Source organism: Capricornis sumatraensis, chromosome 5 (genome assembly GCF_032405125.1).
Source record: "Capricornis sumatraensis isolate serow.1 chromosome 5, serow.2, whole genome shotgun sequence".
In the NCBI taxonomy this organism is placed as follows: domain Eukaryota; kingdom Metazoa; phylum Chordata; class Mammalia; order Artiodactyla; family Bovidae; genus Capricornis; species Capricornis sumatraensis.
The window spans coordinates 37714404-37836299 of NC_091073.1; the positions used below are offsets into that span (position 1 = coordinate 37714404).

The following is a 121896-nucleotide window of genomic DNA, read 5'->3' on the forward strand; positions in this document are numbered from 1 at the left end:
AGGAGCTACCCCGCATCCGAGGTCAGTGGCGGCCGGGAGGAGACACCCCGTGTCCGAGGTCAGGGCAGCGGCTGGAAGGAGCTACCCTGCGTCCGAGGCCAGTGATAGCTGGGAGGAGACAACGCCGCGTCCGAGATCAGGGGCGGCCAGGAGAAGCCACCTCTTGCCCGAGGCCAGGGGTGGTGACCTTGAGGAGCCACCCCAAGCCCGAGGCCAGGGGGGGCAGCTGGGAGGAGCCACCCATGCTCAAGGCCAGGCCCGGCGGCCGGGAGGAGCAACCCGAGGAGTGATGGCTGCGCAGCACAGGAGGGCCTAGAGGAGCTATCCCACGTTGAAAGGTGGCGGTAAGGAGATACCCCTCGTCCGAGGTAAGGAGCAGTGGCTGTGTGTTGCTGGAGCAACGTGGAGATACCCCACGCCAAGGTGAGCGCAACCCAAGTAAGATGGTAAGTGTTGCAAGAGGGCATCAGAGGGCAGACACACTGAAACCATATTCACAGAAAACTAGTCAATCTTATCACACTAGGACCACAGCCTTGTCTAACTCAGTGAAACCAAGCCATGCCTACAGGGCAACCCAAGATGGGCGGGTCATGGTGGAGAGGTCTGACAGAATGTGGTCCACTGGAGAAGGGAATGGCAAGCCACTTCAGTATTCTTGCCTTGAGAACCCCATGAACAGTATGAAAAGGCAAAGTGATAGGATACCAAAAGAGGAACTCCCCAGATCATTAGGTGCCCAATATGCTACTGGAGATCAGTGGAGAAATAACTCCAGAAAGAATGAAGGGATGGAGCCAAAGCAAAAACAATACCCAGTTGTGGATGTGACTGGTAATAGAAGCAAGATCTGATGCTGTAAAGAACAATATTGGATAGGAACCTGGAATGTCAGGTCCATGAATCAAGGCAAATTGGAAGTGGTCAAACAAGAGATGGCAAGAGTGAATGTCGACATTCTAGGAACCAGCGAACTAAAATGGACTGGAATGGGTGAATTTAACTCAGATGACCATTACATCCACTACTGCGGGTAGGAATCCCTCAGAAGAAATGGAGTAGCCATTGTGGTCAACAAAAGAGTCCGAAATGCAGTACTTGGATGCAATCTCAAAAATGACAGAATGATCTCTTCATCTCCAAGGCAAACCATTCAATATTACAGTTATCCAAGTCTATGCCCCAACCAGTAACACTGAAGAAACTGAAGTTGAACGATTTTATGAAGACCTTCAAGATCTTTTAGAACTAACACCTAAAAAAGATGTACTTTTCATTATGGGGGACTGGAATGCAAAAGTAGGAAGTCAAGAAACACCTGGAGTAACAGGCAAATTTGGCCTTGGAATGCGGAATGAAGCAGGGCAAAGACTAATAGAGTTTTGCCAAGAAAATGCACTGGTCATAGCGAACACCCTTTTACAACAACAAAAGAGAGGACTCTACACATGGACATCACCAGATGGTCAACACCAAAATCAGATTGATTATATTCTTTACAGCCAAAGTTGGAGAAGCTCTATACAGTCAGAAAAAAGAAGACCGGGAGCTGACTGTGGCTCAGATCATAAACTCCTTATTGCCAAATTCAGACTTAAATTGAAGAAAGTAGGGAAAACCGCTAGACCATTCAGGTATGACCTAAATTAAATCCCTTGTGATTATGCAGTGGAGGTGAGAAATAGATTTAAGGGCCTAGATCTGATAGATAGAGTGCCTGATGAACTATGGAATGAGGTTTGTGACATTGTACAGGAGACAGGAATCAAGACCATCCCCATGAAAAAGAAATACAAAAAAGCAAAATGGCTATCTGGGGAGGCCTTGCAAGTAGCTGTGAAAAGAAGAGAGGCCAAAAGCAAAAGAGAAAAGGAAAGATATAAGCATCTGAATGCAGAGTTCCAAAGAATAGCAAGAAGAGATAAGAAAGCCTTCCTCAGCGATCAGTGCAAAGAAATAGAGGAAAAGAACAGAATGGGAAAGACTAGAGATCTCTTCAAGAAAATTAGAGATACCAAGGAAACATTTCATGCAAAGATGGGCTCAATAAAGGTCAGAAATGGTATGGACCTAACAGAAGCAGAAGATATTAAGAAGAGGTGGCAAGAATACAGAGAAGAACTGTACAAAAAAGATCTTCATGACCCAGATAATCACGATGGTGTGATCACTAATTTAGAGCCAGACATCCTGGAATGTGAAGTCAAGTGGGCCTTGGAAAGCATCACTACGAACAAAACTAGTGGAGGTGATGGCATTCCAGTGGAGCTGTTTCAAATCCTGAAAGATGATGCTGTGAAAGTGCTGCACTCAATATGCCAGCAAATGTGGAAAATTCAGCAGTGGCCACAGGACTGGAAAAGGTCAGTTTTCATTCCAGTCCCAACGAACGGCCATACCAAAAAATGCTCAAACTACCACACAATTGCAGTCATCTCACATGCTAGTAAAGTAAGGCTCAAAATTCTCCAAGCCAGACTTCAGCAATACGTGAACTGTGAACTTCCTGATGTTCAAGCTGGTTTTAGAAAAGGCAGAGGAACCAGAAATCAAATTGCCAACGTCCGCTGGATCATCAAAAGAGCAAGAGAGTTCCACAAAAACATCTATTTCTGCTTTATTGACTATGCGCAAGCCTTTCACTGTGTGGATCACAATAAACTGTGAAAAATTCTGAAAGAGATGGGAACACCAGACCACCTAATCTGCCTCTTGAGAAATCTGTATGCAAGTCAGGAAGCAACAGTTAGAACTGGACATGGAACAACAGACTGGTTCCAAATAGGAAAAGCAGTATGTCAAGGCTGTATATTGTCACCCTGCTTATTTAACTTCTATGCAAAGTACAACATGAGAAACGCTGGACTGGAAGAAGCACAAGCTGGAATCTAGATTGCCGGGAGAAATATCAATAACCTCAGATATGCAGAACACACCACCCTTATGGCAGAAACTGAAGAGGAGCTAAAAAGCCTCTTGATGAAAATCAAAGAGGAGAGTGAAAAAGTTGGCTTAAAGCTCAACATTCAGAAAACGAAGATCATGGCATCTAGTCCCATCACTTCATGGGAAATAGATGAGTAAACAGTGGAAACAGTGTCAGACTTTAGTTTTTTGGGCTCCAAAATCACTGCAGATGGTGACTGCAGCCATGAAATTAGAAGACGCTTACTCCTTGGAAGAAAAGTTATGACCAACCTAGGTAGTATATTCAAAAGCAGAGACATTACTTTGCTGACTAAGGTCCTTCTAGTCAAGGCTATGGTTTTTCCTGTGGTCATGTATGGATGTGAGAGTTGGACTGTGAAAAAGGCTGAGCACTGAAGAATTGATGCTTTCGAACTGTGGTGTTGGAGAAGACTCTTGAGGGTCCCTTGGACTGCAAGGAGATCCAACCAGTCCATTCTGAAGGAGATCAACCCTGGGATTTCTTTGGAGGGAATGATGCTAATGCTGAAGCTCCAGTAGTTTGGCCACCTCATGCGAAGAGTTGACTCATTGGAAAAGACTCTGATGCTGGGAGGGATTGTAGGCAGGAGGAGAAGGGGACGACTGAGGATGAGATGGCTGGATGGCATCACGGACTCGATGGACGTGAGTCTCAGTGAACTCTGGGAGTTGGTGATGGACAGGGAGGCCTGGTGTGCTGCGATTCATGGGGTCACAAAGAGTCGGACACGACTGAGCGACTCAACTGAACTGAAATTTATTTTGAATGGCAAACAGTTTCAAAGAAAATAGGGAAACTGAAAGCATCACTACCAACAAAGCTAGTGGAGGTGATTGTATTCCAGTTCAGCTATTTAAAATCTTGAAAGAGGATGCTGTGAAAGTGCTACACTCAATATGCCAGCAAATTTGGAAAACTCAGCAGTGGCCACAGGACTGGAAAAGGTCAGTTTTCATTCCAATCCCAAAGAAAGGCAATGCCAAAGAATGCTCAAACTACCACACAATTGCATTCATCTCGCACACTAGTAAAGTCAATCTCAAAATTCTCCAAGCCAGGTTAAGCAATACGTGAACTGTGAACTTCCAGATGTTCAAGCTGGTTTTTGAAAAGGCAGAGGAACCAGAGATCAAATTGCCAACATCAACTGATCATCAAGCAAAGCAAGAGAAAAACATCTATTTCTGCTTTATTGACTATGCCAAAGCCTTTGACTGTGTGGATCACAATAAACTGTGGAAAATTCTGAAAGAGATGGGATCACCAGACCAGCTGACCTGCCTCTTGAGAAATCTGTATGCACGTCAGGAAGCAACAGTTAGAACTGGACATGGAACAACAGACTGGTTCCAAACAGGAAAAGGAGTATGTCAAGGCTGTATATTGTCACCCTGCTTATTTAACTTCTATGCAGAGTACATCATGAGAAACGCTGGACTGGAAGAAGCGCAAGCTGGAATCAAGATTGCCAGGAGAAATATCAGTAACCTCAGATATGCAGATAACACCACCCTTATGGCAGAAAGTGAAGAGGAACTCAAAAGCCTCTTTGTGAAAGTGAAAGAGGAGAGTGAAAAAGTTGGCTTAAAGGTCAACATTCAGGAAACGAAGATCATGGCATCCAGTCCCATCACTTCATGGGAAATAGATGGGGAAACAGTGGAAACCGTGTCAGACTTTATTTTGGGGGGCTCCAAAATCACTGCAGATGGTGATTGCAGCCATGAAATTAGAAGACGCTTACTCCTTGGAAGGAAAGTTATGACCAACCTAGAAAGCATATTCAAAAGCAGAGACATTACTTTGTCAACAAAGGTCCGTCTATTCAAGGCTATAATTTTTCCTGTGGTCATGTATGGATGTGAGGGTTGGACTGTGATGGAAGCTGAGTGCTGAAGAATTGATGCTTTTGAACTGTGGTGTTGGAGAAGACTCTTGAGAGTCCCTTGGACTGCAAGGAGATCCAACCAGTCCATCGTAAAGGAGATCAGTCCTGGGTGTTCTTTGGAAGGACTGATGCTGAAGCTGTAACTCCAATACTTTGGCCACTTCATGCAAAGAGTTGATTCATTGGAAAAGACTTTGATGCTGGGAGGGATTGGGGGCAGGAAGAGAAGGGGACGACAGAGGATGAGATGCCTGGATGGCATCACCGACTCAATGGATGTGAGTCTGAGTGAACTTTGGGAATTGGTGCTGGACAGGGAGGCCTGGCGTGCTGCAATTCATGGGGTCACAAAGCGTTGGACACAACTGAGCTGCTGAACTGACCTGATGCTGACAATGGCATTTATGGTATTTCTACCATAGACAGTACAGTACTACATGAACTGTACTTTTCAGCACTCTGAACTGCAACACAACCAAATAATAAAACACACAATCCCAGTCTATTTGGGCCAGAAGAACTTCTATGAATAAAACAATCTGCAATCTCCCTGAAGGCAGAATTTAATGTTTATACCGTCCATCACTATCATTTAGCTCCTCTATGACTTGAAAGTCTTGTTATTGTTTAGTAGCTCGGTCGTGTCCTACTCTTTTGTGACCCCGGGGAATGTAGCCCACTAGGCTCCTCTGTCTATGGGATTTCCCAGGCAACAGTACTGGAGTGGGTTACCATTTCCTTCCCCAGGGGATCTTCCCAACCCAAGTATCAAACCCGTGTCTCCTTCACTGGCAGGCAGATTTTTACCAGAGTCACCTGGAAAGCTTGTTGAAAGTAACAGAGAATACATACGTGTAGCTACATACATGAGTGGTGAAGAATAGCAAGGAAGGGCAAAAGTAGACTGAGAAGGGGGTTTTATTACAAATATATAACAATTATTGAGTGCTCAATGTGTTTCAGGCACTACAAACCCTTTCAATACACAAATCACTTAATCTTGCAATAACTTTATAAGGTATCATTATTATCTCCTTTTACCAAAGAGACAACTCAAGGACTGAAAAGTAAATTATGAATTGTTCAAACTTTGACAGCGAAAGGGCTTCCCAGGTGGTGCTAGTGGTAAAGACCCCACCTGTCAATGCACAAGACCCAAGATGTAGGTTCCATCGGGTTGTGAAGTTCCCCTGGAGGAGGGCATGGCAACCCACTCCAGTATTCTTGCCTGAGAAATCCCATGGACTGAGGAGTCTGGCAGGCAACCGTCCATATGGTCGCTTAAGAGTAATGTGAAACTGAAGTGACTTATTTAGCATACATGCAGTAGTTGAATCTAAGTTTGAGTTGTTTGTGGAGTTTGGTACTGAAAAAGAAAATTGCTGTAAATTAAAGATTTACATATGGAAAGGCACAGAGAGAAAAAAAGCAAATCATCTGAGAGGTGAGTTGGGCCAAAATGGAGTGAACATTCATATATGTGTTGGGGTTGAGGAAGACAGTGTAAGGAAGTGAGGTGGATGAAGACAGTCAGAGAGACATTGTGTGTTACAGCCCTTAAAAGTCAAGTGGAAACTCTCAGATATGATAGATACAGTTGGTGGTAAGGAGCCATTGCATGATTTCTAAGATAGAGTCATAAGATGAAAATGTTTCATGGGGCTTGAAAAGGCAGTGTAGGACAGTGTATTACAATAGCGTACCATTGTAGGCAAGTGGTTAAGAGTGTAATTATGAGGGCTGGGAGCTGGATTGCTTTCAAGTCCTGGGTCAGCTGCGTACCAGTTGTGTGACTTTGGGCACGTAATGTCAAACCTCAGTTTCTGTGACTGTAAAATGGGAGTAAGAATAAAACTACACATGTCAGAGGATAATTGTGAGGATTAAATGATTTAATCTCTTTCAAATACTTGGGATAATTCCTGGCACACAGTCAGTGCTTAGTCAATGCTAGTTGTTATTATTCCCATAGATATGTATTATTATTCCCTCAGGTATGTAATAAATTGTGGCAGGGATGCTAAGCTTGAATGTTGCAAGAGTACATTAAAGCCTGTGAAAGGACTACATGCCAGTGGAAGACAGGAAGGTACAGATAATGGGGAAGCACACTTCAAGAAGGAAAAATGTCTGCTTGAATGAAGGTGTATGAGTCAAGACTTGCAAAGGGTTTGCTTTCCAAAGGGTTTCACCGGAAGTTAATGAGGTTCATAGTGGAAGTGCCTAGTCCAGCTGTTCAATATTACCAGGAATGGCTGGCAGTAATGTGAGACAGGAGTCAGAGTCTTTAAAATCAACAGTTATGGTTCCGGAGTAGCTAGAACCATCCATTGTTTTAGGTCCATTGTATTTTATATCCATATCTTCATGCCAGTGGAGCAAAACAACTTACATACATATATATATGTGCGTGTGTATAAAAGCTTTATTGAAAATTCTGTGGGCTATTCTGGTCCTTAAACCACATACTACTGGATAGAGATTATCACTTGAAGCTCAAGCCTGTAGAAAGAGTGCAATCAACAAAATATATGTTCTACTTTAAAAAATATCCTGTTACTCAGCCATAAAAAAGAACGAAATAATGCCATTTGCAGCAATATGTATATACGGAGAAGGCAATGGCACCCCACTCCAGTACTCTTGCCTGGAAAATCCTATGGATGGAGGAGCCCGGTAGGCTGCAGTCCATGGGGCCGCTAAGAGTCAGATACGACTGAGCGACTTCACTTTCACTTTTCACTTTCATGCCTTGGAGAAGGAAATGGCAACCCACTCCAGTGTTCTTGCCTGGAGAATCCCAGGGACAGGGGAGCCTGGTGGGCTGCCGTCTATGGAGTCGCACAGAGTTGGACATGACTGAAGTGACTTAGCAGCAGCAGCAGAGATGATCATACTAAGTAAGTCAGAGGGAGAAAGACAAATATCATATGACATCAATTTTATGTGGAATCTAAAAAATGGATAAAAATGACTTATTTGCAAAACAGAAATAGAGTTGCAGACATAGAAAACAAACTTTTAGTTACCAAAGGGAAAAGGGAGCAGGAGATAATTGGGAGTTTGGGAATCGCATATACACAGTACTATATATAAAATAAATAACAAGAAATTACTGTATAGCACAGGGAACTATATTCTATATCTTGTAATAATCCATAATGAAAAAGAATCTAAAAAAGAAAAAATATATAAAACTGAATCACTATGCTGCACACCTGAAACTAACACAACATTGACAATCAACTATACTTGAATTTAAAAAAAAATCCTGCATTGTTTTAGGGAGGATATAGGGCATTTTTCAAGGATACATAAAATATTGTATATATGACAAGATCACATAAACTAAATGAGGGACAAGGTAAAACAAAGTGGAAAAAAAGAGCAGAAGCATGAATCAGATAAAAAACACATGGGAGAAAGGGGAAAGCCTTATACATTTGCCCCAGGTGGAACAAAGGGTTGGTTTTAAGCCTTTAAATGGTTGGGGTGATGCTGTACACACACATTTCCAATTAGAACACAGAGGAATATGAGTGGTCTGTTAGAAAGGCTAATTAACAGTTTGTAAAGAAAGAAACCTAATTGTATAGCTAAGTTAAAAAAAAATCAAGGCAAAGAAAATCTGAGATAAAAGATGGAAAGAAAATTACGGCTTTGAAATATGTTACTTAAAGTGCAGAAAATACACTATGCAGTAAAAACTAAAAAGATTTTCTTCTTTTAAACTTTGCAGTGAGCTGAGAGGTAACTCCTCTAAGTCAGAGAAAGCAGACAAAAGGTTACAAAAACATCCATTTCCCCTGGGTTGACAAGCATGAAAAGCTCTGATGTGAGTTAAGGCTGCTTTATGAATTTGAATTGTCTTCACAATTGCCCTTACTTTTCATCAATTTGAGGAAAAGAGAGGACCAGAAAAACCTGCAAATGGTAACAGTAGACACGGCACTAAATTACAACTAAAGCAACATGTTAAAATGCACGATACTTTTAGAAGCCAAACAAAAATATAAGAGTTTTAAAACACCTTGAGAAAAACAAGGGATTCACCCGATGGCTAAAACCCCAAAATATTACACTCTTTTACATACATTTTTTCCTTGAAATGTCCGTTTCGATTTATATGTTTAAGAAAAAATCTTCCTATTTATTTCTTAAAGCAGAAAGTGTTAGACGCTCAGTCATGTGCGACTAGGCAACCCATGGGCTGCCGTCAACCTGGCTCCTCTGTCCATGGAATTCTCTAGGCAAAAATACTGGAGTGGGTTGCCATTCTCTTCTCCAGGGGATCTTCCCCATCCAGGATTCGAACCCCATCTCCTGCATTGCAGGTAGGTTCTTTCCCATCTGAGCCACCGGGAAAGACCAGTTATTTGTATGTCTCTTCAAATAAAGGATAAACATATACACCTTAGAAACTGTCAAACATACTGAAGAAAACACTTGCAGAAAAATTTCACCTGGCCTTTTAAAAAATGCTGGTTGGAAGGGAATTTTATTTTTTCACCATATCTTTAATTTGTTGTTATAAAGACAAAAGTATATGACTTAAAGGAAAAAAAAAAACAAGTAACGATGTGTAATCTAATGAAAAACAAAATATAAGAGAGGGGAAGGAATAACCTACAGAATGGGCAAAGCCGGATATTGTTTTATTAGAATATATTGGATGCGATATCAAAGAAAATTTCCCTTATCTACTCGAGTCACAAGCGAATTCTATACTGACATTTATATCTATCTATATACTCATAATTTCGTGGACTTGTACAGACAAGGGCTCTCTAAACGTAAAAGCCCTCGGTGATTCAGCTGATAAGCGTTCCCCTGCTTGCCCTTTTGCTGAGGGGCAAGAGAAGCGAGGACATTCCTCCCCTAATTCCAACCTGTTTCGTAACTTGGCGCAATCAGGATTCAATAGAACCGGCCGGGAGCTGTCCCGAGCCTGCGGCTGATTGGCCGAGCGCAGAGCACCGGGCGTGGGCTTTGCGCAAGTTCTCCGCTCCCTGCTCCCAGGGCCACGGGAAGTCGGGGCGCGTTCGAGCAGCGGCTCTTCAAGACTGAGGAGCCGAGACCGCTGTTCGCGTCTGCCGCGTCTTTCCGCTGGAGTCTGAATCTCTTCTTCAAAGGTTCACGCCTTAGTGAACATTCCGAGGGAAATCCCGAGGTAGGGCGCGGGAAGCTGCGGACTAGACGGAGAAGGTTGCGGGGAGGATGGGTGGGCTCTCTAATTTCCTGAGTTGGGTCTCCTGGGGCGGAGGGCTTCGGAGGAGAGGGAAGGGGAGATGCCAGTTGGCAAGTCCACGGGGACTAAAAGGGGTGAGACTTATTCTCAGTTGGGGAGCTCTTGAGGCACCCGTCTCTAGTTGGTGTTTTGGGGGTTTTTTTGAGCTAGTTATGCGCCCTGGAGTCTGCTGCCGCGAGCCTGCAGAGCCAGCGCTGTGCGGGCAGCCGGGCTCTGAGCCCGCGGGCAGATGGATGGCGTGGGGAACCGGGAGGGAGAGCTGCGGTGGAGGAGGGCAAAGTCCGGGCCGGGCCGCCGCCCTGCCCGTCGGCTCGCGTGCGGAGGCTGGATGCCTGACGCTGAGGCATGTCCCTGCGGCGACCCTCGCGGCCACGAGCCGCTGAAGCATCAGGGCGAGCGCTCCGCCCTTCTGCCGGCGGAGTAAAGTTGTAGGAAAGTTCAGTTTCACCTTAGCCTTCTGAGGATCTTACGTTTGACTGATTGGCTGTGGTTGCTCCTCAGGTCGCGATGGATGTTGAAGACGGCCGCAATGGAAGAGCAGGGGGGGGAAATTTCTTGAAAAGGGACAAAAAAAGGTAGTTTGTTTCACTTTCATATTTACCGTGGCCTGAGAAACTTGGGAGATTTGTTTCCAGCCTCCAACTCTGAATTAAACGAGCTGATGGTGATGGTGGTGGTGATGGGTTTTTGTATCTTAAACGCGGGCAGTTGCGGAGGTTCGCTTGCTTGAGTTGAGCCCAGAATTTGCACGGTGAGCTGCTTCCTCAGCTTTCTGGTCCCACACAGGCCAAGGTTCATTTCCTTTCCTGTATTTTATAACCTTCTGCTTTATGTGTGATGTTGATCGTCCGCGAGCCTGCTTTGTGGTCCAGTGTGTTCCTTCTGGTAAAACAGTCACATAAACATTGCATGTTAGTGGCACGCAGCAGATGGGACAGAAGGCCCCAACTACTTTTAAGTATTCTTTTTTTCTTTTTAAGGCAATGGGTATCTGACTCTGGTAGAAGTAATTGTGAGACGAGTGTACTACCAAAGAATTATTAGAATGTTGTAAAATTATCCTGACTGTGTATAGAATTGGTTCTGTAATCACATAAGAAAAATAAATTAAGTAAATTTTGATCACAGTGCAATATCTGTACAGGAAATTTTTAATTTCACTCAGCTCTGTTAGTAATAAATGGTAAACTTAGTAAAGTTATTAATATTATTAGAAACCAAGCTTTTCAGTGTAAGAGAAAAGAAATACAAGTGTGGACATTAAGTAGACTTTTTAAAAACAATGTTGAATCTGAATGTTATTTCATGATTTTTTTTAATAGGTCAGTTTCTGTCCATTGAGAGCACACTCAGTGTCAATATTGGTTTCTCATTATGTTTCCTTACAAAAAGGAAATCTGCACCCAACAGAGAAAGGGTTAATCCCAATTGAGGCCAAGCTTGGAGTATCTTGTGGTACCTGAAAAGGAGAGGCGGAGGGCAGTTATCAAAAAGGACACAGGAGCTGGCTTGAAGGGGCTTTCACTGACCCACATCTGGGACAGTTTGAGCATCAACAAGAATAATGACTGTACTTGATTGTGAAATACTGAGTAAACTAATTTTTTAAATAAAATTCTGAGACGGGGAGGAAAACTAAGGTAGAGAGAAGGGGAGAGAGAGAGGGAGAACCTTCTTCACAGAAAAATTTTGAAACCTGCATTGTTGTAATTGGTTCAGGCAAGGGATGTTAATGGATCCTAAACCACTCAGAGAAAGGTTGAATCTACGAATTAGCCACAGTTCTTAATTGGAAAAAGGAAAATGTGATTTTTTTCTGGTGGAAAGATACTGCAGTTAGTCACCTTAACCAGGTGATCATACCTAGCTTGGCTCTTGAAATAGACTTCGTTAGTGACATGACACCACCAGGAAGTATGTTTGCAAAATCATTTAGTGAATCTAACTTATCAAGCTTTCAGACTAATGCTGTCCAATAGAAATATAATGTGAACCACATTTGTAATTATTAATTTTCTAATAGCAACCTTTAAAAAGTAAAAAGAAACAGGTGAAATTAATGTTGGAAATACGTTTTAAGGATCCAAGTATATTAAACCTATTATTTCTACATGTAATGAGGATTATTAATGAGGTAGTTTGCATTCTCTTTTACAATGTATCCTCAAATCTGTATTTCATACTTACTGCACACTTTGGACAAAGATTGAAACAGACATATCCAAGATGTGGGACATTCTATAAGACAACTGCTTTTGTTTCTATAAAAAGTCAATATTTCCAGTGTTCTTGCCTGGAGAATCCCAGGGATGGGGGAGCCTGGTGGGCTGCCGTCTATGGGGTTGCACAGAGTCGGACACGACTGAAGTGACTTAGCAGCAGTAGCAGGTTGGGAGAAGAATTTCTAGATTTAAAAGAGACTAAAGAGACTAATGGGGAAGGAAATGGTAGCCTGCCCACTCCAGTATTCTTGCTTAGGAAATCCCTTGGACAGAGGAGCCTGGCGGGCTACGGTCCATGGGGCGGAAAAAGAGTCAGACACGGCTTAGTGACTAAACAACAACAAAGAAGCAAAACCACCACGTATAATACATGAGCCTTAATTACATCAGAGTTCTAAAAAGGAAAAACCTATAGAAACCATTCTTGGAAATTTTAAATGTGGGTTGATATCAAAATTTCTGTTATTTTTATTGTATGTGATAATGGTAGGAAAACATGTGAAGTGCCATGATCTTTGCAGCTTATTTTCAAATAGTTTGGCGATTAACAGTTACAAACTTCTTTATGCATTAAAGAAAATAAGGTCAAAATGTTCACAGTTGTTGAATCTAGGTGAGTTTTTAATGGGTAGTCATTATTAATATTCTTTTTGTTTGAAGGTTTTCATAATAAATTTTCATAAAATAGATTATATAGAGTGGAAGGTAGATACATCCCTTTTTGTTTTTAAGTTTTTAAACTTGGTACGTTAAACAAATACGTATTTTTTGATGCAAACACTTAGGGACATTGAAATAAGAAGTATTAAGGCTCTGTGGAAGGAAAAATTATTTGATAGATTGGTGGTTTCCAGAGGTGGAGGAAAGGGGGACCGGTGAAGGGGGTCAAAAGGTCCAAAGTGCCAGTTACAGAATAAGTCATGGAGGTATAATGTACAGCAGTGTGACTCCAGTTAATAACACTGTATTGCATATTTGAAAGTTGCTAAGAGTAAATATTGAAAGTTCTCATCACAAGGAAGAAAATTCTGTGATTTTGTATGATGACAGATGTTAACTAGACTCGTGGTGATGATTTCCCAATATATACAAATATCAAATCATTCTCTTATACACCTGAAACTAATACAGTGTATGTCAGTTATACCTCAGTTTTAAAAAATTTATTTTCAACTGAAGGACAATTGCTTTACGGTATTGTGTTGGTTTCTGCCAAACATAAACATGAATCACCCATAGGTATACATATGTCCCCTCCCTCTCGACCCTTTTTGAAAAAGGTATTCAATAAATATTTGTGGGACATTTACTTATTTATTTTTCTGTAAGAGCCCATATTTTGAAAACAATATTTCTTTTGAACTTGCATATACTGTCATTTTATTGTTGATTGCTGTCATGGTCTACAAACGTTTTTTTCAAACTAGAATTTTTTTTTTTTTTAGTTAAGTAACATTAAACTGTGCTCACCATTATTGATGTGAATCTGTTTTTTATAAAGCTATGTATTTTTCCAGTTTTATTGAGTTATAATTGACCTACAATACCTTGTAAGTTTAAAGTGTATAGCATAATGGTTTGAATTACAAATATTGTGATGAGAACTTTTAGGATACACCCTCTTAACAGCTGATTCATCTGTATCATATAGCAGTGTTAACTGTAGGCATCTTGTGGCACATTGCGTCTCTAGCACTCTTATCTTATAACTGAAAGTTTGTACCTTTGGAGCAGCTTTCTCTCATCCTGTCTTCCCCCTCTAGAAATCACAAATCTTTTCTTTTTCTATGAGTTTGTTTTTTAAACTGTATATTCTAATTCAGAGTCATAAAGAAGCATGTGACTTGCTGATAATGTGAATAGGTATAATGCTTGGGTAATAGTACCCTTTGGCGTATTTGTGAAGATTCTTTATTAAAATGTGATTTTATAAGCAACTTCCTATTTGTCAGCACTGTGTTGGAGCAAATGGGAATAAATGAATCTTCTAAGAGGGGTGACAGTCAGTGTTCCCGGCAGGGAGCATCTCAGAAGTCTGACACTGCACCAGATAGCCTGGTGTCTGGGAGTTAGACTTCTCCGTGGAAAGCTTGGCTTCGTTCTAACTGTGTGACCTTGGACAAGTGAGTTAACTCTTCTCACCTGCAGTTCTCTTGTCTATAAAGGAAGGATAAAAATGTGCCTGCCTCACAGAGATTAAGATGAAATGAGGTCTTGTATGGAACGTGTTTACTTAGCCAGTGTCTGGAACATTATAAATTCTTCAGAGTAGCCGCAGTTTTGGAGAATGAAAAAATAAATAAAAAGCTTAGAGCTAAAACTCAATTCTGTATGGCTATTTTTCTCCTCTCATCCTGATTCCAGGGGTACTGAAACCGTGCCTTTACTGGGAATAGGGTGGAACCGAATCTGAAGAGCTATGTTTGTATATTTTGTGTGTTTCTCAGCAGTGGAACGTCGCTCCAAAGCCAAATATGGAGTAGACTCTGGATTTTTTTTCTTTAGAAGTTTCTTCAACTCTTTGACCTTGCTTAGCATAAAGAACAAAGACACAGATGAATTTACTTTTTGAACTTGAAAAGCTGTGTAAAAAGAATGTACTTCTTCCCTGAGATAGTCTTTCTTTTTAGAAATAGGAAAATACAGATGCGGAGGTTGCTCTCATATGCTGGATGGCAGTTAGAGTAGATCATTAGTTAGAGAGTTTTGAATCTGTGCTCGAAATAATTGACCTTTCTCTGCCTGAGGACAGCTTTTTTTTTTTTTTTTTTCAGTTTACAAACCATCCTTTTTGATGGTGCTTTTTCTAGGTTGTGTGTATTGCCACCATGGCCCATTTAGGGCTCCAGACATCTTTTCAGAATTAGATTTGCTCATGGAGAGTGATTGAATTATGTTTGTTTCTTAGGATAATTTCTGCCCTGCATGTTTGCCACTACTCTCTCTGAAGTAAAGGAATAATATCTAGGTAGATGAAGGATAATATCTAGGTAGATAGAAGGATAGACTATCTGTTGCTAAAATCACTGAGATGATAATTAAAGGGATTAACTCTGGGGAGCATGAGTGAGTTCTAAGTAGAAGAAAGACAGGAAGCTCTCTTTTTTTAGTGTTTTTCTAATTCCAAATTTCTGTGTCTCTATGTATTCATCATAGAAAATTAGGAAATACCAAAGGCACAAGGAAGAAAATAATTTGAAATCTCAACACCCAGTGATAGCCCCGTGTATAGATTTCTAGGTATATGTAAACATACTTAAACTTTATAAATGGGATCATATTATAACCTGTTTTTTTTAATGACACTGTAGACATGTTTCTTTGTTCTGGTTGTTGCTAAATATAAGCTCTACGTTGATTGGATATAGATTTACATAGTTTTTAAAGTTTTATGTAATTCTGTTGCTAGGTTTTTCAGTAAAAAAGATGAGAAGAAAGAAAAGAAACCAACTGTCAGTACTTTTACAATGGTGAGTTTGAATGTGTTCACTATTCTATATATACACACACACACAACTGATTCACTTTGCACAGCAGAAACCAACACAAGCTTGTAAACCAATCTCACTCCAATGAAAACAAAGCAATACAAAAGAAAAAGTGCTGTGCCTTCTCTTGATCTAAAAAAGAGGTTTCATCTGGTATAATATTTTCTTGGGGAGTATGTAAATGAAGAGGTAAAATGAACTCACTTAATTCAGCTTGTTTTCAGGGAATGATGAGCATTGTACACAGACTTGCTGTGTGCAGAGAGCCTCCAGAGTCCCCTGTCCTGGCCTGGGTTTCAGTATTCTCCTAACCAGTTATGTCACCAGTGATATGTCAACTACACAAGCACTTCTCCCATTGGTGGTCTCAGTCCTAGACAGAGGAAACCAGCCTTATGGAGTGTGGTTCAAACAAAACCTGGGGTACCCTGTTGCCAAGGGCTCTAATCCTGGCAGGTTTGAGGTCAAAGTCCCAGGCACTCATAGTAGAAGTTAGCAATGGGTTGTTAATTACTGTGGCTTAGTACCTGTTACTGTGCTTCGGTGCTGAATAACTGAAAATCTGGAATTTGAAAACCTTAATATACTTCTTTGTCTTATTTTCTGATTTCCTGGTGGCCACTTAGATTTTCTTTAATCAGATTTGGAATAAGACAGGCTGGTTGAAGAGCCCTCTTTACCTGTATCCGTTTTTTTTTTTTTTTTCCAGAGAATGCAGATTTAGGGGAACTGTGCAGTTAGAACCTGGAAGGCTTACTGAACCAATTAAGTCTTGTAGTACACACTTTGTAATTCAGACATAACGCACCACACACTTGTAAAATTTGTGTATGTGTGTGTGGCAGGCTATCTTATAAAATGAATATTTGTAAAATTGAATATTAAGTATGGTTACAAGCATAAAAAAGAGCTGCCTTTTAGACTCCAGTGATCTTATATGAACATCATCTTGCACTTCAGTTGCTCTTGATAAAATTCCATCTTTGAGTCTGTCTTTACTCTCTTTGGAGCTTTGGGGAAAGGAGACTGTTTACTCGGGTTATTCTCAGAAAAAACCAAGTGACAGTTTTTGTTTTACATTTCATTTTATATTCTTATATTAAAAGAAGCTTTGCTGTTAAAATAGGGTTTATTCCCAAGATTTAATTTCCAGTTCTGTCATTTTGAGACTAGAATATTTCTGTCTTTTTGTAATTTCATTTTTTATAAGTTAAATTTAAAAAATTAGTATTGTGTTTTAGAAAATTTATCAGACCTAATATATAGAGGTAAGACTATTAAACCAGTTCAGGCCACCAAAGAATAAAAATCTGGAGTTTTAAGGACAGGTGATAATTACAACACAAATATAGCTTTTAATGCCATGGGTCGCAATAAATACTTTCTATGTGAATGCATTAATCTTTACAACTCCCTTGGAGATAGATACTGTAATTGTTTTAATTTTGTAGATGAAGAAAGGGAGGTGAGACTTAATAACTTGCCCAGTAATACTCATCAGGGCCATGGTTCAGACCTGAGAAAGTCACACTAAAACATAGTGCTCAGGTTGGCATAGGAAGGAAGGAATATATTCTTGGCTTTTTGATGGAAAGCTATACTGAATGTTTATGTGGCTTTTCCTCATGCCTTTCTCTTAAAGGAGTTGACACAGAAAACTGAACTTGTGTATAAAATCTATATAGACAGAGACATATTCAGAATGTTTGACAGTAAAATGCTGATGCTGTTAGTGAGAGAGTCAATTCCTAGGCAGGTTGATGAGAAATCCGGGGGTCCCCAAGGAGAGAGGGGTCTGGAATTCTCAAGGAGGAGGAAAGGACAAACTTTTTTTTGTCTACATTCCTTGGTCTTAGTCAGTTATAAAACTCAGTTTAAACTCTCTACTAGGGATTATACAACTACAAAGTATCCTGCTTGAGGACAGTTTCTCCTTCCTGAAAACCTTCTGGCTAATCCTGTTATCTTAAAATGTGAATTATGAGAGTGGGTCTAGTAAGAATCTTTACAACCTCCAGACGTTCTTTTGATTCATTGTAATAACTAATTAAAAGGTATATAACTCCACTGCTAACACTAGTGATGGGGCACTTTCCATCCCCCTTCTGATGTCTATGTCAGAAGCTTTCTCTGTCCCTTTTGTACTTTAATAAAACTCTATTACACAAAAGCTCTGAGTGATCAAGCCTCATCTCTGGCCCCGAATTGAATTCTTCTCCTCTGGAGACCGAGAATCCCTGTGTCTTTCATGGCTCAGCAACAACCTTTCATTAGCATTGCTGATTAATAAAAATTTCCAGCTAAGATAAAAACTCATGTGTGTTGGGAGTTTCCAAGAACCCCAGGTTTGATGATTCACTTGGGGGACTCACAGGACTCAGCTTATTGCCATACTCATGGCTAAGATTTATTACAGCAAGAGGACAGAAAGCAAAATCAGCAGTGGGCAAAGGAAGGGAAAGGTCCAAGAGAAGCGCCAAGTGTCCTGTCTAGTGGAGTCAACTTGATTCCTCCAGCAATGAGTTGTGCCGACTCAGTGTGTGAAATGCTGTCGGGGAAGCTCAGTAGAGACTCAGTGCCCGAAGGTTTCTGATTGGGAGCTGATGATGTAGGCACAGCGTGTACCAAAATTCCAGACTCACAGAAGGAAGGCAGACCCTCAGCATAAAGCACGTTGTTTGTACAAGTCGTTCAGCCACTTCTATCAGTTAGGGTGATGGTTACTCTTCCCAAAATCCAAATTCTAGATGCCAGCCAAGGGCTAGCCTTGACTGCAGGCTCAGGCTTGCAGTGTTAACTGTTTTCTGTACACCAGGCCTGTTCACTTTTTTCTAGTAGAAGACTTTTTTTTTAGCAGTCTTGAGAAAATGATGATAAAGAGGTAAGGAATAGATTCAGATTTTTCTACTGGCCTTTATTTTCTCTCAGGCTTTGTTGCAACATTTTGTTGTTGTTTAGTCACTCAGCCATGCCCGACTCTTTTGCAGCCCCGTAAACTATAGCCCACCACGTTCCTCCGTCCATGGGATTCTCCAGGCGAGAATAGTGGAGTGGGTTGCCTTGCTTACACTAGAGCCAGAGCCTTTAACAGCTTTAATCATTTATGATGTATGTGATTGGTTAAATTTTTATTTGCTTGGAATTGACAGGTTCTTTGGTGCAGTTACCTTGTGGCCACCTGGTCCTTCCTCATTGGAGACTTTACCATCTGGCTCAGTGTCTCCCTCTCCGCCCCTGGTGCTCCTACTATCTTGGGTGACTTCTATGGTGTTATAAAGATAACCACTCTTTCCCTCCCCTTTATTCCAGCCACCCATGCACACACTTAGATCCTAGGTTTGTTATTTGAAACTGTTCTACATCTAAAGTGCCATTATGAAGCAGTTAGATAGAACTAGCCAGCTACTCCTGTGTCTTCAATCTGCTCACTGTTTCCCTTGGATCCTGAGTCCCCTGACCTGTCAATTTCCCAGCAGCCCCTTCTTGTTTCCCTTCTCTTATCACCTTAGAGCAATGATCATCACTTTGGTTATGCTCCTGCCTGAGCTGCAGACTTCCTTTCACCTGTCACTTGTCAAGCTCAGCCCAGGCAGATCGACCATCTGCTTTCTTGGTGCCTGAACCCCTACATCTGATGGATGCTGGAGAAAAACCTCATGGAAGCATGTATCCCACACAGAAATTTTACTCTTCCTCTTCTCACTGAGTATGTTAAGCCCTTTATGAATTTCCCACTTCTCCCCACAAGCCCCAGCTCTTTGTGGATGACTTCTTTTTTTTTTTTCAATTTCACAAACCAAATGGAAGCCCCCTGACAGAAGTTCCTCAGCTCTTCTCTCAGTCTACAAACACCGCGGTACCCAGGTCAGTTGCTTCCTCCTCCCTCCTGTTCTAGCAGAGGAAGCATCTGGTTCTTTAATCGCCCTCTTGTGCACTGTGCTTTGGCTCCTGTGTCCTCTGCTTTCTCAAGGACCTCACATTATTGTGATTGTCCTTTCTCTTCTCTATCCTCCATCTCTCCCTCTCAACTGGGTCTTTCTGATTGGTATTTACATGTCACCTATCTTTAATTTCACTAATGCCCTCCATTTCACTAAGCCTCCTCTAGCTTGCTTCACAAATAGGAGGTGACTTTGCTTTCTGTCTGCTTCATCTTCAAATCACTTCTTACATTCTAATTTGGCTCTGTCTCCACCACTCAGCGAATTCAGTGGACAGTCTGCTGACTTTTATGTAGCACTTGACACTGTTTACCATATTCATTCCTCCTGTTTGCTTCTGCGATGCCAGAGTCTGCTCATTTTCCTCCCAGTTCTTTGGTTCTTTTCTTGTGTCACCTTTGCCTGTGAACTTAGAGCTCCTCCACCCCCAATCCTTGGAGTCAGTGGTATTGTTGGCCTTTCTCTAGTTGCACATGGCCATTTCTGAATCATTTTCATGCAGAACTCCTTCCATATTTGTTTCATTCTGCACAGTTATAATACCTTCTATCCATTGGCAGCGATATACCTTCTACTGATTTCTAGTCGCTTCTGCTTCTCCATTGAGAACCTTGGCATTTGATTGCTTCTCCTTTGTTCACCTGTGCTCTCTGCATTCTTTTATTTTGGTCACCTTATTAAAGTCTCCTAGGTACCACATTCTTTGACCTCTCCAGTTCCAACAGCCTTCATCCCTACCTTCCTTTAGTAAATTACACTATGAACAAAGACCTTTGGTTTATCATCTGGGTGGACGCCCATCTGTGCTGCCCTAAACTCAGATAAACTTCCCCCTGCTCCCCCCAACTACTTCTGATCCTTTTTGCTTAGCCATTCTTCCTCAGTATCCTTTTTTTTTTTTTTTTTTTTGAGTATTTATTTTCTATTGCTGCTGGAACAAAGTACCGCTAGCTTAGTGGCTTAAAACAACACAAATGTATTATTGTATAGTTCTGGGGCTCAAAGTCTCACTGGGCTAAAGTCAAGGCGCCATCAGGGCTGGATTCTCCTTGTGGCTACAAGAGGGAATGTTTCCCTCCTTTTTCAGCTTCTACAGGCTTCCTGCCTTCTTGGACTCCTGGCCCCTTCCTTACTTCACTCATCATTTCCCCTACTGCTGACTCTGATCCCCGTGGCTTCCTCTTATAAGGATCCTTATGATGACATTGAGCCCACTTGGATAATCCAGGATAATTTCCCCATCTCAGTATCCTTAATGTCTCCAAAGTCCTTTTTATCATGTAAGGAAGCATATTCACAGGTTCCTGCGATTAGGATGTGGTCAAGCTCGGGAGGTGGGGCATTGTTCTGCCTCCCACTCCTGCTCTGGACTTGGTTCCGTCAACCACTCTCTACCTCCTAGCCCCCCTGCTCCACGTTAGCTCCTCTACAAATTATCCTACCCATGGAAGTCACATCAAGTCACCTCAGTTCTTACCTGTAAAACCCTTTATTTTACCCTCAGATGGGAGGTTTAGCATAAAAACAAACTCCCTCCTCTGGCCATCAAAGGCCATTTATAGCCTGACCTCCATCTCGTCTCTAATTTCACGCTAGACAGGGCTCCTTCACCTTCTTCTGGCCACAGTGGTCATCGTGTCTAGTCCCTGAAACACACAGGACTTGTAGTCACCCCGGGATCTTTGTGTGTGTTCTTTCTGCCTGGGATCCTCTGTTCCCAGATTGTCACGTGACTTTTTCCTTCCTATGACTGCTGACTCAGCTCAGATGTTGCCTTTTCATAGTGACTTTCCCTGCCCCACCAGTCTGAGCCAGCTACCTGTCACCATGACACCTGACTCCGTGTGATATTTCTCCTGAATGATTAACCACTGTCTGGTTTCCTGTTTATGTTTGTCTTCTCCCTGAATCTAAGCTCCATGAGGGCAGAGCGATTTGGTGTGCTTTCTTCATTGCTGTGCTCCAGGATCCTAGAACAGTGCCTGGAACTTTAATAGGGACTTGCGTACTGAATGAATGTTGAATATTGTGAATGATTGTTAAATATGTCTATTTTCTCTTTATTTGCATATTAGTAAAATACAAGCTTTATGAGGAGTGATAGTTTCTCTTAGTTGCTGTAGCTAGTGCCTAGAACCATGCTTGATCCTTGAGTTCAGTTCAGCCACTTAGTTGTGTCCGACTCTTTGCGACTGCATGAATCACAGCACGGCAGGCCTCCCTGTCCATCATCAACTCCTAGAGTTCACTCAGACTCATGCCCATTGAGTCGGTGATGGCCATCCAGCCATCTCATCCTCTGTTGTCCCCTTCTCCTCCTGCCCCCAATCCCTCCCAGCATCAAAGTCTTTTCCAGTGAGTCAGCTCTTCGCATGAGGTGGCCAAAGTACTGGAGTTTCAGCTTTATCATCAGTCCTTCCAAAGAACACCTAGGACTGATTTTCTTTAGGATTGACTGATTGGATCTCCTTGCAGTCCAAGGGACTCTCAAGAGTCTTCTCCAACACCACAGTTCAAAAGCATCAATTCTTCGGTGCTTAGCTTTCTTCACAGTCTGACTCTCACATCCATACATGACCACTGGAAAAACCATAGCCTTGATTAGATGGACCTTTGTTGGCAAAGTAATGTCTCTGCTTTTGAATATGCTATCTAGGTTGGTCATAACTTTTCTTCCAAGGAGTAAGCGTCTTTGAATTTCATGGCTGGAGTCACCATCTGCAGTGATTTTGGAGCCCAAAAAAATAAAGTCTGACATTGTATTCACTGTTTCCCTATCTATTTGCCATGAAGTGATGGGACCAGATGCCATGATCTTCATTTTCTGAATGTTGAGCTTTAAGCCAACTTTTTCACTCTCCTCTTTGACTTTCATCAAGAGGCTTTTGAGTTCCTCTTCACTTTCTGCCATAAGGGTGGTGTCATCTGCATATCAGCTTGTACTTCTTCCAGCCTAGCGTTTCTCATGATGGACTCTGCATGTAAGTTAAATAAGTAGGGTGACAATATACAGCCTTGATGTACTCCTTGCTGCTGCTGCTAAGTTGCTTCAGTCATGTCTGACTCTGTACGACCCCATAGATGGCAGCCCACCAGGCTCCCCCGTCCCTGGGATTCTCCAGGCAAGAACACTGGAGTGGGGTTCCATTGCCTTCTCCGGATGTACTGCTTACTAGGTGCTTAATAAATATTTTTCGAATGTTGAATGAATGCTTGCATGAATGAATGAAGTCATTGACTTTGGCCTCCAGCCAGGTACCATGATAAGATCATGTTCACCATCATCTTGTCTGCTGGATAGTACCTAAGCCTCTCCCCTGCCAGCACCTTCTACTTCTTTGCCCTGGGAAGTCCACCCCTTGACTTTCAGTCCTGATCACCCTGTTCCCTGTGTGATTCTGGTTCATCCCCTCTATCTTCCTTGTGAGTATCTGACCAAACAGTTTTCATTTCTTGTATTTAAAGGGCTCTAATTGTGAATAAACTTCTCTCTTACATTTCCCTGGAGAAGGAAATGGCATTTCCTACTCCAGTGTTCTTGCCTGGAGAATCCCATGGACTGGAGGAGCCTGGTAGGCTACAGTCCATGGGGTTGCAAAGAGTCAGACATGACTGAGCGACTTCACTTTCACTTTCTTACATTTCTCCCTATGTATACTTTTTTTTTGTCTACTTGATCCCTTACTGTAAGCTCCTGAAGAATCTTATTTTATATTTCTAAAACCGATGACAGTACCTGCTTCTATTGTATATTAATATTATATGCCTAATAAATGTTTCTATTATGAAGTACTGGTTTTAGTCCCATAACAGCTTTGTGAAACTTTCTGTATATGAGTATTTTCCTCATTTTATAAACATAGAAACTGAAGGTGAAGGTTATTAAGAGATTTTTTTCCCTCCAAAGTCTTCTTTTGAGTAAATGACAGAGGTGGGAGGTTGCCCTGAGGCTTTTGTCCTATTCAGCAATGTTACTACTGCCCTCAAATTGAAAGGTTGTTGTTGAGCCATGAAAGATGCTGGAATTCTTGGCCTCTGGAGGAGAGAAATTCAATCTGGGGCCAGTGACAAGGTTTAATCACTCAGAGCTTTTGTGTAATAAAGTTTTATTAAGGAATAAATGAGATAGAAAGCTTCTGACATAGGCATCAGAAGAGGGCAGAAAGAGTGCCCCCCTGCTAGTCTTTAGCCAGATGTTATATTGCTACTAGCAGTCTGCTAATTAGAGAAAGGAAATGTCTCAGAACTCAGAGACTGGTACCAGGCCCCTCACCTACAACATGCATTTTGAAATAACACTGGCACAAGGTGAGTTGTCCTGGGACATAAAATGATTGACATAAATCTTGAAGAAAGGCAGGTTTCCAAGCAAATACAGTCTCATTAACACAGCATAAGAGAACATTTGCATGAGTTTGTCAAGTCCTTCTGAGTCTTAGGCAGAACAGACTGGAAGACAGAGTCTAGGGTAAAAGCATAGTCCATTAACATAGCTTAAGACAAACATTTCCCTAAGAAAAACGCATTGGTTCTCTCAAGGTTTGAGAAAAGTTAAGCTCAGATGGAACCAGGTGTCCTCATGGCAACACAGAATTTTAAGAGAAGCCTCTTTTTAAATTTGTATAGAGAAGGGGAAAAAATCTAACACTTGTTTCCTCAAATCTTTGTATATTAATTATCTTTTCTTCCTCTATTGAGGAATTCAATACTTTTCCACTTTATAGCTTTTAATAGAAGGTAAATCCGCCTGCCAGTGCAGGAGATGCGGGTTCGACCCCTAGGTCAGGAAGATCCTCCTGAATGGGAGAAGTATTAATTGCTTCCCAAGTGGGCCTGTCACAGCCCCAAGCCCACGCCCCTTACTGTGTCCTCTTCTCATCAGGTTTGCATCTCAGGAGCTCACTCTTTTTTTCTTGTGGTTTGCCTGCAATTAAACAGTTTATGCAGATCTGCTCTGGTCTTTGGGAAGCATGTATCTAACTCATTGCTTTCCCTTTCCTTCTCACTATGGAGGGCTAATTGGTTTCCCAGGTGGTTCAGTGGTAAAGGATCCGCCTGCTGATGCAGGAGATGCAAATTCAATTCCTCTGTTGGGAAGATCCCCTGTAGGAGGAAATGGCCACCCACTCCAGTATTCCTGCTTGAAGAATTCCATGGACAGAAGAGCCTGGTGGTCTCTAGTTCATGGGGTCGCAAAGACTCAAACATGACTGAGAATGCACACAGGCATGGAGGCCTAATTACATTAATACCACTTAACATTTATGCTAGTGCTGTTAGGCAGCAGATATTTGACCCAAGCCACTTTCTGAAAGCAACAAAACATGTTTCCTCAATGGTGTCCTCAGAAGGAACTTTGGCAATCATGGTGTTTTAACCAAGAAAAATCTTGAGCTGAAAAGTGGCTTCCACTCTTGGGAATCAGAGTCACAAATACTATATTTGTTACACTGAGCTGTTATTAGTTCAGTTGCTCAGTAGTGTCCAACTCTTTGCAACCCCATGAATCGCAGCACACCAGGCCTCCCTGTCCATCACCAACTTCCGGAGTTCACTCAAACTCACGTCCATCGAGTCTGTGATGCCGTCCAGCCATCTCATCCTCTGTCGTCCCCTTCTCCTCCTGCCTCCAGTCCCTCCCAGCATCAGAGTCTTTTCCAGTGAGTCAACTCTTTGCATGAGGTGGCCATGCGAGTTTCAGCTTTAGCATCAGTCTTTCCAAAGAACACCTAGGACTGATTTTCTTTAGGATTGACTGGTTGGATCTCCTTGCAGTCCAAGGGACTCTCAAGAGTCTCCTCCAGCACCACAGTTCAAAAGCATCAATTCTTTGGTGCTCAGCTTTCTTCACAGTCCAATTCTTACATCCATACATGACTACTGGAAAAACCATAGCCTTGACTAGACAGACGGACCTTTGTTGGCAAAGTAATGTCTCTGCTTTTGAAAATGCTATCTAAGTTGGTCATAAGTTTCCTTCCAAGGAGTAAGCATCTTTTAATTTCATGGCTGCAGTCACCATCTGCAGTGATTTTGGAGCCCCCAAAAAATAGAGTCTGACACTGTTTCCACTGTTTCCCTATCTATTTGCCATGAAGTGATGGGACCAGATGCCATGATCTTCGTTTTCTGAATGTTGAGCTTTAAGCCAACTTTTTCACTCTCCTCTTTGATTTTCATCAAGAGGCTTTTGAGTTCCTCTTCACTTTCTGCCATAAGGGTGGTGTCATCTGCATATCTGAGGTTATTGATATTTCTCCCAGCAATCTTGATTCCACCTTGTGCTTCTTCCAGCCCAGCGTTTCTCATGGTGTACTCTGCATAAAAGTTAAATAAGCAGGGTGACAATATACAGCCTTGACGTACTCCTTTTCCTATTTGGAACCAGTCTATTGTTCCATGCCCAGTTCTAACTGTTGCATCCTGGCCTGCATACAGATTTCTCAAGAGGCAGGTCAGCTGGTCTGGTATTGCCATCTCTTTCAGAATTTTCCACAGTTTATTGTGATCCACACAGTCAAAGGCTTTGGCATAGTCAATAAAGCAGAAATAGATGTTTTTTTCTGGAACTCTCTTGCTTTTTTGATGATCCAGCAGATGTTGGCAATTTGATTTCTGGTTCCTCTGCCTTTTCTAAAACCAGCTTGAACATCTGTTATAGATCTCTGTAATGTTCCAGACTGTCCAGTGCATCTCATGAAGCCCTTGTATGTAAGAGAAGAAGGAAGATGAAATCAGGAGCGTTCAGGGTGGTATGGCTGTACATTGGTACCGCCATGGAAAACCGTATAGAGGTCCCTCAAAAAAATAAAAATAGAACCACACTTCTGCTCTTGGGTGTAGATCCAAAGGAAGTGAAACATTAATTTAAAATGCTCTCTGCACCCCAGAGTTCTTAATAACATTTTTTACAATTGCCAAGATGTGGAAGTAACTTAATGGTCCATTAACAGATGGGTGAAAAAGATGTGGTATACGCACACACACATATAATGGAATACTATTCAGCCATAGAAAGAATGAAGTTATGCCTTTTGCAACAACATGAGTGGACCCAGAGTGTATTATGCTTAGTGAAATAGGGAAAGACCAACACTGTATGTTATCATATGTGTAATCTTAAATGAATATAACAAAAAAGAAACAGATTCACAGATACAGAGATCAAGAGTATTATCTGTGGGGAAAGGGAAGATAGGAGGGGCAAGATAGCGGTAGGGATTAAGAGGTATGAAATCTCAATAAGCTACAAGGATATATTTACTGTATAAAATAAGCTACAAGGATATAGTGTACAGCATAAGGAATATAACCATTATTTTAGAGTATAATCCATTAAATTATTGAGTAACTGTTGTACACCTGAAGCTAATATATTTGTAAGTCAACTATAGTTTAATTTTTTATAAAGTGAATAGATTAAGTCCAATATAAAGAGGAAGGTCAAAACTCAAAAAAAAAAAAAAAGAAGAAGATGCAGCAAATGCCTGCTTCTCTTAGGTTATTAGGCCAAGGTGGTTGCGATAGTAGTCTACAGCTAACTATTTAGATTTTGGATACATTTGGAAAGTAGAATTAACCTTCCATGACATCGTGCTGACTGTTCCTATTGTCTGTATTTTCTCCTTTTTTAGTTCCGCTATTCAAATTGGCTCGATAGGTTGTGTATGGTGCTGGGGACTTTGGCTGCCATCATCCACGGAGCTGGACTCCCCCTCATGATGCTAGTGTTTGGAGACATGACGGATAGCTTTGCAGGTGCTGGAAATCCTGGAAACATAACTCTTCCAAACATAACTAATGCAAGTAAGTGTTGTTTGTGGTATTGATTTTTTTGACAGCTTGATGAAAAATCATTGACTCACAGTGAAGTTTGTGAAGTCCTCACTAAGTATGCATGAGTGTGTTTAGTGCTGTGGGAGATGGAGGGGTCTGGCTATAGCTCATATCTGTAATGAATTTGAGAAGATGATATTCACAATCATTAGAACATACAGTGAAAGTGCTGGTAGAGAGAGATAGGAAAACAGAGAGTTCTATGAAGTCAGAAATATCCCAGGCAGTTTCAGGAAAAGGTATTGAACCTAATCTGGTATTTGAATATTAAGTAGGAATCAGTTATGCAGTTCCCTGACATATTGATTATGGGTATAAGAGACAGGAATCCAAGATGATTCTAAAGTTTTTAGTCTGAGAAACAGCATAAGCTGGATGCAGTTACTATCAACTGAGATGAGGAAGATAGAGGGAGATCAGTTTTGGCAGTAGATACCAGAAATTTAATTTTGGGCATCGTCACAGGTTGGGCTTTTTGGAAACATGGAAATGGAGAAATGGGGGCAAGAGAAGCTGTGTGGGAGAACAACAGCTTGTTTGTATGCTGATAGAAATTATCCGAGATAGAAGAGAAAGTGATGCTTTGGGAGAGACAGAGAGATTCGTTTGAGTGCTGTCCTTGAGAAAGGAAGGAAACTTAAGCTTCAGAGGAAATACTTGCTTGAAGTACAGGCATGAATAATTCACCAACAATAATGGGTGAGAAGACAGAGTATTTGAGTGTCAGTGCCCAAAGGTTGGTATACTTGGACATGAGGATTTGTAGAACTTGTCTAGTCAGTCAAATAGGAAGTAAGACATTCGGCTGATCAAGAAAGGAAACCTAAACTAAGTTCTGGGAATTCCCTGGCCATGTAGTGGTTAGGACTCCACACTCTGCTGAGGGCCCAGATTTAATCCTTGGTCAGGGAACTAAAATCTCCTAAACTGCGTGGCATGGCCAAAACAAGCTAAAACAAGTTTCTTAGCAGAGTGAGAAAGTGAGTAGACTAGGGTGTCACACACTTTCACGTCCTTGAACTTGATTGAGGAGAAACTGGCTCCTAACTGTGAGCTCCCAAGTCACCTCCAGTCAAGTGTACATTGATTTCGACTAAACCACACAAAGACTTACAGCCTGGTGTGCACTCAAGTCATGGAAACCTTGAAGAGGCCTGTTTGTACACTCCAGGATTTAGTGACATAGATTTTGCAGGACCTTTAAGTCTCTGATGATTGCTATGCATCCCTTCCCCCAGAAATATGCACGTAGATATGCATTTGATTTGAGGGTCTTTATGGATCCTCTGATACCTGTCTGTGGATCCTAGGAACTTTGTGTGTGTGTGTGATCCTGAAGAGCACATTCTTTACCCTGCGGCAGGACTGCTTCAAATTATGTGAATGCTGGTAATGAGTTGGGCTAGAGAATCTTACTGTGTGTCTGAGCTCTGTAAAATTCTCATGTGTTTGTTAAGCCCCTTCAGAGGGAGTGGCCAGAAGATGCTGCACCACCTTTGGACTGGCACCTTTCTTCACAGCAGTCCCCAAAAGGAAATGCTGAGGGCTCTCTGTGTTCATTGGTTCCCGTGCATGCTGTAATTTAGCAATATTCTTTGGAGTTGTTACCACCTTACAATGCAAGGATCCTTCAGTGCTCTGTGGTAGCTCAGCTGACTTTATATGTACATCTGGGACCCCTATTGATCTTACTCATTTTTTAATTCAGTCCAGACACACACTGATCTAACTGTGGGAGGTGTTCCACGAGCCACGCTGTGCACCTGCATGCACTCCATGGAGGGCCGGTGCTGAACCCAGCTGTGCTAGTCAGGAAATACTGGGCTGTTAACACACCTGTTGAAGGTTGGCCCAGTCTGGGAAGAGTGGACTATCACATGGCTCCCTGCAACTGGCAGAGCTGAGCTCTCATGGGCCACGGTAAACACACCTGGAGCTGTGTGGATCGGTCTCTTTCAAGTTTTATTTTTATTTTTGTAAATGTTTTCGTGTAAGTCTGTTTTACATAATGTTTACAGGTTATTTTCCATTTCCAGTTATTATGAAACACTGACTGTAGTCCCGGTGCTGTACAGTACATCCCTCGTAGCCCGTCTTACACCCGGCAGTTTTGTACCCTCCCCTCCAAGCCCTCTGCTGCCCCTCCCCTGCTCTCCCCCTCTCCCCTGCTGACCACTGGTTTGTTCTTTGTGTCTGTGAGTCTGCATCTCTTTCATTATGTTCACTAGTTTGTTGGTTTTTGTTTTAGATTCCACGTATAATGGGTAATATCATATAGGATTTGTCTTTGTTTTTGAGTTATTTCACTTAGCATAATGCCGAAGAAGTTCACACATGTTGCTGCCAGTGCCAAAATTTTGTTCTTTTTTGTGGCTCAGTAGTAATCTATTGTGTATGTATATATACACCACGTCTTCTTTATCCATTTTTCTGTCAGTGGACACTTAGGTTGCTTCCATATCTTGGGCAGCTGCAAGTAATGCTGCTCTGAACATTGGGATGTGTCTTCAACTGGTCTTTTTTTTTAAACTGCATTAACATTTACATACATTTTATCTCGATCACTGAAAAATTATTTGGCCCTTACTTTCATTAGAAAATAATCGATCTCTTTAAGTAGGAGTACTAACCATTACTGTGTCTTGGCTTTGCCTGGTCCATATTTACATGTGAGATGGACAGTAACCTGACTTGTTCCCTAGTAGCATATATAAGTTCTCAAAATGGTCCAGCTGTGGAGACTTGCTCCTCCTCGGCATGCATCTTCATAGATGTTCGGATCACAGAGTTTCCACCTGGGGATGTAGTTCATGTTGCATTCCTTGCCAGCCCTTCCCGTTCAGCTCCCTCTTCCAGTCTTGGGGAAATTTAGAGGAATATTTGGATGTTTTGTCTCTGTCTCTGCTACCTTCTTAAGAGATACTGTATCCAGTAGTTAAAAAGCTGGCTCTAGAGCATAGGACTGCCTGGCTCTGAAACTCCACCTTTGCCACTTTTTAGTTAAGACGATTGGGGATTATTTTCATACTTTAATTTCCTCATCTTTGGAACAGTTAGATAGCAGTAGAACCTACTTCATAGAATGACTGTGAGAATTAAATGGATTCCTCACTTAAGGCTCACAGAAGAGGGTTTAGTCATGAAAAAGTGCTCAATTTTGTTAATCTTTGTAATAATTATCAACAAAAAGCTCATGTTTCCATGTTCCTCACAAATGAACCTTCATAACTTGCAATGATACGGTTCCTTATCTCATTTCATCTTTTCAGAACTCTGTGATACTAACTCAGTTTTTATAGTTGTTGAAAGGCATACTGCAAGTCACTCAGTACCTGTTATAAATGTGAAGCCATCCTTTTCAGGTGCATTTCCTTAGTAACTGTGGACTGCTAGCCATGCCTTTCAGGGAAGGCAAGGGCCTCAAACTATGGCCCGTGGGCCATATCTGGCCTATTGCCTCTTTTTACGCCATCTGTGAGCTGAGAATGATTTTTGCATTTGTAAATCACTGGGAAAAAATGAAAGAAAAATATTTTGTGACACATTATAAAATAATTTGAAACTGAAATTTCATTATCTACACATAAAGTTCTAGTGGAACAGAGACATGCCCGCTTGTTGGCATAGTACCTATGGCTGCTTTCATGGAAGCCACAGACCTTACTATGCTATTTATGGCTACTCCCTTTAGGGGAGTTTAGGATGGAGATCAGAAATGAGGCACTCTGTGCTCTGGAGAACTGGCAGAACAGGTCTTCAGATAGATGTTTTCAGGATTTGATCTTAGGAGCCCAGTTCTTGCATCTCCTCAGATCTAGAAAAGCACTTATTTCCTTCATGGTGACATTAGTTTCTCTTGACTAGCAGAAAACCTTTGCAAAGATAAGTGCTTGATTGCGTGAACTCCCCCTTTACCAAAATTGAATATATACTGTCCTTCCCTCGCCACTTCTTTGGAGCAGTTTCTCAGAGCTGAGGTGCTATTTCCCAAACTATAGCCCTCATTTTGCCTAAAATAAAACTTAGCTCACAACTCTCTTGTGCATTTTTTAAAAAGTTGACAGAGTGCTCTATGCACCAGCAATAGTGTGTGTCCTAAAGGAGCATTTCCAGCCCCCAGGAAACTTGGTATAATGGGTGGAACGGACAGGAAGCCAACCAGTGCAGTTGGATATGAGTAGTGCTATGATACAGAGATGCACAAAATATTTGGAAAGGAAAGGATGGGTGTTTGGCTCCATCTAGGAATCATTTGAGGCTTCCAAGAGGAGGTGATAACCAAGTTTGGTCAGTTGGTATCTCTCTCATGCACAAAGTAGACATGTTCTGTGTAACAAGTGAAACATTTAAAAACAAATGTTAAATAAAAAACAAAGCTAATACCCTTCTCTCACCACTACTCCTGATTGCCTCTCCCCTGTCATATATCCTTCTGTGTCTTTATGATTTATCTCTATAGTAATTTTTACCCTAGGACAGTCCGTATTCTGTTATAAACCTGTTTGCCGATGTCCTGAAATTTGCCTGGATGGGAAGGATTTCAAAGGTTTTGATGTTGGTCCTGGAGACGAGGGCAAGTGAGCTTTCTGATGCTTGCTGGTGGGAGAGTCAGCCTTCTGGGACCCCAGACACTCTCAGATCTTTCTTCTTGTCCTTCTCCAGGTGGAACCTCGTGACCTCTTCATGGGGCAGACTAGGTACCAGAGCCTCCTTGTTGGACAGGAAGTATTCCTTGCTTAAGGAAGCTTGGATTTGCTAAGGCTCTTGAAAGTCTGGGAGTTTCACAATAAACATAGGCTTTAACTAGACAGTCATAAAAGCTTTTGAGCGAGCATGTCCTTCTCTGGTGCTGTGATAGACCTCTTATGAGCTTTCTCCTCTCGTAACACCTTTCTCTGATTATCTTTTTGTTGTGGACCTGATTTCCTGATATCCTCCCTTGTATCTCCATCTTGTTAGATTTTGCCTTTGCTTTAAAATCTCTGTTGACTTGGGCCTTGTGAACTCTGGTCCTCTTGTTTGCACAGAGCTTAACCAGTCCTGCAGTTCTGTAGTATCCTGTGAGTTCTCATCTTCCTCATGAGACTATGCACTGCTGGAAAATGAGCCTGAATAAAGGGGATTGTCATTTTCAGACATGTTGTGTTAAAGGTGACAGGTTGGGTACAAGTGCAAACGATGTCCAGGCAGTTGAAGGTAAGAGACTGGATCTTGGCACAAAGAGTAGGCCTAGAGATTTAGCATCACTTGAGTTGAAGGGATGATAAATCTCCTGGGCCAAGATTTATTGGGAATTTAATATCTTCTGGGCTCTCTTCTTAGTGCTTTATGTGTATTAATGCCTTTATTTCTTCATGGGCATGAGGGTTGATACTGTTATTATCTATACATTACAGATGAGGAAACCAGGGCTCAGAGGGCTGAGTATGTTTAATTGACTGAGGTTATAGAGTTGCTCACTAATTGAACCCATGCAGACCAGCCCCAAGTCCAAGGAATCAGGTAGACAGAGGGACACCCAGAAAGGAAGACACTGGATTACATGTTAATCCAGAAATGAAAGTATGTGGGGGAGATCTGTCATGTCTCATGGTCTGAATGTCACCCAGAGGTACCCTGAAAATAAGCTCTTGATTATTTGTCTCTAGGGGTTCAATTAATGGTACCTGGATGACTTTTCTTTTTCTCCATAACTTTATCTTGGCTGGTTCTGTTTAGTCTCCTACCAGACTGTGGGCTGAGGAAGGGAGAAAAGGAGACACTCAACTTCTGAGACAAGTCAATAATTCAGGGAAAAAGGAAAAAAAAGTAGAAATAACTTACTTTTCTATTTATCTTTTACCATTTCTACTCTTATCTCACTAAAACTCATATGAGGAACATGAAAACTATTTGTGAAATGCCAGTAATCAAAATAATGTCTGTATTCCGCTGCTTAAACTATGAACACATAAAGAATATGCAGATCTTCGGCCTGTGTCCTTGGTGTTGAAAATTAGAAAACACTACCGTCAGTGTCATCAAGGCCAGCATGATGAGTGTGTTTCCGACTAGAATGATAGCTGATATTTCAGTTCTAAGTACTTTGTAAAAATTTCCATGATGGTTGTTTTTTTTTTATTTGCTCAAGGATTTTCTCTGCTCCCAAGTATTTCATTGGAAGAATTCCTAGAAATTTCTGGAAAAATCAAATAGCAAATAATGGCAAAATATTTTGCAGTAAGTATATTGTTTAATGTGGCAGTTTATTTTTTAAGTTTGAGTAAAAACTTAAAATATGTCTAATTTTTCTAGAATAGTAGTAGTAGTGTAAAATAGTTTTTTTTTGTTACTATGGGGGAGAAGCTTTTTTAAAAAAGTAGGTTAGTTACAGTGTAAACTCTATTAAAAGTAGCAAAAATGAAAATAGATAATACCTGACCCGTCCTGGGTGCTTAAGAAGTGAGATGAATAAATGAGAGACCAAATCACAGAATTTTATAGATGAAAAAGAGCCCAGAGAATCATCTGGCCCAAACCCATAATTTTATAGATGTAGAAACCAGTGCTCAGGAAGTTGAACCAACATGGCCAGAATGGAATTGCTTGCTAGTGGGCATTGCTGAATTCCTGGGCCAGGAATCTTGCCTTTTATTCTGGTATTTTCTCCCCTCTATTGGGGTTTCAAATTCTGCCTAAAATTGAAGCAGACGCTTCAAACCCAACTTTTCATTTGGTCTTTTCTCTCCCTAAGATGCCACCCTGTGGACTTACATATTAGTGTATCAGGCAGGGGAGCCCCTAGGTACCGCTTCTCAGGCCAGGAGTGACTGTGGCTCCCAGAGTCATCTCGGTCACCTGCAATGAGCCCAGCTACCCTGCTGCTGCTGCTGCTGTTGCTAAGTCGCTTCAGTCGTGTCCAACTCTGTGCGACCCCATAGACGGCAGCCCACCAGGCTCTGCGGTCCCTGGGATTCTCCAGGCAAGAACACTGGAGTGGGTTGCCATTTCCTTCTCCAATGCATGAAAGTGAAAAGTGAAAGTGAAGTTGGTCAGTCGTGTCCGACTCTTAGTGACCTCATGGACTGCAGCCTTCCAGGCTCCTCCATCCATGGGATTTTCCAGGCAGGGGTACTGGAGTGGGTTGCCGTTGCCTTCTCCACCAGCCACTCAAGTGCCAGAGGGGAGCGATCATCTAAGCAGAAGGTCCGAGTTGCTCTTGCTTGTGTCTGAAAGAGCTTCCTGCACAAGATAACGGGAAAAATTGAGTCATAGCATTCTTGAGCCAGAATGGCCCTGACAGGCCATTGAAGGCAGTGGTTTCCTCATGTCTGTGATCAGAGAATCCTCCTGTGTGAATGATGTCTGTCATAGAGGCTGCCTGGGGAAAGCAGCTCACAGAGAGGCCTCCTTGGTTGAGAGTGGTGGAGGGGGACCTCTGCTAATTGGCTCTTGACCATCCGGCAGCAGTGCTGAAGTTGCCACATATGTCGCCACCACATATGTCCCTGCTCAGCCTGTGCCAGTCATCCTTTTTCTTCCCAATTCCTCTCTGTGCTTCCACTCATCCCTGCCCACTAGTATCCAGTTCTCCACACACTCCCAGGAGGAGCTTTAAAATATTTTTTTGAAAAAATGTGTTTCAAAAATGAGCTTTTACAAACATATGACAGGTCACATCTATGCTCGATGGTTTTCCATAGCCTGAAATAAATACATCTACTGGCCTACTGGCCCATCTGATCTGGCCCCCTCCTGCCTCCTCAGTCTCATTGCTTATTGTTTTCTGAGTACAACCCACTGACAGTGACCTCAGTGTTCCATGAATACTCTCATTTCCTCCCTGGCTAGGGGCCATGTAGAACCTGCCCCAGCTTCTTATCATTTATTTCTCTCTCAGAAAGACCTTTGTCCCCACTCCACTCCAAAGTTACTGTAGCATCACTGCTTTATTTCCCTTTTATGAGTTATTATACTTATCTTGTTGATTTATTGAGTTACTTGTTTATCCAGTTCAGTTCAATCGCACAGTCATGTCTGATTCTTTGTGACCCCCATGGACTGCAGCCTGCCAAGCTATTACAGCTTCTCAAATGGGAAGAAAGGTATAACAGAAAAAAAGTTCCTATCTTAAGTTAACTACCTTAATATTTTAGCAGTGCTACCCTATCACATGCAGTTTGGGGTCTGATAGTGAAAGGATTTCCGGCTTGGACAGAAATCCAGTGAGATTAGAAAAGTGGCACTCTTGTTCTAGGTTGTGTCCAGAGTATCTGGAACAGTGCCTGATGTGTGATATGGTTTGAAAACCCCCTTTATAACATAATCTTAATTTTACCAGTTAGGAAATCACAAATTTATCCATGTCACATACTTGTCATTTATACTGTTATTAAGTCTTCAGTAGTTAAAACTACTAAACTTATTGAGATATTTGGGTCAGATAAAAATGTAATTAAATGTGATTCCAAAATGGTATGAAGTCTTTAGTTGTGATGCTGGACAGTGTTCGGTGGTTTAGTCATTAAGTCGTGTCTGACTCTTGTAACTCTAACCCCATAGACTGTAGCCCGCAAGGCTGCTTTGTCCATGGGATTTCCCAGACAAGAATTTTGGAGTGGGTTGCCATTTCCATCTCCAGGGGAACTTCCTGACCCAGGAATTGAACCTGAGTCTCCTGCAGGTGGTCTCCTGCATTGCAGGCAGAAGCCTGTTCAGTTGTAGGTTTCTTTACAGTCTTGCTCGGTTTTAGGAAAGGCCTTCCTTACCCCAGGTAGTAAGGTGGTGGTCTGCTGTATCTCTGTTTAACCCCACAATATGCAAGACACATGTATAAAATAGAATGATTGTTGGAATGTTCTTATAAACGGTCTGCATGTTGCTGGCTCTGTGACATCCTTGAACGTCTTTGGAACAGGCTCAAGTACAGGAGACAGAGCAGCAGGCTGTGCACCAAGGGTACAAAGATAAATGACATAGTCGTGTTCTCTAGACACTCACACCAGTGGAAACGGGAGGAGGAGATGGGTATGAACCGTGGCCTGTCTGTTCTAGGGTTGACTTAGTCAGTTGAATCGTGCCTCAGTTACTCTGGAACCCTGTGAGTCACCCTGCTGGAGATAAACCACTTGGGAAGAGGTCATACTGAGCTCATGCGTGAAGGACCAGTCTTTTCCAGGAGGAAGACTAGGAAAAGGCAGTCCAGGCAGAGAGAGGAGAATGAAGAAGGGCTTAGAGGAGCAAAGCTGTCAGCACTTCTCCCCTCCATCTCATCTCTGTATGTGGACAGTGGCTTTTTGTCTGAAAGGACAGAGCTTAGTCTCATGAAACTGAAGCAGCATCTTTTGTCGTGCCCTGTTTCCTCTCCAGTCCCAAGGGCAAAGGCTTCAGGAACGTCATGATCAAGCAGACTTGGGCTCTGTTTCCTTTTATGCTCTGGTATCCTCGCCCCCTACCCCCAACCCCAGATGGTGACTGCACGGTGCCATAGCTACTGGGATGAGGAGAAAGTATGGGGATTTAAAAAAAAAAATCTGGAAAGTCATTGTGTGGCTTATTGTGGTAAGATTGCAAAGGGACTAATAGGGCATGTTATGGCTCTTGGACTTTGTCCTTTATCCAGTGGACTGTCGTTTAAGGTTATTAACAGAGGCAATATAATTACATTTTTGTTCCCAAATAGAAGATGTGGTGGCAAGATAAAGATTTGATGGGATTAGGCGAGCCAGTTAGGAGGCTCTTGTTAGAGCAGATGTAAGAGGTGATGGGGAGCTGAACCAGACATTGGCTGTGAGGAAGGAGAGGATTTGAGTGGCTCCCGGACAGATGCAGGAGTCACTGAAGGTGCACAGGTGGCAGAGGCCACCCTGGGGGTGAGTGTACAATTCTGAGAGGCAGTAGCATGGAGGGAGGAGAGGGCATGAGGAACTGGTGGATAAGAGTAAGAGAGAGGGATCAGAGTTATGGGGGGATGAGGAGAATGAGGTTCTGGAAGCCAGGGGAGAAAGTGGTCAAGAATCTAAGCAAGTATTTTATTAAAATAAAAGCTACACTTAAATATTTGACTTTTCTTGTTGGGGAGGGATTAATTAGGAGGTTGGATTATCATGTATGCACGACTGGATATAAAATAGATAACCAACAAGGATCTACTGTGTAGCACAGTAAACTCTACTCAATATGCTGGAGAATCTGAAGAAAAGTATATATAGGTACATATACACACACACATATACATGTACATATATATATGTACACTCATATACACATAATGTCTACTAGTTTTTATATACCATACCTAGGGAGCCTGGATGATCTTTTCAACCATGTATCCACCTCCTTCCGTCCACACAACACACCCATGCTCCTGCCAAAGCAGCTTACTCAGTCTTCACACATGCAGTGTTCTCTTTGCCAGAAAAACTTTTCCTCTTCTTTCCCGTACCTGTCAAGAGCTCACGCACCTGAACCAGGCCCTCTTATGTTGCATTGTAACTTTTGAAATGACTACGAGATTTAAAGTGTGCTCTCTGCATTGATCCAGCCATCTTGATTATGATAATGTATTCTACAAAAATATTCACCATATATAATATATGTGGACAGGTATGTTTAATGGGGCGTTGCATGTAACAGTAAGACTGGAAGCAACTGAAATAGATGAAACTTGGAAAAAACAAAGATACACATATACACACATGTGAAAGTCACTTGGTCGTGTCTGACTCTTTGCGACCCTGTGGTCTATAGCCTGCCAGTCTCCTCTTTCCATGGAATTCTCCAGACCAGAATACTGGAGTGGGTAGCCATTCCCTTCTCCAGGGAATCTTCTCAACCCAGGGATCAAATGCAGGTCTCCCACATTGCAGACATATTCTTCACTAACTGAGCCACTGGGGAGGCCCCATGTACACACATACTGACATGGAAAATTGGCCACTGAATGTGAACTGTGATTCTGTGTTTTAAAATAAGCATGTATGTATATTGATGTGTGTGTAAAATCACATATAGAAAATAAAATCTGAAAAAAATTCTCACCAGAATATGAACAGTGGCTAGTGCATGCACGCACGTGTGTGTGTGTGTTTGGAGGGAGGTGTTATAGTTTTAAGGTACCTTGTCCCAAAACGTTAACATCTGCTAATACTGCATAATGAGCTCACTGGTGTTTATTACATTCTTCTTTGTATCTTACATTTTAAAAATAAAAACTGAAGAAATGTGTTGTTCAGTTTGAAATACTAAATGGTTTAGGGTCAAGCCTGCACTGTTATTTATCAGGACGAAGCCCACAGAAAAGATTTTTCTCCATGTCATCTTAGAGTGGAATTTCATAAAACATTTTAATCCAGGGAAACTAGTATCTCGGCTGACAGACTCCTTCTTAATCAATGCAGCTTTCCTCTCACAAATAAGCTTCACTGAATTTAGTGTGTGTGTGGTTGCACACAGCCAGTAGTAAAGGATTTGCACAGATGCTTATAGATAATTGCAGTTAAATTAGTTTGACCTGTTTTTGTGTAAATTGTTAAGTGACAGCAGTTTGATTCATTTTTACACGCTCATCTTTCTGAAACTTCCTCATTGGTCTGTGTCGGGTCTCAGTTGTGGCATGTGGGACTTTTGGGGGCGCGTGGGCTTCTCCAGTCGGGGCGCCTGGGCTTCCCCGGTTCGGGCGTCTGGGCTTCTCCTGTCGGGGCACGTGGGCTTCTCCGGTTGGGGCGCCTGGGCTTCCCCAGTCGGGGCACCTGGGCTTCTCCTGTCGGGGCGCGTGGGCTTCTCCTGTTGGGGCGCGTGGGCTTCTCCAGTTGGGGTGCGTGGGCTTCTCCGGTTGGGGCGTGCGTGCTCCAGAGTGTGAGGACTTAGTTGTCATGCACAGCATATGGGATCTTACTTCCTTGACCAGGGATTAAACCCATGTCCCCGGCGTTGGAAGGCAGATTATTAATACTGGACTGTGGAGGAAGTTCTATTTATATGCATATTTTTAATGGAAAATAAAGAAACATAACAGTGTATGTTTGTTTTGTGGTGAACTAGGTACTACAGACAGAACAGAGTATGGCAAGAAGCTGGAGAAGGAAATGACCACGTAAGTAGACATCTTTCTACTATCGCTAAGCCTTTCTGTCTTAATCCAGTTGTAATAAAGTTTAAAATTTTGCACGATTATAATAAAGATTCAAAATTTTGAGGGGAGCAACATCATTGTTAGTTTTTTAGGAGGATACAGTATAGGTGTTTTTCTTAAAAGAATTTGCTGCATAAAACACTAAAGGGAAGGCTGAGCCCGGATCAGACTGATGTATGCATTGGTAAATATAGAATATCATCTGCTGGGAAATTAGAGGGGTTCAAAGTGAGCTTGTTTAAAATGCAGTTAAGAATCACATTATTTGCAATGGCTTTGTATTATTAGTTTGCTTCTTGGCTGGCTTTAGTCATAATATAATGAGATCAGTTAACAGGATTTTTTAAAATATAGGATCTTTTTCTGAACAATGAAACGACATACCAGAATAAATATAGTCCTTTTAACCTTAACTCACTTTGGAAGCTTTCATTAATGATTTACCTACCTTGAAGTTTGCTCTCAGAACAGCTTATAAAACATGTCCAAAGGTATGAGTTGGTGATTCAGAAGAAAATGATTTCACACTGTCCTGTAAGTACTCAAGTAGGTTTGAAGAAAATGGGCATATTTGACCATATTTTGAAAGTTGAGAAGCAAACACTTCCAGATACTCTTATGGAGAGGCACTTTTTTAATATTGATGAAAAACAGTGTCTTATAATCATCTTCAAAGTGAAAGTTTCTCAGTCATGTCCAACTCTTTGTGACCCCATGGACTGTAACCTGCCAGGCTCCTCTGTCCATGAAATTCTCCAGGCCAGAACACTGGAGTGGGTAGCTGTTAGTTTCTCCAGGGAATCTTCCCAACCCAGGGATCGAACCCAGGTCTCCCGCATAGCAGGTGGATTCTTTACCATTTGAAACGCCCAGGAAGCCTGTAATCATCTTATAAATGCTTAAATACAGGTATTTTTTTTCTGAGTAAATGCAGACTGGTGGCTTACAATACATTAGCTCATTTTCAAAGCACACGTTTCACTTGTTAAATGAGGCTTGTTTTTAGCTATCTCTTGCTGTATCATTAACACTTGGATAATAAATATTGAGTTATATATTAACTAAAATTTAGTATTCTAATTCTGTCTTCTCTGATAAAGACATTGTACATGACCAGGTATAACTTAGGGAAGATACGTTTACATCAGGCTGTGAGCATCGATATCAGCAACTATCTGGTTATTACATCACCATTTTTATAGTTTCTGCATGATTCATATAAGTTTTTTCTTTGAGGGTGGCAAGTTGTGAACTTTTAAAAGTGGGAATATTGGAATCTTGTATTTCATTTTTGAATGTTTTTTTTTTAACCTAAAAAGTAATTGCTGAGTGAGGCACATGAGTTGTTCGCTTTTTTCTGTATGAAGACTCAGATAAGGAAACACAAATTTGGCATTTCTAGTTGATCAAGGGTCTGGTTTTAGAAGATGCTCATTTTTTTTATCATTAGAATTTAAACTGGGGGGCCTGCTACTTGATTCACTAAGCATTTCAGGATAATTCATGATGGCCAGTTGGGCAGATGATATAAAAACATTTTTTATTCTCAGTTGTCTGGCAGATTAATAATCCAAAAGGTCAGGTGACCATCTCCATCTCTTGGTTTCACTTTCTGGCAAGTTCTGTCCCTTCTTTCCATTCCCCAGTGTGCAGAAACCATCCCAAGTGTTCATCAGCTGATATAGGGGTAATCCAGGTGTGCAGGATGACACTGGTAGACCTCACCTAATGCTGTGATGCTTTTAGGCACCACTCACGTCTTTCACAATAACTGGCATTCTCTACATGCTAATTGTGTGCCAGGCACAGACGCAAGTGTTCTTATATATTACTGTGTTACAGTTCTTTTTCATGGCCATGTTACGAGGCATAGGGGATCTTAGTTCCCCAGTCAGGGATTGAACCCATGCCCTTGGCAATGAAAGCATGGAGTCTTAACTGCTGGACCGCCAGGAAAGTCCCACTGTGTTACAGTTCTTATCTCCATTTTGCCAGTTAGAAAACTGGGACTTTGAAAGGTGAAGTCAGCCTGTATCGCAGTTAAGAGCTGGGATTTGAGCCAAAACAGAAAGCACACTCTTCACCATGACATTCTACCAGAGTGGCCGGGGTTGGATGCTGACCATCAGCGTTGCTTTGAAGGAGGGCAAGGTTGCCAGATGACTGAAAAGGGCAGGGCAGGGGGACTGCTGGGGACAGTGCATTGATGAGAAAGTGGCGTGTGTGCAGCTTTCTTCTTGTTTTCCAGGTACGCCTACTATTACTCTGGAATTGGTGCTGGCGTGCTTATTGCCGCTTACATCCAGGTCTCGTTCTGGTGTCTGGCCGCTGGAAGACAAGTACACAGAATCAGAAAACAGTTTTTTCATGCCATCATGCAACAGGAGATAGGCTGGTTTGATGTTCATGACGTTGGAGAACTTAACACCCGCCTCACAGAGTAAGTACCTGGGTGTGTGTTGAACTCTGATGTGTGCTTCTTATTCTTTTAAAATGGAAGCGAGGTCATAAAATGTGTCAGGAGGTAACCCCTGGAGGTAATGCCCATCCCTCAGAAGTAATTCTGAAACTAAATTCCTTCTGAGTCTTGATCGTGCCTCATGCGTCTTTTTGTTCCCAGAACCCTGGCAGGCCATGAAGAGGTCCTGCATGACTGGTAGTGAATGAGGGGTTGGACTTGCCAGACCCAAGACATCCTGTGGGAGTGAGCATTAGGGCGGCGACATGATACTTGCTGGGAACATTCCTGAGCAAAATCCTAGATGTAAACTGATTACCCCACACTGAGGCAAACAAACAGTCAACTAGAATCAGGAGAAAAGTTCTGGTGTTCATAATCCTGATGTTTATTTCTAACACTGTTCTTTCAGTGACGTCTCCAAAATTAATGAAGGAATTGGTGACAAAATTGGAATGTTCTTTCAGGCAATGGCGACATTCTTCACCGGTTTTATAATAGGATTTACAAAAGGTTGGAAGCTCACCCTTGTGATTCTGGCCATCAGTCCTGTTCTTGGCCTGTCAGCTGCTATCTGGGCAAAGGTAGGTGTGAAGCCTGTGAATCCAGGCTATTAAACTTCTCCACCCTCAAAAAACACCCCACAACTCCTCCAGTAGAGGCTGTTTTTGTCACATGATGACCCCGACACTGACGATGACGTTAAATCTTCTGTTCAGTCTTGGTGTTAAATCTTCTGTTCACAGTCAGTGGGAATAGGCAGATGTGAGCTCACTGAGTTGTCCCCACCCAGACTCTGTGCTGTTATTGGGGGAAGGGAAAGATGGAGCTCTCCCGTCTCCTTCTCTGCCTTCATGCAGAAGGCATGCTCGGCTCTCGGAGAGCTGTGTCCCCGGTAGACAGTTCCACGTTCACAAGTAGAGCTTCAAGTTCAGTGACTAACACGTAAGTCTCATTCAGTCACCATTATTGATGTCAGTGTTTTTGTAGATTTTATTTATTTTGTTGGCAGAACAGTTTTGTCAGCATTATAAATGGCTCTGTGTTTATACATACTTAAGTCCATTGGTGTGAAGACAGTTTTTTAAAGAGGTTTTTTCTAGCCCCTTGTGCACGTACATCTGAGGTCTGTGGTTCCCTCTCTGTCACGAAAGCAAAGCAATGCAAATGGCCCTCCCCACTTCCGCAGGGAGGCCTTCCTCTTGAGACTGGGTGTGGTGTTCATTCTAAATTGATTTCCTGTAAGTATAGGTGGCTGAGGAGAGATTGGCCTGGTATGTAGTTTCTTAGAAAAATGAGAGACAGCGCTACACATTCACATGGCAAAAGGATGTAGAATAACAGAGGGCCAAGCAAACCCAAGCCTAACACAAAACAAATCAGGCTGTATTAAGAAATTTAAAAATTTAACCCTGTGGGATGGATATTGTTTTGCTGTTATAAACGGTAACTGCCATTTTTTAAAGTATCTACTGTGTCGGGCAAATACATATTTTTTTCTCTTTTTTAAAAAATTTGTTGAAATGCAGTTAGTTTACAATGTTGTGTTAATTTCTGCTGCTCAGCAAAACAATGCAGATATACATATATATATGTTATTTTTCATATTCTTTTCCATTATGGTTTATCACAGGCTATTGAATACCATTTCCTGTGCTATACAATAGGACCCTGTTACCCAGATTCCACTTTTTTTAGGTTAAAAAATCCCAGGGAATTTCAGAGTATAAAATAACAACATATGTTAATCTCCCCCCAAATTAGTAGATGTTAGTTATACTTTTTGCAGTATTTAGCTATAGTATTTTCTACATATGAAGTAGAAGTTTATAGAATATTACAGACTATTTTCCCCCTCATTCTATCATATTATCTTCTTCTCCAAAGGCATGAAATACATGTTCTTGTAAAGTTTAGACATCATCTCATTTAACAGAAGAAGAAATTGAAGTTCTGAGAACTCTTATTAATTTATTTTTCAGACTAACACAAATGTTTGAATGGTGTTCTTGGTGGCTAAACTGCATCTCTGTTGACATATTTAGCAAAAGCCTTTGTTTTAATTGATTTTTCTGTTTACTAGCATGTTAGGCAAGTCAGGTGACAGATTCTTCATATCAGTATTTGCTAAAAAACTGTTCTAGAATGTATTAATGTTTGTTCTAGTTAAGTTAGGGGGAAAAGCAGTAAGTTAATCTTTTAATAATTAATTTGCATTACTTCAGATACTATTTAATAAATGGATCCTTCAGTTGTCCGGTTGTCAGTCTTATTAAAAAAGAAATGAGGCCTGGTGGAGGAAGCTGCTTTGTCCCCGTGATTCTGAGGCTCTCTTCTGTACCTCAGAGGCCACGGGCAAGAAGGCAGAACAGGAAGAGGCTTGGCCCCAGCAAGCTTCCTACTCCAGAAAGCCTGTTTTGATCTCTGCACGCAATTCTTTAACCCAGCCCAGAGACATCGGGTCAGCTAAGGGGCAAAGGGAGGGGAAACTACCATATCCTACTGATACAGGAGGTGGTCCAACCTTAAGAACACTTTCACTCCCTCAGGTAGCAGAAGCAGGGGCCCCAGTAACTGCAGACAAACCATGCTGACGAAAGTAATACCACAAACACTCTGAATGTAAAACTGCTGCTTGACCCACAACTCACAAAAGTAGGTTAAGAATTATATGCTAAATCCCCAAAGGGTAAGTGCTTGCTAAAATAAAAGACTTTAAATAGGACCCAGAGTCTCCTAACATAATAGATATCACGCCCAGATTATAGTTAAAAGAAGACCATTTGTCATACCAAGAACTACGAAAATCACAACTTGAATGAGAAAAAACACTTAACTGACAAATGCTGATATAATTCATATGTCAGTATTGTTTGGCATGGACTTTGGAATAGTCATCAGAAAAATGCTTCACTAATCAATTACAAATTATCCTAAAACAAAAGGAAATGGACAATATCAGCAGTGAAAGAGGAATTAAGAAAAAAGGACAGAATGGAATTAGATAACTGAAAGGTACAACCGTAGAACAAAAGTCACGATGGAGGGGTTACTCTTGTTGAGTGAAGAGGACGGGATAGAGTCAGTGGACTGAAAAGAGAATAATACAAGTCGCCCAGCATGAAACAGAAAATGAAAGCGCCTCAGGGACCTGTGGGACAGTAGTACCATGTGGAACATTTGTGACCATCAGAGTCCCAAAAGAAAGGAGAGGAGTGAGGCTGAAGGAACATTGGAAGAAATAATTGCTGAGAATATCCAAGGTTTGTGAAAGACAAACCTTCAGCTCTGAGAAGCTAAGCTAACCTCAAACAGGATAAATCCAAAGAAATCCATTCTAAAGCACATCATAGTTAAATCATTGAGAACTAAAGACAGAAAAAGTTGAAATTGGCTAAAGATGAACAGCACATTACCTACAGGGAACACCAATTTGAATGACAATATATTTCTTACCTGAAACCATAAAGACCAGAAGGAAGTGGCAAATTATTTTTCAAGTGCTTAAAGAAAAGACCTGTGGATACTTGGTTGAAGTATTTTTTAGGGTTGATGGGGGAGATGAAAACATTCCCAGATCATGGAAGACTATAGAGGAACTTTGCCTTAGCATACCTCCTATTAAAGACTGGCTAAATAAGTTCTTCAAACAGAAGGAAAGTGATACAAGGCATGTTGGAGCATCAGGAAGGGAAAAGGAACAACAGAAAGAGCAGGAATTTGGGCCTTTCTTTTCCCAGGAGATTTCTAAATCATATTTGGTGATTGAACCCAAAATTATAAGTGGTAAAATGTTGATACCAGTAGATTTTTATGTCACCTATGAATATTGTGATATCCAGAACAACTAAGATGAAATAGTAATTAAAGAAATCTATTTTGTAAGTTCTGAGCTCCTGGAAAAGAATTCTCCAGGCACAGTCAACTTTTACTGGAAAAATTTACTGGACATTTAAAGAGGAATTGACACCAATTTTATTCAGTCTCCCCTAGAAGAAGGAAGACTTTATCTGCTTTCCCCAAAAGCGGGAACTCTTGCTCTTTGAAAACCATGTAAAGGAGATGAAAAAACAAGCTACAAGCTGGGAAAAAAGTAACATGCACGTCACATATCTGACAAAGGATTAGTCTTTGTCTAATATAAGGAACTCTCAAAATTTGATAGTTTTTAAAAAAATCACCAAAACTACTATTTAATAGAAAAACCTGTAATCACTTTTTAAAATCCAGATACATATTAGAATTATCTTGGAATTTTTTGAAAACTACCAATGCCCAGGTATTGCTTTTTTCCTCCAGAGTTCCAGATATGTTTCTAATAAGCAACCATGTTTCAAAACCACTGGACTGTATAATGATCTTTAATTTTATTTAGTTTGTTTCACTTTCTACTTCTTATTCAGTGCTGGCATATCATTTAGTTTGTGTTTTCCAATTTCTCCATCTCTTTTTTTCTTTTTTGATGTTCTTTCTCAAGACTTTTTCGAGCATAGTAGAAAAGCTTTTGTCTACATATATATATAAATAGTATGTATAATATATATTTTTTAGAAAACTTACAAACTTTTGCCGAACTGAAAAAAATTGATGACATTTTAATTCCACTTGTTTGACTTAGTATAAATAGAATGCTAGATTTCTAATTAAAAAATAAATATGCCACAAGCAACAAAGGTTTACTGTATAGCACAGGGAACTATAGTCAATATCTTGTAATAACCTGTAATGGAAAATAATCTGAAGAATAATGTGTGTTTATGTATAACTGGATCAGCTTGCTGTGCACCTGAGACACTGTAAGTCAGCCATACTTCAATAAAAAATATATATATTAAGGGAAAAAAACAATCCCAAATGAGATTAGAGAATGGGCAGAAGAGATAAACAAACGTCATCAGAGGGGTTATACAGGTGGTAGGTCAGCACATGAAAGGTTGTTTAACGGCATTAGTAGTCAGTGAAAAGCAAATTAAACTGCAACGAGATAGCATTACACATCTACCAAAATGGCTAAAATAAAAGTAAAACCCCAAATGCTGCTGAGATGCAGAGAAACAGGGTCACTCATGTATTATTGGTGGGAGCGTAAAATGGTACCCAACCTGAAAAAATAGTTTGCGATTTCTTACAAATTGAAACGTGCAATTACCATACAATCCAGCAGTTGCATTGGACATTTATCTAAGAGAAATTATGTTCATGTATTCACTCAATCTGTATTCAGGTGTTCATAGCAGCTGTATCAGTAATAGCCCCAAACTGAAACAACCCCAGACACTCTTGAACAGGTTACTGGTTGAGCAGCTGTGGTACATCCAGTGATAAAAAGGAAAGTTGTACTGATACACACACAACCTGGATGAGTCGCTAGAGATTTGTACTTGGCGAAAAAGGCCAGTCCTGAAAGATCACACACCTTATGCTCCATTTATATAATATTTTTGAAATGACAAAATAACAGGCAGAACAGCTTAGTGGTTTTCAGGTGTTAGGGATGATGTGGAGGGGAGAGAAACAAGGAGTAGGAAGGGAGGTGGCTGTGGCTACAAAAAGCAGGACTGAGGGATCCTTGTGATGGAGTTGTTCTGTGTTGTGACTGTCGTCACATGAATCTAGCAGATGATAACATTGCTTGGAACTAACACACACACACACACACACACACACACACGAGTGCATGTAAAACTGGTAAATCTGAATAACATTGAATTAATGTTGTGTTAAATTTTTGGCTGGGATCATGTTCTGAAGAGATGTTGGAGATGTTTGGGGAACACCAGATAAAGGGTTTATGGGATCTGACTGTCTTCCTTAGAACTGGCTTGTGTCTACAATTATCTCAGAATAACAAGTTTAACAAAATAAAGCATGTATAAATTATCCCAAACAAAATGAAATAACAACCTACACTGAACTGGAAAAAAGGGACAAAGATGAAGGTCAAAACATCTGTCATGGTCAAAACTATTACTTCTAAATGTATTGGTTTCAACAATATATAGTGGCCTGTGTTAGCTTTTAACTTAAAGGAATAACAATTTCATGTGTCTGGCACTGGTACAATTAGGCTTTGTTAAAAAAAAAATTAGCAGCTTTTGGAAGAAGGGATGAGTTAGTGAAATTTGATATCGTTTAGGTGGGTGATTGTAATAATGGAAGTATCACCGTTCTGTTATTTTATATTAGAGGAACAGTAAAGTTCAATTTTCACATCTCTGAGAGTATTTGAAAGTGTGTTTTTTCTTTCAACAGACATGATCTGTTAAAAAATAAAACATTTCATGAACATTCTACCGTAGTCTTGCCTAAGGATATGCTTATCATTATGGAAGGTCATAGAGAAGCCAGGTTTATTGAATCAGTTGGAATGGTACTTGATATTTCAACAATAAATTAGAATAGCACATTTTGAAACCTCTCATACAAAAATAGTTCTGCTAATCTTCTGTTGTCAGCTGCTGCTGGTGTGGTTGATGGCTGAGGTTTTCAACAAGAGCAGAGAAGCAGAGCTAAACTGTATTGTAGGCACCTCTTGCCTTATGCAGACCTGCTTGTTCAGGGATGACAGTGATCTCCCTGGGTCAGGCCCAGCGCTGTGAGCAATTCTGGCAGATATGATAGGGCAGCCCTAGGCGGGTCATTCTGAGAGGTCAGGAAGGTCTAGAGCATCGGTGGGTTGTTGTTTGGGGAACCAAAGAGGAAGGTGCACACCGTACAACATCTGCCATGGAACCTGGTTGGTAAAGGTTCATTTGCCCTCAGCCACCCATTCCTGCATCTGCCGTAGCTCCTTTACATTTGCACACAGCAGAGGAAGAAATGCACTCTTAAAATCAACACAACTTTGAACTTTTTCTGACAAGAAGGAATAGGCTATTATTACTTATACAAATGAGTCCACAGATGCTATAAATTATTTATTGAAAGAGTATAATATATTTACTCAGAATTTGATTTGAATTCTTGTGTTCAATATTTAGATGGTTGACTAGTCAAGCATTTCAGGTAAAAATAGTGGTCCTTTGCCCTCGTCAGTTGACTCAGTTTTACTCACAGGGCCCTCTGGGATTCCACACATGTCGGTGGCTGGTTTTAGAGAGAGATTCACTCCACTGGCCGTTGATTCATGCTGTGAAGCCTTAAATCCTGGATATTGCACTTACTAGCAAATGACTTGACCTCTTTCTTGTTCCATTTCCTCATGTATTGACGGGGGAAAATAATGCCTACTTCTTGGTACAATTGAGAAGAATCAGTGAAGGAGATCCTGTGTATATAAAGGACCTGGTACTGTTCCTTCCAGAGAACAGATGCTCAGGGACCAAACAGAAAAACCAAAGAGCGTCCATAAAAGAGGCCTCCATGGTGGCCTAATGTGGTGCTGAGAAACCCTGCTAGAAGGAGCTCTGCTTCCCTGCCATTGGAAGCCTCCCTGAGGTCCTGTCACTGCATAGTGCTTGGTCCCTGTGTTCTCCTGGCCTCCTACCTTGGTATTTCTGAACCAGAGTATACTTAGCAATTGCTATGTTGAGTACAGCTATTTTTTTGATATACTGCCCCATTTTCTGTATTTATTAATGTTTAGAGTATACACTTTTTTTAAGATGTAAAATCTCCCCCAAAGTCCCAGATTTATTTATTTGTATGAGAATCCATGGCGTATAGTGAGAAAGTTGAAATTTTACTTTATTATATACCATCTCAGTCCAAAAAGAAATGGCTATAATATGTATATTAACAAACAGGACTTCATAACCAAAGATGAGTAAAAGACTTATATACAGTACAGTATACTATGTACCAGCAGCATTTGTGTACAAAAGGTAAAATTAACTTGTTAAAAATTTAAATTATCTGCAATTGCATTTTTAAACAGATACTGTCTTCATTTACTGATAAAGAACTTTTGGCATATGCAAAAGCTGGAGCAGTAGCTGAAGAGGTCTTAGCGGCTATTAGAACTGTGATTGCATTTGGAGGACAAAAGAAAGAACTTGAAAGGTTTGAGTCTCCTTTTTTAAGTTGGTAGAGATGTTAAATTCTGTCATCTTAAATGCCCTTCAGGTTGAAGGTGATGATTATAAGGTACTCTCTGATGTATATGTTTCCTTAAATAGCTTCTTGGATATATTACAGCATAGTTAATATTCTGGAGAAGTTGTGATTCTAATTGTTGTAATTATTCTTATATCTGCTAATTCAAAGTGTTTTCTAGAGTCTCCTAGGTGGATAGTGAGATAAAATAGTTTCTTAAGGCTGAAACATAATTAATATCTCTGATGATAATTTTTCTCCATCAAGTTAATTCTTGATTCTCTATGAATGAATATTTTGTGGTAGATGGATGGGGTTATTAAGTCAAAATAATGGTTACTTCTTGGGGAGGTGAGGGGTTGGTGATAAAAGTGGGGCACATGGCAGGGGCATCTTGATTCTGACGTATTTCATGACCTCAGCTGTGCTTACATGAGTGCTCACTGTACACTCTAAACTGTACACACTATGTTTGGAGTGTACTTTTCTCATATGATATATTTCATACCCATAAAGATATCCTCTGAGAGAATTTGTGATAGCTATGTACCTATCATAGTTCAGAGGAAAGCAATATCTGTGCTCTATCTCACTTTTTGTGAACGTTTTTGCTTTTGCCTTAACATGCGTCTGACTAAAAAATGGGAAGTCTTGCTTCATTGCCTTGCAAATAACCAGTCAAATGAAGCCCCTCTTCTCTTGGAGCTTAAATTCTGGCAGGGGGAGGGGACAGATACAAACAACCACAGGTCAACAAGATATCTAATGTACCAGTTGGGGTAAAATTGGTTCAGTTCAGTCGCTCAGTTGTGTCCGACTCTTTGCGACCCCATGAATCGCAGCACGCCAGGCCTCCCTGTCCATCACCAACTCCCAGAGTTCACTCAGACTCACATCCATCGAGTCAGTGATGCCATCCAGCCATCTCATCCTCTGTCTTCCCCTTCTCCATTAGAGTCATGGGGGTACTGTTTCAAGAGTGTATTCAGCAAAGTACTTTCTAAATAAATGTCTGAGTTGACACAGGATGAAATTTTGAACTTTGCGTTCATTTCCAGTTTTTCTCAATGGAGAGGTGTATCAGAAAAAGAATCTGTTTACCAACATGGGGCGACAAATCTTATCTGATTCTGCTTAGTTATTGCACCAAGGGAAAGCATCTCTCCGTAGAAATCAAAATTGCAAGCCTCACCTTCAGGTGCTGCTAGAGTTTGAATTTATAATACTCTGAGGACCAAGGAGCTCTCTCTTCCTTAAGCTGAGGGTTTCACATTAAAAGTGAATCCGAGTCCATTGGTAGCACTAGGGTGTTGGGTAGAAGAAATTTAAAAGTTGCTGAAAATTTGTGAACTAAGCAGCTAAATTAAAAGTTAGAAAAAGAATAACAGAGAGAAGGAAGTGTAAGAAGGATAAAGGATTAAGAGCAAAAACATTTTAATAGAAAATAAAGATAAAGAAGCAAAGGGTTGACAAAAAATCATTAACTAATTTTTATGAAAATATGGATAAATAATGAAGTAGTATTTTGCAGGTTAAATCAGGAACAAAATGCAAGAGAACAAGGGAAAACGTTGCTACAGATTTTTTAAAATTTATTTTAAGAGTTAACAGTTTTATACCAGTAATTAAAAATCCCTGATGAGATAGATTACATCCCAGAAAAATATAGGTTAAAATTCTCACTTAAGACACAAACTTGAGTAGAACCATAATCATTAAAGGAATTGAATCCAGTTTAAAATCTCCGTCTTTTGCCTTTCATATACATACACGCATAAACACGCAAAAACCCACCAGGTCCAGATAATTTTCCAGACAGATTTTACCAAAACTTCAAGAAAGAGATAACCCCATCTTACAGAGATTGTTTGAGAGAATGAAAAAAACTGAGTTCACTTTATGAGGCTAGTATAACCTTGACATCATTACAAGATAGCAGGTTTATGAGAAAGGAAAATTATAAGGCAGTTTCATCTAAAATATAGATGCAAAAAGCCTAGATAAATTATTTGCTAAATGAATCAATGTGAAAACTATCATCAGATTAAAACAAATTTCTGAACCTGATGGCTTGATCCCATAAGTGCAAAGATGATTTAAAATCCATGAATATAAGTAACCACACTAGTAGATTGGAAGAAAGACATTTTGTTTTGATGGATTAAGTAAAAGTATTAATTACAGATGATTCATGACAAAAGCTTTCTTAATTTAATAAAGAATATGTACCAGATACCTACAGGAAATTTTATTAAATGGTAAAATGTTAATAGCATTCCTTTAAAATAATGAAACAAATATGTCTGCTAGCATTATTTCTATTTAGGGTTGTACTGGTACAGGATAATAAAATTAAGGAAAAAATAACAGTAAGAATAATAAAAATAAAGAAGAAAAGTTATTAGGTTGCTAGACAAAAAGCAAAACTGTCATTCTGTATAGAGTATGTGATTGTCTACACAGCAAGTCCAGTAACAGTGTAATAAGATCTGCAGACCAACAGTGTACGGGAAGGCCCCTGGGTACCTGATGACAGTTCAGGGGTAAACATGGCATTCCTGCGAACAGCAGTGAGCAGTTAGAGAACATGTAGTATTCCGTCAATTCTAGGACGCACATTTTTCTCTTTCAATTCATCATCTCTGAAATTGAGACAAATCCTATAATCAGAGCCATCTTACAATTGCTGTGGGTCTGGATAGAGAAGCTGAGTTCTTGCAGGAAGGATTTGTGTTTGCTTCTGCCACTCACTGGGGGCACTATTAACCTGAGCCCGTGTATATTACATTCTTTGTCTAGGAGTTTTTGAACCACACTGGTGAATTCATATTTTTCAGACCTGTATAAGCATTGCCTTTTATGGTTCCAGTTCCCAGGGGACATGTTTTTCCCCCCACCCTTCATCTGTTGTCAAGGTTGAGACAGCAGGTTCTCCTGCTGTCACTTTCCATGGTGCACATGCTTATTATATTGAGGCTGTAGCCTTTAGGGTCCCTGCTGTATATGGAGTGTTCTATTAAACTCCTTTATTACTGTTGCATAAAATAACATGATTATAATACTTCTTAGATTAATGGCATCCAGAATTGAAGAATATGATAATTTTAGAAGACATTATTAGCAATGAAAAACTATAATGATGTATAACCTGGATGTAAGGAGGGAAAGGTGTCAAGTCCGATATTCAAAACTTAGATAAATCTTATTTTAGTTCACTGAAAGTTTAAAGGGATTAAAAGTATTTTTTAATGGAGAGATCTAAGTAATTAGATAGTGATTACAGCCATGAAATTAAAAGACACTTACTCCTTGGAAGGAAAGTTACGACCAACCTAGATAGCATATTAAAAAGCAGAGACATTACTTTGTCAACAAAGGTCCATCTAGTCAAGGCTATGGTTTTTCCAGTAGTCATGTATGGATGTGAGAGTTGGACTATAAAGAAAGCTGAGCACCAAAGAATTGACGCTTTTGAAGTGTGATGTTGGAGAAGACTCTTGAGAGTCCCTTGCATTGCAAGGAGATCCAACCAGTCCATCCTAAAGGAGACCAGTCCTGGATGTTTATTAGAAGGACTGACACTGAAGCTGAAACTCGAATACTTTGGCCACCTGATGCCAAGAGCTGACTCATTTGTAAAGACAAGGGTGCTGGGAAAGATTGAGGGCAGGAGGAGAAGGGGACGACAGAGGATGAGATGGTTGGATGGCATCACTGACTCAATGGACATGGGTTTGGGTGGACTCCGGGAGTTGGTGATGGACAGGGAGGTCTGGCGTGCTGCAATTCATGGGGTTGCAAAGAGTCAGACACGACTGAGCGACAGAACTGAACTGAAGTAATTAGATACAGGTTTTTTTGTTTTGTTTTTTATAGAAGATAGTGATCAACTTTTTAACAAGCAAATGGGCTTACACAGTTATATATAGAATTATTTCTTCAGAAGATGTTATTTACTGGACTGTGTCTTTGAAAGGTCCCCTAGAAAATTGGAAATTATTGGAAATTAGTTTTTCATGAATATCAGGAGTAGACTCAAGACTACAGCCTGATGGCCTAAGGTTCTCTCCAGCTTGGCCGTTTCTGGAACATTCAGTTCATTTGGCAAATTTATCCAGCATCTACTATCTGCCAAGCACTGTGCTAGGCTCTGGGTTTTCACTTGTGTATTGATAGTGAGTGAAAGTCGCCTAGTCGTATCCGACTCATTGTGACCCCATGGGCTATAGCCTGCCAGGCTCCTCTGTCCATGAAATTTTCCAGGCAAGAGTATTGGAGTGGGTTGCCATTTCCTTCCCAATCTTTGAATAAAAAATAGAAAGAAAAATATCTTTGTTAATCAGTGCTCAGGCTGATTTCTTTATACATTCTAGCATTATTCATATATTGAATCCTGGCATTCTTATAGAGTTTTAATTCTGGTATTAAACTGATTCAATTAACCCGAACCCAAAACAATAAAGTAAATGGTAACGGGATCATACTTATCAATATTTACCTTAAACGTAAATGGGTTGAACGCCCCAACCAAAAGGCAAAGACTGGCCGAATGGATACAAAAACAAGACCCCTCTATATGTTGCTTACAAGAGACCCACCTCAAAACAAGGGACACATATAGACTGAAAGTGAAGGGCTGGAATAAGATATACCACGCAAATAGAGACCAAAAGAAAGCAGGAGTGGCAATACTCATATCTGATAAAATAGACTTTAAAACAAAGGCTGTGAAAAGAGACAAAGAAGGCCACTACATAATGATCAAAGGATCAATCCAAGAAGAAGATATAACAATTATAAATATATATGCACCCAATATAGGAGCACCGCAATATGTAAGACAAATGCTAACAAGTATGAAAGGGGAAATCAACAATAACACAATAATAGTGGGAGACTTTAATACCCCACTCACACCTATGGACAGATCAACTAAACAGAAAATTAACAAAGAAACGCAAACTTTAAATGATACATTAGATCAATTAGACCTAATTGATATCTATAGGACATTTCACCCCAAAACAATGAATTTCACCTTTTTTTCAAGTGCTCATGGAACCTTCTCCAGGATAGATCACATCCTGGGCCATAAATCTAAACTTGATAAATTTAAAAAAATCGAAATCATTCCAAGCATCTTTTCTGACCATAATGCATTAAGATTAGATCTCAATTACAGGAGAAAAACTACTAAAAATTCCAACATATGGAGGTTGAACAACACACTTCTGAATAACCAACAAATCACAGAAGAAATCAAAAAAGAAATCAAAATATGCATAGAAACTAATGAAAATGAAAACACAACAACCCAAAACCTGTGGGACACTATAAAAGCAGTGCTAAGAGGAAAGTTCATAGCAATACAGGCATACCTCAAGAAACAAGAAAAAAGTCAAATAAATAACCTAACTCTACAACTAAAGCAACTAGAAAAGGAAGAATTGGAGAACCCCAGAGTTAGTAGAAGGAAAGAAATCTTAAAAATTAGGGCAGAAATAAATGCTAAAGAAACAAAAGAGACCATAGCAAAAATCAACAAGGCCAAAAGCTGGTTCTTTGAAAGGATAAATAAAATTGACAAACCACTAGCCAGACTCATCAAGAAGCAAAGAGAGAAAAATCAAATCAATAAAATTAGAAATGAAAATGGAGAGATCACAACAGACGACACAGAAATACAAAAGATCATAAGAGACTACTATCAGCAGTTGTATGCCAATAAAATGGACAATGTGGAAGAAATGGACAAATTCTTAGAAAAGTACAATTTTCCAAAACTGAACCAGGAAGAAATAGAAAATCTTAACAGACCCATCACCAGCACGGAAATTGAAACTGTAATCAGAAATCTTCCAGCAAACAAAAGCCCAGGTCCAGACGGCTTCACAGCTGAATTCTACCAAAAATTTCGAGAAGAGCTAACACCTATCCTACTCAAACTCTTCCAGAAAATTGCAGAGGAAGGTAAACTTCCAAACTCATTCTATGAGGCCACCATCACCCTAATACCAAAACCTGACAAAGATGTCACAAAAAAAGAAAACTACAGGCCAATATCACTGATGAACATAGATGCAAAAATCCTCAACAAAATTCTAGCAATCAGAATCCAACAACATATTAAAAAGATCATACACCATGACCAAGTGGGCTTTATCCCAGGGATGCAAGGATTCTTCAATATCCGCAAATCAATCAATGTAATTCACCACATTAACAAATTGAAATATAAAAACCATATGATTATCTCAATAGATGCAGAGAAGGCCTTTGACAAAATTCAACACCCATTTATGATAAAAACTCTCCAGAAAGCAGGAATAGAAGGAACATACCTCAACATAATAAAAGCTATATATGACAAACCCACAGCAAACATTATCCTTAATGGTGAAAAATTGAAAGCATTTCCCCTAAAGTCAGGAACAAGACAAGGGTGTCCACTTTCACCGCTACTATTCAACATAGTTCTGGAAGTTTTGGCCACAGCAATCAGAGCAGAAAAAGAAATAAAAGGAATCCAAATTGGAAAAGAAGAAGTAAAACTCTCACTGTTTGCAGATGACATGATCCTCTACATGGAAAACCCTAAAGACTCCACCAGAAAATTACTAGAGCTCATCAATGAATATAGTAAAGTTGCAGGATATAAAATCAACACACAGAAATCCCTTGCATTCCTATACACTAATAATGAGAAAGTAGAAAAAGAAATTAAGGAAACAATTCCATTCACCATTGCAACAAAAAGAATAAAATACTTAGGAATATATCTACCCAAAGAAACTAAAGACCTATATATAGAAAACTATAAAACACTGATGAAAGAAATCAAAGAGGACACTAATAGATGGAGAAATATACCATGTTCATGGATTGGAAGAATCAATATAGTGAAAATGAGTATACTACCCAAAGCAATTTACAAATTCAACGCAATCCCTATCAAGCTACCAGCCATATTTTTCACAGAACTAGAACAAATAATTTCAAGATTTGTATGGAAATACAAAAAACCTCGAATAGCCAAAGCAATCTTGAGAAAGAAGAATGGAACTGGAGGAATCAACTTGCCTGACTTCAGGCTCTACTACAAAGCCACAGTCATCAAAACAGTATGGTACTGGCACAAAGACAGACATATAGATCAATGGAACAAAATAGAAAGCCCAGAGATAAATCCACACACATATGGACACCTTATCTTTGACAAAGGAGGCAAGAATATACAATGGAGTAAAGACAATCTCTTTAACAAGTGGTGCTGGGAAAACTGGTCAACCACCTGTAAAAGAATGAAACTAGATCACTTTCTAACACCGCACACAAAAATAAACTCAAAATGGATTAAAGATCTAAATGTAAGACCAGAAACTATAAAACTCCTAGAGGAGAATATAGGCAAAACACTCTCAGACATAAATCACAGCAGGATCCTCTATGATCCACCTCCCAGAATTCTGGAAATAAAAGCAAAAATAAACAAATGGGATCTAATTAAAATTAAAAGCTTCTGCACAACAAAGGAAACTATAAGCAAGGTGAAAAGACAACCTTCTGAATGGGAGAAAATAATAGCAAATGAAGCAACTGACAAACAACTAATCTCAAAAATATACAAGCAACTTATGCAGCTCAATTCCAGAAAAATAAACGACCCAATCAAAAAATGGGCCAAAGAACTAAATAGACATTTCTCCAAAGAAGACATACGGATGGCTAACAAACACATGAAAAGATGCTCAACATCACTCATTATCAGAGAAATGCAAATCAAAACCACAATGAGGTACCACTTCACACCAGTCAGAATGGCTGCGATCCAAAAATCTGCAAGCAACAAATGCTGGAGAGGGTGTGGAGAAAAGGGAACCCTCCTACACTGTTGGTGGGAATGCAAACTAGTACAGCCACTATGGAGAACAGTGTGGAGATTCCTTAAAAAATTGCAAATAGAACTACCTTATGACCCAGCAATCCCACTGCTGGGTATACACACCGAGGAAACCAGAATTGAAAGAGACACATGTACCCCAATGTTCATCGCAGCACTGTTTATAATAGCCAGGACATGGAAACAACCTAGATGTCCATCAGCAGATGAATGGATAAGGAAGCTTTGGTACATATACACGATGGAGTATTACTCAGCCGTTAAAAAGAATTCATTTGAATCAGTTCTGATGAGATGGATGAAACTGGAACCGATTATACAGAGTGAAGTAAGCCAGAAAGAAAAACACCAATACAGTATACTAACACATATATATGGAATTTAGAAAGATGGCAATGACGACCCTGTATGCAAGACAGGAAAAAAGACACAGCTGTGTATAACGGACTTTTGGACTCAGAGAGAGAGGGAGAGGGCGGGATGATTTGGGAGAATGGCATTCTATCATGTATACTATCATGTAAGAATTGAATCGCCAGTCTATGTCTGACGCAGGATACAGCATGATTGGGGCTGGTGCATGGGGATCACCCACAGAGATGTTATGGGGAGGGAGGTGGGAGGGGGTTTCATGTTTGGGAACACATGTAAGAATTTAAGATTTTAAAATTTAATAAAAAAAAAAAAATAAATAAATAAATAAATAAAGAATAAATCCCCCCCCAAAAAAAAAAAAACAAAAAAAAAAAAAATAAACTGATTCAATTAAACAGTGTTGTTTTTTTTTTTTAAGTTGATACAAATAAGTAACCAGGTCTTCAAAAATTATAATAAACTTTCAAAACCAAAGTAGACCTCACTGGATATTTTCTTTTAACATCAAAAAGCTTCAAAATCAATTGTCTGTTAAACAAAATGAAAATTTAGAAATGTTTTCTCAAAATATGGATATAATTATGTTAAACCCTCCAGAATATGACAGAAATACTTTTCTGAATTTTATTCAATTTTAATTTTACTTATGCGTTAGGTGATGTTTTTTGGTATTCATATCAGAAGTTCTTTGAAAAGCTGTTTCTATTAACTATTTCTTATAATGATTATTCAAAAAGTAAATGTAAAAGTGTTTTAAAGAGTTGAAAACCTAAGAAAAGGAAGTTTTAGGTCATAATCATATTCCTCTGTTTAAGTTTTCAGATAATTCCTAATGCTTGATCAGTTTGTATTTAGAACACTACACTTACCTTCCCTGTTGATGCGAACCTTGTGAAAGAATTAGCACATTTCCTCAGGCTCTGAGTTATAGGAAGTCCGTATGTCTGTGGACATCTTGATATGCTACTTTATCTTTGCCTTTTTTGCCCTCATATGATCCCTGGTCAAAATAATAAGGTGGAAAAAAAGAGAAGGAAGGGAGGGAGGAGAGCAGGAAGGAAGAAAAAAATCATCAGAGACATGAATTAAATCTTGAATTGTTTAAACATGTTTTGAAGGAATCAAAGAATGTGCTGATGAGAGTGAGCAGAACAAGTGTACTTTAACCGTGGTGGTCAAGGAAGGCATGCATGTTGGCTATTTGAGGTTTCCTGGAGGCTGGTACTTGAGGGAAGAGAAAAAGCCTGCTGTAGTAGGGTAGGGACACAGGAATCTTCCAGGTTTCCCGAGATGGCAGAGACTTTGGTATATTTTAGAAAATATCCTAAGGCTTGTGTGACTGGAACTCAGTTGAGTGAGAGGAGACTGAGGTGAAGAGGGGCTGTTGAGGGTGGGTGGGGGCCAGAACATGGGGACTGGCATATCCTGGTAAGGAGTCAGGATTTAACTCCAAGGGCACAGGGATGCAGTTGAGGGATTTAAACAAGGGGTTGATGTCTACCTTATGTTTTAAAATCATTTCTCTGTCTGTAATTGGTCCGGTGAATGAATCAGTTCAGTTCATTTCAGTCGCTCAGTCATGTCCGACTCTTTGTGACCCCATGAATTGCAGCACGCCAGGCCTTCCTGTCCATCACCAACTCCCGAAGTTTATTCACTAATGTCCATCAATTGGTGATGCCATCCAGCCATCTCATGCTCTGTCGTCCCCTTCTCCTCCTGCCCACAATCCCTCCCAGCATCCGAGTCTTTTCCAATGAGTCAACTCATCGCATGAGGTGGCCAAAGTACTGGAGTTTCAGCTTTAGCACCAGTCCTTCCAAGGAACACTCAGGACTGATCTCCTTTAGAATGGGCTGGTTGGATTTCCTTGCAGTCCAAGGGACTCTCAAGAGTCTTCTCCAACACCACACTTCAAAAGCATCAATTCTTCGGTGCTCAGCTTTTTTCACAGTCCAACTCTCACATCCATACAAGACCACTGGAAAAACCATAGCCTTGACTAGACGGACCTTTGTTGGCAAAGTAATGTCTCTGCTTTTTAATATGCTATTTAGGTTGGTTATAACTTTCCTACCAAGAAGTAAGCGTCTATCAATTTCATGGCTGCAGTCACCATCTGCAGTGATTTTTGAGCCCCCCAAAATAAAGTCTGACACGGTTTCCACTGTTTCCCCATCTATTTCCCATGAAGTGATGGGACCAGATGCCATCATCTTCGTTTTCTGAATGTTGAGCTTTAAGCCAACTTTTTCACTTTCCTCTTTCACTTTCACCAAGAGGTTTTTGAGTTCCTCTTCACTTTCTGCCATAAGGGTGGTGTCCTCTGCATATCTGAGGTTATTGATATCTCTCCCAGCAGTCTTGATTCCAGCTTGTGCTTCTTCCAGCCCCACGTTTCTCATGATGTACTCTGCATAGAAGTTAAATAAGCAGGGTGACAATATGCAGCCTTGACGTACTCCTTTTCCTATGTGGAACCAGTCTGTTTTTCCATGTCCAGTTCTAACTGTTGCTTCCTGACCTGCATATAGGTTTCTCAAGAAGCAAGTCAGGTGGTCTGGTATTCCCATCTCTTTCAGAATTTTCCACAGTTTATTGTGATCCACACAGTCAAAGGCTTTGGCATAGTCAATAAAGCAGAAATAGATGTTTTTCTGGAACTGTCTTGCTTTTTCCATGATCCAGCGGATGTTGGCAATTTGGTCTCTGGTTCCTCTGCCTTTTCTAAAACCAGCTTGAACATCTGGGAGTTCATGGTTCACGTTTTGCTGAAGCCTGGCTTGGAGAATTTTGAGCATTACTTTACTAGTGTGTGAGATGAGTGCAACTGTGCAGTAGTTTGAGCATTCTTTGGCATTGCCTTTCTTTGGAATTGGTATGAAAACTGACCTTTTCCAGTCCTGTGGCCACTGCTGAGTTTTCCAAATTTGCTGGCAAATTGAGTGCAGCACTTTCACAGCATCATCTTCCAGGATTTGAAATAGCTCAACTGGAATACCATCATCTCCACTGGCTTTGTTCGCAGTGATGCTTGCTAAGGCCCACTTGAATTCACATTCCAGGATGTCTGGCTCTAGGTGAGTGATCACACCATCGTGATTATCCGGGTCATGAAGATCTTTTTTGTACAGTTCTTCTGTGTATTCTTGGCACCTCTTCTTAATACGTTCTGCTTTTATTAGATCCATATCATTTTTGTCCTTTATCGAGCCCATCTTTGCATGAAATGTTCCCTTGGTATGTCTAATTTTCTTGAAGAGATCTCTAGTTTCCCATTTTGTTGTATTCCTCTACTTCTTTGCATTGATTGCTGGCTTTCTTATCTCTACTTGCTATTCTTTGGAATTCTGCATTAAGATGCTTATATCTTTCCTTTTCTCCTGCTTTTCGCTTCTCTTCTTTTCACAGCTATTTGTAAGGCCTCCCTAGTCAGCCATTTTGCTTTTTTGCATTTCTTTTTTTTTGGAAATTGTCTTTATTCCTGTCTCCTTACAATGTCACTAACCTTCATCCATAGTTCATCAGGCACTCTGTGTATCAGATCTAGTCCCTGAAATCTTTTTCTCACTTTCACTGTATAATCATAAGGGATTTGATTTAGGTCATACCTGAATTGTCTAGTGGTTTTCCCTGCTTTCTTCTATTTAAGTCTGAATTTGGCAATAAGGAGTTCATGGTTTGAGCCACAGTCAGCTCCCGGTCTTGTTTTTGGTAACTGTATAAAGCTTCTCCAACTTTGGCTGCAAAGAATATAATCAGTCTGATTTCAGTGTCAACCATCTGGTGATGTCCATGTGTAGAGTCGTCTCTTGTGTTGTTGGAAGAGGGTTTTGTCTATGACCAGTGCATTCTCTTGGAAAAACTCTGTTAGCCTTTGCCCTGCTTCATTCCGTATTCCAAGGCCAAATTTGCCTATTACCCCAGGTGTTTCTTGACCCCCTACTTTTGCATTCCAGTCCCCTGTGATGAAAAGGACATCTTTTTTGGGTGTTAGTTCTAAAAGGTCTTGTAGGTCTTCATAGAACTGTTCAACTTCAGCTTCTTCAGCGTTCCTGGTCAGGGCATAGACTTGGATTACTGTGATATTGAATGGTTTGCCTTGGAAATGAACAGAGATCATTGTGTCATTTTTGAGCTTGCATCCAAGTACTGCATTTTGGACTCTTTTGTTGACCATGATGGCTACTCCATTTCTTCCAAGGGATTCCTGCCCGCAGTAGCAGATATAATGGTCATCTGAGTGAAATTCAGCCATTCCAGTCCATTTTAGTTCACTGATTCCTAGAATTCGACATTCACTCTTGTCATCTCCTGTTTGACCCCTTCCCATTTGCCTTGATTCATGGACCTGACATTCCAGGTTCCTATGCAATATTGCTTTTTACAGCATCGAACCTTGCTTCTATCACCAGTCACATCCACAGCTGGGTATTGTTTTTGCTTTGTCTTCATCCCTTCATTGTTTTTGGAGTTATTTCTCCACTGATCTCCAGTAGCATATTGGGTACCTACTCACCTGGGGAGTTCCTCTTTCAGTGTCCTATCATTTTGCCTTTTCATACTGTTCATGGGGTTCTCAAGGCAATAATACTGAAGTGGCTTGCCATTCCCTTTTCCAGTGGACCACATTTTGTTAGACCTCTCCACCATGACCCGCCCATCTTGGGTTGCCCCACCGGGCATGGCTTAGTTTCATTGAATTAGACAAGGCTGTGGTCCGTGTGATCAGATTGACTAATTTTCTGTGATTATGGTTTCAGTGTGTCTGCCCTCTGATGCCCTCTTGCAACACCTACTGTCTCACTTGGGTTTCTCTTACCTTGCACGTGGGGTATCTCTTCACGGCTGCCAGCAAAACACAGCTGCTGCTCCTTACCTTGGACGAGGGGTATCTCCTCACGGCAGCCCATCCTGATCTTCAACATGGAGTAACTCATGTGAGCTACCCCACACCTGAGGTCGGGGCAGAAACCGAGAGGAGCTTCACCAAGCCGGAAGTCAGGGGTGTTGGCTGAGAGGAGCAACCCCACGCCCTAGGTCAAGGGCGGTGGCCGAGAGGAGCAACCCCAGACCCGAGGTCAGGGCCAGCGGCCGAGTAAGCCACCCCATGTCCAAGGAGTGGCGGCTGCGCGGGTGCAGTAGGGCCGAGAGGTGAATGGATGAGAGCCGTCAAAAATTTGAACTGCTCAGAAAACTATTGAGATGTTCTAGGAGAAGGATGGTAAGTCCCTGGATTTGGGATTTAATTTGAAAGTAGAAGTATTAAGGGGCTTCCCAGGTGACTCAGTGGTAAAGAATCTGCCTGCCAGTACAGTAAATGTGAGAGACACAGGTTCAATCCATGGGTCAGAAAGATTCCCTGGAGAAGGAAATAGTAGCCCCTTCCAGTATTCTTGCCTGGAGAATCTGATGGACAGAGGAGCCTGGTGGGCTACAGTCCATGGGATGGCAGAAGAGTCAGACACGACTTAGTGACTAAAACAGCGATAATAGAATTATTAAAGCTATTCTTAGACCAAATATAATTCTTCAGTTTTCCTTCTAGTTCTTACCCTTCCCTTTGCTGCTTCCACATAGACAGGTAATTAAGGTCTTACTCTAATTTTCTCTTCAAATTAGCAGGTATAGTAGGATCTCTCAAATTCTCTCAGAATGTAAAGTGAATTTAATTCAGTAGTATACAGTGGGGCTTCCCTGGTGGCCCAGAGGGTAAAGAATTTGCTTGGAATGCAGGAGACCTGGGTTTGATCCCTGGATCGGAAAGATCCCCTGGAGAAGGGAGTAGCTATCCACACCAATATTCTTTCCTGGAAAATCCCATGGAGAGGAGCCTGCTAGGGGTTGCAAGAAGTCGGACACAGCTGAGTGACTAACACACACGAACACACAGCAGAAATTTTTCCTTGCTCTCATAGGTGGCTATTTGCATCATTGATAAATGTGTTCATGTTACTTAAGAACAGTTTTTTCTAATTGTCAGTGTTTTGTTATATAACTTTGACCCCTTTTAGGAAGTTCTACTTTACCATTTTGATACTAGAGTTTTTAATGAATTGATGATTTTAATATCTGATTTTGTACATGTGCCATTTTTGTTGACAAGCTAATCAGAAAGCCTATGCAAAAGGAGTAGTGCTTGCGTCTCCTCCTTCCTTACCCCCTTCTTTTTTTCATTTATCTCTTCTGGCATCTAAGTGATTTTCTTCCTTGTTGCTTCTTCCTGTGCAAAAGTTTCTTCTGGCTGCTGGGGACACAGCATATCACAGTGATTTCTACATTAGTTTCGGTAAGCAAGAACTGAAATAAAGGCAAAACAAAGTGTGAGTCATAAGCATTAAAGTTCCTTAAATGTAACCATGTATAAGTTATGCCCAGTGGTACTTTCATGTCACATCAGCTCATAAAGTGGGAAACATGTGTATTCAACCATTGAAGCACATTTCTCAAAAATAATTTTCTGGTCAAGGGTTATAACTGGCTAGTTGGAGATTTAAATATTTTGGAGGGAGAAACTTTCATAATGTATTACCATTTTATCACTGTAAAGTTCTGTTTAAATTTACTCTTTAGGAAGTAATCATGTAAATTTCACTGGGCCATGCCATGCTTTGGTAACTGGTTTTTGGTGAAGTAGGTTTTAAATGTCATGAGGGCATGAAAGAATACATGCTCATATCTGAGCAGGGCTTGACCTCTGCTTGTACATTCTAACAAGTGGAATAAATCCTCCAAAAAAATTAATATAATCCTGTATAATGTTTATACCATCCTGTGTTTATGGATCAAAGAACTCAAAATATATATCCTATTAAAAATAAATTCTTTCATTTCAGCAATCATGAGCTCCTCTTTCTTCAAGGCAATGTTCTGATGTCCTGAGGGAGTTGTATTAAGAGAATAAGGACAGATTTAAGGCTCAATTACAGTCTGTTCTCTGATAGTTTTACCATGGTTCTGTATCTGCAAAGATCCTTCTTTTCCTTTAAATCTGATCCCCATTCACTTATCTCCATATCTCTCTTCTTAAGCAGAGCAGTCTGCTATGCACCTATCTCCTTTAATTTGAATATCAGAAATTAACCACTTCCTCAGGGTTTAAAAAGTGCTCAAATTATGTTAAGTGATTAGAATGAGAGGGAAATGTCTATCAATGGTCTCCAGCATTGCTTTGGTTTTTGTTTGCTTCCTTGGTTTTGCCCTCTTTTGTGTAATCCCCTGTATTTGCTGTAAAAATTATTCATGGATGCTTCTCTGGTGGCTCATATGGTCAAGAATCTGCCTGCAATACAGGGGACCTGAGTTCAATACCTGGGTCAGGAAGATCCCCCGGAGGGGAGGGCACGGCAACCCACTCCAGTATTCTTGCCTGGGAAATCTCACGGACAGAGGAGGTTGGTGGGCTGCAATCCTTAGGGTTGCAAAGAGTCGACAGGACTTAGCACAGGACATGGTTTATTTACATGTAAACAGTCTTAGATGGCAATTCAGAGCACTCAGATTGCTCCTACGCATGTGTTTTTCTCATTTGGTCCTTCCGGCAGGCCCAGAGGGAGGCAGGGCAGGGAGCCAACTGCCTTCATCCTTGATGTGCAGAGGTTTCAAGGACTTACTTGTATTGAGTACTTTCTTTTTGGAAATTAATTTTTATTGGAGTATAGTTGCTTTATCATGTTGTGCTAGTTTCTGTCATACAGCAAAGAGAATCAGACACACACACACACACACACACACACACACACACACACACACACACACACACACACACACACACACACACACACACACACCACCCATATCCCCTCTTTTTTCATTTCTTTCCCATTTAGGTCACCACAGAGCACTGAGCAGAGTTCCCTGTGCTCATTAGTTATCTGTTCTATGCATAGTATCAGTAGTGGTATATGTGTCAGTCCAGACCTCCGAATTCATCCCACCCCATCTCTTCCCCCTCTTCATGTCTATATGTTTGTTTTCTACGTCTGTGTCTTTATTTCTGTTTTGCAAATAAGATCGTCTATACTGTTTTTCTAGATTCCATATTTGTGTTAATTTTTGATATTTGTTTTCTTCTGACTTATGTTGCTCTGTATGACAGTCTCTAGGTCCACATCTCCACAAACATCTATATTGAGTACTTTCTAGCATTATATCTTCATTTTATTAATACATTTAAAATGCATGCAGATTTTAAAGGGAAAACACAAGTGTTTTCATAGCTTGTGTTGTGTCTTATATATGAACAGTGCAAATGCTGTAAGTTTGCTAAGTATTACTTCTTCTATTTCACTATTGCTAAGGCCAGAGATGGTGCTTTTAGAACATGCTTCCACAAATTACTTAATTTCCATAAGGCCTCAGTTTCCTTTTCTACACAAAGAGATTAAAATAGTAGCAACATCATAGGGTCAACCTGTGGACAAAAGGGAGAAAATGCATGCAAAGCACCCATCAGAGGCCTTGGCACGTCTTGAGTACTCAACAACCATCATGCTGTATTGACCCATTTTGTAAGATTTTACAAGCATGTGTGATAATTTGTTACTTCTCCCAGGTACAACAAAAACTTGGAAGAAGCCAAGAGAATTGGAATAAAGAAGGCTATCACAGCCAACATCTCTATGGGAGCTGCTTTTCTGTTGATCTATGCATCCTATGCCCTGGCGTTCTGGTATGGGACCTCCTTGGTCCTCTCAAGAGAATATTCCATTGGACAAGTGCTCACAGTAAGTGATATCATAGTAAGAGATGAATCACCTTTAAAATGGCAGTGAAATTTAGTAGTGTTGGTTTGACTGTTAGAGAATTATTTTTGAAGAATTATTAAATAATGGCCAAGAAGAGTGAGTGAGAGCCTGAGATTTGATATCAGGCTGATCTGATTCAAATTCTGGCTATGCCACGTACTGCCTGTATGATTTGGTTCAGCCACCTAGACTTTTGAAGACTCTGTTACGTCTTCCACAAAATGGAAATGGCAGGAGTAAGACGCCATAACTTTTAGTGTTGTTGTAAGGACTAGTCGAGAAAGTGAATATAGAAACACTTAGCAAAATTTCTTCTCTGTAAGTTGTTGGATAATATAACTACTGTGTGATTTACAAAGAAATGAACAGTGACTTTAGTCCTCTTTAACATCTCTAGAGAAACAGTGTCAAATGTACGGTACAAAACTGATTTGGGCAAAATATTTACAAAATATTTTCCTATGTACCCTTCCACTTGATACAACAACTCTTAAATTGCTAAAACAGAATCTTGTCTGTTTTTGCAAATAAAGAAATTGAAGTCCAGACTGTCAGAGGATCACCTGAAGACATACAGCCATTTAGAGCTCAATCCAGGGTTCAGACCTCAGGTTTCTGACTCTCATAGTAGGGTTTATCTCCAGTATACCCTGCTGATGCTCTAAACCAAAATTCTTGGCTTTTGAAGACATATGAAAATATTCCAGTCATATAGAATTTATTATTTCACAGATCCAGTAAGACTAATTCAGCATTCTCAAGTGAAAAGTACCTCAATTTTTAAAATAATAGTTTTATTAGTCAGTATTCATATGTTATCTTGCCATGTAAAAATTTAACTAACGATGTTAAAAATATGAAAAAAGCGTACTAAATACTAAGTAACTTGATGCTTTTACTTCACATTCCTCAGGTCTTCTTTTCTGTATTAATTGGAGCTTTTAGTATTGGACAGGCATCTCCAAACATTGAGGCATTTGCAAACGCAAGAGGAGCAGCTTATGAAGTCTTCAAGATCATTGATAACGTAAGTCTGGGCTGGCCATTTATCTATCTGTCTAAAACAGTGTATTTCTTTATCACTTTTATTCAGCTCTCCACAAATGTAATTGTAATGTATTTATTGTAACCTAGTAGTTGCTGTAACCTTCTGAAATTTTATTCTGTTTAGAAACCAAGCATCGACAGCTATTCAAACGCTGGGCACAAACCTGACAATATTAAAGGAAATCTGGAATTCAGAAATGTTCACTTCCATTACCCATCTCGAAACGAAGTTAAGGTACGATGAAATGATCACTCAACGATTCAACAGTGTACGTAGTCCTGAAATCTGTGGTTTAAGTTTATTTCTTGTTCATTCTCATAGATCTTGAAGGGCCTCAACTTGAAGGTAGGGAGTGGGCAGACGGTGGCCCTGGTTGGGAACAGCGGCTGTGGGAAGAGCACCACCGTCCAGCTGATGCAGAGGCTGTATGACCCCACGGAGGGCATGGTGAGGTGACTCTTGTTCAGCCAGATGCTGCAGCTCTGACTTACCTCAGTAGGTCGCACATCACAAATCTGTGCTATGTGCATATCACAGCTCCTTTTTATTTTAGGTCAGTATCGACGGACAGGATATCAGGACCATCAATGTAAGGTATCTGCGGGAGATTATCGGGGTGGTAAGTCAGGAGCCTGTGCTGTTTGCCACCACGATAGCTGAGAACATTCGCTACGGCCGTGAAGATGTCACCATGGATGAGATTCAGAAAGCTGTGAAGGAAGCCAACGCCTATGACTTTATCATGAAACTGCCTAATGTAAGTCCTTCTCCATCTTTGTTGTGCTGGAGGGTCATGGCATGCTGGCCTGATGCATAGGAAGTCAGGGCAGGAATATAAACTGGAGGAACTTCCCAAGGTGGCAGATCAAGATGACTCCAGATTTTAAAGCTCTAGTAGCATCAACTAGTAGTAGACATGCTTTTTAAAAATATGTACTTATTTTTTGACTACTCTGTGTCTTCATTGCTGCCAGCCGGGTTTCTCTAGTTGCGGGCAGCAGGGGCTACTCTCCAGGTGTGGGTGAGGGCTTCTCATTGTGGTGGCTTCTCTTGTTGCAGAGCATGGGCTCTAGGCACCAGGTGCCAGTAGTTGTAGCTCCGGAGCTCTGGAGCACAGGCTTAGTAGTTGTGGCACATGGTATTAGTTGTTCTGTGGCATGTAGGATCTTTCCGGACCATGGTTCAAACAGGTGTGCCCTGCATTGCAAGGGAGATTCTTAACCACTGGACCATGAGGGAAGACCTGACTTTTTTTTTTTAATTAGGGTTGGTTATTGCTAAGCTTGTGGAGTAGGCAGTGGCACCCCACTCCAGTACTCTTGCCTGGAAAATCCCATGGATGGAGGACCCTGGTTGGCTACAGTCCATGGGGTCGCTGAGGGTCGGACATGACTGAGCAACTTCACTTTCACTTTTCACTTTCACTTTTCACTTTCATGCATTGGAGAAGGAAATGGCAACCCACTCCAGTATTCTTGCCTGGAGAATCTCAGGGACTGGGGAGCCTGGTGGGCTGCCCTCTATGGGGTCGCATAGAGTCGGACACAACTGAAGCGACTTAGCGGCAGCAGCAGCAGCATTGCTAAGTTTGAGGCCTCCCAGGTGGTGCCAGTGGTAAAGAACTCACGTCCTAACACAGGAGACATAAGAGACGATCCCTGGGTTGGGAAGATCCCTGGAGGAGGGCATGGCAGCCCACTCCAGTATTCTTGCCTGGTGAGTTCCATGGACAGAGGAGCCTGGTGAGCTTCAGTCCGTAGAGTCGCAGAGTTCCACACGATTGAAGTGACTGCACGCATGCACGCCCCTCCCGCCCCTCCCCAACACACACACCTGGACCATACTGCCTGTGAGATTTGAGTTGTTTATAGGATTACTTCCCATCTTAAAAATCTGAGCTGAGATTGCTTATTCTGTTGTTTAATCCTCCTGTGTTTTCGGTGTTGTAGAAATTTGACACCCTGGTTGGAGAGAGAGGAGCCCAGCTAAGTGGTGGACAGAAGCAGAGAATCGCCATCGCCCGGGCCCTGGTTCGCAACCCCAAGATCCTCCTGCTGGATGAGGCCACCTCAGCGCTGGACACGGAGAGTGAAGCGGTGGTTCAGGCGGCCCTGGATAAGGTGGGTGAACCTCAGTTCAATCCTAGCTGGTTTATAAGCATAAGAGCATTCCGTTGTTAATTCTTCTTAATATTATTTTTAAAGAAATCGCTCCTAAAGTAATTCTTTAAGCTATTAAAACCATCAGGCCTCTCTGGATCTGTATAACTTCTATTTCTCTGGTATATTTTCAGGTAGAGATGAATAAACTTTCATTGAAAGATACTTGCACATTTTTTTAAGTTAAACAATGAGAAATATAGACTCAGGTGAAAGTTGGTCTTCATTGTGCTCTTAAAAACTTAGCGTTAGAGATCACCCTGATAACTAGGTTTTCTGAGTTTTTACTGTTGTCAACACGAGGAAGGTTTACATCTAGTTCTCAGGAGGTCAGATGCCTATCAGAGACAATGGGAAATGAGAGACCTCTTATCTTGAGGAGAGTGCCAAAGAGTTGATGATGCTGGGAATGAAATGAAATGTCCTTGACCATCGAGAGAGTTTGACCTTCCTGCAGTACCTGAGTTCACATGACTCACTCACCGGCTAGACTGAGTGTGTGCCACGCCAGTCACCGTGTGCTTGGTCTCCGGTGTCTGATGACAAGTAGGCTTGCTCTGTGAGGACACGGAACGCGGAAACCTTTTCACCCATAAGTGCTGTGAGTTGAAGTGCTTCCGGTAGAACTGAAAGATGAACTCCTTTCTGCTCCAACTATCCCCCTCTTCTAATAACAAAACAACTCTGTTTCGCTAAACATCCTGTCAGAGTGCATAACAGATTGTTGAGAAAGGAAAAAGAAAAAAGGTCCCTAACGATTTTGTGGACCAAAGTAGATGGAGATACAATTGAGTCTGCTTTTCCCTCTTCACTTTGCTTATCTGTGTTTTCTTTCTATTCTACCATGTTACTATGTATTAAATTATTAATGAAATAAATTTAGAAAGGTTGCATTAATAAATACCTTTCCTTTTAATGCACATTTTAAAGGGGGCATTCCACATTTCATCCTTTGAAAACATCCAAAGAATCGATCCATTGTCTTCTCTGCTTTCTAGTTGTTTCCACCTAATTTTTCTGTTGTGCTTTTTTTTTTTCCCCTTCCAGGACTTTTTCTCACTTCTCTTTTTCAAACTGATCCTTATACCTCTTTTTGCTAGCTTATTCTGAGAATTTTATTGCTAGTTTCCAGAGAGAAATATGAATAAGAAAAATTATAAGCAGTGGGAAAGTTACAAAGGTTAAAGAAATCTCAGACAAGTGCTGGTTATCTGGCTTTGTTCCATATGAAAATAAAAATGAGATTGGGTGTTTAAGACATTTACTTAGCTCCTTAGTTTTTTCCATAATGCTTCTCCCTACAAATAAGCATCATTTATTAAGCACTTACTGTGTACATCGCAGTGCTACCTGTGCATTATTGTATATCACAACCACTCCAGAAAGTAGCCTTGCACTGTTATCTCCATTTGATATGTGAATAAGTTGAACCTCGCACAGGTTTAAAGACTTGTAGAACATCCTGGAACTCATACAGAGCAGAACTAAGGTTTGAGTTCAGATCAGTGCAATACTGAAGTCTGGGCTGTGTTGCCTCACATTTAGTGTTGGTCTTGGTCATCCAGATGTCTGTGAGAGAGCACAGGGTGACTTCCAGGGGGACTTGCTGCTGGCTGGCTTCACGGGATAGCAGCGAGCCTGTGTCTGCTCCGATTGACTGATTCCTGGGCTGTCGAGTGTTTTACCTCTGAATAAGCCCTTGATTATTACTTAAACTTAGGCTAGTAGAGATTGAGTAAAATCTTAGAGGCTTACATAGTATTAATATGAGACTATCATATTTGTGTTTATACTTATTAAAACATTCATTTAAACATTAACAGTACATTTACTGAACCCAGAGACTGCCTCATATGGCTTACACAGCTTTGCAATGTCCAGGGCATTGGTGGTCAGGAAATATACATTGAATTACTGAATGTTTTCCATATAATCATTCATGTATTAAAAAACAAGATTTTCTCCCTTTAGGCCAGAGAAGGCCGGACCACCATTGTGATAGCGCATCGTCTGTCCACGGTTCGCAATGCTGACGTCATCGCTGGTCTTGATGATGGAGTCATCGTGGAGGAAGGCAGTCATGATGAGCTCATGGGGAAAAGAGGCATTTACTTCAAACTTGTCACAATGCAGGTGCAGTCTGACTCTAGCAGTTTCCTCAAGTATCCCAGGCATGAGCCGATTTTGCTGTATCTGGTGCTATAAATAAATGTTACTATTGATTATTTTGAGAAGAGGGAAAAAATTTTGGGGTGGGAAGCAAGGAAGATCACACTAGGTTTTAGATATTTTTTTTCCTTCTTGAAAGGAGAGAAATGAAGAAGGATAGAGAAAGGTAAAATTAAAAAGGCTTAAAAGTGAGCTATCTACTCTAGTAGAGGCTTCGCAGGTGGCTCAGTGGTAAAGAGTCTGCCTGCCAAGCAAGGGATGTGGGTTCAGTCCCTAGGTCAGGAAGATCCCCTGGAGAAGGAAATGGCAACCTACTCCAGTATTTTTCTGGGAAAATTCCATAGCCAGAGGAGCCTGGCAGGTTACGGCCCATGGGGTGGCAAAAAGAGCAGGACCCAACTGAGTGGCTAACCAGCAGCCACAGCAGTATCCACTCTCGCAGCTGCTAGCCACACATGGCTGTTGAGCACGTTAGTGGTAGCTAATCTGAATCGAAGTGGTCGTAAGTTGAAAATGCATACCAGAGTCCAAAGACTTAGTCCAAAGAAAAATGCAAGGTATCTCAAAAAGTTTTTATGCTGATTACGTTAATCTAATATCTTAGATACATTAAAGCTTAGATAAAATATATTATTAAAGTTAACTTTACCTGTCACTTTTTTTGACATGTCTACTGAAAACACTGTGTCTCACAGTATGACTTGTACCATTATTTGTGTGATGTCACTGGTCCAAAGCAAATCTGATTGAGCCAAAATCACTCACACAGAGGAGGTGACTAGATAAGATACTTGGAATGGATGCCATATTGTTTCAGCATAGTTTATAGGGATCCTTATTTAATGGTTTCAATTTTCAAATATAATCACACCAAAAAAATAGCAGTTCCATTTCATCCTTTCCCATAAGGACTTAAATTACCATTTTCCTTGATACCTGCTGTTGAGCGATTAGATTTTGTTGGTTAACTCCGCCTAACCAACTTATGCATATTTCTTGTTTATTTTAGACAAAAGGAAATGAACTTGAATTGGAAAATACCCCTGGTGAATCCCTAAGTAAAATTGATGACTTGTACACGTCCTCCCAAGATTCAAGATCCAGTCTAATCAGAAGAAAATCAACTCGCAGGAGTATCCGTGGATCCCAAAGCCAGGACAGAAAGCTCAGTACAGAAGAAACTTTGGTACAAACGAGGCTGCAGACTGATGTCTTTAGCAGTGGGCTAAGGCTGGGATAGGAGTGGGAGCAAGAAAGGGTTATCCAGAGTTCCCTGTCCTGTCCCTTCGCTTGGTCCACAGACCCAAATCTCAGCATGTTAACTCTAAGGTGGAATTTATGAATGATAATTTATAGGATAAGAACTTTAGAATTAGAGTTTATAATGTAAAGAGATAATAGTGGGTCTTCAAATACAAACATTTTTGTTCTGTCATCCTTACAAATATGCTTGTCACATTCCAGATGTCCGGTCAGACTTAAATATCTATGGACTCATCATGTATTCCTTTAAAAATGAAGGCACTATGTAACAGAATCTGTCAGCACTCTTTAAGAAAAGTTCCATAGCCATCAATTGATAAGGAAGTAGGAATAAGATATATTTGCTTAAAAACTGTTGTGCATACAGAAGAACTGTACATCAGTTCAATCCATTAAGATCTAACGAGTTTGCTAACGAGTTTGTTGTAATATTTTGTGTTCTCCAGGATGAAAGTGTACCTCCCGTTTCCTTTTGGAGGATTCTGAAGCTGAATATAACTGAATGGCCTTATTTTGTGGTTGGTGTATTTTGCGCCATTATAAATGGAGCTCTGCAACCAGCATTCTCAGTCATATTTTCAAGGATTATAGGAGTAAGTGTTTATGTTCATTTTGGGGACATACCTGTGAGTCCTGACTAAAGAATGAACTGTTTGTATTTGTAAATTTATATAAAAGCCACAAGAACATGCATTGTACCTTCATATAACAGCTTGAAGATGTAGAAGTCTTATTTGTGATAGGAAAACTGATTTTTCAAAACTTCCTTTGTCGTGGCAGTTGGTTTCTACCCTAGGGCCTTGGGAATGAGATCCTGTAAATCAGTCCATGGAACTGACTAGGCGACTGTCCCCTACCTGCCATCGCTGGACTCTGAGTCAGGCACAGGAACAGTTCTGTGACTGGTATACAGAGAGGGTTCCTCGCGTGTTCATCACACCAGCTCAAGGGAGAGCCACTCTCTGATTCGTGTGCTTGTCAGGACGTGATGGGCACTTGGCCTCTGTGGGATGTCTGTCCCGCATATTAAGAGGAAAACAAATGGGACGGCTTGAAAAGATTCAGGTTGACAGATACTGGTTGCACCTGCTTTTCATGATGTCATTTTCAACCATAAAGTTACAATCTTAAAGTCAGATTTTGGCCCAGTGTGAAGGAAGATGGTTTTCTTTCCCTGTGAAGTGGTTGTTCTCTGCATGCTTTTTGAGCCCAAGGCATCCTGTTTAGCTCTTTTAACCAAGGTCTCTGAGTATGGTTCTGGATGAGCTGACTGTAGTGCCCCCCCACCCCCCCCCCCCCCCGTCTACAAAGAAGCCTGGCTGAAGAAGCATCCTTTCTTCAGAGAGACCTGGGCTGAATATATGAGCTCACCTCCTGGGCTCACCAAAATCACATCAGCAGATGTGTCTCCAGACACCTTGGGACAGTTGGAAATGTCCCCGTGTGAAACAACAGACTGCCATACAGTGTAGTTTCCATCACAGGAATAAGAGAGTATCTGTCCCCAATTCTGCGGTAGTGGGTTTGGTGCTGACTTGAAGCATCCATTACTTCAAGAAGGAGTATGAGCGGAGAAAGACTTGGATAGATTAATGAATGAATGACAGGCCCTGGCCCCTAGGGAAGGCACGATACTGCACCATTTAAATCTGGCCTTAGGGAAGCCTGCCTGAGCTCCACATGCTAAGGCCCTCTTGACCCCAAATACTATAACTCGATGTAAAATGGGTCAGACTTTGAATGATTTCTTCAGTGGTACTGAAACCCTTAAATATTTTTTTTGCCAGATCTTCACCAGAGATGACGATGACGAAACCAAACGACAGAACAGTAACTTGTTTTCACTGTTGTTTCTAATCCTTGGAATTATTTCTTTTATTACATTTTTCCTTCAGGTAAGTGTCTACATTTTCACCTTTTTTTTTTCCATTTGGAGAAATGTATCATTACCCAACTGGGGGAATTTATTAAACATCTGTGTGATTTGCTGTTTAGCAGAGTCACTCTTCTAGTCACTGGGCTCTTAGCAGTCAGTTTGCTTGACTTAAACCAAAGATGTTTTCTTCCTCTGGCTTCCTCTTACACCCCAAGGGAAGGAACCCTTGCTTCCTTCCTTCTCCCCACCTTCTCCCCTGACTTGAAATGTTCATGAAGTCAGAGGGAACGGAGAGCGTTTGATCTAACACAATGATTGGAAGTAAAAGCAGGGGGTCTTAGAAATGGAATCTAGGGGAGCTGTGGACACATGTTTGCATATATAAGTACTGCCATCCAGTTCTGATACTCAAGTATCTTCCAGTGTTCTAAAAGCAAGAACAAACCTTAGAGCCCCACAAGCCAGTCATGCTGATTTCAAAAATATTTGAAGAGTTTGTCATTCTTTTCCTGAAGAAGAAGGAACCTTTCTGATGATGGAAGAATGTCAGTCTTCAAATAAAAAGTGTAGTAAGCATATGTAAAGTATCAGATTTTACAGATTGCAGATCATTTGGCTGAAATGAAATTGCCAGGGGTTTAAGCACTCTAGAAGCTCCACATGGTAAGGCAGTATGGGCTTTGGTGTTAGGTGTAGAGTCAGGTATGAGTTGCACCAGTTCCTAATTTTGTGTCCTTGAACAAGTACATAACTTAAACTGTGTAAGCCTCAGTTCCCTCATGTGTTAAAATGGGGATAATGGTAGCTGATTCTTGATGATGAAAAGAGGTGAGATCCTAGTTGTGTGTGAGATGATTATAAACATAATCACTTATTAAATGAATGAGTGGTTGCTGCTGCTGCTAAGTTGCTTCAGTCGTGTCTGACTCTGTGCGACCCCATAGATGGCAGCCCACCAGGCTCCTTTGTCCTTGGGATTCTCCAGGCAAGAATACTGGAGTGGGTTGCCATTTCCTTCTCCAAAATGAGTGATTAGTCACATGCAATTTTTAAAGATAGAACTCTCAATAGATCTCTTTATTTTGCATGATGTGAGCATGTTAATATATTTTCAATAGACAGGACACTTTTCTGGACATGATAGGAGATCCCAAACCATGGACTCTTTTGTTACTGAGTCCTTCAAGTCTCTTTGGGGAATCTGATCATACTAGAATAAATGTGACACTCTAACTTGTATGCAAGATTGTCATACCAAGTATTAATGCCAGAGAAGTTGGGAAAATGTAGAGGTTGCTGAGGGTGCAGTTGGTTAAGGAGTTTGAAGCGGGATAGGCTTTGAGCTGGAAATCTGAACTGGTGACGCAAAAGCAGACAAAGTGGTACCTTTGTCACACAGTGATACCCAGGGAGAGTGGAGCCTGGCTTGCCTGGCAAACCGAGGTGAGAACTAAGGCTCTGAATCCCAGGACCTCCGAAGTGCAGAGGTGGCACTGTGCCAACAATGGGATTAGAACATGGTGTTAGATGGTGTTAGCCCCTCATTTAGAAAAGCAAGGAAGGAGCTCACTGGGGGATTACAGCCCAGGCTCTGGGTGTTCATTCTGGTTAAGATTCTCTTAGATGCACATCAGATTCCAGCTCTAAGATTCCACCTTAGAACTGTAGCCTCTGGCCACTTCCCAGCCTCCCTCAACCTCCATTTCTTCTGTAAAGTGAAAATTATAGGTTTGTCCTGAGGACTTGTAGAGATAATGTTCCTGACATACTTATCACTGGCTAGTTCTCAACCAAATGACAGGAGTAGTATTCTCATAGTGGGCAGGATAGTTCAGGTTTCATTCAATTTAAAGCAGAAACCTTCATCTGGTCACTTCCTAGTAAGGTTAATCATTTTGCTAATGGAGGGCTTCAACTCAGTTAATCCAGGGTCTCTTTCTCTCCCCCTTGTCCCTAGCTTGGTGTGTCTTAGCAGAGGGTATGCAGCATTGTAGCACTGGGTTGGGGGCGCTGGTCTGTGCCCCTCCCCTGCCCCCAACTTCACACTGGTGACCAGAGGGCCTGGTAACCTGTAGTTACACGGTCCAGCCTGGCTGTCCCCCTTGATCAGGACCATGAGGAAGAGTTCACTTTCTCTCCACTTGGGCTCTTTGCCCGTGTTTCTTCTATTTCTCTCTTGATGATGTCCAGCCTGCCCCCCTGCGAGTGTGGAGGAGCTATGGTTGCCTTCCGTCATGTCTCAGATGCGGCAGGAGACTCTGGGCTCTTACTAGGGCTTCCCTTCCTCCAGTGCACCATCCAGCCAGTTCCACTCTGCTCTCCCTGGGCCACTGTGTGGCAGGCTCCATCTGTGAACCTCCCCTTCCCGGAGCTCCAGAGAGAAAGTGGTGCAGGCCCTATATTATCCCCAAGCTCTGGGGCGAGGGTCTGTCCTCTTTCCTCCCCAGATGTGGCCCAGCATGGCCACACAATCACATCTTACTCTCTTCTCTCCTCCCAGGCATAGGTCATATCCTTGGGGAAGAGGGGAGATCAGTGCAGAAAACTCTCTCCAGTAAGCTTCCTTTCCAGCCTATTTCTCTCCTAGACTTTGGCTTTTCTTTTAACTTGGAAACAAAGCATTTGATATCTTTGTTCTCTGCATCTTTTATGGCTGGAGGGGCTGCAGATTCCTGTTTTTTCCAGGTTGCACCTCAGGTCTGGTGTAATTGTGACCAGTGCCCGCCATCCCCCCTCCCTCATTCACTCTCACAAATTTCCTGCTTGGGATGATTCATAATATAAACCCCCGGGTTAGAGTCGAATTCCCTTGCCTTGGGAACAACTCCCCAGCTTCCTCAGTGGCAGGCCCTGGTTGCTGAGAGAGAGAAGCTGGAGTGGGAAGGGAGACAGAGGAACCACTTCCTTGTAGATCCACGATGGGCCCGCGGGCTGGTTGGGGAGCAGCAGTGTCGATTTCAAAACCAGATCCTCCCTCCTCTGCTGGTGGCGCGCCACGCTCGTGGTCGCTGTTTGAGAAGCAGAGCCGCCAAGCCTTGAAACCGGGCTGTCCGGCTTTGTGTCCTGCCCCGGCGCTCACCCCACGTCGCTTTCCTGTGGTGTCGGCGGCGGCCGGGCCTCTGACCAGCCTTCTCCCTGTGGCGTGTCCCTCTCCACAGGGCTTCACGTTCGGCAAAGCGGGCGAGATCCTCACCAGGCGGCTGCGGTACCTGGTTTTCAGGTCGATGCTGAGACAGGTAGGCCTGCCAGGGATGGCGCCCGGGGGTGTGCACTGTGCCCTGTGGGGAGGCGGCGGGATTGCTGTCGGTGCCGCAGAGTGAGCCCAGGGTGCTCCGCCGGGGATGGGATCGGGACCAGGGTCCCCGTGAGCCAGATGGCGTCTCCCAGGCAGGCTCCCCTCCGCCCTCCGCCTCAGCAGCTATAGGCAGAGGAGATGGAAGCGATCTTCCGCGCCCCCACATCCCTCTCCTCTCTTTCTTTCCTTCTCTCCCCAGGAGACCCGTGATGCTCATGTTTATTCCTGCCAAGAAGTGCCCTCTGAACCTTTTGTTTCCACAGGTCAAAAGTCAGCCCCGTGGCCCACTTTCTGCTGCTTGGTTTCTGTGCTGGGGCTTGACTGATAGGCTCGTTCAAGCTGCACTGTTCCTAGCCGATAGTGACTTAGGTCCCCCCCACTGGGCACCCTCCAGGCCCTGACAGCACATGGATGTGAATGTTTGCTTAGGGGAAGGGGGAGGGGGGTCCTAGACATGTCACTCAAAGCAGATCAGTGCAAAGGGGAAGGTGTCTTTAACAATCACACACATTTTGCCTGTGACTTTGTAACTTTCCATTTAAAAATCACTAATACAGTGATACTTAACAAGAATGCCTCAGATATACCTGTGGGCACCGGGCTGGGTTTGAACCCTGGCTCATAAGCATGGTGACCCCCGGCCGCTTAAAAACAAGACTGATTGTGGGGATTGCTGGCTCGGGACTGACAGAGCCAGGACCAAGTCCAGGGAGTGAGAGAGCACTGTTTGGTGTAGGGCCTCTTGTCAGGATTTTCAGTCAGAAAGATCCGAATTAGACTCAGGGCCTGGGCCCAGGGCTAAATGCCCCATTCCCCGGCCAGGCCGTAGGCCAACTCCTAGGCCCCTTATACTTTGGATTTGAGCTGAGGATTTGTGTCATACCCTCTCCACCAATTATTCAGTCTAGCCATCATGCATTAAGTGCCTTCTGCTTACAAGGCATGATATACTAGGTATTGTAAGGTCTTCAAGTCAGAGTGGTGTCTGTATACACGGCAGTTATGTTCCAATGGGGGAGACACTTTAACACTTAACAATTTTTAAAAAGCAAATGGATATGTACTATAATAAATTATAATGCATTATAATTAGTTTTTTCTTGAATATTTGATAAACGCTGCTTTAACTGCAAATCACAGTTGAGATAACTTCTTACGACCTTAGTTATTTTTGTAACAGATACAAACTGAGACTTCAAACTCACAATATTTTTAGTATTTTTGCATTTAAAAGTGTAAGTGGTTTTATAAAGTCCTGTTTTATATTGAATGTTAAAGTTTAATCTAGATTTCTTTGGTTGATTTTTTTTTTAAACCCATTTCATTTATTCAGCCATAAACCATAGTCAGCTGTTTATTTGACTTCTCTATTTGACTGTCTGTTAAGAATTTCATACCAAATGCCTCCGAAACTGAGCTTTGGACACCCCTTCCACCCTTTGCCAAAGGGCTTACTCCTTACCTAGACCTCCCCGATATCAGTAAATGGCACCTCCATTCTGCCGGTTGCTCAGGTTACAGTCCTAGGAGTTGTCTTGTCTCCTCTTCTTTGTCCGATATTACAACAGCCTCCTAACCCATCTCACTGCCCCAATCCTTATCCTAGTCCAGTAGGTTCATTGCCCAAGAACCAGAATCATTCTTCCAAGATAAAAGTTAAATTACATCCCTCTGCTTAAAAGCTGCTAAAAGCTGCCCATATCTCTCAGGGTAAAATCTGGAATCTTTTTTTTTGGGGGGGGGGAGGTCAACATGATACAGCTTGTGGGATCTTAGTTCCCTGACCAGGGATTGAACCCAGGCCGTTAGCAGTGAAAATATGGAGTCCTAGCCACTGGACCACCAGGGAATTCCCCAAATCTAGAATCTTTGCATTTGCTAATAAAGTCATAAACCCTGTGTCCCCACTTCCTCCCCAGACCTCATCTCCTAGAGCTTCACCTCATTCCCCATACACAGTCTACTCTCTACACATTGGCTGACGTACGTGGATTTGGGGGTGGGGAAGAGGGAGAGCCCAGTGAGAATGCATGTCTGTCCCGAGGAAGAGGCAGCTTCTGTACATTTACTTAGAGGTGCTTTTAAGGCTGGTGACCACCTTTACGCTTTCTTGCTTGTATGTGAGCAGATCGGAAGTGCCTCTGCCTCGGGGCCTTTGCACATGCTGTTCCTTCCTTGTCCAGATACTCTCATCTCTCTGTACTCAGGTCTCTGCTCAAAGGTCACCTGGGCAAGGCCTTCTCTCTCACCTCCCCAATCTATAAAATGGTGCCTCCGCCAACTTTTTTTCCCTTCTTACCCCATTCTGTTTTTCTTCTAGCATTTATTACCCCTTGGCATGGTGTATATTAATTTGTGGCTTTGTCCCTGGAATCTGGGCTTCATGAAAGCAGCAACTCTGTCGTTTTTGTTCAGTGTTGAATAGGTTCAACACGTAGCAATTATGTTTGGAACAGAGTAGGCACTCAAAAATTTTTTGAGAGATGATCTCTTTATGACTTTATTAAGTCCCTTTCTTATCTACTCAGTGTCAAATCCTAAGTGCTTAATGTAGGAGAATAAGGGCACCCTGTCAGTGCTCTTGAGCTGAAGGTCTCATGCGTCAGGCTTTAAGATAATGAAATGAGTTTCTCTGCCACAGGATGTGAGCTGGTTCGATGACCCTAAAAACACCACGGGAGCATTGACGACCAGGCTTGCCAATGACGCGGCTCAAGTTAAAGGGGTATGACAGCCTCCTTTCTGCTGATTGTCCTAATGGGCCATTTAGAATTTGAGCATGAAACTAATTCTCTCCCTACAGTTAATTCTCATCATCATTTAGAAAATGTCAAACCTTTAACCTATGCAATATATCATGTGCCTTACAGAAAAAATATTATCTATTTGAATATCATATGCTGTATCACTATAACAGTGATAACTTTTGAGCTTTGTTTTGTTATTTTCCATCTTATTCATGCTATTATCTAAATACATGTAGAAAGATAATTATTTAAAAAGGAAGTGTTTATCAGTGTATCATGCAAGGCTTTTTTTTTTTAATCTTTTCAATGTGTTTTAATGCTTTGCTAATCCCCCCAAAATTGTAATTGCTACTGAAAAAAAGTGTGTGTAGTTGCTGTAAGAAAGTTTAGGGTCACTGAATTCAGAGGGGAGGGAAGAAAATTTAGACAAAGGTTGAAAGAAATGAAAAGAGTATGAAAAAATTAAAGCAAGGGTAAAAGGAACAATTTTATCAGACTATAAAGCTTAAATTCTGCTACATGAATTTCTTTAATTAATACAACTGGAAACTGTTAAACCAGCAGGTTTTGATTGGTGGGTAAAGTGACAGTCTTTTCTTTAACTGCACCATGTGTGCAGCCGAGTTGCTTCAGTCGTGTCTGAGTCTTTGCGACCCTATGGACTGTAGCCCACCAGGCTCCTCTGTCCATGAGGATTCTCCAGGCAAGAACACTGGAGCAGGTTTCCTGTTCCCTCCTCCAGGGGATCTTCCTGACCCAGGGCCTGAACCCACGTCTGTTATGTCTCCTGCATTGGCAGGCAGGTTCTGCACCACTAGTGCCACCTGGTCTGTTTATGACAAAAATCCACAGGATGATGTGGAATTTGGGCGGGGGGAACATGTGATCTCTCCTCCCTTGAACCGTATCAATCTTTAGCTTTTAGTCTTTCTGTAAGAATACTATGATTACATTTCTTCTAACTAATACATGGGCATTCTGTAAGGATAAATTCAGTTATGAATGTGGAAGCACATACAGAGTTATAAAATCACAGTAAAATCCTAGGCATTGTTATTTTAATACAGATCTCTTTGCTTAAAGCAAACACATCAAGAGAGATTGAGGTTTAGGTCAAACTGTACAGAATCTAATAGAACAGAATGTAAACATCACTTGAAATAACTTTGAACTTCCTCAACAGACAATAATGTTGCCCTTATGAAGTCTGCACAGGATGTCAGATTGTCGTAAGTGCTATGGGAAAAAATGGCTGCAGGATATGCTGTTAGGGCATGGTGGGGAAGGAGGGCCTCAGTCTCAGTGGTATGGTGACATACTCAAGAGGCATGAAGGAAGGAAAGATGCCAGCCCTGTAGATGTCTAGAGAGGCATGTTCTCTAACAGAAGGATCAGCAAGTGCAAAGCTCCTCAGGCTCCTGGAGCCTGTATTTCCACAACTGGTCCTAAAACAGCAAGGAAGATAGTATAGCTGGGAATAAAAAGAGTGAAAGGAAATGTCGTAAGTTGAGATCAACAGCATATCTGAAGTTATATGAGAAACCATTGTCGAGTTTTGAACATAGTAGATACATGATCTGAAAATTCTGAAGACTGCTGTGTGAATAGGCTAAAGGGGCCAGGGAGAAGCAGGGGGATTATTGCAGTAATCCAGGGGGAGGGAAGATAGTGTTTTAGACTAGGATAGTCATAGTGAAAGTGATGACAAAATCAAATTGGGTATAGTTGGGAGAAATAGCCAACAGAATTTGTTGAGTGGCTGAATGTGGTTATGAGATATAAGAAAAAGGAGATTTAAGGATGACTCCAAAATTTTGGATCTGTACAACTGAAGAAATGGAATTATTTTTTAATGAAACCAGAAAACCTGTGAAAAGGGTTGTGTTTGGGACATGGTGCATGTGAGATGCCCACAGTAGATGGGAGATGTCCTGATGGCAAATAGGTTTGCAAGTCTGGAGGTTAGCAGAGACGTCTGGAAATAAACATTAGGAGATTTTTCAGCCCATGGGTGGCTTTTAAAGCCACAAGTCAGGAGGAGATAGCCAAGGGAGCATGGGTGGTAGAGAAAACAGCATAGTCTGAGCTCAGCTACGAGGATGACTCAGCAAAGAAGAGCAAGAATTCTTGGCTGTTGAGGGAGATGGGCAGTATCCTAGAACAACATGAGAAAGCATTTTAAGGAGAGAGCAGTCTATGGTCTCAAATCCTGCTGATAAGCATGCAAGACAAGCATACATTGTACAGTGTTGTAGCCACTTGGAAGTGCTTATGGGTCAAACAAGACCTGTTTCCATGGTGTGACGGGGATGAAAGCCTGGTGGGAATGAATTTAAGACAAAGAGGGAAAGAGGAATAGGACACAGTTGGACAAATCATTATAAGACTTCCTGGTAAGTGGGACAGGGAAATGGTGTGGTAGGTGGAAGAAGATGTAAAGTATTACTCTATTTTATTTTTAATTTAAGCTAGCATAAGATGATAGCTGATTCACATTGTACAGTAGAAATGAACACAACATTGTAAAGCAGTTATCCTCCAGTTGGAAAAAAGAGACTAAAATTTCATAAATGTAAATACCCATAACTTTCAAAATAAAACATAGAATCACAATAAATAATAAATTAGCATGAGGATCTGTCCACAAGCTTGGGGTTCATCCGTTGTGCTGGCTCCTTGGAAGGGTGATTCCTGGGGATAATGATCTCTGAGAACAAATTGTGTCCTGAAGTTTCCTAAAGCCAGTATTCCCTAGCTAAACTTTGATTCCATAACTTCAGTGTCTCTTTCACAGAGACGTTGCCATGTGTGTTCATGTGCTTCCCACCGACACACACGCCCCACATCCCGTCTGGTGTGGAGGACTCATCCTGGAGGAAGCCCACTAATTCGGTCCCTTGCAGCCTAACGTTTAGCAGATGCTGCCTGGATGCTGCAGATAGGGGAGCTTCACCAAAACCAGAAAGCTCAGAATAGCTGTTGTCACAAACTGGCTGAGAGAGGACAGTTGAATCCCCTCCATGCCACCAACTGACCTGCCTATGATGGTGGATATGTGTGCTGTATTTGTATAAATGTATACACATACATACACACACGGGGCTCCCCAGGTGGCCCAAGTGGCCAAGAACCTGCCTTCTATGGAGGAGATGCAGGAGATACGGGTTCGATCCCTGGATTGGGAAGATCCATTGGAGGAGGAAATGGCAGCCCACCCCAATTTTCTTGCCTGGAAAATTCCATGGACAGAGGAGCCTGTTGGGCTATAGTCCATGGGGTTGCAGAGAGTTGGACATGACTGAGCATGCTCGAATAGAGAATACATACACATATATATACATATACATGTGTGTATCTATTTTCCAGTAGGAAGTAGTATAATTTATATACATATATACATATGTTAGGCAAGCAGTGCTGTCAAAACTCATTGCCACATAAAACAGGGCAAACTCAAGTCTGTGTGTATATAGTTAGTAATGATGTTCATCTAATTTTTTCATATTTAACTTCACCATCAATGATTTTCTCTGATGTATTGATATTTTTGAGTAAGTAGCTTGCTTAATCCTGCTAATCGTAAATCAGAAGACAACTTTTATTTTCTTTCAAAAATCTCAATATTTTGCCTATAAAATGGTGGGCTGTTTAATTTTCATAGAAGCGTTAGAGTTTTGAGAAAAAAAGCAAATAAGAGCCATATAGAAGTCAAAAGACTTCACCTTCACTTTTCACTTTCATGCAATGGAGAAGGAAATGGCAACCCACTCCAGTGCTCTTGCCTGGAGAATCCCAGGGACGGGGGAGCCTGGTGGGCTGCCGTCTATGGGGTCGCACAGAGTCAGACACGACTGAAGCAACTTAGCAACAACAGCAGCAGAAGTGAAAAGAAACTATATATTTTAGAAAAAAAATTTTTAGAGAAGGGGGATGAGAGAAAGATGAAATGTTCTTAATTTCCAAAGGAGGTTTGGGAAATAGGCTTTTTTTTTTCCTAGTAAACACACATATTTAAAAATGGGCCTCAAGCGATCTGATGGTGCTCTGAGGAGGAAATAAATAACGAGAGGGAGAGACCGGAAAAGGTGGGTAGAAAAATGTGCTAGCATAGTGCGGTGGAGAGATTTCGAGGATAGACTTCGTGAGTTTCAGATATTAGAGCATTTTTGCCCTAACCTTGTTTCACTCTTGGGCTTTGGCGTTAGAATGTTACCTGCCCTCCTCCTCACTGCTGAAATGAAAAATTTCTGGCTTCTAGTAATCTATGCTCTCCCTTGGATTGTTCTAGAGACTCTTTTTATGTATGAAGAATAGATACTGGGATGGTGAATGTGTCATTAGAATAAAGAACAGTAACCAGTGCAATGTCACCGGAAGCATTTAATCATACTATGCCAAGGGGCTTACTTCCCCGCCAGCTTAAGGTTCTAGGCTTTTTGGATCATCTTTCATGAAGCATCTTTGATCCATTTTACTTATTTCTGTGGCCTTGGCTGCCATCCTCAGTGAAACATTTATGTGTATGGGAGCTTAGGTACTGGAGTAATTTGTCTGCTGTGAACTTGGAGGATGTTCTGAGTGCTTCTGCAGTCAGGTGCTGTGGGAAATGAGTTCTGAGTAGGGCTTGTGGATACTGAAAAAGGAACAGTCTCCATCTTGCCTGTGCCACAGACTCTTTTCAGATTATCACCCTTGACTTTGAAAATGTGCCAATACAGAGCTGATTTGAAAGCCCACTCCACTCTGACTTATGCCAGATACGGCTAACCCTCCCTTTATATAAGCTCAGTGATGGCATCAGATAAAAATAAATGCTCTGTTACATATGCCGTTTCTTGCAGCCCTGGTGCAGTTCCTTGGTATGGAGTTTAATTATTGAGCTATTGGTAGTTTTTAAATACTGTTTCCCGCTAGTTACTGGTTTAGTGTTTATACCAACATAAGTTTCAAATGATTTCAGAAGGCTGACATTGAGGCAGGGGGCCTGGAAAGAATTCTGTCTTAAAACTCAGAGCTGACAGAAGCTTTGGTTATTAATCAGTGTACCTAGTCATTTTGGGATTGGGAAAAATTTGACCAAGGCCCCAGAGGTGGAGAGACCATTCTAGACTGTTCTCCATCATTAATCTTTCCCTGAGAATGACCCCACTCAGGCAGAGGAAATTTGGAGTGTTGATAAGACATGGGCCAGAGCAGGAATTTGGAAAGGCTTGAGGTTGTGGGGCATTTCCAGGGTAAGGGAGAGAAGTGTAGAGTAGTGAAGCGAATTGACTTTGTATTTTGACTTCTGACTTTTCAGTCGGAAATAACTGAAAGCTTCTGACAGTTATGCTTCAGGCTCCTTCTGGCATGTAAACTGAAGGTTCTGATTCCTGCTTAGTATCGTAAATTTAAATTCCATAACATTCAGCTCTGTTTATTTTTTTTTTAACACAGTCTCTCTAACTCTCCCTCAGTCGTGTCCAACTCTTTTGAGACCCCATGGACTGTAGTTCACCAGGCTCCTCTGTCCATGGGATTCTCCAGGCAAGGATATTGGAACGGGTTGCCATTTCCTACTCCAGGGTATCTTCCTGACCCAGGGATGAAACCTGCGTCTCCTGCATTGGCAGGTGGATTCTTGACCACTGTACCACCTGGGAAGCTCTCTAAACATAATAAGCATCTCAAATAAGCCACAAAATCTTTGGATACCCTCAATGTTCAATATTAGGCGTAAATTATGGGTAGTTATGCATCTAACATTGGAAATTTCCAACAGTCGCAGTTGAACGTAATTGTCAGGCTATTTTATCTTGCTAATTTGCAGAGTTTGTGTTAGGGATCATGGTGTCATTGTTTAATGAAAAGTTTCATGGTATTAAAAAATCAAGTGAGATAGAAATAAGTAATTGACTCTGAATCATTGACCTACTTTCAGTATTTATTCTGAGGTCATGGAAATCCTCATCTGGGAAACCAAATAAATTTACATGTAAACTTTTACTATTAACTTATTAGGTCATAACCGAGGAGATGAGATTTTCACAAAGCTGAATTTTCATAATCACTAAGAAATACATAAGCATGGACTTTAGAGATGATCAGAAGGTGTCTCTCTAACAGTGTTTTCTGTTCGTTTTGCAGGCTATAGGTTCCAGGCTTGCTGTAATTACCCAGAATATTGCAAATCTTGGCACCGGCATTATTATATCCCTCATCTATGGCTGGCAATTAACACTTCTCCTGTTAGCAATTGTACCCATCATTGCAGTAGCAGGAGTTATTGAAATGAAAATGCTGTCTGGACAAGCCCTGAAAGATAAGAAAGAGCTGGAAGGTGCTGGGAAGGTGAGTCAAATGAGATAAAATTTCTGACCTGGGTAGAATAAAATATTCAAAGCAGTATTGTTCTGTTAGTCATGGCTACTTTCTATGCTCTGAAGAAGGCTTTGGTTTTTGTTTATTTGGCTGTGCTGAGTCTTCACTGTGGCCTGTGAACTTAGTTGCAGCATGTGGGATCTTAGTCCCTGGACCAGGGATTGAACCTTGGCCCCCGGCATTAGGAGCACAGGGGTCTTAACCACTGGACCACCAGGGAAGTCCCTGAGAATGTTTTTATAACCATTCCTCAAAGCAGTCTTATTTGACACTTACTCAGCAGATTGCAAACTGAAGAAAAGTAGCAAAACCAATTCTTAGATTCACAGACTGAAGACTCATTTTGTTGGACTTTTCTAGTTAAAATTGCTTTCATATCACTTTTTCTCCTTCCTTCACTTTTCTCCAGAAATCCATTGCTTTATTGAGGAAAGGAGGCCTATTTAATTAGATGTGGGGAGGGGAGATTTTAAAAAACTTGAAAAGTCTTAAAGGTATTCACTCTAACTGGCTAAAATATTATCACTCTTTCCCTCTCATTACACCTCCTCCCTTCATGCTACCTGTGTTTGCCGTCTGTTATTGTTGTTGTTAGTCGCTCAGTCATGTCCGACTGTTTGCAACCCCATGGACTATAGCCTGCGAAGCTCCTCTGTCCATGGGATTTCCCAGGCAAGAATAACTGGAGTGGGTTGTCATTTCCTTCTCCAGGAGGTCTTCCCAACCCAGGGATCAAACCTGCGTCTCCTGTTTCCTGTGTTGGCAAGCGAATTCTTTACCACTGCCTGAACCACCTGGGAAGCCCTGTTTACCCTTTATCCTAACACATTTTGCTGGGGATGGGGGAAGCATGTTGCATGCTTGCCTGTTTGTTATTGTTGCTTGATTTGGATTTTGAATCTCCCTTTTTTTTCCCAAAAAGTTTTACTTTATATTGGAGTATAGTTGATTAACACTGTTGTGTTAGTTTGAGGTGTGCAACAAAGTGATTCAGTTACACATGTATCTGTTCTTTGTCAAATTCTTTCTTCGCTTAGGTTATTACCGAGTTTTGAGTGGAGTTGTTGTTTTGAACAGATGTGTATACGGCAGTTGCTCTACTCCTCACGGTGGCCTGTGAGACAGGTTCTTCTATTAGCTCCTTTTGCAGGGGAGGCTGAGGCACAGGCAGGTAATGCCACAGTGCCTTAGAGCTCATAAGTTTCAGAGCCACGATTCAAACGCAGACAGTCATGCTCCCAAGTTGTACCTCAGTTAAGAAACAAAGAGGTCTTTGACATATACAGACTACCATGTGTAAAATACATAGCTGGTGGGAAGCTGCTGTTTAACACAGGTAACTCAGCTCAGTGCCCTGTGCTGACCTAGAGGAGTAGGATGGAGGGGAAGCGGGAGGCTCAGAAGGAAGGTGGTATACGTACACTTAGAGCTGATTCACGTTGTACAGAAGAAACCAACACAACATTGTAAAGCAATTATCCTCCATTAAAGAAAATAAAACAGAGTCTGCTGATGGTGGAGCATAGTCTGATATCACATGATCTGTATCACTGCAGAAATGAGTGGTCAGAGCCGAGCTCCCTCAGAACTAGGCCTACCGTCCAGGATAGGGTGACATCTACCTGTGGACCCTCCAAGGTCCCTAAGAGTCAAGGCAGTGACCCGGGCAGATCCAGTGGCCTTGGGTCCTTTGTCTCTGGACGAGGCACCTCACCAATAAGGATGATGAAAGGGGTCCTTTGGTTGGTTATCAGCACTCACACTTTTTCCGTTGCCTCCCTGCTATCTCCTCTGACTTTCTGTACCCTGTGTCCTTGGGATTCCTTCAGGAAACTTCTTTGGATCAGCTTTAGTGCTTCTCCGTGATTGTCTGGGGGCGAAAGTCCTCATGTGAGGTTTCCCTTTGGTCCTGAAGTCCAGCATCATGGTGCTGGCCCTCGGACATTGGCTGTGGTCAGGCCCAGGTGATGTTGGCCTCTGGCAGGGAGTCCGTCCTGTGACCAGTCACTCCATTTAATCCTGTCCTTTGTGGGATTTTCGCCTGTGGTGTTGATTCATCTAATGAGAAGATGGAAAAGTGTGCACACAAAGAAAGTGCATTACTGTTTCTAGTGTCATCATTTACAGAGGTGTTCAAAGTGCCCCAGAGAGGAGGTTCAGGTTGTTTGTAGGAAGAAGACCAGTTGAAAGCTGATTCATTGCAAGCCACAGGTTTTCTGTCGAAGTGTTGCATTAGCTTTAAGACTCTGGTAATTTGTTGGAAGTCGGGCAGGTGAAGGGGTGCAGATGTAAACAGATATGTTTGAGTTTAGCAGATTTTCTGGATAAAGGTCGGGAGTGAGGTAAATGCTGTAAATCAGTGGTGGTTCATGAGAGAGATAAAAGCAGGTAGAGGAAGTGATTGCTGCAGCAACCAGTCTATGAAATAGTAAAAGTCAGTTCCCATCTGATCGTCAGTCTCAGGCTACCATTTATTGATTGTTTATTATATACCAGGCATCATGCTAAGAATGCTACATGTTCTCAAGTGATACTCTCAATAACCCTTTTGAATTACCCTGTTAGATCATAAAACTCAGGGTTCAGAGGAGTTAGGTAACTTGACAAAAGTCACATAGCAGCAGCCTAATTGGTCCCTTTGTCCACGTTTTATATTTGTCTAACAGAGGCCACAGTCATCTCTTATAACACAAATAAGATCTTGCTAACCACCACCCCTCCAGTGACTTCTAATCACACTGGCAATAAAATCTGACAGAATGTGGTCCACTGGAGAAGGGAATAGCAAACCACTTCAGTATTCTTGCCTTGAGAACCCCATGAACAGTATTAGAAGGCAAAAAGATAGGACACTGAAAGAGGAACTCCCCAAGTTGGTAGGTGCCAAATATGCTAGTGGAGATCAGTAGAGAAATAACTCCAGAAAGAATGACGGAATGGAGCCAAAGCAAAAACAACACCCAGTTGTGAATGGCACTGGTGATAGAAGCAAAGTTCGATGCTATAAAGAGCAATATCGCATAAGAACCTAGAATGTTAGGTCCATGAATCAAGGCAAATTGGAAGTGGACAAACAGGAGATGACAAGAGTGAACATCGACATTCTAGGAATCAGCGAACTAAAATGGACTGGAATGGGAGAATTTCACTCAGATGACCATTATGCCTACTACTGTGGGCAGGAATCCCTCAGAAGAAATGGAGTAGCCATCATGGTCAACAAAAGAGTCTGAAATGCAGTGCTTGGATGCAATCTCAAAAATGACAGAATGATCTCTGTTTGTTTCCAAGGCAAACCATTTAATATCACCGTAATCCAAGTCTATGCCCTGACCAGTAACTCTAAAGAAGCTGAAGTTGAACGGTTCTATGAAGACCTAAAAGACATTCTAGAACTAACACCCCAAAAGATGTCCTTTTCATTATAGGGGACTGGAATGCCAAAGTAGGAAGTCAAGAAACACCTGGAGTAACAGGCAAATTTGGTGTTGGAATGCAGAATGAAGCAGGGCAAAGACTAATAGAGTTTTGCCAAGAAAATGCACTGGTCATAGCAAACACCCTCTACCAGCAACACAAGAGAAGACTCTACACATGGACATCCCCAGATGGTCAACACCAAAATCAGATTGATTATGTTCTTTGCAGCCAAAGATGGAGAAGCTATATACAGTCAGTAAAAAGAAGACCGGGAGCTGACTGTGGCTCATTTCATGAACTCCTTATTACCAATTCAGAGTTAAATTGAAGAAAGTGGAGAAAAACAATAGACCGTTCAGTTATGACCTAAATCAAATCCGTTATGACTGACTATACAGTGGAAGTGAGAAATAAATTTAAGGGACTAGATCTGAGACAGAGTGCCTGAGGAACTATGGATGGAGGTTCGTGACATTGTAAGGAGCCAGGAATAAAGACAATCCCCCGAAAAAAGAAATGCAAAAAGGCAAAATGGCTGTCTGAGGAGGCCTTACAAATAGCTGTGAAAAGTAGGGAAGCGAAAAGCAAAGGAGAAAAGGAAAGATATACCCATTCGAATGCAGAGTTCCAAAGAATAGCAAGGAGAGATAAGAAAGCCTTCCACCACGATCAATGCAAAGAAATAGAGGAAAACAATAGAATGGGAAAAACTGGAGATCTCTTCAAGAAAATTAGATACTAAGGGAACATTTCCTGCAAAGATGGGCTCAATAAAGGACAGAAATGGGCTCAATAAAGGACCTAACAGAAGCATAAGATTAAGAAGAGGTGGCAAGAATACACAGAACTGTACAAAAAAGATCTTCACTACCAAGATAATCACAATGGTGTGATCACTCACCTAGAGCCAGACATCCTGGAATGCGAAGTCAAGTGGGCCTAAGCATCACTATGAACAAAGCTAGTGGAGGTGATGGAATTCCAGTGGAGCTATTTCAAATCCTGAAAGATGATGCTGTGAAAGTGCTGCACTCAATATGCCAGCAAATGTGGAAGACTCAGCAGTGGCCACAGGACTAGAAAAGGTCAGTTTTCATTCCAAACCCAAAGAAAGGCAGTGCCATAGAATGCTCAAACTACCACACAGTTGCACTCATCTCACACGCTAGTAAAATAATGCTCAAAATTCTCCAAGCCAGGCTTCAGCAATATGTGAACCGTGAACTTCCAGATGTTCAAGCTGGTTTTAGAAAAGGCAGAGGAACCAGAGATCAAATTGCCAACATCCGCTGGATCATGGAAAAAACAAGAGAGTTCCAGAAAAACATCTATTTCTGCTTTATTGACTATGCCAAAGCCTTTGACTGTGTGGATCACAATAAACGGAAAATTCTGAGAGAGATGGGAATACCAGACCACCTGACCTGCCTCTTGAAAAACCTTTATTCAGGTCAGGAAGCAACAGTTAGAACTGGACATGGGAAAACAGACTGGTTCCAAATAGGAAAAGGAGTACGTCAAGGCTGTATATTGTCACCCTGGTTGTTTAACTTAAATGCAGAATACATCCTGAGAAATGCTGGACTGGAAGAAGCACAAGGGGGAAACAAGATTGCCTGCAGAAAGATCAATAACCTCAGATATGCAGATGCCACCACCCTTATGGCAGAAGGTGAACAGGAACTAAAGAGTCCCTTGATGAAAGTGAAAGAGGAGAGTGAAAGGTTGGCTTAAAGCTCAACATTCAGAAAACTAAGATCATAGCGTCCGGTCCCATCATTTCATGGAAATAGATGGGGAAACAGTGGAAACAGTGACTGACTTTATTTTTCTGTGCTCCAAAATCACTGCAGATGGTGACTGCAGCTGTGAAATTAAAAGACGCTTACTCCTTGGAAGGAAAGTTATGACCAATCTAGACAGCATATTGAAAGGCAGAGACATTACTTTGTCAACAAATGTCCATCTAGTCAAGGCTATGATTTTTCCAGTGGTCATGTATGAATGTGAGTTGGACTATAATGAAAGCTGAGCACCGAAGAAGTGATGCTTTTGAACAATGGTGTTGGAGAAGACTCTTAAGAGTCCCCTGGGCTGCAAGGAGATCCAGCCAGTCCATCCTGAAGGAAATCAGTCCTGAACATTCATTGTAAGGACTAATGCTGAAGTTCAAACTCCAATAATTTGGCCACCTGATGCTGAGAGCTGACTCATTTGAAAAGACCCTGATGCTGGGAAAGATTGAAGGCAGGAGGAGAAGGGGACGACAGAGGATGAGATGGTTGGATGGCGTCACCCAGTGGACGTGGGTTTGGGTGAACTTCGGCAGTTGGTGATGGACAGGGAGGCCTGGTGTGCTGCATGCGGTTCATGGGGTCTCAAAGAGTTGGACACGACTGAGCAACTGAACTGAACTGAACCTCCACCCCTCCAGTGACTTCTGATCACACTGGCAATAAAATCAACCCTGGATTATGAAACTCTGCGTGAGCCAGCCCATGATGACTGCTCTGACCCTGTCTTGCACTGCTGTCTCCCTCATCCACCCTGCCCTGGCCTCATGGGCCTCCTTTCAGCTCCTACAAAACTCCAAGCTGGTTCCCTCTGGTCTTCATAGCTCTTCTGAGAGGTCTCTCCTGACATTCGAGTTCATTCCTGACACTTTTCTGCACTTGCTGTTTCTTTCCCACTTGTTTATTGATTAATGACCGTCTTCCCTACCTAGGTGGGGACCAGTAGCATATCTGGTTTCCCTTAGAAGGACGGAGCAGGTCCAGGATTGCAGAGCAGGACTGTGTGATCTCAGAACCGGCTCTTAAAACCTCTACACTGCTTGTGATCTCTGCTCCATTGATTTCTGTCACATTATTCATGAATGAACATTTTTATAGAATCGATGCTTTTTCTTTTTTAGAAATAAAAGCTGTAATGACACTTGAGTTGCTACAAGGGTAGGAAGAGAAGTGTGAGGTTTTTCAGGAAACCTGTGTGTATTTTTTGCATTCCTAAAAATTATTTAGTACATGATAGTTTCTGAGGGGAACCCAGTGCTATTAATATTTCCTTCTCTTGAATTACTACTTCTCTCTCCTCACAGTGGTTACTGAGTCTCTGTAAAATTTGGAGTAAATGAAGCTGTGAGGATGCAGAATACTAATTAAGCCTTTTCCTAATTTCTTCTTGTGTGACAAGATGAAGATGACTGTGCAGTGATTATATTTTTTACTCACTATTCAAGGTGTGCAACTCATGAACTCACTTTTATTGGGCTGTCCACACACTCTATAAAGTGATGATGTTACAAACCAAACAATACACACTGGCGTTAGAAAAAAATGTGCCCAGAAAATAAGTATTTCTTAAAATCATTACATTGAAATTCACAGTAAAGTCTGTTTTTGCTTCAGCAGACAGTTTTAAAGTTTGCTGAATTTTCTTAACTATTGCAAAGTAAGCCTCTTTTCTTAGTCTGAAGCCTCATAAATGAAAATATTTCTACCAATGATTATCTCTGAGGGTTTGATTGGAGGTGGATTTTTTCCCTCTAACTTTTTGCTTTCTGCACTGTTACTGTTTTCTAAAATAAGTATAATTTTTATAATATGTAAAATATTTTAACATAAATTGAATCTGGACATTTCCCTGTATTTGTTAGTAGCTTATGGTAAACTTAGTTCAGTCTTGTTGGCCTGCTGGGTCAGAATATAATATTTTTAACTTTATTTTTAAAATACTTTTTTTTGTTTTTAAGAATATGGTATTAATTTCTTTCTTCTAGTAGCCTTTTGCATTAGTCTTTAAAACCAACAACATCCTGTCAAATATTCACTGTTATCTTTGAAGGTAGGTATTGGTATAGGGTTCAGTAAAGAATCAGTGAGATTTCGGATTTGTGATTTTTTTTTGCCATAAATCACTCTCATATAATTGAATTTGTCTGTATTAGAGTCAGTTCTGACCAGGGAAGAGGCCAGAGAAAGGAAGTACATCTTAATATGGGTAATTTCCCTTAGTGATTTATAATTTAGACTTACAATCTAAAAATTATTTGTCTTAAAATTAGAGCTAAAAGGGACTCCAGAGACCCTCTTGTCTACCCTCATTTTATAGATGAGAACAAGACAGATGTTTTAAGGTCCCACACTGAAGCAGGCTGAAATATCATTTTGTATTGTACACTGGTGTTTTCTGTATTTTCTATAGCCTTTTTACCCAGACTCTAAAAGGTGGTAAATGATGGATTTGTCCTAATGAAATAGCCTTGTTGGAAGTTAACTTTCAACTAAAACATAATCAAATGATAGAAACTTTCTGGAAAACAAATTGTTAATATGTGCTATACTCCTTAAAAATTATTTTCTTTGATTTTGTTAACTCACTTTTAAGAATGTCTAAGAGAATAATTTAATTGGGACATAAATGTACAAGGATGTTTTCACAGCAGTCTTTTTAAAAAGAATTGAAAACTTTGTTCAGTAAAAGCTTTGTTCAGTGGCCCATTAAACAACTCATTGTTAATATATATATTTAATAACCTTAGAAAAGCCTCTTGATATTTGTTAAAGTAAAAAATAAGGCTGTAAAGCCAAACATAGAACTTCAGTTCAATTTTGTTAAATAGGTATGTTTTTAGAAAATAACAGCATGTAAGGTATTATGTAAAATACACCAATATGTAACTTCTTATTACCTTCTTTACCTTTTCAGTATTTAGCAAATATTTTTTAGTTGTCTAAAGAATATTTATAATATTCATAATTGTCTCAAATGACAATTATGCAGAGAAAAATACAAACATTATATATTTTTAATAATAGCAATTATAATGATATTATAATAATTTATATATAATAATTATGAACTGAAAATTATGTGACCATCATAGAAGAAAGAGCACTTCAATAGAGGTAAAATACTGAATTCTCAGGTTACTTTCCCTCTTGTAAAGCTATGTGGCTTTAGGTAGCGGCCTTCATCTGTTGACACTTGAGAATCTCTTTCTCCAGAGAGGAGTTTAAATTAGCTCATGTTCTTTCCAGATCTAAAACTCAATTTGATAATGTACTTAGTATCTCTTTCAATAGCAAAGAAACTCAGAGGTCATAATAAATATTATTTAATATATAATATTAATCTCTCTAGTGGAATTACAACTCATTGCCACTGTTGGCTTTTGTACCTTTAGTGACAGAGTGTTCTCTCTTACAGATTGCCACTGAAGCGATAGAAAACTTCCGGACTGTTGTTTCTTTGACTCGGGAGGAGAGGTTTGAATATATGTATGCCCAGAGTTTGCAGGTACCATACAGGTAATAGCCACTGATGAGTAGGAGGGAGTATGGGGAGTTTTTCAATCATCAGGTTTGTTTTCAGGAAAATTACTTTGACCAGAAGGTAGGGAGTAAGTGGAGAGACTTTTAGAAGGGAACCAATTGGGAAGCAGTTGTAATTCTCCAAGAGAGGAAACACAGGACCTGACCTCAGGCAAGGACATCTCTGAGGTAGATCCAGTGAGAACAAGTAACCGAGGGCAGGGAAGGGAGCGAGGATACTGAGAATGCCTCTGACCCTGTGTTTGCGTGATGACCCTACTACATGATCCTGCTGGGAATGAGTTCTTTGTGGAACATGAAATTCGGGGTGTCTGTGAGGCTTGAGGGGGTGCTTCCTGAGGACACCCTCCCTTCCTTGTTCTCTTTACCTGTCTCCAGTGCAGAACCTTTGTCCTTTAATGAACTCACAGTGAGTGCTCTAAAAAGTGACGTGGATACAAGCAGGCCCGACCTATTTGACTCTCTTGTTTCTTATACGATGAAAGGAGCAGACTTGGGTTTTACAGTAGAGCCTTTTTATAGGAAAAAAATTGTTTAAATCCCAGTCCTCGAAGCAGAAGCAGAGCTGCTCTGCTTGAAACAGGCCCACTCACCAGTCTGCGCCCACACCACCCAGCTCCATGTGGCTCAAAACCACACGTGTTAACTCCCTGGGCGCGCCTTCCCTAAACCCCCAGAGGGTTAGTGCCTCCTCCTCTCATGCTGTAACGTGTTACAAGGGAAACGTCCACTGCATGAGTCATCCAGCTCAGCTCCTGGGTCCCCAAGGACAAGAACATAGCTGGCACCTCTGTATGGCCCTTCACGTCCCTGCAGCTCATGGGTGTTGGGTCAGCACGTGTTGAGCAACTGTTCAGTGCAGAGTATGTATATGTTGCATGTCCATGGGTGGGGGAAAAGGGAAAGAGTGCCTTCAGTTCAGTTCAGTTCAGTCGCTCAGTCATGTCCGACTCTTTGCTACCCCATGAACCACAGCACGCCATCCTTGGAGTGCTGTCCATCCCTGTCCATCACCATCTCCTGGAGTTCACTCAAACTCATGTCCATTGGGTCGGTGATGCCATCCAGCCATCTCATCCTCTGTCGTCCCCTTTTCCTCCTGCCCTCAATCCCTCCCAGCATCAGAGTCTCTTCCAATGAGTCAACTCTCGCATGAGGTGGCCAAAATATTGGAGTTTCAGCTTCAGCATCATTCCTTCCAAAGAACACCCGGGGCTAATCTCCTTTAGGATGGACTGGTTGGATCTCCTTGCAGTCCAAGGGACTCTCAGGAGTCTTCTCCAATACCACAGTTCAAAAGCATCAATTCTTCGGCGCTCAGCTTTCTTCACAGTCCAACTCTCGCATCCATACATGATCACTTGAAAAACCATAGCCTTGACTAGACGGACCTTTGTTGGCAAAGTAATGTCTCTGCTTTTGAATATGCTATCTAGGTTGGTCATAACTTTTCTTCCAAGGAGTAAGCGTCTTTTAATTTCATGGCTGCAGTCCCCATCTGCAGTGATTTTGGAGCCCCCAAAAATAAAGTCTGACACTGTTTCCCCATCTATTTGCCATGAAGTGATGGGACCGGATGCCATGATCTTCGTTTTCTGAATGTTGACCTTTAAGCCAACTTTTTCATTCTCCTCTTTCACTTTCCTCAAGAGGCTTTTTAGTTCCTCTTCACTCTCTGCCATAAGGGTGGTGTCATCTGCATATCTGAGGTTATTGATATTTCTCCTGGCAATCTTGATTCCAGCTTGTGCTACTTCCAGCCCAGCGTTTCTCATGATGTCCTCTGCATAGAAGTTAAATAAGCAGGGTGACAATATGCAGCCTTGATGTACTCCTTTTCCTATTTGGAACCAGTCTGTTGCAATACATGAACCGTGAACTTCCAGATGTTCAAGCTGGTTTTAGAAAAGGCAGAGGAACCAGAGATTAAATTGCCAACATCTGCTGGATCATCGAAAAAGCAAGAGAGTTCCAGAAAAACATCTATTTCTGCTTTATTGACTAGGCCGAAACCTTTGACTGTGTGGATCAAAATAAACTGTGGAAAATTCTGAAAGAGATGGGAATACCAGCCCAGCTGATCTGCCTCTTGAGAAACCTATATGCAGATCAGGAAGCAACAGTTAGAACTGGACATGGAACAACAGACTGGTTCCAAATAGGAGTGTCTTAACCCCGAAGAAACTCTTCTTGTCCTTGGCTTGTTTTACCTTGACCTCAACACTTCAGGGTGTGGTTAGTTCTCCGTTAATGTTTTGGAAATGAAACCCACTTTGTCTGCTATGCCACCATCCCCTACTGCTAATGCATCAAAGATTATGTGTTAAGGACTGAGAAATGAAAGTCAAGTAAATGTGAGAATGTCTTCTTTTCAGAAACTCTTTGAGGAAAGCACATGTCTTTGGAATTACATTTTCCATCACTCAGGCAATGATGTATTTCTCCTATGCTGGCTGTTTCCGGTTTGGTGCCTATTTGGTGGCCCAAGGCATCATGGAGTTTCAGGATGTTCTTTTGTAAGTATGGGGTTCCTATTGACAGTCGGGCTCTAGAAATGAAACCAAGGAGCATGTGCTTCATGCCTGGATAGGAAGCCTTACTGTGAAGCTTCATGAAGAGATTTTGGTGATTCAGAAGTTGGCGTTTTGCCTCTGAGTCTCTGTGTGTTACTCTGAAAGTATACCATTTCATTTGGAGAATTGGTATCTGCCCTTCTCCCCAGTACTGACTCACACATTTAACCTTCTCAAATCCATGTCTAGGTGGGGTTGTGATTCAATGAGGGGTTTCCAGCAGGCCTGGGTGTTTGGGAAGGAGCCTCACCCAGAGTCAAGTGCTTAGTTCCTTTGAGAAGATTCTGAACAGGGCAGCTAAAGAATAGATGTGGAGCACTGAGTTCTGAGAGCCCTGGAATATTCTAGGATACATTTGCTTTGCTTGATAAAGGGAATTAGAAGGTAAGAGCTGGAGAAATTGAGGAATGAAAAAGGAAAGCTCTATGGGAATATCTGGCTCATCACCGTGAAATGCAGAAGATTGTACCTGGGTCAGAAGACAGGCCTGGACTTCCTTCTCAAAAACTGAATATGCAGTTAAACTAAAATATGTGGTTTGGTAGTGAAAAGTGAGTGTAATTTTTCTGAGTGTCTTGATTTGGTGATGTGTGAGCTGCCCTTTGATAGCATACCATAATCAGTGTGACAGTTTTATATTTAAACCAGCATCATTGAAACTTGGAAGTATGTGTCAGTATAACATTTCCATCCTATCTAGACATCGATCTGTGCATACATTCCAGGTTTCTCAGGATGACCCCAACAGAAGATTGTAAAATTTCCACCCAACCTCTCTGACAGATGATATGCAGGTGCTCTTTATAACTATGACCAAAAGATTGTAATCAGGCATCACTGGTATTGGTGCTTGATTAGATAATTATTTGCTAATTATTGCTTTGAAAGTAAAAGTGTAGTCACTCAGTCATGTCTGACTCTGTGATTCTATGGACTGTAGCCTACCAGGCTTCTCTGTCCATGGGATTTTCCAGGTGAGAATACTAGAGTGGGTTGCCATTTCCATCTCCAAGGGATCTCCCGAACTCAGGGATTGAACTCAGTTCATTTCAGCTCAGTCGTCTCCAACTCTTTGTGACCCCATGAACTGCAGCACGCCAAGCCTCCCTGTCCATGACCAACTCCTGGAGTTCACCCAAACCAATGTCCATCGAGTCACTGATGCCATGCAACCATCTCATCCTCTGTCGTCCCCTTCTCCTCCTGTCCTCAATCTTTCCCAGCATCAAGGTCTTTTCAAATGAGTCAGCTCTTCGCATCAGATGGCCAAAGTATTGGAGTTTCAGCTTCACCATCAGTCCCTCCAATTAACACCCAGGACTGATCTCCTTTAGGATGGACTGGTTGGATCTCCTTGCAGCCCAAGGAACTCTGAAGAGTCTTCTCCAATGCCACGGTTCAAAAGCATTGCAGGCAGACTGTTAACCGTCTAAGTCACCAGAGAATCCAAATTAGTGCTTTACTCTGAGGTTAAGGTTTTCAACTGATGGAAGTTACTGACTCTTGGATTGTTAGATTCGGAAAATCAGTCTTCTGAGTGAGGGATAGGGGAGACCTGTCTGAAGAGCTATCTGTTTGAAAAAGATCCCACAGGTCTAGATAAGAAGACCAGACGAACCATCTGAGTGATTTGTTCCGAGGTGTTTAGAAACAGCACTGTGGGCTCCGTTAGCTCAGGCATAGAGCCCAAAGAAACGGACCTGTTGGACTCACGGTATGATCCTGGGAAGATCCCCAATGTTGTATCGGTTCTAGGCCCACTGTTTAAAAAGACATTTTGATCAATGTGTCCAGAGAAGGGCAGCTGGAATGTTGGGAGTGAAAGGAGTTACCAAAGATGCACAGGGCTTTTGAACTTATATTCCAGTTCTTTGAAGGGCAGTATTAGGCAAAAGGATGTGCATTTCTCCTTGATTTGAAAAGGAACTTTTTAACAAAAGACTTCCTCCAGCAAACTTCCTCCTTCCTAAAACAAAGGATGGGAGCTGGCCTGGGGTGTGCGCCCTGGCACAAACTTGAAGAGCTGGACTTGACATCCTGTGAAGTCCTTCCCGACTTGAAGCTGCTACGATTCTCATGATGTAGATTAAGAATGGCCATGTAGGGGCTTCCTCGGTGGTCCAGTGGTTAGGACTCGGTTGCTTTCAGTACTGTGGCCTGAGTTTGATCCCTAAGGAGAACTAAGATCTCAGAAGCTGCAGCATGGCCGAAAAAAAAAAAAGAACTCTGCATCTTGAGAGCAGCACACTATCTGGCTGTGTAAGGAGCTCTCTTCTTTGCTGCATGGCTCACAGCTTTTCTAAGACTCTGATCCAATTCCAGCAAAACTGCCTATGTCCATTATTGATGGCCACAGATACTGCTGCAAGACAGCCACCCACTAGCCCCCAGGAGTGCACAATAGTGAACATTTGTTCTTGGCTCTGAAGTCTTACGTGGGTCAGCCAGGCAGTTATGCTGTCTGGGCTAGGCAGAGGCGATCTCAGCTGGGCTCACGTGTGTGTGCTGTGAGCAATGGGCTGGTTGGCTGGGGCCCACACAACACTCTTCTGTCTGCGCCTTGTCTTCCAGCAAGCCAGCCGGGCTTGTGGTTGTGGCAGAATGAGAGAGACAGGAGTACTCAAGGCCCCCTGAATCATAGGCTTGGAGCTGGAAACCGTCACTTCCACCACATCCTGTTGGCCAGAGCAAGTCCCAGGGCCAACCCAGACTCCAAGGGTAGGAAGACAAATTCCACTTATTCCATGGAGAAGCTGCAAGGTCACGTTATAAGAAGGCAAAAACCCAGAGAGAGATGAAACATGGGGTCATTTTACAATCAGTTAACCACGCTGATATGAACTTACAAGAAACTGTTGTTTTATTTTTTGGCTAATGTGTTGGGATTCTTCGAGGTAGCACTCTCAGGTTGTAGAAGTGTCACTCTCGGCATCGCAGTCGGTAACTCTTGACATGTTTTGTCTTTGTTGTTGGCAGAGTGTTCTCAGCTGTTGTCTTTGGTGCCATGGCTGTGGGACAGGTCAGTTCATTTGCTCCTGACTATGCCAAGGCCAAAGTGTCAGCAGCCCATGTCATCAATATCATTGAAAAAATTCCTCTGATCGACAGCTACAGCACGGAAGGCCTAAAGCCGGTCAGTTTCATGCTTTGATTATGTGACCTGCTCCTAACTGATGAATGAATGGAATCTAAGTGGAAGTTTAATAAAATCTGTGCTTTTACTTGCTGGTAGTAAAATGAAACTTTCTTGATCATGGGTTCATTTTAGTAAATGCTGATAATATTGATACATGTTAACATCTAGTACTTTTATATAACAAAGCCACAGGGATATAGGAATACTGCCCATTTTATACACAAATCCTGCGAATCAGGTTTTCTTATGTGTAGGTAATTCTGTTATAGCTTTGGGTTGTCACATTTGTATTGTGTTAATGAGACATGCTGTGGGGACACTGACCCTTTTAGATCTGTATTACTTTCTAGCAGTTCCAACTGAAGCTTGATTGGAATCCAAGATCGCTGCCTTCTGATACCTGGCAGTACAGAGGATTGGCTCTAAAGTCAGTTTTCAGGATTGCAACAATGAAATTTACTTTCACTGTCCTGATTTTAGAGTACAGTGGAAGGAAATGTGGCATTTAATGACGTCGTGTTCAACTACCCAACTCGACCAGACGTCCCAGTGCTTCGGGGGCTGAGCCTGGAGGTGAAGAAGGGTCAGACGCTGGCCCTGGTGGGCAGCAGCGGCTGCGGGAAGAGCACGGTGGTCCAGCTCCTGGAGCGGTTCTATGACCCCTTGGCTGGCACAGTGGTGAGCACACTATTTTCTTTATTTTTTGGGGGAGTGTGGTTGATTTACAGTGTTGTGTTACTTTCAAGTATATGACAGAGCAATTCAGTTATACATGTATCCACTCTTTTTTCAGATTCCTTACACATATAGGTTGTTACAGAACATTGAGTAGAGTTCCCTCAACAGTAGGTCCTTGTCAGTTACCTTTTTTATATAGAGAGGATTGTGTGTGCTAATCCCAAGCTCCTAATTTATCTTTCTCCAACATGTTTCCCCTTTGGTAACCATAAGTGTGTTTTTGAAATCTGAGAGTCTTCTTTCTGTTTTGTAAAGTTCATTTGTATAATTTTATAAAACTAGATTCCATATGAGTGATAGCATATGATATTTGCCTTTCTCTGTCTGAATTACTTCATTTAATATAATGATCTCTAGGTCCTTCTGAGCATCCTTTCTTGTTCAGCTCATTCCAAATTTTTCATCTTCTTAATGCCTAGATGTATTTAATTCTCGACAATAAGCCATGGCTTACAAACCTTTAAACAATGAATCCACTTAAAGCCTGACCTGCTTGATACAGTCTCAAAGCTGTGTCCACTGTTCCAGCCAATTGGTCCTTTCCCTCAACTCTACTACCCTCCCCTCCTCTACAGGCAGCCCTTTTGCCTGCCGTCCCCCTCCCCTTGGTCTCAGTTACAAGAGGGGGTCCGGGGGGTGGAAATCCGGAAAGGCAGAGGAGGGTGCTGAGAGAAACCAGGTGGAAGCCAGGGATGGCAAGGAGAAGGCGGCCCCAGTGGCAGATGCCGTGGAGAGACGGGCACGATGAAGACTGCAGAGACGTGGGAGGGTCTGGCCGCTGATGGGCTGCTTCCGGCATTTCACAGGCTGCTCAGTGACGTGGTGCTGGGGGAAAATAGGTGGCATGGCTGAGGAGTGGTTAGGAGGGAATGGACACGAAGTGTGTGTAGGCCAGTGGCAGACCAAAGGAGAGGGAAGGAAAACACGCCTGGGCAGAACCCAGGAGAGACGTTCATCATGGGGAATCGTGAACATTGTTATGGCTGAAGATGGGATAAAACCATTGATGGAGAAAGGAAATTCACACACCTTCTAAGGAAAAAAAAGCGATATCAACAAATTTGGGAAACAGATAAAGAACATAGAGGGATTCTCTTTTCTTTCTAAACTAAAAGGGTACATGAAGGGTCATATTTATTCATGGGACATTCAGTAAACTGTCAATGAGTGCTTGTCAGGGACTATCTTAGGCACGGAGAAGGTGTTGTGAAGGGAGTAGGGACATTTTTGATTGTTATTTTTTGGTCACACTGTGCTGCTTGTGGGATCTTAGTTCCCTGACCAGGGATGGAACCTGGGCCATTGCAATGAAATAACAAAATTGTAACCACTAGACCACCAGGGATCTCCCCAAAATAGTGAATTTTTAAATGACTGTAATGGGGACTAGAAAAGAATCAAATTAGGAAGGAGTGAAATTTATAGCAAAATATTTCCATTATGTAGGCCTTGAGTTATTGGTTATACTCAGGGGTGACATTCAAAATATTCAACAACTGGAATGGCCTGGGCACTGCCCAACCAGGATGGACACCTGGCAGGCTACTGTCCACGGGGTCACAAAGTCGGACACAACAAAAGCAACTAATCGTGTCCACATGCAGCATAAGTTGGCTGAAACAGCAGATTTAATTAGAATAATGACTCTCAAACTTGTTTGATTATAACCCAGTTAGGAAAGGCAAAAAATTTCATTCCCCACCCAGCCCCCCCAGCTGCACTCATAGTCACTGTAGTGGGAAAACTCTTAGTAATAACAGAGTGTTGGAGTTGAAAACAGCAATAATGGTAAACAGTAAAATAATCAGACTACAAGAAAGTGAAGAAATAAATGAGTATTATCCACATACATTAAGGCAGGGGAGCAAAATTAAAGACATGAACCTTGTCAGTTATGGTTTGGCATAGGAAACAAAGTGCTGTGGGCATCCAAGCAGCTGCATGTTTAATAAGGGGTTCAGTGCTCACGTCATCACTGGCAGAGGGGGAGTCTGAGTCAGCGCTCCCAGCATGCAGATCAGCGCCGCAGCTGCGATCCTGCGGCCAGGGAGCTGCTGGGCGTGTGCCCGTGTCTCAGCTGCTCCGAGCCTGAAGGCACGAGGACAGAGTCTCGCTGCTGCAAGAGCTGCTCTGCCTGAACTCGGCTGACAGCTCACCACAGCTTCTGGTTCCAGGTTTTGCACAGGGCATCTCACTGGTAGACCCTAGTTACTTCTGGTGCCAGAAGGGAGCCTAGGAAATAGATTTTAGTCCTGCAGTCCCTTGACAGGGGAAAGGACAGACACAGGAGAATATGGACATGAGTGCTGAGTGCATAGGAGAATAACCCTCTCAGGACTACAGTGATGATGCCCGGCAAACAAAGTGCCCTCATCTGTTGGAGGAACACAATGATCTGCTCCTGTGTGTTTGCATTAGAGCTTTGAAATGCCACCAAGTGCTACACAGCAGCCACCCTTCTTAGTCAAGTGCCCACAATAAAGGCTAGTAAATGTGCCAAGTTCTGTTTATGAACATCAATTAGTGATCTTGAAAGACTAAGTCAATAGGTTATTAGCGATTAGTTCTTACTGCCATGAAAAAAAAAAAGAGTCTGGGACTGGAGCGTCATTTAATTGTAAGAACTGAAGCAAGGACTTGACCCTGAGGTCAGGAAATCCTCGTGACCATCAGCAAGCCTCAAGTCACACTTAGCAACATTGACCTGAGTGGTGGTTCTCAGACTGGTGTGGGTCTGAATGGCCTGGAGAGCTCACAAAGAATGCAGCCACCCTGGCTCATTTACACAGATTAGGACCTGGCCTTTTCATTTTTTACTTTCCCAGATGATTCTGATGCCAACCAGACTTTGAGAACCGCTGAACTGGTAACTTTGCAAGTTTCAGGTCACATTTCAGCGAGTCTTACCAAAGGAAGCTATGGGATTGTTCAGAGAGTAGAGGTTCTGAGTTTTGTGGGGCCTGAAAGTTGTACAGTTTCAGGGACTATACTTGAAAGAGTCCGAAGTTAGGAACACAGAATTAGTCACAAGAGTAAATATTTACTTCTAATGAAAAAAATTCACAACAAAATATTAAAGCCTTAAGGATTCTGACCCCTCTTCCTTTTTAGGCAAGTTATCCTAAAGGCTTAGCCAGAAAAGCCCCCTGACTACAGCCTGGCCTCCCCTCACCCAGGACATTCTTTAACTCCCAGCCTTTGCCTGCAGATGAGGGCCCTGAATCTTACATTCATTAGCTTCACTGAGACTCACTCGAGTCTTGGGTCTTCCGCTGACCTCTCCTTTGTCCCCTTGCCCATCCTACACACCACCATCAGAGTCCTCTCTCCCTCTTAGGACACAGCTAGAAGCCTGTCATCTGGCTGTTACCCAATGGGTACCTGGGCTAAGATGGACACATTGTTCCTTTGAAAGAAGACGGAAAGTATTTTTCAATTCTCAACCACTGTGTAGCCAAAATCTAACCTGTAGTGTGCAGACCTGAGCTTCCTCAGCCACTAAGAACGTGACCCTGCACAAGCGACTGAACTCTGCTCGTGTCCTCATCAGTAAAATGGGGATTAAAATCACACCTATCTTGCCAGTTTTGTCAAGACGAAATGAGAGAGTGCATGAGGCATACTTAATCACAGGACCTATAATATAATCAATGCTCAATAACTTATCTAAAATGATTATTTCAGAGTAAATACATACTGGAAAATGATACATATTTAACATTTGATTGTGCTACTGAAATCAGGCAGTAGATTTAAGTCTAGAATAGGGATAAGGTGTCGTCACTCAGTCGTGTCTGACTCTTTGTGACCCCATGGACTGTAACCTACCAGGCTCCTCCGTCCATGGGATTTTCCAGGCAAGAGTACTGGAGTGGGGTATCATTTCCTTCTCCAGGGGATCTTCCCAACCCAGGGATCGAACCCAGGTCTCCTGCATTGCAAGGAGATGCTTTACCCTCTAAGCCCTTTCATTGTTACTGTCAGTGTGTTACCTGAGATTTTCATTTAGGCCAGGATCTTTTGAGCAGTGTTCACAGACTCACTGGATTTCCTTGGTCTTCCTCAGACCACCACCCGTGCCTCAGCCAAAGAAGATGTGCATTGATCTTTTCACATTTGGACTTTTAAACATATTTTCCCTCAGGAAAGGATCCTTTAGGAAACACAAGTTTTAAATAGTTAGCAGTAGCTGTGTATAGTGTGGGGATGAGGAGCTCTAAGCATCTTATTATATGTCTGGTAGGAAAAACGCATTGAAGCTTGCAGGGATCAGTCATATTCATCTGGTTATATTAGTTAAACAGTGTCTTTTTTTCTCCTAGGTGTGTGTGTGTGTGTGTCATCTGATTATATTAGTTAAACAGTGTCTTTTTTTCTCGTGTGTGTGTGTATATGTGTGTGTGTGTGTTAGTTGCTCAGTTGTGTCCGACTCTTTGCAACGTGGACTATAGCCCCAAGGCTTCTCTGTCCATAGACTTCTCCAGGCCATTCTCTTCTCCAGGGTATCTTCCCAGCCCAGAGATTGAACCTGGGTCTCTTGCATTGCAAGCAGATCCTTTAGTATCTGAGCCACCAGGGAAGCCCCCTAAGGGTATAAGTCTGGAAAAAAAAAATCTTTTTCTTTCCTCAGTTCTCCACTTCTCAAGTACACAGTGTTCCATCTAGCCTGACCTGCTATATGGTTTGTAACCATCCTTGTGTGGTTTGTCCTTCCTCTCTTCAGCCTCTACTTTTCACTTTCACGTAACGCCATGAGGAAACCTGGAGTGTAGATGCTTGGAATAGTCTCCATGACAACTGGGCTGGGTACTGTTGAGGTCATGGCTGTGTTTTCATCCAGCTTTGCACCTGCTAGTTTCACAAATAGAAGCTACCTTCCTACAGCAAAGCCTGTATGTACCCTGTCCCTGGCCAGCTGTCTCCCAGAGGCGTGCAGCCAGGCACTTGGGATTCAGAGTACATTTATAGCTCAGGATATACTCATCAGTATTAGAAAAACTCAAAGCTGAGTCACTGATGTCTTCTTCCGTGGTTATGGCAGCTCTCACTTGAATGCCAGCGTTCTCTTGCAAAGTAGATCTTTGGCGCAGATACGTCTCCATCAGAGAGGAAGGATTTTTATCTGCGAGGCTGTAATGGGCATGCCCCAGGCTTCTGCAGGGTGAACCAAGGGGAGACAGGTCCCTAGAGAAAGGCCGGGCTCTCCCTCCTGCTGCTCTGGGTAAGCTGTACATGTCTGTCCATCCTTTTATCCCCTCAGACATCTGTCCCTCTGCTGAGGTTCTGAGTGCATCACACAGGCGCCGTGCCAAACCACAGACAGTCCTTCACACACTCTGTGCCTAGCCCTGTGCCCAGTGGGGTCCCTGCTGACGTCCCTTAATCCTCAGTTCCGGAGTTTAGGGATTATAATCATTCCCATTTTACGTGCAGAGAAACTGAGATACTAACTCACTTTCCTAAGATCAACAACTATTTAGAGAGATAGCGGCATCCTCCCACACTCACTTCTGTTTCATTTGAGTCCTCAGAAACCTGATCCTAACTAACAGGTCAGGTCAGAAATGTGACCTCCAGGCCTGTTATGTGATGATAACAGTTAGTCATTTCCAACTGAATCGTGGATGCTTTTCCTGTGAAAAATCAGTACATAGCAGTAAGGATGGGGGACTTCCCTGGCTGGTCCAGTGGTTAAGACTCCAGTTGAACTAGGGTTCAGCCCCTGGTTGGGGAACTGGGATCCTGTGTGCCATGTGGTATGGCCAGAAAACTAAAACTAAAAAGTCGTCTTATTTAAAAAATAAAAGAATGCCAGAATACATTCCAGAAATAGAATATGCTTTATTAGTTTCTGGTGACGGCTGCAACAAATTATAGCCAATTAGGGGAGTAAAACCCCACAGGTCTATCTTACAGATTCTGGAAGTCAGATGTCCAAAGTGGACCTCATGGTGTCAGCAGGGCTGTGTGCCTTCTGGAGGCCCTTAGGGAGAATCTGCTTGCTTATCTTTTCTGGCTCATGGCCCTTCCTCCGTCTTCAAAGCCAGCAACGACTGATCGAGTCCTCCCCATGTTGCTTCACTGTGATCCCCAGTCTCCTGCCCTCCACCCCCGCACAGTTCAGGACCCTTATGATTATGTTGGGTCCACCTGGATAATCCAAGACAAGCTCCTCATCTTGAGGTCAGGTGATGAGCAGCCTCCCATCGTAATTCTCTCTGCGTGTGAATAACATGAGCAGGTTTCATGAATTAGAACGTGGATATCTTGGATGGAGGAGATGGGCATGATTATGCCTTGTTGCTGTTGTTCAGTCGCCCAGTTGTGTCCAACTTTGCGACCCCACGGACTGCAGCACGCCAGGCCTCCCTGTCCCTCACCATCTCCCGAAGTTTGCCCAAGTTCATGTCCATTGCATTGGTGATGTCATCCAACGTCTTATCCTCTGTCACCCCCTTCTCCTCTTGCCCTCAATCTTTCCCAGCATCATGGACTTTTCCATTGAGTCAGTTCTTCACATCAGATGACCAAAATACTGGAGCTTCATCTTCAGCATCTGTCCTGCCAGTGGCAGTGGGGGGTTGATTCAGGGTTGATTTCCCTTAAGATTGACTAATTTGATCTTGCAGTCCAAGGGACAGCAATTATTCTGCCTTTCAGATGCATATATCAGGAGCCAGAGTTAAAATGGAAGAAACATAACAGTTCCCCACAGCATGCAGTTATGACCTGACTCAGTTAACCTTGACAGGCCAAACTAAAAGCCACAACGGCAGTCTCATAACAACGTGGCAGTCTTAACATAGGAAATAACAACATTCATTTTGCTAAATTCAAAAATGTTCTGGTTCTGAGGCCAGTCCATGATCTCTTGTTTTCAGTTTATCGATGGCAAGGAAGTAAAGCAGCTGAATCTCCAGTGGCTGCGTGCACACATGGGCATCGTGTCCCAGGAGCCCATTCTGTTTGACTGCAGCATCGGCGAGAACATTGCCTACGGAGACAACAGCCGGGTCGTGTCCCAGGAGGAGATCGAGCACGCGGCCAAGGAGGCCAACATCCACTCCTTCATCGAGATGCTGCCGGACGTAAGTCTCTCACCAGATGTGGTGCCTGGGAGCCTGTGGTTGTGATTTATAAAGGGCTTGGATCCCAAAGGTGAAGAGAAATGAGCAACCAAAACACACCCCTGATGTGGACAAGCATCTTCCCATCCTGTCATGATTATAGGACACTTCCCGTCCCCGTCTATGTCATGATTATGGGACACTTCCCGTCCCATCTATGTCATGATTACAGGACACTTCCCATCCCCGTCTATGTCATGATTACGGGACACTTCCTGTCCCCGTCTATGTCATGATTACGGGACACTTCCCATCCCCGTCTATGTCATGATTACAGGACACTTCCCATCCCCGTCTATGTCATGATTACAGGACACTTCACATCCCCGTCTATGTCATGTTTACAGGACACTTCCTGTCCCCATCTATGTCATGTTTATATGACACTTCCCTTCCCCGTCTATGTCATGTTTACAGAACACTTCCTGTCCCCATCTATGTCATGTTTATATGACACTTCCCTTCCCCGTCTATGTCATGTTTACAGAACACTTCCTGTCCCCGTCTATGTCATGTTTATATGACACTTCACATCCCCGTCTATGTCATGTTTACAGGACACTTCCCATCCCTGTCTATGTCATGATTATAGGACACTTTCCGTCCCCGTCTATGTCGTGTTTATATGATACTTCCCATCCCTGTCTATGTCATGTTTCTATGACACTTCCCGTCCCCATCCTATGTCATGTCTACCCAACCACCTGCCTGACTCCCTGTGAGCAGTCTGACTAAAAAGTACACGTCTGGGAGGCCTTTCCCTCCACATCAGGGCACGGGGCCCACAGAAGCAGGTGTGACCCTCCCCATCATTTCTCTCTGAACCTTCCCTCTGCCTCCTTGCAGCTCTCCCCCAAGCCTCGAGCCTCTCTCTGTGGAGTCAGGCCAGGCCAGGGGACTGGACCCATTCAGAAAAAAGGCTCTGAGCGAGGGTGAGTTACTGGAGTGTCCGTGGTATGGTGTCATCTCTCGCCATTGCACGTTCCATGGGCCCCACGCTCCACTTGCAGGACTGATATTGAAGCCCGCCCTGGTCTGTTATCCCATGGGTGCCCTCTGAATTCCTCCTAGGAAGTTAGACAAATGGAGCCTCTTACCCTGTCTTAAGCCGCTTAGGTCCTGTATTTTAAGTGCATCTAGACTGTCTGGAGTAGGAAATGGCAACCCACTCCAGTATTCTTGCCCGGGAAAATCCCATGGATAAAGGAGCCTGGCGGGCTACAGTCTACAGGGTTGCAAGACTCAGACACGACAACACATATACACTAGACCTGTCTTGTCTCATGCCCCCCATTGTCACAAGTTATGTTCATTATCATAAGGAATTGCCCCCTGAAAACACAGCCCAGCTTCAAACCGGCAGAGAAGGTCCTCTCCTCGTGGGGAAAGATGACAATGCCTTATGGCCCTAGGCTGCTCCCGAGACTGCCTTTTCTTGAGGCTCTTCTCTGGATCACTGCCGTCACCACACATCACAGTCCCCCAGGAAGAAGCAGTGTCCCCTCTCTCCCCTGCTTTAACCTTCTAGCCCGTCTGTGGATAATGGGCCCTTCCCAAGGCTGGAACGTTCAGTGCATAACTTTAGTCCCCTTCACTAGTGATGAGGTCAGTTAGTCTGGGCATTGCCAGCACCTCAGTGTCACCTGGGATCCTGTGAGAAATGCAGGTTTTCAGGCCTTACCCCAGACCTGCTGCACCAGAAACTTGGAACTGGGGTCTAGGAATCTGTTCTAATACCCCAGGTGATAACTGATGCAGGTACAGTTAGACAACTACTGGGCTAGAGGTTAACAAAGACAAATACTGAGAGTGATTATCATCTAGCTTATGAAATGTATCTTTCCTCTTCTCACTTTGTCTGCCACAGGGACCCATCTTCCTGGGCTCTGGGCTCTGTCCACAGAACACGCCTGTACACATCAGAATTCTTTTCCTCAGTGTCTACATGTGGAAAGAAAAGGCAAAAGCCCTTAAGTCCTACTTTCTGTCCAAGGACCTACTTCTTCACCTTTGTGGTTCACACTAGACTTTGCTGTGTATCCCTCCTGTATATAATAGTTACTTCTGCTTTGCGCCAGCCTCCCTCTCCGTCCCTCCCCCTCCTCGCTCCCCTTGGCAACACAAGGCTGTTCTCTGTGTCCATGAGCCTGCTTCTGTTCCGCAGCTGAGCTCTTCTGTGTCATAGTTCAGGTGGCACATGTAAGTGACACCACGTGATATTTGTCTTTCTCTTTCTGACTTACTTCACTTAGTGTGATAATCTCTAGTTGTATCCACGTGGCTGCAAATGGTATTATTTCATTCTTCTTTATGGCTGAGTGATATTCCATTGTACCACACCTTTGTTAACTGTTCATCTGCTGGTGAATATTTAGATTGCGTCCATGTCTTGCTACTGTGAATAGTGTTGCTATGAACATAGGGGTGCACGTATCTTTTTGAGTTAGAGTTTTGTCTGGATGTGTGCCCAGGAGTGGGATTGCTAGATCATATGCTAAATCTATTTTTAGTTTTTCGAGGAATTTCCATACTGTTTTCCATAGTGGCCGCACCCGCTTACATTTTCACCAACAGAGTAGGAGGTAGGACATGATTTAAAATCGAACTCTGGGTGTCAGAATCAGAGCCCACAGTTGACAGGATTTCAGCCTGGCAAGGATCTGAGAATAAAAAAAGATAATGTGATTTTCTAGGTTATACATTGCATTTCTCCTCTCACTTATTTGCCCTATTAATTCTAGTCGTTATCATCACATTTAGTACTTAATTATCTACTGTGGGAAACAATATGTGAAAAATTTCAGGAGAATTCTAAAAACAAAAGTAAACCAGGAGATTTCAGCTTTTCAAGTTAGATACCAAAATAGAATTTCTTAGCATCCATTAAAATTGTTGACGCTTTGGAAATAGTCTTATAAAAACAGACAGCAAAAGGTTAGCATTCTAAGAATCTTCTCTTCCTCACTTTCTGAAATAATGCAGAGAGCATCACCTACTGGTCATAAATAAAATGAGCTTCAATTATATTATTACGCATAGCCTGTTAAAATCAAATTTCCTTCCTCTGACCAGTCTTTGTCCCAAATATAGTGAAACCAGAAGGCTTGAAGAGACTAACATTGCAGCAGTAGTCTTCCTCAGGTTAATCTGTCCACACTAAAACATAATTTTTAAGACACAGATGTCTGTTTTCAAGAAGAGAAATTAATCCTGCCATTTAGAGCTATGTTTTTGCTGTTAAACCCATCAACCCATTCTTAGCTTCTGAACCTCAACCTTTTTGTGTATATGGACGTGGTTATCCTATTTTCTGCAAGCAGACTCTTTCTCACAGCTTGATCAGTTCTGCTTTTCATAATAACAAAACCCTGTTTACAGAAATACAACACCAGAGTAGGGGACAAAGGAACTCAGCTCTCTGGTGGCCAGAAACAGCGCATTGCCATAGCTCGCGCCCTTGTTAGACAGCCTCACATCTTGCTTCTGGATGAAGCTACCTCGGCTCTGGACACGGAAAGTGAAAAGGTGAGAATTTAAATTGGTCTCATTCACACTTGAAGCAGCTGTCCTTAGATGGTTTAAATTTGCGCTACTCTCTTCCACAGTAGAGAACAAAATTCAGGCTGATAACGAATTTTGTTACTTTCAGTGGAATTTAAACACTTTCTGTAGCTCTCATTCAAGAGAACTAAGATGAAATGAGGCAGTTAGTCTTAGAGCACGTGTGCTCCAAAAGATAGCCCTGGATCACTGTGTATTGATCCAAGAAGCTGCGTTCAGGAGGCATGGTCCCATCTCTACTGACAGCATCTCCTCAACAACTGTATAAAAAAGTGGAAGCACAGAAAAATGTTTAAACCTGGCTGTTCCTTAAGGTAAATACTAGCTATTGTTTTCAGTTTGAGAAAAAGTTGAGTATTCAGGTATATGAATGATAAACTCATTCTGAGTTTTGTTTTTTTAAAAATCTTTTATTGGAATATAGTTGTTTTATAATGTTGTACTGAGAATTATTTTTTAATCTTAAAAATACCAAAATTCAAAGAAGCTGTGTTTGGCCCCTGCCTAGGCTTCCTGACTTAACTGTAGTGGTAGACCAAAAGGATGCTGCATGGCTAAGCCCACTACTGAATGCTTTTAAATGATCGCAGGGGCTGTATTTATAGTCACAACTTGGAGATAGCCCCTACCCAAGAACTAACCCAAACTAGGATTCGGTATCTTCCAGTATAACAGATCCCTTGCTTTGTAAAATACGTATTATATTCCACTGATACTGTTAAAGAAGCACTTATCGTTGGATACATTAATAGTGAGGCTTGTTGTGAAGGGGGAATTCAAGGGGAAGGATTATTCTGACCAGAGGTAATGTGTGTGATTATTGAACAGGTGGTCCAAGAAGCCCTGGACAAAGCCCGAGAGGGCCGCACCTGCATCGTGATTGCTCACCGGCTGTCCACCATCCAGAACGCAGACTTGATAGTGGTGATTGAGAATGGCAGAATCAAGGAGCACGGCACACACCAGCAGCTGCTAGCGCAGAAAGGCATCTATTTCACCATGGTCAGTGTCCAGGCTGGGACAAAGCGCTAGTGAACAGTGACCATATAAGCTGTCAAATATTGTCTTATAGTACTTGTGTTAAAATATGGCAGTTAATCAAAATTAAAAAGCGAACACCTACCAGAGAAACTATGTAGAGTTACTTATTTAACATTTCCTGCCGCAATGGAAGATCCATCCCACTCTGTTCTGGGTCTTCAGAGACTTTATAATTGAAAGAACAGAAAGAAGCATCATCGACGGGAGTAAATCAGTGGGTTTGCATTAGAAAAGTTATAGAATCATTCAAAGTAGATTTTGTTAATAAAGTGTATAATTTTTATTTATATTTTCTTATTCAAATTGTAACTGACGACCCTGCTAAAAGATTATAGAAGTAGCAAAAAGTACTGAATGTTTGCATATAGTGCCTATAATAAAACTAAACTTTTATATGAGTCATCTTGTCTGAAGTGCCTGTAAATCTGTCATCTCTCACTTGGACTATTGAAGATCATTTTTGCACTTAAAAAAAGGAATTCCTTAAAAACTCCCATTAACTTTGTAAGAATGGTTAAACTGTGTATTAGTTCCTGTTGTACATGCCTTTTCACATTGGGTTCTAAAAGCCATATGGCTTTCTTCTTCTTGAACTTGATCCTGCTGATTCTTGTATTTCCACATTATGCTGACTCTCAGACCAGTCACGTAGATCAGTACAGGATTTTAGGGGCTGAAATGGGCAGAGGATGGACAGCTGTGAAGCATATACTGTCGTGTATGTTGACTATGCTGCACTGTCATTGGCTTTTACAGAATTTTCATCTTTTTGTACTTTTGAAAAATATTTGCATGTATTTATTTGGCTGCGCTGGTCTTAGTTGCAGCATATGGGACCTTCGATCTTCATTGCGGCATGTGGGATCTCTGTTTGCGGCATTCACACTCTTAGTTGCAGTGTGTGGGATCCAGTTCCCAGACCAGGGATCAAACCCAGGCCCCTTTGTCTTGGGAGCACAGAGTCTTAACCACTGGACTACCAAGAATTTCCTTTTTGCACTTTTAACAATAAAATTCTTCTGCTTTGATATTGAATCACTTTTTCCAATAAACTGATCTCTTCCAAATTGATCCTTCTGGTGGCAGATTAAAATGTGCCCTAAGTTTAAATGCAATCAGAAAATGGTGCTCCGACTACAAAAAAGCCAAAAAGCACTATAAACATGACTGAAAGGCACAAGCTGGGAGCAATATTTGCCATATTTATTATGAACAATTGGTATCCTGAAAATACAAAGAATTTTAAAAGGAACAAAAATGCCATCACCTCCAAGGAAAAATGGGAAGAGAACATGGTCCAGAAACTCCCAAAGTGCATGGTCCCAAAGAAATGCATATTAAAATGACAAACCCTTGAGTAGTGACATCAGTCTTGTGGCAGAATAAGGCATCTGCCCTCTTTGTTTTGCCCTCAGCGACAGTAATTTGGCATTGAACCATGAACAGAAGTACCGTCTGGGAGCTGCGGCATCCAACACCCTGTGCCAGAGGGACCTGAGAGGAGTCTTGCTTCCCCATAAGTCGACTAATAGGGATACAGACTTGGGCCCTGACTGGACCCTGAAATAGCCTGTGAACTGGCTGGAGCAGCCCATCCCACCCCCCACCAGCCTTGGTCCAGTAGCCCCTGGAAAACACTGTCTAAAGCAGTCACCCACAGACCAGAGAGCCTTTGAGAAGTCCAGGCTTCCAGAAGAGAAGTTTCAGCCCGCCTTTGGAGCCCAAACTGAGTTTGGATGCTCTGAGAGAGCAAGAGGTGCAGCTTCACTTGGCGTGCACCACCCCGCCCCCAAGGGGACCCAGCTCAGGGCAGGAGAGATCTCATCCTGCAATTTCTCTCAGGGAAAGTGAGAGCTTGTGGGTGACACGTGGCTTCCCAGTCCATGCGGGAGGCTGCCAAAGAAGCTCGTTTCTCTCTCCCCACATCCGGGGTCCTGAAACATGGACTGCATGACTAGGAGGCAGGAAGAGATGGAGATGGCAGGTAGCCCCCTCAGGGCATTGAAGGCACACGGGTCCAGCTGACCGCACTCAAGAAGCTTGTCCTGAAGTTGCAGGGGATGCCTCACCTGCAGTGCTCAGCATATGCTGTGCTGTGCTTAGTCGCTCAGTCGTGTCCAACTCTTTGCGACCCCATGGGCTGTAGACTGCCTGGCTCTTAAGTTCATGGGATTCTCCCGGGAAGAATATTGGAGTGGGTTGCCATTTCCTCCTCCAGGGGATCTTCCTGACCCAGGGCTCAAACCCAGGTCTCCTGCATTGCAGGCGGATTCTTTACCATCTGAGCCATAGCGCTCAGGATACCTCCCCCGTGAATAGCCCCTGACCCTGTGGCCAGCTCCCTCTGTGCTCCCCACAGCAGTGGCAAGAGCAGGACCTGGCTGATGACTGGTGAGCACACACAGACGCTGAGCCAAATCTGCCGGCTAGGGAGAAACCCCAAACTTGAGCTTTAGTGCCACCTTTGGCAAAACAGGAGGAAGACAGCCAGTACATGGCCAGATGCACTGCTGATCAAGAGAAGACACATAAGCCTAAGGGTTCTGCCACAAGAGGGAGCAAGAAGAGTGGATGAGGTGCAATCAGAGGAAGTCAGAAAGCCTCAGAATCACTGGCAGGGCTGATGGAAGATACTTCTCTCCTGACCCAGTTAATAAAGACAGGAGAAGGTGAATATTACTTCAGATGGGAGGACTGCAATGCAGACTTCAAGGGACATGAAAAATCAAGGAAACATGATACCACCAAAGGGTGACAATGTTGACAGAACTTTAGCTAGAAATAAAAGCAGAGGAATCAAGTAAATTGGAAGTGAAAGAGAAATGACAGCTGATACCACAGAAATAGGTTCATAAGAGATTACTGTCAACAGCTATATGCCAACAAGTTGAATAACGTTAGGATAAACTGATAAATTCTTAGAAACATACACCATATCAAGACTGAATCAGAAATCACAAATCTGAATAGACCAATAATGAGTGAGGAGGTTAAGTCAGTAAACCAGAACCTCCCAACAAAGAAAGGCCCAGAACCAGGTGGCTTCATTGGTGAGTTCTACCAAACATTTAAAGAATAACACCAATCTTAAACTCTTTCAAGAAATGGAGGAGGAAGGAACACTTCCAAAGTCATTTTACAAGGCCCGCATTGTCCTGATTAAAACGTCAAATAAAAACACTACAAGAAAACTACAGATGAATATGGGTGATCAATATAGGTGCAAAAATTCTTGACAAAGTACTTGCAAACTGAATTTAACAGCGCATTATAGGGATCATACAGCATGATCAAGGGGGTTTATTGAAAGGTTAATAGGGTAGCAGAGATGTGCCTGCAAACGGGTCTCTCTGCTCGGGCTGAGCATCCTTGCAAACGAGGCATTCTGCCAAAGAGTCTGGACACAGCCTTGAGTTTAATGGTCCCTTGCAAATGAGGGAGCATTCCCTTCTTGAGATAAGAAGATGAGAGCTTTGGGCAGACTGCAGTAGACAGGGATTTCACTCCCCTTTGCTATACGATAACATGTATGCACCTGCGCTATGCTGAAAAGGCTTATTCATGCAGTCTGGAATTCTGCCTAGGGGGCTTTTATAATAAACGGCAATTAGTTTTTTGCCCAGTTCTGTTCCTCCGGCTGGGGTGTGCGTCTGTCTTTTGTGTGTGTCTTGTTTCATGTCATTTCACTCGTAATCTCCAACAGTTTATCCCTAGAATACAAGGATAGTTCAACATAGGCAAATCAGTAGTTAATTAATTAATTCTATTAAAATGAATAAAATGGAAAATAAAAATCAGATAATCTTAAGAGATGTAGAAAAGAATTTGAGGAAATACAACATCCTTTCATAACAAAAAATTTTCAACAAATTGGATATCGAGGGAATATGTTGTTCAGTCACTAAGTTGTGTCTGAGTCTGCGACCCCATGGACTGTAGCCTGCCAGGCTCCTCTGTCCGTGGGATTTTCCAGGCAAGAATACTGGAATGGGTTGCCATGTCCTCCTCCAGGGCGTCTTCCTGAGCCATGGATTGAACCAGCATCTCCCATGTCTCCTGCATTCCAGGCAGATTCTTTACCTCTGCGCCACGAGGGAAGCCGTAGAGGGAATATACCTTAACAGAATAAAGGCCATATGTCGTGAGCCCACAGCTAACATCACACTCATTGGTGAAAGATTAAAAGCTTTTTCTCTAAGATCAGGAATGAGATAAGAGTCCCCACTCTTGACTCCTAGTCAACATGGTACTGGGTATTCTAACCAGAGTAATCTGGCAAGAAAATAAATAAAAGGCATCCACATCAGAAAGGAAGAAGTTAGCTTGTCTTTGCAGATGATAGGATCGTATACACATACAGAAAACCCTAAGGATTCTACCAAAAAATGTCTTTCTCCCCATGGCTGCTTTCACATAGCACAATGCCCTCCAGATACATCTGTGTTGCCACAGATGGCAGGGTTTCCTTCTTATGGCTGAACAATATTCCATTGTAAGTATTTACTGTGTTTTCCTTATCCGGTCGTCCCTTGATGGATACTTGCGTTTCTGTATCTTGGCTGTTGTGAGTAACGTGACAGTGAATATACAGGGCTGACTTTGTTTCTTTCAGGTACACACCCAGGAGCGGAATTGCTGTATCATGTGGTAGTTCTAGTTTTAATTTTTTAAAAAAGCGTTTTCTGGCTGCGCTGGGTCTTCACTGTGGCGCTCAGGCTCTCTGTGGTGGTGCACAGGCTTAGTGGCCCTGAAGCCTGTGGGATCCTTGTTCCCAACCAGGATCGAGAGCACGTCACTTGCATTGGAAGTGGCTTCTCAGCCACTGGGCCACCAGGGAAGGCCCTGGTGTTTATCTCTGAGAAACCTTCACACCGTTTTCCTAATTTGAAGCCACCAAAGTTGTGATAACTGGTTACAGTAGCCTTCGGAAACTAACAGAAACCTCAGATCAGGGAAGCTAAACATGATGCGTTTATTTTATTTTACTTTTTAAAAAGAAGGGGATGAGGCTCTGAGTCGGGCTAGTGAGAAGAGGGAAGCACAGGTGGCTATGAGAAATATCCAGAGTCTAGATATGAACAGTGGAGGGAGGGGAAGAAACTGGCTAGGAGAATGCTGTGACACGGATGGAGGTGAACAGCTCTTTTAGGAGGAAGATTGTTCATGTGGCTTGAAGGTGACATCGTGGTAGAAGGTTTTTTAGAGTGTGGCCCCTGGTTACCAACTAAACCCAGATGGGTCCCACTGTGTGCTCTTTGCTTGAAATCAGCTGTTTTATTTTCTTCGTTCCATCCTAGGATTACCCAGCTCTGTCCAACTTTAAACAATGACGATGATTTTTTTGTTCACCAGAATGAACTTCTGAATTTAGGGCAAAATGTGTTTCTGTTTCCTGATGCACCCAGCAGCCGTTTGTTCTCAGGTCTCAGTGAGAAGAAGTGTTTTTGAGTCCTTTTTCTTACTCACATCTTCATTTCAGATGCCTGCTTCTAGCTTATGAACCTTTTGAGGAAAGGACTGTGTCTTTGCATCACTTTGTTCTGAGTCAGGCTCCGTAAGTGTCTGCTCTTCTGCTAAGTTTTTTTAAAATCTAGTAAGTACCTTCCTCTCTGTTACTTTTGTTTTATCAAAAATTAAGATCTAAAAGTGATTGGTTAATATAAGGTACATTAAGAGTAGTCTTATGTAAGTAAGGCCATATAGTTTCACATAGAAAATGAGGAGGGAAGCCCCTGATTACCATAAGACCTGTGGCCCAGCTCTATCTACTCCACCAAATAAAGGGGGAGCCTTTTAGGAGTTGTGTCCATAATTTTGTAAAAGAAAAAATATCTTTATGAAGTGAGAGTAGTTTGATGACAGTATGATACCAATATCAATGTCCTGGGTTTGATTTTGTATTCTCCAGGGGATCTTCCTGACCCAGGGATTGAACCTGGGTCTTCTGCATTGCGAGCAGATTCTTTATTGTCTGAGCCACCAGGGAAGCCCTGTTATAGTTGTTCAGTTCAGTTTAGTTCAGTTCAGTCGCTCAGTCATGCGACCCCATGAATCGCAGCACGCCAGGCCTTCCTGTTCATCACCAGCTCCCGGAGTTCACTCAGACTCAAGTCCGTCGAGTCAGTGATGTCATCCAGCCATCTCATCCTCTGTCGTCCCCTTCTCCTCCTGCCCCCAATCCTACCAGCATCAGAGTCTTTTCCAAAGAGTCAACTCTTCACATGAGGTGGCCAAAGTACTGGAGTTTCAGCTTCAGCATCATTCCCTCCAAAGAAATCCCAGGGCTGATCTTCAGAATGGACTGGTTGGATCTCCTTGCAGTCCAAGGGACTCTCAAGAGTCTTCTCCAACACCACAGTTTAAAAGCATCAGTTCTTTGGTGCTCAGCTTATGGCAATCCACTCCAGTATTATTGCCTGGAAAATCCCATGGACAAAGAAGCCTGGTAGGCTACAGTCCATGGGGTGGCAAAGAGTCAGACATGACTGAGCGACTTTACTCACTCAGTCAGCTTTCTTCACAGTCCAACTCTCACATCCATACATGACCACTGGAAAAACCATAGCCTTGACTAGACGGACCTTTGTTGGCAAAGTAATGTCTCTGCTTTTCAATATGCTATCTAGGTTGGTCATAACCTTTCTTCCAAAGAGTAAGCATCTTTTAATTCCATGGCTGTAGTCACCATCTGCAGTGATTTTGGAGCCCCCAAAAATACAGTCTGACACTGTTTCCACTGTTTCCCCATCTATTTCCCATGAAGTGATGGGACCAGATGCCATGATCTTTGTTTTCTGAATGTTGAACTTTAAACCAACTTTTTCACTCTCCACTTTCACTTTCATCAAGAG

The 121896-nt window shown here is 42.0% G+C and overlaps 1 protein-coding gene across 3 annotated transcripts; it reads left to right on the forward strand.

Annotated features, from left to right (window-relative positions):
• Positions 1-9886: 9886 nt before the first annotated feature.
• Positions 9887-115431, forward strand: ABCB1 (ATP binding cassette subfamily B member 1). Of its 3 annotated transcripts, XM_068972811.1 has the most exons (28): positions 9887-10008; positions 10588-10661; positions 15718-15778; positions 27372-27543; positions 39595-39646; positions 41934-42125; positions 42556-42727; positions 50020-50144; positions 67007-67178; positions 68113-68226; positions 68371-68481; positions 68569-68694; positions 68801-69004; positions 70197-70367; positions 72378-72539; positions 73585-73761; positions 74285-74431; positions 75626-75733; positions 78873-78950; positions 81651-81734; positions 87883-88086; positions 96745-96845; positions 99245-99385; positions 102419-102575; positions 103059-103256; positions 110198-110404; positions 113822-113968; positions 114833-115431. In XM_068972811.1, the coding sequence occupies exons 2-28, from the start codon at positions 10594-10596 to the stop codon at positions 115034-115036; spliced, it is 3855 nt and encodes a 1284-aa protein (XP_068828912.1). In that variant the 5' UTR covers positions 9887-10008; positions 10588-10593; the 3' UTR covers positions 115037-115431. The 3 variants fall into 3 exon arrangements, 2 of the variants coding, with proteins under 2 accessions (XP_068828912.1, XP_068828913.1); XR_011144941.1 differs by lacking the exons at positions 110198-110404; positions 113822-113968; positions 114833-115431 and having other exon boundaries at positions 96745-96834; positions 103059-103188; XM_068972812.1 differs by lacking the exons at positions 9887-10008; positions 10588-10661; positions 15718-15778; ... (16 more) ...; positions 81651-81734; positions 87883-88086 and having other exon boundaries at positions 96808-96834; positions 114833-115426.
• Positions 115432-121896: the final 6465 nt, after the last annotated feature.

What these genes read in the sequence shown, in the direction of transcription:
- ABCB1 (XM_068972811.1), top strand. Translation starts at nt 10,594, where the DNA reads ATGGATGTTGAAGACGGCCGCAATGGAAGAGCAGGGGGGGGAAATTTC. An exon ending in CTGTCAGTACTTTTACAATG is followed by an intron (nt 15,779 to 27,371) that starts GTGAGTTTGAAT and finishes CTCCTTTTTTAG; the next exon opens with TTCCGCTATTCAAATTGGCT. An exon ending in CATCTCGAAACGAAGTTAAG is followed by an intron (nt 68,482 to 68,568) that starts GTACGATGAAAT and finishes TCATTCTCATAG; the next exon opens with ATCTTGAAGGGCCTCAACTT.